The 144179-nt window shown below is 38.7% G+C and overlaps 2 protein-coding genes and 1 pseudogene across 2 annotated transcripts in view; 1 reads left to right on the forward strand and 2 right to left on the reverse strand.

The window, feature by feature from the left end:
- Positions 1–27505: 27505 nt before the first annotated feature.
- On the forward strand, positions 27506–86959 carry KDM3A (lysine demethylase 3A). The gene is made up of 26 exons (XM_012472919.2): positions 27506–27595; positions 28173–28388; positions 35784–35939; positions 37157–37267; positions 41368–41470; positions 42714–42838; positions 43078–43150; positions 43250–43338; positions 50308–50471; positions 52622–53133; positions 59190–59394; positions 66402–66616; positions 69485–69637; positions 69777–69872; positions 70200–70327; positions 71747–71942; positions 74222–74394; positions 74754–74990; positions 76254–76425; positions 77183–77270; positions 77967–78097; positions 81494–81613; positions 81696–81835; positions 85119–85295; positions 85378–85512; positions 86271–86959. The coding sequence occupies exons 2-26, from the start codon at positions 28203–28205 to the stop codon at positions 86349–86351; spliced, it is 3966 nt and encodes a 1321-aa protein (XP_012328342.1). The 5' UTR covers positions 27506–27595; positions 28173–28202; the 3' UTR covers positions 86352–86959.
- A 4872-nt stretch (positions 86960–91831) lies between these two features.
- CHMP3 (charged multivesicular body protein 3) overlaps positions 91832–144179 on the reverse strand; it is a 60477-nt gene continuing 8129 nt past the window's right edge. Inside the window, exons 2-6 of the mRNA XM_012472917.3 lie at positions 136911–136971; positions 128361–128540; positions 105523–105644; positions 102726–102840; positions 91832–100817 (exon numbers count right to left, since the gene is read on the reverse strand). Of these exons, the coding sequence (XP_012328340.1) occupies positions 100675–100817; positions 102726–102840; positions 105523–105644; positions 128361–128540; positions 136911–136971 (621 nt within the window). The 3' untranslated portion in view covers positions 91832–100674. The remainder of the gene's footprint in view (positions 100818–102725; positions 102841–105522; positions 105645–128360; positions 128541–136910; positions 136972–144179) is intronic.
- Positions 110284–110382, reverse strand: LOC135275655 (U6 spliceosomal RNA; annotated as a pseudogene).

Here is a 144179-nt window from a genome sequence, read left to right on the forward strand (position 1 = left end):
ATGAAAAGATTAGAAAGATAAAATTAGAAAATAGAACAACTTGAAAGGTGAATAAATAATATAATAAAATTAAAAATAATTCAAAGCAACATAAGTCGGAATAAAAAACATAGTAAGACAACACAAAGATTCAAAGGCAAAAATACTTCAGATTAAATAAGGTACAAAATACACATGAAAAATAGTTAAGGGTGAGGGTTTAAGAAGGAATTAAGGGTTGAAGCAGACACGATAGGGGAACTGAAAGGAGGTCCTGGATGGGGCAGAGAAAGGGAGCCGGACCCCAGCCCCCAACCCCCAGTGGCTCCTCCAGGAAAGGAACCACACTTCAATAATAAGCAGCTGGCAGCCCAAATCTGTCAAAGCAACAGGGCCTGCCGGGAGGCCCCTCACCCCTCGAATGTGCCCAGCCGCAGCTGCAGCAGTCAATAATCTCTATGGATGACGGGCACCTTTTCACTCTAAGAGTCACTAACAGTACAGGACCTGTAAAAGCATGCACTAGCTTGAAGACACACTAATTTCTCCTTCGTAGCTTCATGCTCTTAGATAAGTTTTCTAACTTCTCAAAGCCTCGTTTCTCATCAGAAAAACAGGAATAATTAAACCTATCTTATAAGGCTATTTTGAAGACTTCACAAGATAAAGCTTACAAATTATGCTACAAACCATGAACGAATGACAGCCTTTATTATTTATATTATTAACTTGCTAGAAGAAAAAAAGTTCTTTTTTATTACAGTTATACAGAAAAAAAGACAAAATGTTTTTAAGGCGTTAAGATTTTCTTGAGGGAGAACCGGAAAAGTTTCAACTGGGCCATCTTCTTTTTTGTTTGTTTTTGTTTGTTTGTTTGTTTGTTTTTTGCTTAAAACAACACAGATTTATTATTTTACAGTTCTGGAGCTCAGAAGTTTTAAAATCAAGGTGTCAGCAGAGCTGTGTTCCAGCTGCAGACTTGAGGGGCGAATCTGTTTCCTTGGTCTCTTCCAGCTTTATTCGTTGTCTCTTACAGTTCATTCCACCTGCATTCCTTGATTTGTGACCTCTTGCCCCCATCTTTAAAGTCAGCAGCATCTTCAACCCTCCCCCTCCCTTTCTCTCTCTTCCCTCACTCCCATTTCCATTATCACATCTCCTTCTGAATCTCTTTCTGAATCTGAAAACAGACTTTTGCAATTATATCAGGCCCATTTGGATAATCTTCCCATTTCAAAATCCTTAACTTATTCACATCTGCCAAGTCCCTTTGCATGTAAGGCAACAAATTCACAGGTTCCAAGGATTAGGATATAGACATCTTTAGGGTATCATTATTCTGTCTACCACATCCCTTGAAAGGATTAGCCTAGTATCCAGCAAAAAGAGCATAGGTTTTAGCCCTGACTCTTAGTAGTGGCAAATTATTCAGATCTGCCTCTGAAGACCATGTAGACATTAGACCTCTGCAGTTAAGATTATTGCCCCAGACCCTTGATCTTTATGCAAAAGGGGCCCAGCACTGAGTCTAGTGGCAAACAGACTCTTTCTCCAAAAGTGCCAGGGGGAGGAGGACTCCTGTGGTTTGTGGTGAAAGCCAAGGGGACAACCTACCCTAGACATGTTACCATCCCAGCTCAATAGGAAGTCACAAGGAACAAGAAGGAAAACTGGTCAGAAGGAGAAAGAGAACTCAACCAGCTTTCCACACTTTCTGAGCTCCACTTGAATAGACTCTGTGTGCATGTGTATGTATGGTGAAATTCACATAACATAAAAGTCACCATCTCAATTACAGGTCAGTGCTGTTAGTACATTCACAATGCTGTGCAACTATCACCACACTCTAGTTCCAGAACATTTTCACCACAATTTCCCATAAAATCCCTGTACCCACTAAGCTGTCACTCTCCATTCCCCACTCCTTCCAACCCCTAGCAACCATTAATCTTCCTTCTGTCTCTTTGGAATGTCATATTCTAAATATGTCATATAAATGGAATCACATAACATGTGTCTTTGTATCTGATTTCTTTCACTTAGCATAATATTTTCAAGGTCCGTCCATGTAGTAGCATTCATCAGTATTTTATTACTTCTTATGGTCTAAGGATATTCCATTGTATGGATATAGTGAATTTTGTTTATCCATTTATTAGTTGATAAACATTTGGGTTGTTTCCACCTTTTGGCTATTGTGAATAGTGCTGCTTATAAACATTTGTGTATAATTTTTCATTTGATTACTGGTTTTCATTTCTTTTGAGAATATAACTAGAAGTAGAATTGCTGGGCCATATGGTAAGCCTATGTTTAATAGGCCATTTTTTAAAAATACTACATAAATAAAACAATTTTTAAAAACCATTATCATATTCTATTAGTAAGAAAGAGCTCTCAAGCCATCATGAGAAAAGGAAAAGAAAGAGAAAAACAAAACATGCATTAGGATACAGATTCCGTTGCTGTAAAAGAAACCAAAGTAACAGTGGCCTAGACAAAATAAGAGTTTATCTTTTAATTAGGCAACAGTCATGAGGTGAGGGCTACCTCCTTCTGTCTTCAACATGCAGCTCCCAAAATGGCTCCTCCAGTCTCTACCACACCTAGGGTGACAAACCCATCAGTTTACCAGAGACTTTACCAGTTTTCTCACAGAAAGTCCTGCATCAGGAACCCGTATAAACTGAGACACTCCAGCTTATATCACTCCCGCTAACAGGAGAGGGAGAAGAGAAAGTGAAGTAAATGTCGTATCTTCCCTTTAAAGTGAAGACCTAGAGGTATATTTATTGTTTCTGTTCTTACCTCATTAGTCAACAGTCCCATGAGCACATCTATTTATAAGGAAGGCTTAGAAATGTAATCTGGAGCTGGACAACTATGGGCCCAGCTAAAAACGGAGGATTCATGACTAAAGAAGGAGGAGCATAGCTAGGCAGAGAAAACTAGCTGTCTCTGCCAACACACATGATAAAGAAAGGTACCAGGACATGATGCAAGTAGGGAGAGGTATGCAAGGAAAAAATGCAGTATGTCACATGTGGTATGTCATTACTTGGCTTATAAGTTTGGTTGCTAAGTGGTTATTTCTTCTTTGGATACTTATGATTCACCAATTGGTAGTAGTGCCATATTAAACAGGTGTCCCTTCCTTCCTCCTTCCTCTCTTCCTCCCTTCCTCCCTTGCTTCCTTCCTTTTTCTTTCAGTCTTCCTTTTTAATAAGGAACATGACTTTATCAGTCAGGATCCTGGCAGTAGTAGCATGGGTAAGAGAGATAACTGAGGAGAGTGGAATGAAGACATTATATACAGGGGAAGGGAAACCACAGGGATGGTGCAATACTCCAGGGCTAGCAACCAGGTAGAACCAATACCATCCCTGTCTGAAAGGAGCCTGGAAGTAGCAGCTGTGACTGTCTAGAGGGCCACCCAAAAGGTGCTGTGGCCTCCACTAGAGGAATAAAGTTAACCCAAGGGCCAGCAGGGAAAGAAAGAGCCTGGGGAATAAACACTCACCTCTCTCTCCTGCCTTCCAATCTCCTGTCCAACAGGAGGATCAACCTCTTGGGGCACAGAGAAAGGAGAAGGGCCAATCTGGAGTGGCAGGTACAAAACAGTCAGCAAATCAACTTTTCATTAAAAGAGTCTGACTATACAGTTGATAAGTATGACTTAAATGAATTAATAAACATTACATAGTTAACTTACCTTTTAAATTTGCCTTAGTATTGTTGATTACAGCTTCATTGAATCCAGGCCGGGAGCGGGGGCTCATGCCTGTAATCCCAGCATTTTGGGAGGCCAAGGTGAGAGTTCGAGACCAGCCTGACCAACATGGTGAAACCCTATCTCTTCTAAAAATACCACCACCACCACCAAATTAGCCAGGCATGGTGCTGTATGCCTGTAATCCTAGGTATTTGGGAGCCTGAGGTGGAAGGATTGCTTGACCCCCAGCGGCAGAGGTTGCAGTGAGCTGAGATCTCACCACTGCACACTCCAGCCTGGGCAACAGAACAAGACTCCATCTCAAAAAATAAATAAATAAATAAAAAATAAAAACAAAAATACTTCATTGAATCCTAGTCTTATGTAGATTTGCAATTCCCACTGGAACTCACCTTGAATCTGATTTTGAAGCCTGATCTAGCCTGATCTCCTGTTTAGCCACCAGAGTCATTTTGTAGGTTTCTGTATCTGTTTTCAGTAGGGTATTTTACCATATTATGAAACGTCTTTTGTTTATCCCTGCAATTATCCCTTTGACGTAGCTTATTTGCTAGAAACGCACTCCCCCTTCTAATAAAAACAAATACACAAAACAAAACAAGCCATCTTTTTGAGCATGCATTTATCTGGGGCTTCCAGCGAGATGTTTTTAATAGGTTCCATGCTACCAGTAGGTTATTAATCTTAAAAATTCTACCTTTCATTATAAAGAAGGCATATAAATCAGTAAAACCAGTGCTAACTCCCTAGTAATCAATGGACAAAGGATGTAAATACATTTTTTTAAAGGGTAAGAAATATTCAGTTTTACTTGTAATCTACGAAAATCAGTTTTAAAACCAACCAGGTACAATTTTGTTTGCTAGAAAATTCAAGGAGAATAAAAGGATTTAGTATTTCAACATACCATGCAGCAGACAAGAGCTGAAAACACATGCTTGTTGAAGGTTGTACTAAGAGGATACAGAACTTGGATAAATTATTTTCGTAGTGAGTAAAAGGTACCATAATTGGCACCATCAAGCTCAAATACCCATGGAAATAGACTGTGGTGAGCCACAGAAGTAAGCACAGCCACTTTGGGAATGTCCCATGAAGAGCATCTGTGAGTAAGACCACTGTGTGAAAATAGGGGGATGTGTTGGCACGGGCTGCATCCTGACTCTCCTATTTTTCACACCTCACATCCAATGCATTGGCAAACCCTTTAAAATGCATCTATAATCTGACTGCCTCTCACCACCTCTAGTGCTACCAATATCTTCCACCTCCTGACTGAACCCCCAACTTCTACTCTCGTCCCAAAGAGGATTCTTCTCAAACACAACAGATCATTATCTGAAAACCTTCCAGTGGCTTCCCATTTTGCTGAAACTAGAAACTAGAGGGCTTGCAGTGTCTGTAAGGACCGACACTGGCTTTCTGTGTCCCGTTGACCTCATTCCCCTTCATTCACCCTCCTGTAGTCACTCTGGTCTCCATGGGGCATGCCAGGCACACTCCTGCCTTAGAGCACAGGCTGGCCTCACTGTCAGGAATGCTCTTTCCACAGTTACCCACGTGGCTTGTTCTCTCACATCCTCAGGTCTCTGCCGAGAGGTCACGTTCTCACTTAGGGGCCTGTTCTTAGCTTTATTTTCCTTCATAGTACTTTTTATCTTCTGACAGTCTGTGCAATAGACTACTTTACTTTTTGCCATCTCCCGACTATCATGTAAGTTCCAGGAGGGCAAGAATTTTTTCTGTTTTATTAATTATGGCCTAGAAACAAGGCCAATCACATAGTAGGTGTTCAGTAAGTCTATTTCTATTTCACTGCTATATCTGAGAAATAAAAAATTAAGCTTTAAGTATCTTTGCACTGGACTTGCATCTGAACTAAAACAGCTTTCTTACCAGTCTCCTATCTCATAGTGTCACCATCTACCCCACAGCTCAAGACAGAAAGCTGGGAATCATCCTGGATTCCTCCTATACTTTCAGCCCCTCTCTAAGCATCACCAAGCCCTGATGATTGTTCTTCATTGTTTTCCAGTCCCTTCTATGTCCTTCCACCCCACTGCCACTAGTCTGAATTAAGCCACTATCATCTCCCCTCTAGAGTAAGAAAAGTCTCCCAACTCATCTCCCTGCTTCTCTTACCTTTTCCAATTTATAATTCATTATGTACTTAATCAAAGGGATATTTCAGAGTGCAGATCTGCACAGATGTTTAAACACCCTCAGTGGATGCCCTTTACCTTAAGCATACGGTTCAGATTCCTTAATATGGCTTAAAAAACCCTTTCCATCTGGGCACCATGTAACTCTTTAGCCTCTTTTCTGTAGGCCTACGTGCTCTTCCCATCGTATGAAATGCTCTCTCCATCTCCTCTTTGCCTGGTTTACAGATTTGGTGTCACTTCTTCCAGAAGTCTGGAGCTTTGACAGAACCTTTTACTTCCCCATCATAGCATCGACCACTCACTCAGTCAACTACTCCCATACCCCGCCTCACTTACTTACCCTACTCTGAGTCCTGCAAAAATGATAATGAAGGCTTGGTGCTCAGTCCAGTCTCAGGGAGTAAGAGAAGGCATTGGAGCTATGTCTCAAAGGTAAGCAGGAATTAGGCTTTGGAGAAGGGACGGGCATTCTGGGTTCTCAGTATAGCATGAAAAAAACCATGAAATCAAGAAACAGCAGCATAGGGGTGGGGAAATATAGCTATGTTCACATTAATCAAGGTTAATATGAGCAGAGGAGGAGCAAGTGGGGGGAGGCACAGAGGAACTCAAAAGCCATGTCGAGGGTCTTTGGATTGCTCTTTCCAGCCACTGAAGGGTTTTTGCTATGGTCAGATTGCACTTCAAGAAGACCATTCTGGTAGTTTTGAGGATGACACATAGCAGGTCAGGGGAGCAGTGAGGGGATTCCAGTTCCCTGGAGCCACATTATGCATGGTGACTAAGTCCTTGAATCTTCCTTATCATTGATTCTAACAGCCAAGACAAGCTTTCAGGTTCAATAATTAAGCCAATAATATGCTGAAGTTTTTATGGAAGTGAGAAAATAGTCATGATAATTTTTCTGTTGGAGAAATATTTAAGGTAATCTCTGAAATATTCATTTTTCATGATACTTCTCCTATTTTCCAAGGTTAGGTTTTCTACAGCTCTTGTTAAACCAGGAGCTGGAAGGATGAAACTTAAAGAATGGATAAAATCAGTTTTAATTTATTGTGGCTTTGTGATAAGAAGTGAGAGGAATGCCTTTCTGACTTTAGGCAAATAAGATAGAGTTCAAAAAAACTCTAGACCAAAAGAATCTATCAGACTTAAAAAAAATAATTGATGGTTTTCACCATCAACTTTCTTAACACCATCTCACTTTTCTTAACCCCTTGATCTCACCAGTTCAACTGTGAGTTCCTGGATAGTTTAAGAGTTATGACTCTGTACCTTATATACATGTTTCATATTTCACAAAGTGAATCATCTCTTTCTTGATATATTCAAATGATTTTTCTTATTCTTAAAAGAAACATGCTGTGATACTTGGCTATTTTTAAATCAATTTTATGAATACTGTGTGGAATATGTAGGCAAAATATGCATAACTAAACAACCTTTTTTCTTTCATCAAAAATATTTCCATATCTGCCTGTCTATCTAATGTATGTTATTTTATCTAACCCTATGTGGTAGATGTGAGTGGAATAATTTTATCTGTGAGAAAATCAAGCCCAAATCAAATTAGATAATGCATCCAATCATCCAGTAAGTGACAAAGCTAGGGCACAAATCAGGGCTTGTGAGTCAAGCCTTGTTCTTTCCATTGTGCATTTGCCTCTCCTTGTGTCTATTATTCTACTAGTGCAATTAAGAGTCTACAGCAACACCATGAATAGCACCAAAAGAAAGACCCCCTCACCCCCAGGAAAGATTTTAGAGGCTAAAAAGACTCTGTGGTAGATGAACCTAATGGCAAAAGTAGAGATCTAACAGGGCAGGACTCAGAAGCACAGCTGATTGTGGGTATATTGAGATACAGATAAGAAAGCTTTGTAGAGTCTTTGAAACACCTCTCAGATCCTACTATTACAGCCTTCACATAAAGCAGAGCAATTATGTTGGATTTATGTTTATTTCACAGGTCATCATCATTTTATTGCCTGTTTTACTCTTATTTTAGCTCTGTAAGCCTTTAGATACTTGATTAGAAGACAGCAGTATTAAAAATAAAATGAGTTATTTTAAAATTCCTTTTAATTTTCTTTTAGTAGTTTTATGGTATTATTTTTTCTAGTTTAAATCTCTAACCTTCTGGTATAAGGTGTGAGGTAGGGATTCAACTTAATCTGTTTTCAGATGACTACTCAGTTTGTGCTGTGGAAATGTTTGTCCTATTTGTAGCCACCCAGTGTCATTTGAATCTTATTTCTATACTTGGGGATGCTCTCAAATCATATTCTGCCTCATCAAAGTAAGGCAGATCCAAAGTCAATTCCCCAGCTTCTCTTGTTGCTCTGAAGAAGTTGCATAACCTAGGTTTTATCAACTAGATATGCATTCATGAGATCTTGATTTGGGAAAGAACATCATAAGAAGGCAGGTACTACCAAATGTAGTTCCTGAAGACAGTGATGAAGCACAGCAGAAAAAATATGGAGAAGTCAGCAACAGCAACAGCACAACCGTGGTGTGAAGTATGGTGCCAGTACAAGAATGGCACAGTCATTCCTTTGAATAGTTGGACAGGCTAATTCAGTTTCCAAATGTTTCACCTCAAAGCCTAACTCTCTGGCCCATCTGGGAAATTTGTAATCTATTAATAATGTTTAATATACTTCTTTTCTGTTAAAACTGTCTCAGATTTTATCCAATAATTGCAAATTAGGACCTATTAATATATGTACTGACACCATTTATTGAATAATTTATCTTTTTCTCCACTGAGATAAATTGCACTTTTGGTGGACTTCTATCAGTTCCTGATATGGCTTCTGGAAAAATAGTATCAGGAACCAGATTTACCTTACTGTTTGAAACAACAAACAAACAAACAAAAAACTAGACAAAATACATGAAACAATGGGTTTCAGACATGACATCAAGTGGTGAGGACAGTGATCACTAAGAAGGTGAAGCAAATAAAGTAAACCCTATGATTGTCCCAGCTTAGTTTCTTTTTCTTTTCTTCCTCACTTCCTCAGATCTTCAATACCATCATGGGGCAACTTACTTTCTTGAGAAAGTTTTCAGGCCACAGTGCAGGATGCAGGAACTCAGGCAAGACCTGGAAGTCTCAATTGAATACAGTTGGGAGACTGGGAAGTCTAAGGCACCTAGAGTTCCCACACACAGTGGCATAGGGGAAGGGGTTGCACAAAGAGAAAGTTCTAGATTCTGTAAAAGATTCACCTTGTCATCAGCTAAATACTGATCAGAGTATGCAAGTAAACTACTCAAAGCTAGAGAATTAACTGTCTCAATGGAATGTGGTCACCAGAGTCACAGAAGGTTAGGAAGGGTCCATGGTTATACCAGGCAGAGTGAAAAACATCATAATTCAGGGGGCATTAGGTAGAGTCCTCTGAAGGTAAAAGCAAGCCCTAGACTAATTGCCTCAAAAGCATGGTAAAGTTAGCCCTATTGTAAAAGCTGCTTGTTTCAGTTAGCAAAGTTCAAAAGAAAGCCTCAAAAGGATAAAACTGTTTTTAAGTAGCTTAGCTGCATCTCATAACAAAGCTCAGTAGTATTTGAAGGAATACAAGAATACACAGCACTCAGCAGAGTGAAATTCACAATATCTGGCATTTGATAAAAAATTATGAGACATACTATGCATAAAATGTGGAGAAAAAAATCAGTCAATTGAAACAGACCCAGAAATGTTATAGAGGATAGAATTAGTAGACAGGGTATAAAAACAATTATTATAAATGTATCTCATATGATCAAGAAGATAGAGGAAAGCATGAGCATGTGAAGGCGAGACAAGAAATATGACCCAAACTGTACTTCTAGAGATAGCAAAAACCAATGTCTGTAATGAAAAATACCAAGGATGGGATTAGCAGCAGATTAGACATTACAGAAGAAAAAAATTAGGAAACTTGAAGGCAGAGCAACAAAAAATAATCCAAAATAAAACAAACAGGTTAAAAGGCTGAAAAACAATTTAACAGAACATCAAAGAGTTGTGAGACAACTTCAGTAGTCTAATTTACATGCAATAAGAGTATCAAAAGGAGACAAGAGAGAGGAGAAAACAAAAAATATTAAAGACTCCAAAATTTTCAAATCATTTGAAAATATAATCCTCAGATCCAAGAGGATCAGTAATTTTAAGCATAAAAGCATGAATAAAACTATAGGCATATCATAAGCAAATTGCCTAAACTCACCAGCACACATACACTACAAGAAATATTAAAGGAAGTCCTTACAGGCAGAAAGAAAAGGATACCAGGAGGAAATCTGGATCTACACAAAATGAAAAAATCATATGATAACTACATGGATAAATATATAAGACTTTTTCTTATTACCTTATTCTCTCTAATAGATAATTGACTTTAAACAAAAATAATAAAAATGTATTTTGGAGTTTATGACATATGTGAAAGTAAAAATGCAAAATAAATGTATCATAAAGGACTGAAAATGGCAGAGTAGCGAAGTTCAAAACTGTGTCTGTCTTTTTTTTTTTTTGAGATGGAATCTCGCTCTATTACCCAGGCTGGACTGCAGTGGCGTGATCTCGGTTCACCACAACCTCTGCCTCCCGGGTTCCAGCAATTCTCCTGCCTCAGTCTCCTGAGTAGCTAGGATCACTGGCATGCACCACCACACTCAGCTAATTTTTGTATTTTTAGTACAGACAGTGTTTTACCATGTTAGCCAGGATGGTCTCAATCTCTTGACCTCACGATCTGCCTGCTTTGGCCTTCCAAAGTGTTGGGATTACAGGCATGAGCCACCACGCCCGGCCAAAAACTGTATCTGTTTTCTAAAGCAATGTTTAAGTTAGCAAGAGCTGTCATAATCAACTTTTACAGAAATCTGGAACATAATAAAAAACTTACAACACCCAGAAGATGCTAAATGAAGAAAGAAGCAGCCACATTTTAGTAAGGGAGCATGGTAGCATTTTAACTTACTCACCTACAAAATCCACTTTCTAGATCAGCAGCAGCAGTGACTAAACAAGTCTTAATACATTTTAAAAGATTGAAATTATACAAGGTATCTTTTTGACCACAGGTGAATTAAACTAGAAATCATTAACAGAAAGAAAACTAGAAAATTCACAAAGTATAAATTAAACAACAGAGTCTTAACCAATGAGTCAAAGATGAATCACAAGGGAAGTTAGAATGTATCTTGAGACAAAGGAAAATAAAAACACAACGTACCAAAACTTATGAGATCCAGCAAATACAGTGCTCAGAGAGAAATTCATACCTGAAACATGATATTAAAAAAGAAGAAAGATCTTAAATCAATAATTCAACTGTACACCTTAAGAAACTAGGAAAAGGAGAACAAACTAAGTCCAAAGCTAGGAGAATGAAGGAAGTAATGAAAATTGAAAATAAATGCAACAGAGATTAGAAAAACAATAGAATTAATGACCCCCAAATTTGATTCTTTGAATATCGACAAAATTGAGAAATATTTAGCTAGACCGATCAAGAAAAAAAGAGAGAAGGCTCAAATTACTAAAATTGGAAATGAAAGTGGAGATATTACTATGAACCTTATAAAAATAAAAAGATTGTAAGAGAATACTACGAACACTTGTATACCAACAAATTAGATAACATAGATGAAATGGAAAAATTCCTAAAAACATACAAACCACTAAAACTTACAAAGAAGAACTAGCACATCTGAACAGATCTATAATGAGTAAAGAGACTGTAATCTCTTAATCAGTAATTAAAAACCACCCAGCAAAGAAAACTGCAAGACTAGATGGCATTAATGATGAATTCTACCTGGTTCCTTTAAGCATATTGTCTTGCTTTGTCCCATTTTTTCTTTTCATTTATTTGTGCCCTGTCCTTGAATGACAAGCATTTAAAATTATTTTCTACGATGTGTACGTATATGCCCAGGTTTTTCTCTAGTTATGCTCTGCTCATCTGCTAAGTCTGCCTGGTACATTTGCTGATCTCATAGATAGGCTGGTATTTCTTGCCCCTCTTAGCCATGCCTGGTCATCTTCAATATGCCGAAATGAATCCTGGACAACACAGACAGAGAAAAAGGCAAGGAATCAGGTAATCTAAGGACTATGCAAAGAAGGAAGTTGCTTCAGAATATACAAGGTTAGAGGAATTGAGAAGGAATATGTAAGCAATAGATTTAAACTTCCCAAGGTCAGCACAATATTTATTGAGCAACAACAGTGTGCTAGTAACTATAGATTCAAATAAAAATAAGACAGGATAGAACAGCCAAAGCAGAATCTTAGAATGAGAAGGCGGGCAAGCCCATTTCAGATGCAAGGAATACAAAAATATTAGGGTAAAGTTTGAGTCAAAGGCAAATTCATCAGAGATCATGTTCATCTGAGGGCTAAGAGTTTCAAATAGTGGATCAGAGTCAGCCCAGTTGTTATCAGAGGAGTAATAAAAGTTAACAAGAGACTGCTGCCTCTACTCTGGATGTAGAAAACTTCAAGATAATGTTGTTCTAACTGTAATGATGAGAATGAGTTAAGAATGTACAGAAGCATAGCTATTTTAAGCCCCTTAGAGAGTTTGCAAAGAAACCTAATGAATGAAAATTCAAGAAGTGACAAGCCCTCCTAGTAGAGAAGGGACCCATGGTAAAGCAGCAACTTCAGCAAAAGAAAATATTCATAGATGTAGGCAATAATAAAGCAGCTGAGGCTAGATGCAGTGCTCATGCCTGTAATCCCAGCACATTGGGAGGCTGAGGTGGGAGGATTGCTTGAGCCCAGGAGTTTGAAAATAGCTTAGGCAACATAGTAAGACCTCATTTCTATTAATAATAATCATAATAATAATTAATTTAAAAAGAAAAAACAGCTGAATTTTTAATGCAATTGTAATGATGGGATGTGGGACAGTTTTGAATTCCTGGATGGAGAAGACATAGGGGAGTCTGAACCAAACTGCCAAGTCTTTTCCATAGGGCTTTACACTGAATGCTCACAAAACAGGATAGGATAGAAGACCTGAGAGACAGATGTGCTGCACCTGTAGAAGTCTGAGGATGAAGCAAGAGAATGAAGGAGCAATCTGGGCTTTACACTGAATATGAGGGAGCAATTGCCTACCAGTGAGGAAGAGACAGGTAAGCTGAGAGACAACCTTCCTGAATCAGGCAGCAGCCATCTATGGCTTGGGGGAGCTCATCAAGATCCACTCAGGAGCAGTCACATGGAACCTGCTGACATTTGTGCACACATCAAAAGAAGGAAAACAAATCCTCCAGGAACTCAGACTCTAAGCCCTGCTTAAAAAAAAAAGTCTTGACATTAGAGGCCAGGACTAAGGTGAGGCAGATAAAGCAGATAAGGCACTTGCCTTGCATACAAAAAGGGAAGGCCAAAACACTCAATTGATTATCATAATAAATGATCTTTTAATGCAATATTTTAAAAATTCAGTTTGTGCAAAGAGTCCATGATGAGCAGAATATGAAAATTTTAAAAAGGCCTGAAGTGGTGGCTCACACCTATAATGCCAGCACTCAATGCAGGAGGATTGCTTGAGCCCAGGAGTTTGAGACCATCCTGGGGATCCTAGGAAGACCCTGTCGCTACAAAAAATAAAAAATAAAAATGAAAATAATTTTTTAATTAAAAAAATTTAAATAAAGACAGAAATGGTCTTACTGATTTTTCCTTCTGCTTCAGGATTCAATATTTCTTGGCATAGCCTTTACTGATCCTGTCTCTTTTTGCACCTCAGCAAATGTCTCACTTGCCTCATTTTAGTCCTGGCCTTGACTTGCTCTCAAATAATTAAAAGTATGTAACAAACTGAGTCTAATTAACAAACACAAAGCCCAGTCTCATTCAATTTCAGACTAGATTGTCCAACCCCCCACATTAACAGTATGAGAGAAAAAGAGATACACCTTTTCTGAACGTATTATTTACCCCAAGCTCTTCTGTTATTTGACACAAAGTATAAGCCAGTAAACTTAAGATAGGTCCAATCCCTAAGCATCTGAGAACAGCAAGATGCTGTCAGACTCCAGAATCCTGATCAATAAAGTCATCAAGATGGCTGACTAGAGGTGCCCAACACTCACTTCCTCTACAAAGTACCAAAACAACAAATAGCTTCACTTTGAGTAGAGTGCCTAAGAGAGGACACTGGAGTTCAGGAAGGAAGAGACAACAACCCTTTGAAGCACAAAAAGTCAAGATGGCAGCATAAAGAGGGAAGTGCAACACCCAGCCAGGATTGGCTCAAAAGAAACAGGGACTCCCTACTGTAGGAAAAAAGTAAGCAGGAAATCCCCATTACCAACAGTCCTAGCCACAGGAGAACCCCACAATCCTCATGGACCTTGAGTACAGTATCAAGAGCTTCCTGGAGTCTACATGGCAGCAATATTCCAGAAAAGGAACTCATGCTAGGAAATATCCACTCCCTGAGACCAGAGTCACTAAGGCACAGTGCCATTTTGAGAACACAGCCACTGCTAGAGTACATCCTGCTTTGGGCCCCAATAGCCACTGCATCTTCACATTTTTGGAGACTCAATATCATCCCATAATGTCCACACAAAAGACTGCAATGCCACTACTCCAGCTAGAGCCAGCATTACAGCCATGACACTGGCACAATTCAAGCCCATGTAGCACCATATACCCCAAGGAACAGGCAGTCCAGCACAGCAGGGAGGCAGCTCTGAAGACTAAGGGAGCTAATGTGTGTGTTTCCCAGGGCCTGAGAACCTCCTGCCTGGCGCCTGCCACACACTGTCAGCAACTCCACCCCCTTGACCAGTGGAGCTGCTGAGCATGCACCCCAGGCAATGGAAGCTAGCTTATCTAGTACCCACCACTGCCAGCAACTCTGCCCCCTTGACTGGTGGAGGTGCCATATGCAGAGCTCACCTCAGGGAGTGGGGACCAAGGACCAGCTGATTTGACACCCACCACCACTGGTGCCGCTGCTCCTCCAAATGGCAGAGCCACCATACCTGGCATGGGACACTCTTCCACTCCCAGGGCTTGAGAACTGGCTGACCTGGCAATTCCTGCCCCCAGAAAAGCCACACCACTGCCTCCACAAATACTCACAGTCTAGGCAACTTATGCACATTCAAATACCACTGATGTTAATTACAGCCAAATAAGTCATATGGAGACAAAATTACTGTGCCCAGGCAGAAACAAAGCCAAAGCACCCTATCCAACTGACAGTATAGAACACACAGGAAAAAAAAAAAAAACAAAAAAAAAACCTTCCCTACAAATGCTACTCCATAAAATACGGAGAGGTAACTGTTCTACCAGATATGCAGATATAAATACAGAGACATAAGAAACACAAAAAAGCAAGGAAACATAATATCTCCAAAGGAGCACAATAATTCTCCAGTAATAGACCCCCCAAAAAGGAAATCTATGAAATGCCAGAAAAGGAATTCAGAATAATAACCTTAAGGAAACTCAGCAAGACACAAGATAATACAGATAGGCAACTCAATAGAATCAGAAAAACTATTCAGGACCTGAATGACAAATTCAACAAGAGATACGTTTCATAAAAAATAACCAGACACAAATCTTGGATGTAAAGAATTCACTGATTGGAATTAAAAACACCAAAAAACAAATGAGAGATTCAACAATAGATTGGATCAAGCAGAAGAAAGAATTTCTGACTCAAAGACAGAGTCAGAAATATCCCCATCAGACTAAAAATAATAATAATATTTTAAAAAGACTAAAAAAAGCATACAGGACTTATGGGACACCAACAAGTGAACACATTTTAACATTTTGGGAGTTTCAGAAGGAGAAGAGATGGGGAAAGACATAAAAAACATATTTAATGAAATAATAAATGAAAACTTTCCAAGTCTTAAGAGCAACATAGATATTCAGATTCATGAAGCTCAGAGGTCCCCAATAGATTCAACACAAAAGGTTCTCTTGAGGAACATTATAGTCAAACTGTCAAGAGATAATTGAAGACAAAGAGATAATTCTACAAACAGCAGGGGAAAAGTATCAAGTCACATGTACAAGAATCCCTATTAGATTAACAGCAGATTTCTCTACAACTTTATAGACCAAGAAAGAACGGGAAGATACATTGAATACTCTGGGAGAAAACCCAAACTCATAGCAAAGAATACTATATCCAGAGCAAACATCCTTCAGAAATGAAGGAAGAATAAAGTCTCTCCTAGACAAGCAAAATCTGAAGGAATTCATCACCACTAAACTGGCCTTACAAGAAATGCTTATGAGAGCCCTACATCTTGAAGTGAAAAGACGATAATTACCATCATAACACGTGAAAGTATAAAATTCAGTGGTAGAGCAGATGCACAAATGAGAAAGAGACTCAAACCTTATCCCTACAGAAAACCACCAAATGGTGAAGATAAACAATAAAAGAGGACAAAAAACAAAAACAAAATATATATAAAACAACCAAAAAACAATTAACCAAATAAAAGGAGTCAGTCCTTACCTATCAATAATAACTTTGAATGTAAATAGATTAAATATTCCAATTAAAAAATATAGATTGGCTGAGGGAATTTTAAAAAGGCCTAACTATTGTATAACATATGCAGCCTTCAAGAAATACACTTCACCTATAAAGACACATACAGACTAACAGAAAAGTATGAAAAAAGGATATTACACACAAATGTAAACCAAAAAGAAGCAGGAATAGCTACGCGTATATAAGATAAAATAGACTTTAAGTCAAAAACTAAAAGAATACAAAGAAGGCCATTCTATAATGATAAAAGGACTAATTCAAAAAGAAGATATAACAATTGTAAATATATATATATGCCCCAAACACTGGGGCTTACAGTTATATAAAGCAAATATTATTACATATAAAGGGAGAGATAGACTCCAATACGATAATAGTTGAAGGCTTTAGTATCCCAATCTCAGCATTGGACAGATCATCTACACAGAAAATCCACAAAGAAACATTAAATTTAAACAGCACTATAGGGCCAGGCATGGTGGCTTACACCTGTAATCCCAGCATTTTGGGAGATTGAGGTGGGCAGATCTCTTGAGCTCAGGAGTTTGAGACCAGCCTGGGAAACATGATGAAACCCCATTTCTACAAAAAATACAAAAATTAGCTGGGTATGGTGGCATGTACCTGAAGTCCCAGGCACTTGGGGGGCTGAGGCAGGAGGATCATTTGAGTCCAGGAGATTGAGGCTGCAGTGAGTCATGATTGCGCTACTGCACTCCAAGCTGGGCAACAGAGCAAGACTCTGTTTCAAAAATAAATAAATAAATCAACTGCACAGTAGACCAAATGGGGCTTAAGAGAGATTTACAGAACATTGCATTCAACAGATAAAGAATGCACATTCTTCTCATCACCTATGGAACATTCTTCAGGATAGACTGGATGTCAGGCCATGAAACAAGTCAACCAATATTTAAAAGTTAAAATTATATCGAGTATTTTTTTTCTGACCACAATAGAATAAAACTAGAAATCAACAACATGAGGAACTTTTAGAACTGTACAAATGCATGGAAATTTAACAACATGCTCTTAAACAACCAATGAATCAATGAAGACATTGAGAAGTAAATTTTAAAATTTCTTGAAACAAATGAAAATGAAAATATAACATATCAAAACATATGGGATACAACAATAACAGTACTAAGAGGGAATTTATAGCAACAAATACTTATATCAAAAAAGTAGAAAGGTTTCAAATAAACAATCTAATGAAGGACCCCAAGAAACTAGAAAATCAAGAACCAAACCCAAAGTTACAGAAGAAAGAAATCATAAAGACCAGAGTAGAAATAAATGAAATAGAGACTAAAGCAAAACTAGAAAGGGTCAACAAAATGAAAAGTTTGTTTTTTGGAAAGATAAAATTAACAAATCATTAGCTAGACTAAGAAAAAGAAGACTCAGAATAAATAAAACCAGAAGTAAAAAAGGAACATTACAACTGATGCCAGATGTATATAAAGGATTATTAGAGACTATTATGAACAACTATATGCCAACGAATTGGAAAATAAAAAGAAAATGGATAAATTCCTGAACATATACAACTTACCACAAGTGAACCAAGAAGAAATAGAAAACCAGCACGGATGAATAATGAATAATGAGACTAAATCAATAATAAAAAGGCTCTCAACAAAGAAAATCCCAGGACCGGATGGCTTCACTGCTGAATTGTATAAAATATTTAAAGAAAAATTAATACCGATTCTTCTCAAACTATTCCAAAAAATTGAAGAGAAGGAAATTCTTGCTAACTCATTTTACAACACCATCACTACCCTGATACCAAGACCAGCAAGAATACAACAAGAACAAAAGAAAACTGCAGGCTAATATCTGTGATGAATACATAGATGTAAACCTCCTTAACAGAATACTGGCAAACCAAATCCAATAGCACCTCCAAGATCAAGTAAGAGATTTATCCTAGTGATGCAAGGAAGGCTCAGCATATGCACATAAATAAATATGATACACCACATTAACAGAATGAAAAAAACACGTATGATCATCTCAATAGACACAGAAAAAGTATTTGATAAAATTCAACATCTCTCCGTGATGAAAACTCTAAAAAACTTAGGTATGGAGGGAACATACCTCAAAAGAATAAAGGCTACATATAACAAACCCACAGCCTGCATCATACTGAATGAGGAAAAGTTGAACGTTTTTTCTCTAAGAACTAGAACATGACAAACATTCCCGCTTGCACTACTTGTATTCAATATAGTACGGGAAGCTGTAGACCAGGCCAGTGGAATTATGCAAGAGAAAAAAAGGGCATTCAAACTAGAAAGGGGAAGTCAAATCGTCCTGTGTGCAGATGACATGATCTATATGTAAAAAAACTCAAGACTCCACCAAAAAATTCTTAGAACTGATAAATTAAGTAAAGTTGGAGGATGTAAAATCAGCCTACAAAAATCCAAAATGAATGTGAGGTTGGGCGCAGTGGCTAACACCTGTAATCCCAACACTTTGGGAGGCCAAGGTGGGAGGGTTGCTTGAGGCCAAGAGTTTGAGACCAGCCTGGGCAACACAGCAAGATACAGTCTCTAAAACAAACAAACAAACAAACAAACAAACAAACACCAAATGAAGGTGAAATGAAAACTTATTGAATAGATGAAAGCTGAAATAATTTATCTCCAGCAGGTCTGAACTTCAAGATATACTAAAAGAAGTTCATTAGTATAAAATAAGTGCTTGGCTTCACCTGAAAACTGCAAAAATTAATGGTTTAGATTTATGTATAATAAACTTATTTAAGCTTTTTCCCTAAGAAGAAAAATTAAGACAACTTATTTGAAAACAAAGATGAAGTCTCATCTTCCAATTGACTTTCTCATTAATTTCTTCCAAATTAAGGCTTTAAAGTGGTGACTGACTTTTTTTTCATAATGAACCCTTTCACAACATTGTATAGCCTGTGGTAAGTATGAAGGGAAAGGAAGACATATTTAAGAGCTTTACTATCAGTATAACTTTTTCTGGTTGAATTGTGTTCTTTTCTTGTCTGTTAAGTTAAAATACAAACCAACATTGATATTCACTTTCCAGTATGTTAAAATGTAATGTAATTGTGTTATGTCTTGTGTATATACCTCAAAGTCAAATCAATGGCTTTCAAGTATGTTCTAAAACAACATAGACAACACAAAAATTAATAATATTCTTAGTTATAAACATAGATGTTTTGCCATTGCTGCTAAATGCCATTTTGTACTTCTTTCCTTATGCTCTCTGTATTGTATTAAACAACCCCCAGTGCTGTTGAACTGCTCTTATTTTTTTAAAAAAAGAAAAAATCTTGACATTGCATCCATTTTTTGGTTAATCAAATCATATACATGGAAACATGTAATGTAAATGAGTTGAATATACATAAAATTTGTGACAGTATTACCAATGGGCAGAAATTTATGGTAAGCAAATATTTTATTATTCCCTTTATTTGTCCTTACTGATATCTAACTTACTGAAAAAGATATAAATCTATTTATTAAGGCCGATTAGGCTGAAGGGAAATTATATCAGATGGAAGTCTGGTTTTGCAAGAAGGGTTGCAGAAACAGTAAAGATGTTGGAAAATATAAAGGGCAGAAAAGGAAAACAAATGAAACACTAAGATAGTGTATTTAAACCCAAACAAATTTATAGTATCCAAAAACCGAAAACAGTTCAGGTATCCATCAACAAAGCATGGACATACCAGCAGGGCACTGTGGCTCACACCTGTAATTTCAGCACTTTGGGAGGCTGAGGCAGGTGGATCACCTGAGGTTAGGAGTTCAAGACCAGCCTTACCAACATGGTGAAACCCCGTCTCTACTAAAAACTACAAAAATTAGCCGGGCACGGTGGCACACCCCTGTAGTCCCAGCCACCTGGGAAGCCGAGGGAGGAGAATTGGTTGAACTGCGGAGGTGGAGATTGCAGTGAGCTGAGTTCACATCACTGTACTTTAGCCTGGGCAACAGAGCAAGACTCTGTCTCAAAACAAAACAAAAAATCAAAGCATGTACATACAAACTGTGGCATATTCAGACGTCGGGGTACTACCCAACAATAAAAAGGAACAAACTTCCTATAGATGTGATTACCTGGATGAATCTCAAAAACGTGTTGAGTAAAGGAAGCTAGACACAAAAGAGTATATATTGTATTACTTGTTTAAATTAAACCACAGGCAAAGCTAATTTATGATGACAGAAACTGGAACAACAGTTGCTCTTGGAAGGAGTATTGACTTAAAAAAAAACATGAGGGCCGGGCGCGGTGGCTCACGCCTGTAATCCCAGCACTTTGGGAGGCTGAGGCGGGTGGATCACGAGGTCAAGAGATCGAGACCATCCTGGTCAACATGGTGAAACTCCGTCTCTACTAAAAAAAAAAAAAAATACGAAAAATTAGCTGGGCATGGTGGCGCATGCCTGTAATCCCAGCTACTCAGGAGGCTGAGGCAGGAAAATTGCCTGAACCCAGGAGGCGGAGGTTGCGGTGAGCCGAGATCGCGCCATTGCACTCCAGCCTGGATAACAAGAGTGAAACTCCATCTCAAAAAAAAAAAAAACAACAAAACAAAACATGAAATATTTAGGGATCATGGACATGTTCTGTATCAGACTTTGGCAAATCTTTTCTATGAGGAGCAAAAGTATTAATATTTTTGTTTTTCAGGGCCACACAGGCTCTGTTAAAACTACTTAAGTTTACCACTGTAGCGTGAAATCAGCCACAAATAAAACATAAACAAATGGGTATGGCTATGTTCTATTAAAATATTATTTATAGCTGAGTGCAGTGGCTCATCCCTGTAATCCTAGCACTTTGGGAGGCCAAGGTGGGTGGATCACTTGAGCTCAGGATTTGAGGCCAGCCTGGACAACATGGTGAGACCTCATCTCTATTAAAAAAAAAATTAATAAAATAAAAATTAAAACAATATTCTTTGTAGACAGAAAGAATTTAATAATAATATAATAATTTGTGTAGACACAAATTATTTCCACCACCCCTAAATATTCCCTCATATAATTTGTGTAGACACAAATACCTGCAGGGCACTGTGTAGACACAAATTATGTAACATTTGAATTTAATATAATTTTAATGGGTCACAAAACATTATTGTTCTTGCTTCCCCTTCATATATTAAAAAATGTAAAAACTGCTCTTCAAAGGCTGTAGAAAATTAGGCAGTGAAACAGTTTTGGCTTGTGGCTGTAGTTTGCTGATCCCTGTTCTATATCTTGATGGGGTATAGGTTATTTGGATATATGCAAGTCATAAGCTGATAAAAATCTTCACTTAAGATCTGTGTATTTCTCTGGATATAAATTATTCCTCAACAGAAAAAGTCTTTAAAAATACCCAGAGACGGCCAGGCACGGTGGCTCACGCCTGTAATCCCAGCACTTTGGGAGGCTGAGGTGGGCGGATCACGAGGTCAAGAGATCAAGACCATCCTGGCCAACATGGTGAAACCTCATCTCTATAAAAAAATACAAAAATTACCTGGGCATGGTGGCACGCACCTGTAGTCCCAGCTACTGGGGAGGCTGAGGCAGAATTGCTTGAACCCAGGAGGTGGAGGTTGCAGTGAGCCGAGATCGTGCCACTGCACTCCAGCCTGGTGCCTGGTGCCTGAGCAAGACTGTCTCAAGAAAAAAACAAACAAACAAACAAAAAAAACCCAGAGGCAAGGAGCTTAGCGCTGACACTCTGGGATGACTTTATTGTCACCAGTGCTTTGCATTAACAGAAATAGCCTAAAAGACATTTAGATTTTCACATTAAACACAAGTTATTCTTGTGCTATTTAAGGGAAGTAGATTTAGGCAAAAATATTGTGCTCTAACTGTTTTGAAATTGAGAAATCAAGGTCAAGCATATTCCAAATTTTCTGTTGCCAACTTTCTTAAAGGCATCTGGAAACTTCTGATATCCTCTAGAGCAAGGCTTAACACAGTATGTGTCAGGCTTTGACTGGAATGTATATCCTGGAGCTTGGATAATTTTTACTAATCAGTGGAAGTGATTTCTGACAATACCTACAGGCTAAAGTATATTTGTTGGCAGTTTCAATATCCTGCTGCTCAGTCCTCCATCTGTCTTCACCTCAGTGTATCCTTTGACCTTACTGCATGGTCTTCCAAGTTTGAAGTTCTTTTTGGCTTGTTTCCAGAATGCACCTCTTGCCTGGTTCGCCTCCTACTTCTAAGAGAGTTCTTGGTCTTTTCAATGCTCATTGCTGGTCCCTGCATGAATGCCCTACCTCACCCTCCTTGGGCTTTGACATCCATGTCAGACCACTCTCCTACATAGACACTCTCTTTCCCCTCCTCAGGCTCTGTAACTCATGCCAGGCCTTCTTCTCATGTAAACAGTCTCTTCACTTTGTTTGGGCTCCAACATACCACACTAGGCTGCCCCCATTCACGGATGTCCTCCTCACCGCACTTGGACTCTAGATACATGAGGCTGGGTTAACCTTTTGCGTGTCCACCCTTCTCACCTACTTGGGCTCCGATTTCCCATGCCAGGCTATTACTCCTTACTCTTTAGAGCTCTAACATCCCATGGCAGACAGCCTCTCGTTATTAATACCTATCTTTTTCTGCCTCTCGTAATGGCCTCAAGACTGAAATGTTCAGAAAGAGGAAAGGAAAGAGAAAAAAGAAGTAGAGGGGAGGGAATTTTAAAATATTTTAGTGGATTTAAAATTATTTAGCATTCCCTGGAACTTATTTTTGTGAATGCTGGTGTAGTAATCTTTGTTATATATAACTTATATACATTTTTTTTTTGAGACAGGGTCTTGCTTTGTCATCCAGGCTGGAGTGCAGTGGTGTGATCTTGGCTCACGGCAACCTCTGCCTCCTGGGTTTAAGGTTCAAGTGATTCTCCTAGCACAGCCTCCTGAGTAGCTGGGATTATGGGTGTGCACCAGTACACCTAGCTAATTTTTGTACTTTTAATAGAGATGGAGTCTCACCATGTTGGCCAGGCTGGTCTCAAACTCCTGACCAGAAGTTATCTGCCACCTCAGCCTCCCAAAGTGCTAGGATTACTGCTGAGTCACTGCACCTGGTTTATATATACATTTTTAATGGATAATCAATAGACCTCAAAGCATGTATTGAATAGTTTATTCTTTACACACACTAGAAATACTATGTCAATCATAAACTAGTTTTTAATTTTTAATATATATTGGGTCTGTTTCTGTGTTCTCTTAATTACTCATATATTTATGTCTTCATGTTTTTTTCTTTGTTCATGGTTTCATTAGAGGAGAAATGACATATTTATCAGCTCATATAAGGAGATAGAATTTTTCATCTTCTTTATATATGTCAGTAAAGTCTAATTTTCTTCATATATGTTGTATTCATTTCATGTGTTTATTTTTAGATATTCTGTGTTTTATTATCATTAATGGTTTCTTTTTTTCTGATGTATGTTCTAATTGATGCTTGCTAAGGAATAGGAATTCTTTTTATTTTCATTTGTTCATCTTTTATTGCATTATCTTTTTGACTCTTGTTTTAATTCTAATAATTTGTCACTAATGTTTTTGAGTTATCTAATTTTGTGGGCTTTTTGTTCCATTCCAGTGTTTATATTGTATTATTTTTCTTGTCTTATTACATCAGCAATTAACCTCTATTGTAACTTGAATAGCAGTGACAGCACTGGGCATTCTTATCTTGCTCCTGACTTTCATGAGAATCTTTTTAAAATTTTACAATTAGTAAATTGTAAAGTATATTTCTGGTAGATATTCTTTACAAAGCTATAAAACTTTTCGTCTATTTTTAGTTTGCTAAGAGTTTTTTTTATAATGAATGAAAATGAAGTATATAAGATTTTTGGTGTATCTATTAAGATAATCATATGTGTTTTCTCCTTTAATCTGTTAATGTAGTAGATTCCACTGAGATTTACAAAATAAATTTTAAAAGTAATATAGGGACATATTTGCCTTACAAAATGAGAAGATTACAGGGAGTGGGGAGATTGGGGAGACGTTGGTCAAAGGACACAAAATTTCAGTTAGACAGCAGGAGTAAGTTCAAAAGATCTATTGTACATCACGGTGACTATAGTTAATGATAATATATTGTATGTTTGAAAATTGCTAAGAGTGGACCTTAAGTGTTCTCACCACACCAAAAAAAAGATAAGTATGTGAGGTAATGCATATGTAAAATAATTTGATTTAGCCATTCTACAATGTATACCTATACCAAAACATCAGATTGTACACTATAAACATATACAATTTTATCTGTCAATTAAAAATAAGGTGAAAAAATACAAATACAAAAAATGTGTATTTATAAATAAAAAATGAGAATTACAAATAATGTGCATTGTCTTTAACTAATATCCATAATTCTAGTGTGCACTCCCAATACCAGTAACCATTACTGTTTTAACCATATTTAATAGAACATATGTGTTGTTGTTTTTGTATGCATATTTTGACATAGTACCAAAGGCAAATTTCTTTTTCACTCAAAATGTATTTTGGTAACTTATTTTTATTAGAACATCTTGCTACTTTTACTCCTTTACAAATCCTCTACATCTTCCCAATATATAATTACATTCCATTTATTATTAATAATTCAATTTATTCCTTCTTCAACTGAAGTAGACTTAGATTATTTGTAGATGTCTTCTTATTCATATGTGTGTGGGTGTTTTTCTGTGGTACATAACTTATATTCCTCGGTTTTTAGAAACTTTAAAAATATTTTTTAAAAATTCTGAGTGGTATTGAATGTAAGTGTGCACTTATAACATTCTTAGTTTTCTATGTAATTTAAAAATACTCTTAAGATCATGAGTGTTAAATGTGACTGCATGCTCTGTTTAGCCTTGACTAAGGTGAATATATGAGTTTTCTCTTTTAACCTGCTGCAGTGAATTCTAGTTTTCTAATCTTGAAGTATCTTTATATTCATATCATCCTAATTAATCATAGTATTCACTTACAAAATATGCTGCTGGATTTAATTTGCTGGTATTTTATAAAAGAATTTCCCATCTATGTTCATAAGTATAATTGAACCATAGTTTTCCTTTCTCATACTGTCCTGATTCAGAATTTGTAAAACGTTTTACAACTTTTATAAAATGTATTGGATATCTTTCCATCTTTTCTAAACTCTGAAATAATGAATTCAATATAGAAACTATATGTTCCTTGAGAATTTGTCCTTTACTAGTTGTTTTTCAAATTCATATTTAATTACATAATCTAAGTCCTCCATATCCTCCCTTATATTTTAAAGTTAAGGTGCATACTTCTGAGATAGATATTTATATCTTCTACTCTGATCACAAATTGTCAAATTTGTAAAATTTCTCATTGTTCACAGTGTTATCTTAGGATAGGCCATGTTTTTAGATTCATAATAGTTCAGGAGACCGTACTGTCTTCATGGACTTTATCCTTTAATATAAAATCCTTTCTTTTTTGATACTTTTAATTATATTAATATTGCTATATTGCTTTCCTTTGGCTACCATTTGATTAAATCTTTTAGCCCAATATTTTCAAGCTTCCTGTGTTGTAAGAGTTTGCTTATGGTCAATTTATAGCTAGATTTTCCTTTTAATTCCAACTGTCTTTTTAAACTTGTGAGTGAAATTAACCCATTTATATTTATTGTAAATACTGATGTTTGGACTCACTTCTCATATTAAAAACATTTTTATCATATGTTCTAGTTTCTTTTGCTTATCTTGTTCCCATTTCTGCCTTCTATTCAGCTGGATAGGTTTTCATTTTTTTATTTACCAGCCCCCTTCCTTTAAATGGTCTGCAGATTATAAATCCAATTTAATTCTTCTATTATTAACTTTAAAAACAGAAAGCCACATACTCAGAATATGTATATTGAAAATCAACATCCAGTTAATTTGCATCTACAATCCCTTATATGTTTCCAAACATTCTCTGATCATCAGCTTTCACACTTGCAAAATGGGAGGCATGAGTTCTTTACTCGTTATCTTAAGGATTAAATGTGATGTAATGTCAAACACCAGCCTTTCTGAACACATGTCTTCAATTTCTTCTTTCCATTTCTTTTTCATTCAATCAAAATACTTCAGGTCCAGAGCACACAATCACCTAACTCCTTTGTCCTTCAAAGTCACCTTCTGTTTCATCTTTTACATCATTCATTATGGCCTTCACCTACTTTCAATTTCCTTGTAAGCCTCAGAATACCTTCTCATTTTTTTTTTTACAGAAAAAAAAAATCCCACTGTAGATTGTACATAAAGGTCTCTTTTGCTCCAGATTTAATTAACGTCATTATTCAGTGACTCCATGCCTTTCTTCATTTATCCTTCAAAATGGCGGCCTTTAGAAGTTCCATGATCAGCACCACGTGCGCCTGCGCCTCCCGCGGCCATTTCGCCCAGCAGTCCAAGCTCGGCGAGGCGCCTGCGCACGATCCTCCAGAGCACTGTCGCTCCTCCCTCTAGCTGAGTACGCCTGAAACCGCACGTTCTCTTCCCTTCCCTCCCCCGCTGACTCTGCACCGCCCTCACCCTTTCCTGTGAGATTCTTCCGCCAAGTGGAAGGCTCATCTTCGGTCGACAGCCTACGCATTTGAAGAGCAGTTCAATAGGCACTTACAGCTCAGGGTGTCTCCATTCAGTCTTATCTGTGCGCCACGGCAATTTTCCTTCGGGCACCAAAGTTGATAACCAATTTCGCGGGACTTTTTTTTTTTGCATACTGTGAGGCAACGAATGGAAAGAATGGGCCTATGGCGGAGGGATCTCTCGCTTATTCTCTGTGTACTTTAACCTAATGGGGGTCGCCCGGGAGTCGGAAGGGGGAGGGGAAAGGGATGAGGCAGCCAAGGAATTGTTTTTTTCTTTGGCCCCGCCCCCGCCATGCTGACCAATGGTGATAGTCTGTTTTCCCCGGAGCCTCGCCCAGCTCCTGTGTCTCAGCCAATGAGCGGTGGAAGCGGTTCTGAGGGGGCGGGTCCGGGAGGCTGTGCGTGTCTTGTGAGAGCTCTTGAACGAAGTCAGTGCTGGAGTCGGCTGGGCGGCTGGAAACGGCGGCGGCTGGAAACGGCGGCTGCTGCCGGTGACTCAGGGAGGCGGGAGGCGGGGTAAGAGCGCCGCGGCCTCGGCTGCGGGGACAGGGGGAAGAAAGGTGAAGGCACTGAGAGCGCGGCCCTGCCGCGGGTTGGCAGCGGCGCAGGCCCGCGGGACAGGCGCCTGGAGTCGGGGGCCAGAGAGCTGGGCGCCGGGGCGGGGCAGCGGGGCAAGTGCGGAATCGCAGGCTCGCCCACCCCCCCTCGCGGGGCCGCCCGAGGCGGGGACCCGGCTGCCCGGGACCGGCCTTCTGCACCGGGGGCCTTTTCTTTTTGGGGATGAGGGTTGAACACTTTGAAATCCGCTCGAGCCGCAGATAATTCTTCCTTCAGTCCCTCTGCGTTTGCGTTTGAGGTGTTGGAAAAGCGAAACTTGGGAGAGCAAGGGTCACGCGGCTCTGGGCCCCGGGTGTGCGGCGGGGGAGGGCGCCAGGGGGCGGGAGGGCGCCGGAGAGGGGCTCGGTGCGGGTCCGCCCGGGGCTGGCCGCGTCCTCGCGCGGATTCCGCGCCCTCCGCCCGCCCTACCCGCCGTCTCCGCCCGGCCCCCTCCCACCGGCCGCCCCCGTCGCATTTTGTTTTTGTGTTTTTGCAGGGAGGAGCCCTTCCTGCAAGCGTGGAAACCATGGTGCTCACGCTCGGAGAAAGTTGGCCGGTATTGGTGGGGAAGCGATTTCTCAGTCTGTCCGCAGCCGACGGCAGCGACGGCGGCCACGACAGCTGGGACGTGGAGCGCGTCGCTGAGTGGCCCTGGCTCTCCGGGACCATTCGCGCTGTCTCCCACACCGACGTTACTAAGAAGGATCTGAAGGTACAGCCGGCTCCGGGCCTCAGCCGCGGGACGTTTCATAGTTACCTTGGTAACGCGACCATCGGCCCCCTCCCTCCGTTTTCTGAAAACGGAGACCAGAAAGTTGGCATCTGATCTGAAGGTGCAGGAAGCTACACCTTGAAAGTCTTTGGAATGGTTGCGTAGAGCCGGGGTGTGTTTGGCCCACAGCTCTTGACTGCCTGGCTTTAATAATGGGCTTAGGGTTGTTCAGACACGCTTCATTAATGCCGGTGCTGTGTCCCACTAGGACTGTCTGATCTTTTCTCCAAAGGAGGAGGGGTATTTCTGTTAGCGTTAGGTTGGACCTGTAGGTGACGTTTGGAGTCATTAAGAATTGAGGGTTAGTGCTTGGAAGTGCTTTCAGATAGTTTTGTTTGTTTGCTCCTCTTATTCACTCAACTTTTACAAAAAACTTTGACTTGTTAAAAATGAAGTTAGTGTAGAGGGAGGAGCTTAAGTTCTGTTTGGCGTATTAGGGTGGGTATTTGTCCGTATATGGTGGGTCAGGGCAGGAATGGGTTCCTGGTTTTCTGTGATGAGCTTGTCGGTGGGTGTGAGATATGACCATATATGGAGGAATGGGGTGGAGCAGTCCCATATATGGGATATTGGAGGACTGACTTAGAAATACTACACTTGGACGCTTTGGAGGAGGCAGAGAATTGGGAACAAGTACCGCCAGTGATTTTTTTTTTTTTTTTAAAATCATAGTGACACTCAGAACCTTTTTCTGTTAGATCTTTTCATAGACAGATGAATTCTGATTGTGCTCCCTAATAGAAGTATTGGTGTGAAAGGATTGTCTGGGAACAACCAGTGAGGAAGCCATGGTACCAACAAAGACTCCTTTGTGCAAAAATAACTGAAGAAAGGTTCCTAACAAAGACTCCAAAGTAGTGATAACTTGAAGGAAGCTTGTCAGAACAGAAGATATTTCCACCCTGCGCAATGGATGTGTTTCAGTATCTTCACTTGGCCATCATCTTTGCTCTCTCATAAACTATGGTCAAATAAAGGAAGCAAGTTTTAGCATTGGCAGTTGATATGTTGATTTCTAAAACACTGTTCATTTGAACACTTTCAGGGTGACAGTGCATGCCCAAACCGGTATTTATCTGCAGAGTTGTGGGGAAACGGTATGGTGTTATGTCTTTTTTAATGCTTCAATGTTGTGCTTTGTCTCATGTTGAAAAGGAGGAGTGACAAAAGAGCATTTAACTCTGTGCCAAGCACTTCACAACCATGATCTCGTTTAATCCTTATAGGAGTTCTTGGGGGCAGGTACTAATATTGCCCCCGTTTTATGGATGAAACTACTGTGCCTGAGGGACCTTAAGCATCTTGCCAAGGACACATACCTAGGAATTGACATAGCCTGATAGCCTGTATTTTGTTTAACCCAGGAAGTTTCACTCCAGAAGCTGCCCTCTTAACCATCCAGCCAGTAATCAAGAGCTGTGCCACAACAGAGCTCCTGTCATATGCTGTGAGGTTTGGTTTTTTTCCCCTCCATTCCACTCATTCTCCTGCCAAATCAGGTTGTGATATTTATAGAGAGAATATATTGTGGTACAAGAATGGCCAACCCTTTTGCTTGGGGCTTATAACCTTTCTGCATAAGATAGGCTTTGTCTGCTAGATTTCAGTCATGCTTGTTGTGGTTTATTTCACCTGCCAAGTAAAATTTTCTCTAGTGCATTTGTTTTTATGTTATTTGAATGGAAACAAGATCTTATTTAAACTTTCCAGTCTTTAGTTCTTTGGCAGATGTTGAGAGACTAGGCGTTCCCTGCCCTTCTCTGGCAGTGACTGAGAACCTGTTAGGTTAGGCAAGCAATCTAGGAGGAACTTTACATGTATATATTTTTTAAGTCTTCTCCCTCCACCCCCATCCTTTGAGGAGGTGGTGATATCTTCATTTTCAGAATAAGGAAATAGATTTAGGAAAAGGAATCTTGTCCAGATTTGCATAATTAGCTACTAAGGGAGGCTGGGAATCCAGATTTGGCTGTGTGTCTTCTCCACTGCACTTTGGTGCCTAACCTGGAGACAACTGGGAATTCATGTCAAGAAAATTTTGGCTAGGTTGGATTTTTGCCCTACTTGTAGACATCACAACTCAACCCTCATGTAAGATGCCAGTCTACTCTCTCTTTTCTAGTCATGATTTATCACTACATTCCTTAGTTGAGTAGGAGATGTTAAGTTTGGGGGCCACGTTGCATTTAACAAAAAATAGGATTTTTTTTACCTTGTTTTTAGAGATGGGGGGAATCTCGTTGCCTAGGCTGGTCTGGAACACCTGGCTCAAAATACCGAAACCAATTTGTGCTTGGTGAGATGCAGGCAGGAGCCAAGTAACTAAGACCATGCTTACACCTGGGTTTAGGGGCATTAAGTTTTTGAGGGGGTGGGGCAAGGGACTGAGATGAATAAGAATAAATAACATTCAAGTAGTATGTAACCATTCTTCTAGTTTTAGTGCAAATACAAGTCTGTCTAGACTGGCTTGCTTAGTTAAGGATGATAATAATGAGGCCAAGGCTTGTTAACTTTGTGTCGCCTAGAGAGACTTTGTAACAAAATCACTTACTTAGATGACAAAAAAGATACTATGTCTAGTAGTTGGTTACAGAAAAGTTAAGGTGAAGACATAAACATAGTAGATAACAATGATTAAATGGTTGCATCAGGATTCAGCAAAGAAAAAAAATCATTAAATGGTTATTATGTGGCAATTACTTCATTTAATCCTCATAATGGTAAACTACATTTTTAGTGTCAAAAACTGAGGCTCAAAGAAGTTAAATAACTTGTCCAAGTTTGTCTCCAGACTTTAAACACTAGGCTTTGATATTCAGGTAGAGCAAGGTTAGAGCATTTTATTTTGCTAGCCTGTATATCCGTAGCACCTAGAACACTGCTTGGCATGTAGTGTATGCTCAAATATTTGAGTGAACAAGTGAAGAGATCATAAAATTGTTACCTCTTCTATGGAGAAACAGTATAGAAAGAATCTACTGATGAGGCAGTGGCATTCTCTTCATCTGGAATAACAACAGATCTTAATTAGATGTGGCTATAAAGACAGCTTTAATCTTATTTTTATTCTACTTGAGTATGAAATGAGTTGCTCTTTCTACTTGAGTATGAAATGAGTTGCTTCCTAGCGGATTTTTTTCCCATAATTATACATGCTGGGAATGCCCTGCTTCCTTAACTTGTCCTTCTCTTCCTTGAAGCCTACCTTTTCCTTGAGTCTAATGTGACTTCTTAGTCCTTAGGGGTGTCCTTAGCAGGTAAGTAGCTCTTGCCATCTATGTACCATTTCCTGCTATTGTCAGCAATTGTGTGCCTTGACCAATGCCCAGCCTTTCATTTTTGCACACTGTTGGATCTTCAGTGTTAGTGGATTCTGCTGCCAGTCAAGCCATATAAAATGAAAAACTAGCACAGTATAAAAATTGTTTACTCCTTTTAATTGAATGCCAGATCTTGGGATTTTAGACAAACATTTCAGCATAAGAAGATATAAATGGAAGCATAAGGAATTAATTTTTTTGTGGAGTAGTGAATTAAGTGGTATTCTGCATGGTAGTGTGGGGCATAGAATAGACAGCTAATTAAAAATTTCTTGACCAGGAACCATGTCATTCTGTGCTCCTACTTTTAAACTTGGAAACATTTTCCATGGTCTTTCTGATGGTCATTATAATCATATACTCAGGTGAGGTGAGAGTATGGTAAGAGTGGGAGATTTTGATACTAGTTTATTGAATATAATATTAATTCATATAAAGAGATTTACTGTTGGGGAAACATGAACTTGAAAAATCTGAAATATCCAGCATTTGGTCAAGGTATGTCATAGGCTAATAAGGTACACATTTGCAAAAGAGGCTATCAAAAGAAGAGTTACCAAAATTATAGGTAGTGAATCATAATTGACTCTTTGGCCTCTGAAGTCACACAGCCTAAGTAATGTCTCATTGTGGGCCAAAGGAACATGAGTGAAATAACACAATTTGGAATAGAAACTAGTTATATCTGTCAGCTTGCATAAGCTTGCTCAAGTCACTTTAGTTCTTACTGAATTTAAATGTCTTTTTAAGCCAGGCACAGTGGCTCACGCCTATAATCCCAGAACTTTGGTAGGCTGAGATGGGTGGATCACCTGGTCAGGAGGTCAGGAGTTGAAGACTACCCTGGCCAACATGGTGAAACCCAGTCTCTACTTAAAATACAAAAATTAGCCAGCTGTGGTGGTGCACACCTGTAATCCCAGCTAGTTGGGAAGCTGAGACACGAGAATCACCTGCATCCGGGAGGCAGAGGATACAGTAAGTTGAGATTGCCCACTGCCTTCCAACTTGGTCAACAGAGTGAGACTGTCTCAAAAAATAAAATAGATGTCTTTTTATAGAAATGTCTGCAGAAGAGGCTTTTTTGGGGGATGTCCTTAAACGTAAAACCTCAGACTGCAGGGCACAAATGAAAGATGCTTTGTTTTTTCTGGAAGTGGGGTCATGCTCTGTCACCCACGCTGAAGTGTAGTGATGCAATCATAGCTCACTGCAGCCTCAACTTCCTGGGCTCAAGCAATCCTCCCACCTCAGCCTCCCGAGTATCTAGGACCACAGGTGTGCACCACCACTCCTGGTTAATTTTTGTAGTTTTTGTAGAGACAAGGTTTCCCCACGTTGCCTTGGCTGGTTTCAGACTCCTGGATTCAAGTGATCCTTCTGCCTTGGCCTCCTAAAGTGCTAGGATTACAGGTGTGAGTCATGGTGTCTGACTGACATAAGGTTTTGATAGGAAATTTTTGAAGAATATTGAAGAAAGCTTACAACTTGTTGGTTTTATTATGTATTTTTTGAAGTCATCTTATTCCAAACCAAAGATAATGTGAATTTTTGACTAACACAGCCTAATATTTGAAAGTCATAAGCTTAAATTGTTTTTAAGGAGCTAAACCTTTTTTTTTTTCAAATCACTCAAAAATTGGGATGTGAATAGGGACCCTGTCTGACTTTTGGTTTAGGGTTATCTTAAGCTTTAGATAATGATCTAGTAAGAACTGTGATGTTGCTTAAGTTTTGGGAAACTATTTAAAATCTTAATCCTGGACTTTTTTTTTTTTTAGCTGAATAGATATTAGATAATGATGTTGAAGACCCTCTTTCCCTTACTCCTAAAGTAATAAGTGATACCTTGAGAAAGTTAAGATTTGAATTACCATGGAGGTTTTAAAAGTATCTAGTTGTCTTGCTGGACACTTTACATACACTGTCTTTTAAAATATGCCTAATGATGCAATGAGAGATAGTTGTTACTTTTTTCATTTTGAAAAACATTGAGAGAACTTAGATTTCAGTGTAGGTTCTTAACTTGGGGTGCAGGTTAGTTGGTTTCCTTTGTAATCATATTTTATTTTATATATGTAAAATCATTCTAAGAGATTCAGTGTAGCTGGAATTCAAACCAAAATCTCTCTGAATCTGGGTCTAGAATTTGTGTGTGCTTATTCCTCTTATACCACATTGCTGATAGATGAGAAAACTGTCTCTACCCACCTTTCTGAAAGATCATTTAGTTCATTACAGTGATAGAATACATATAACCAGGGAGAAACATATGGGCCTTGCCGCATGAGTGTTCACATATTTGCATTCATTCTGATTTGGAAAGTATTCAGTAATAACTGCAAAGTTAAAACCTGTAATACCAAGAAGATATGTTGTTTCCTAGGCAAAGTTACCTGGGAAGTTAGGGATGCATGTTTTGTTGGCTGAGAAGCGTAGGGTAGATCTTTGATTTCATTGATTTTGAAGAACTATCCTGTAGACTGGAGAAGGTTTGGGATTGGGGCTAATGTGGGAATTCAGTGCCTTCTAAGCAGATGAGAGAAATAAGATAGGAACCCAATTCAGAGGGAAATTTATTAATTAATCTGTTCTAACAAGTATTTGAGTGCCGATTAGATTTCATATACATATACAGTGGTAAGCAAAAGCAGAGACAGACTTTGACCTATTAGACTTTGTCAATCAGCTAACCACAAATAAATAATACAAAGTGTGGGTAAGTGCTAAGACAGAAAAGTACAAAACTTTGAGTTCAATTAGTAAAGGGACCTCTCTTGGGAGAGAAAGGCACTTTGGTAAGGGAAGAGTTGTTTGAGGAAAGGATTTACAAATTGTGTTTTGACAGATGAATGGAAGTTAACTAGTTAATACACTGAAGGTTGAAAAGGGATATATGAGTGATGTCTGTAAAATTATGAACAGATTTGATAGAGGATAGATGTATTAACTAATTCCTGGAAACCAAAATGAGAGACCTGTTTAGTAAGAGGAGGAATTTTAAATCAAACAAAAATAGTTATTTTTACCCTGATTGTTGAGGGACTATTGAAATTGGTAGAATATAAAAAGCATTAAAGAGGACCTAGAATAAGTTAAGGGGTAGCATATTTATAATGGGTTAAGGAAGCTAGAGTGTTTCTGTGCTTTTGTATGACTTTGGCATTTATGGTTTTATAAACAGTTCCTACTCATAGATCACTCCCAGAAGCCCACTTTTATACTGATTTTTTAAAATGTCTTGAAATATTTATACAGGTTGTAAGAACTGTAGCCTTAGGGTTCAAAGTGTTATGCAGGTCAGAAGCAGAAAACATTATTACTTGGAAAACAGTATTTCATGGTAGTTTAACTTTCATGTGAGAAGCTAGAACTAGTTCTGAAAAACTCTGTGGTCATTATATTTATTAGTCACTCATTTCTGTGTGATCAAATGAGTAGTTTTAGACTCCAAATTCTGTGGTAAATTTCTTAGCTTATTCAACTGAAAAGGATATTGAAGATACACTATATATTAGGCTTTGTGCTGAATTCTACTCATTCCAGAGGAATTCAAAAGCAGGTGGTGGATTGTGGTGATGAGGAGTCATCTTAAATCCACTTATATTGTCAACATAGAATTACAGTGTAATTCTATTAAGTTCATCTTTTGAGTTTCAAATTTTTGTCTTCCAATTCCAAAAGTTCACATGTCTAATTTATATATGTAAACACCTGCTAAGTAGAGGTTCATTGGTTTCCGGGCTTCCCAGGGGGTTACTTTAGGGACAGAGACTGGCCCAAAAAGCCCTTGACCTCTGTATCCTGAAGTGAGTTGGGAGCCAAAGCTTGGTTCATGTATGATTATTTTATTGTGGGCTGTGAAGAGAAGTGAGGGAGCTGGGAGGGGGAAAGCACATCCAGATAAATGATTCAAGTAGAATAATGAAGGTATTGTTCAACTGGGGCATTTGTGATGCTTATTTTTTGTAAATTGAATCTGTTTCCCCCCTCCCTAATTTTGTCTGTTTAGGTGTGTGTGGAATTTGATGGAGAATCTTGGAGGAAAAGAAGATGGATAGAAGTCTATAGCCTTCTAAGGAGAGCGTTTTTAGTAGAGCATAACTTGATTTTAGCGGAACGAAAGTCACCTGAAATTTCTGAACGAATTGTACAGTGGCCTGCAATAGTGAGTAAAACTTGGGCTTATTGAACTCCTGAGAAGAGGGCACTTTATCCATTGTGGGTAAAAGAAGGAAAATATAAATGTAATGCCAGAAAGTCAGAAAAAGCTCCCAGGATCTCCTGTCAGCCCTTTTAGGAACTCTGCAGCTCTGGGTGAGTCCCTTGACTTTGTTGGATCTCACGTTCACATGACAAATGGGGATGGAGGTAGTAGTGGGAATGTCTAAGTCAGAAGGCAGAAACCAGCAGTCATATGCAAACATACAGATCTGTTTGGTTTGGCCCTCACAGTAATTTCAGAAAATTTGAATTAATTGCCTACTTTAAAAAATGTGGAGAATGCATCTAAAAATCTAGATTTCCACTGTCTCTTAAAAAATCTATAAGTTATTGGCAACACTGAAGCCTTATGACAGTTTCTTATGGCAGCAATAACCCGGAGCCAAATAGTAGCTGTTGCCTTGCTCCCTGTAGGATTTCCAGTCTTAATCTTTTGATCTTTAAGTTTCCCTCTGGCTTATTAAATTTTTTGTCTTCAAAGATGCTATAAGTCATTATATGATTGTGCTTTATCCACATTGTAAAGTGTGGTGCAATCGAAGAGAAGAGTGAGCACTGTCTGGAGAGGATACTTTAGGCTTTATAGGACTTGAGCTGTTGCTTCAAGGAGGAAAGGTCAGATCTGGATGGTTTGGAAAGGCTGGAAGAATGGTTGAAGGCTGATAAGATTGTGAAGGGCCCTGCATATGGTGTCAGCAAAGTTAAGATTTTACCCAGAAGTGAAAAGAGGGCTGTGAAGATTCTTGAGAGATGTAGGGTTGTGGTTAAAGTTTTATTTTGCTCTTTGTATTTTTTTCACCAGTTATTAATAACTGGTTAAAAACACGGGCCTGTTTGCCCAGAAAAGTATGCATACAAATATTTTTTACATAAATTTTTGGGAAATCATGAATCTCTGGATCCAGTCCTATATGTTAATGACTCCCAAACTGGAGTCATTAATATATCTGGGTTAAATTATTGGGTTTGAATAAAAATTGTATGCTCTGTAGCTACATAATTGTTATGAGATAACTTGCAGTAAATAAAAAAATTTATTGACTTTGTCACTTGCTGTGTGTATGGAAAATTGCCAGTTCCTATTTTAAGAAAATTATGCTGACAGCAGTTACAATGCTAAAGTGCTAAACTTTATGATGCTAAAGTTTTCTTTTGTTTTAGATGTACAAACCTCTGTTGGACAAAGCTGGTTTGGGATCCATAACTTCTATTCGATTTCTGGGAGATCAACAAAGAGCATTTCTTTCTAAAGACCTTTTGAAGCCTATACAGGTAAAACATAGAAACTGTAGTAAACCATAGAAACAGAAATACGAAGTCCTTTAACATGAGAAATAAAATACAGTTGAATCTTGAAAAGTGTGGGTATTAAGGATGCTGACCCCTTGCACAGTAAAACATCTACATATAACTTTGATTCCCTCCGAAGTTTACTAATAACTTACTGTTGACCAGAAGCCTTCTTGATAAACTGTTGGTTAACATATATTTTATATATGTATTACGTATTGTATTCCTACAGTAAAATAAGCTAGATAAAAGAAAATGTTATTAAAATCATAAGCAGCATACATTTACTATTCATTAAGTGGAAATAGATCATTATAAAGGTTTTTATCCTTGTCTTCATGTTGAGTAGGCTGTCAGTCTTGCTATCTCAGGGGTGGCAGAAGTGGAAGAAAAATCTGTCTTTTTCATCAATATAGTGGCCAACTGTATTGATGTTGATTGCTCTAATTTGAATACCTAACAGAAGGTGGCAGGGGTGGCAGAAGTGGAAGAAAATCTGTGTTTTTTCATCAGTACAGTGGCCAGCTGTATTGATGTTTATTGCTCTATTTTAAATACCTAACAGAAAAGAACCTGTCCCATCAGCAGTTAGGTGTTACACATCATTCCTCAATGTTAGCTTTTGGATTAGTGCTGTCCATTTATGGTTGAAAGGACAAGGGTACTATAGTTGATGGTGTTTGTGTGTGGAAACACTTAGGTGATATGAAAATAATATTTAAAACTAGACTTATTTATATACATATATGTGCATGCATACATGTACACTCATGCATACATATATATAAGCAGTCTTCATTATTTGTAGATTTTATGTTTGTGAATTTACCTACTGGCTAAAATATGTTTGTAATCCCAAATTAATACTTGTGGTGGTTCATGGTCATTCACCAGTATGTGCAGAGCTGCAAACAATTTGAGTTGCGTGATGCAGGTTCCCAGCTCCCAGCTAAGGTCAAATAAGGTGATGTTCTGCATTGTTTCACTTATGCTGTATAACAGGTGTGCTTTTTGCCATCTATTTAATGCTGCATTTTTGTAGTTTTTGGTTTTTTTTGGTGAGTTCACTGTTTAAAATGGCCCCCCAAAACAGTGCTGAAGTGCTATGATGTGTCGTAAGAACAAACAAAATACATGTATTAGATAAGATTCGTTCATCTGTGAGTTATAGTGCTTTTGGCTGTGAATTCAAGGTTAGTGCATAAGCAGTATATGTTAAATAAGATGTCTTTCAACAGAAACACATAAAACAAGATTGTGTGTCAATTGCTTGATGAAAATGTGACCAGAGGCTTGAAGGAACCTACGCCTGTTTTCCCCTAGGAGCAATGGTTCAGTTTTTTGCAAGCTGCAAAAAACATTTTATTAACAGACACTGCAAATGATGAGAATAGATTGTGCCATGTGCATGTGTGCGTGCACACACACACAAACTCTTTGTAAAACTTCCACCTTTTTCCACATTTAGGCTCCTGGGTCTTGCCCATGTGATTATTTGTTATGAAAATATTGGAAGAGGAAGAGCACACAGATTAATTTACCTCCACAGATCACCACCCTCAGAATAATGTTTATATTATAGTATTCATCTTTTAGATAACATTCATAAAGCTTAATAATCTTATTTACCCCCTTCTGTTTTGCGACTTCATACCTGACTTGTTTCTTTGGTGTATAGAACTATAAAACCTATTTACTAAAAACAGTTTGGGGTCTGTTGTTACTGGGTTGCCGAACCTACATTGGGAAGCCCAAAGCACTGGCCTTCCCTCTACTTGAGTCTCATCCATACTTCCATCATCTGGAAAGTGAGTGAAAACAGGGTTCATAATCTGAACCTTATTTTATAATGTTTAAGTAAATGGAACAGAGGAACATGCTTTCACTTAGTTAATTTCAGACACAGGTTACCTTCATATGTTAAGTACCCATCTTGATATTTTTCTTGCCTTGAAAGGAAGATGACTTGCTTGCAGAAATCAAGTAACATACAGGGAGATTGTGGATATTTTGCTTTACTGAGCGATAAAAGGAATTTTTTTCTTAGTTTTGTTTACTGAGATGTTTGCATCTTTCCTGTATTTAACCTTTTCAGTTAAGGTAGAACTCTAGTTTTGTTTCTTGGGATTGAAAAAGAAACATCTAAATTATTAAGTTTATATTTGTTCTTAGGGAGCGGTGCTGTGAGCCATCAGTGTGAGTGTTGTTATTAATACAATATGAATATGTAATTAACTGGGAGAACTATAATTGGTGATGTTGACTTTTACAGATGATGACTGTTCAAAGTTTAGTACTTCAGAGAATCATCTCATATATATGGGTGATCACATCAGGCTGTACAAAATTCCACATTGTGGGATGTGATTACCCCAGTAAGATACTTGCTTTAAACGCACAGAGCACCTGAAAATCATTTGGCATATGCAAAAGTTGGGACTGAAACTTAGGGTCTGTCTTTAGATTGAATTTCACTCAGTTATCTGTGGGTGAGAAAAAGATAAGGTATCTGGACAACTATCTCACACTTCTGTTGAGCCCTAGAACTCTTCTGGGCAGCCTAATATTTTTCTACTTTATTGAAGCCCTTTGCGGCTCTCTCCATTAATATGTACATGTTCATCTTGTAGTAGAAATTGTAGAATACAATTAAATTTTTTGAAATTGCATAAGCAATGCATGCATGAGAGAAAAACAAAAACTAACCCATTCTGGTAATTAATGTTGATCTCTCCTGGAGACTCTAGGTTTGTCTAATGTTACTTGGCGAAAGAAATACATTTTTCCAGCACAGCTTCTCTCCCTAACAGACTAGTTATCTTTCCCAGTGGGGGAAAAATGGATGAACCATTCTTGGTCACTGTCATTTCAACAGTGGCAGAAAAGCATAAAGGCCTAATATTGGAAGGGCTTCTGTGTTTAGCACTTTTTTCTTTGCCCTGCTAGAATTTGGTTTGGCAGGTTATTCCTATTGACAGTTTCTGTATTACATTTATCATAACTGGGTGTGCACACAAAGCCAGGAGACTGTGGAGTAGTGCCAAGAATGGAGCTGCTGCCAAGAATTGAATATTTCAGAACTGGCTTACTCTGAAGCCTTAGGCTATTCATTCAGATTTTCTGTTTGTCCCCCAACCTCTCTTTTTGTAAAAAAGAGTGTATTTGTAATGCGAGTCAGGTTAAATGAATCTGTGTGAAGTGAGTTATTTGTTAAAAATAGCAGTTTATCATCAGAAAGGGAGCCAAAGCTTGGTCAGCTTTAATGGGCCTTAGAAAGTACGGTTTTGGCCTAGGTAACCAGGCTGAGTTCTGGTTCAAGATTTTCCCTAAAATTGCCATCCTGGGTGCATGCATGCTCATCCCCAGAGTGGCCACTGGGCACAGCCACGGGTTCACTAATGCGAACATGGAAAAAAAGGGCTGCCCATTATCAGTGGAGTTTGATGGAAAGAGATAATGTGTACCTCTGGAGTTAATCTTTACGTTGTGTCAGAAAGTTTGGAGAACATTGATTAAGGAAACATTTTTCTGATTGATGAATAAAGTAACTCTCAGTTACGGTCATCTGCCCCTGCTAGGAGATTACACAGTGTATTATATAGCACATGCACTTTGTTATATAAAAGAAAGACAAACAAACAGTAATTGCAGTGAATTGACCACACAAATCTGTCTCTTGTGTGTCTTATCTGTGTTTTTTGCCCCTTGGATTTAGATCTGTGATTTCCCCATCCCCAATATTTAGGATATAGAGTGGTTTTTGCTTGGACTGACCAGCTGTTTGCTTGCTTATTTTCCCATAGCCAAAGTTAGTCATATTTGAAATTATGCTTTGAGCCACTCTTAATACTTCTCATGCTTCTAGCTTGGGGTGCCTTTACTTAAGTCTGCCTTATAGCTGTGATCATTTGATGGTTTAGGACATTTTGAGCCATTTGGAATTGGAATGGTTTGGGCTATCACGTGGTTTGTTAACACTGCTTTAACCCATCTGATTAACCAGTTGAAATAGCCCATTGGAATTTAAATAACTCTTCTTATTAACTGTTACTCTTAATATGTAATGATCTTTCACTTTTCAGGATGTAAACAATCTTCGACTTTCTCTTACGGATAATCAGATTGTCAGTAAAGAATTTCAAGCTTTGATTGTAAAGCATTTAGATGAAAGCCATCTTTTAAAAGGTATGTGCATTACCTAGTGGTGATAGTTCATGAGTTGACCAGTAATTAGCTTGTGAGAAGCCAGGGTTTAGCCTCTCATTCATTTGCTGATTGAAATTTCTTTTTTTCTTTTTCTTTCTTTTTTTGAGTCAGAGTCTTGCTCCCAGGCTGGAGTGCAGTGGCACTGTCTTGGCTTACTGCAACCCCTGCCTTCCACGTAGCTAGGACTACAGGTGTGCACCACCATACCCGGCTTAGTTTTGTATTTATAGTAGAGACGAGGTTTCACCATTTCACCGCGTTGGTCAGGCTGGTCTCAAACTCCTGGCCTTAAGTGATCTGCCTGCCAAATGTGAGCCATCATGCCCAGCCATTTCTTACTTTTTTTTCTAAAATAAAATTTTAAGAATATTAAAATTTAAAATTAATAAAATGTGTTTGATGCTAAAATCTCTGAACTTTGGAAAGTTCATGGATTAAAGGAAACTAAAAGTAAAGTTGGGCCAGGCACAGTTGCTCAAGCCTGTAATCCCGGCAATTTGGGAGGTCCAAGGTGGGAGGATTGCTTGAACCTAGGATAGGAGTTCAAGACCAGCCTGGGCAACACAGGGAGACATCAATCTCTACAAAACATTTTTAAAAAATTAGCCCGGTGTGGTGGCACATACCTGTAATCCCAGCTGCTCAGGAGGCTGAGGCAGGAGGATCACTTGAGCCCAGGAGGTCAAGGCTGCAGTGAGCCCTGATTATCCTGCTACACCCTAGCCTGGGTGACAGAGCAAGACACTATATAAAAACAAAAACAAAACAGTGAAGTGGGTATTTTTAAAGGTCAGCTATATTTTGATGTGGAATTTGATATATTTGGAATATCAGCCTTATAAAATTGTTAAGGCGTTAATTCGATATGCCTTACCTTCCCATTTATGTTACTGAGTTTCTACAATCATACTTTTTTTTTCTGTGTTTTTAAAATTATCAGACATAGCATTTCTGTGGGGGTTCCTGAATTTGATTCCTCTAAAACCACACAGGACAGTGAGTGAGGTTTTGATGAATTGTCTAGTACTACTTTGGTCTGATCCAAAATAAAAAGTTTAAATTTTCTCCCAGCTTTTCTGAAATGTCAGTCATCTTATGTTTATAGTGATTCTTTTAATGTTTACTTTTGCACTTTTTTAAAAAAAGACTTAGGAAAAGATTGTCCTGGATGATGATGCTATTGGGAGATAATGCAAATTGCTCTAAGAATTTTTTTTTTTAGGTGACAAAAACTTAGTTGGTTCAGAAGTAAAAATTTATAGCTTGGACCCGTCTACTCAGTGGTTTTCAGCAACTGTTGTAAATGGAAACCCAGCATCAAAAACTCTTCAAGTCAACTGTGAGGAGGTAAAGACAATGATAACTCCTTGTAAGATAACTCAACAGAGCATGATGACTATACAAAGCATTTATGATTTTTTAGGCATGAAATATCTTTATTATTTTATAGGGTAGAAATAATTACAATTGTTTTAAGAAGAAATTATTCATAAGAAACTCCTATTGTTATGTTAATGAGACAGATTTTTCAATATATTCTTGAGCATTTTTTATTTTCCAGTATCTTTGTTTTATTTATTTTTAAGATTCCAGCACTGAAAATTGTTGATCCATCACTGATTCATGTTGAAGTTGTACACGATAACCTTGTGACATGTGGTAAGATACGTTATTTATTAAAATCTTTTTTCTTCTACTTCCGCCTTCCCACAATAAGAGAGACAGGTGAGCCAACTTACCTATTTTTAAATATTTTAGGTAATTCTGCAAGAATTGGAGCTGTAAAACGCAAGTCTTCTGAGAGTAGTGGAACCCTGGTTTCCAAACAAGCAAAATCTTGCTCTGAGGTAACCTTCATTCATCTTTGTCACTTGTATAAAGCTTTCCTTAACTCTAACATTGCATGGCTAGTTTTTTTAAAATTATTATTTATTTAATTATTTATATTTTTTAAGAGAGAGACTCCAGGCTGGAGTGCAGTGGTGCAATCAGAGCTTACTGTAGCCTTTAACTCCTGCCTCCACAGTAGCTGGGACTCCAGGCATGTGCCATGCATGACACCTGGCTAATTTTTGTGGTTTTTTTTAGAGACAGAGTCTTGCTATGTTGACCAGACTGGTCTTAAATTCCTGGGCTCAAGCGATCCTCTCACCTCAGCTTCCTAAAGTGCTGAGATTACAGTCGTGAGTGAGCTACTGCCTCCGGCTGCATGGCCAATTTTTTAGTGTTATATAGCTGTCTGCTCTTTGCTAGTTCCAGATCTTGGCCATAATTCCTACACCGAAGCAGATGGAGATAATATAAGTTTATAGTTTACTATTTTATGTTAAAAAGTTTCATTTTTTGGTATTTGCTGGAGATTCTCAATAGATTTCACAATTACGCCATGTGGAAGTGTTCTTAAAGGTCAATTGAGTTGTGCATGTCAATGCCTGGCACGAAAAGAGGGAAGGAGCCTTAGCATTCTGAGTAGATTGGGTATTGAAATAGGACCCTCACCTTCTCAATAATAAGAAATTTTGATTGGGTAAGCAAGTATCCTAGTATTTCAAGGGAAGTGATTGGTTTGCCATTACTAATTTCTGTCCAGAAAAGTAGAGGCTTTTATGAATACTACTGTGGGTTCAAGTACCAGATTTAATTCTTTTCTGAAATAGTTACCATTTGGACCAAGACTATTTCTCTTTTAGGTGAGTTAAATCATTAGGATCTGTTACAGTACAAATAACTTTTTCGCACCTTAGGAATCCGAATGCACTTGTCACGTGGATAGTTTCCTGTGTTATAATTATCAAAAACACTTTTATGGTGCTCCGCCCCAGGCTGGAGTTCAAAATTTAAATACTGACCAAACTAATGTTAAGATTGTTGCCAGCATTTGAAAGAGAACCTTGAGGTCTCGGGGAGCAAGGCCAGGAAAAATGGCATGGGGAGTGGGCCAGGGTCAATGAATAAATCTAGGTTTCTTGATTAAGAGCAGACTGGACTACAGCATCAACTAGAACCAAAGCTAGCACTGTGCACACAAACACTTGAGTCTGTGTAGCTAGGATGGTTAATTGGCTTTTTTGAATCTTTTGCCTGTGTATAGGCAACAGGAACTTTGATAACCAAAAGCTTTGTAAACCAAAGTGTCTGAAGCCTCTGTCTTCTTTTGAATGGTAAATAGGCTTTGTCCTCTTGAGTGGAGGCTCAGGTTGTTTATGAAAGAATGAAGAGGTAATTATGGAAATCAGTCTTACTGCCTTTCATTTTTGCCTTAAAGTTTACAAGGTGATTTAAAGTACATCCATTCAAGAAACCACAATTACCGTATTAAGTACTCACTGTGTGGTGGATACTTGGTCCTGGAGCTTGAAAAGTATCTGGAGTTCCTGTCTCAGAGTCCACAGGACAGTGAGGAGGACAGACTTCCAAAGGGCTCCCACAGGTGCTGGGGAAATGCTCTGGGCAGGAGCTCTGCAGGTGCCTCGAGAAGCAGCTTGGGCAGAACCTCTCAGATAGGGAGGATGTGTCTTCTTTGCTGAAGGGCAAATGTTTCACTGTGGTTGGAGCACAGGAGGCATGGAGAAAGAGAAGCAGGGTCAGAGATAGGAAGTTTGGGTTTTATGCTGCAGATGAAGAGGGAATGTCTGGGGTGTTCAGGGGTTTTCAGTTCAGGGATTGATTGAGGTTTGTAGATGATGGATGAGGGAAGGAGATGAGAATAGAAAAAGTGCACTGATTAGGTTAGTTGTATTGCCCATCATAAACAGAGGTGAGGTGAGGAAATAGCTGAGGGGATGGAGAGCTATTTAGGAGACAGCATTCATTGGATTTGGTGAAAGACTAGGTGTTAGGACTGAGAAAGCAAAGAAATGTATAGCTAATGAAGTAGGTAGAACAAATGAAATGTCTACCTCATAGAACATGACAGTTCTAGCTTAGGTGGCTCAAGTGACATGGTCACTCAAATATTTATGATACTGTATAGTCTCTCAGTATAGAAAGGGGCTGAGCTAGTGAGGAATAGCGGTCTCTAGTCTAGAAGGGAATGGATAGTAAGCCTCTGGGTAAGTAATGTGGCCAGGACTACACACAGGATGTCAAGCTCAGAGATGATATTGTCAAATAATCCATAGTATTAGAAAGCTGAGAGATAAACAGGATAGAGTAATAATTTCTTTATGTCAGATTTTAACATTAGAGAAATTGTTGGCAATCTAGAGTTAGAAGTAGTAAATAGCAGTTCAGAGGAGTTGGTTGGGTGTTGCCTGTCATGGGGAATGTGTCAGTATAAACAGGAGTATGATGAAAAGGAGAGCTGAGCTACGAGATGTGCTGAGGAAGAGGGGTCGGGAATAGGAATGGTGTATCCTGTTGGATAGTGGAGGGATCAGTCTGGGGTGCAAGCATAACTGAGGTCAGTGGGAACCTCCTGTTGGGGAAGGTGCCAGTTCTTCAGAGTGTCGAGTGTGTCAGTGATGAGAAAGGTGATTGAACAAGTAAATTTGTAACCTTCAAGGAGGTACTTGTAAAATGTGGGCGTATAGACATATGTGATCCTGTCTCCTTGACCCAAATTCTTACAGGGCAGGGAACATTATATTTTAATCTTTCTCAACATGTTGCTCATACTATGTGTGCTATTGAGCTGAATGTTGGGCACATTAGAAGCTATTAAAAAAATAAGCCTGCCCTGTAGCCTGGAGGTAAGTTTCTTACCTTCTGCATCTAAAATGAGAAACTAAGTTGAGTGTTTTAAAAATGTATGTTGCACCTCTTAAGCTCGATGCTAGTTGTGTCATTCTAAAGGAAGTTGAAGGTGGTAGATTTTTACCTAGGTTTTAGAAGTTTTTGAAAATATTTTTTTGATTACAAAGCTCATCTCATTTTAAAATTTTTGGTTAACCTAGAAAATTATAGTAAAGAATCATCACTTATAATCATACTTCTCAGAGACTCTCTGTTTACATTTTGGAATACGTTCCTCCTATCTCTTTTTTCCCCCTGTATATATCACGGAGGCCTGGGTTTTTTTTTTCGTTAGTTTTTTAAAACTAAAAACCTTACTCTTGTAGCCTCCTCGATTCCCTTATAGTGTATTATAATTATTATTCCATATTGGCAAATACTTTCATTCTGAATGATTCTTCTAATCAGACAAGTTTTGGAAACACTGGCCTGGCCTAGATTTTAAGAGGGTTGGGGAGATAAAGGGAGCAGTGGGGAAAGAAAGTTTTTGAAATGTATAAGTGAAAGGTGAGTAAAGTAACACACTCAGCACGATTCTCACTGTGTTTTCACATCCCAGATGCATTGGACTGGCACTTTTAGGGTGGTCTTTGGAAGACAGGCATTTTGGATTAGGTAGGCAAGACTCTTGACTGCTTTGATGAATACTTTTGGTTAAGATAAACCTGTTTGCCAGTGATAGCTGGCTCCTTGAAGGTCTTCTCTGCCTAGCAGACTATTCCTCAGAGTTACGACGTTGCCTGGTTAATTGGGAAAGAGTCTGCTGAGGAGTGTGAGCCAGCACTGTCCTTTTTAGAATACTATCATACACTCAATTATATTATCTCCATCTGCTGGCAGGGGGAACTATTGCCATGACTGGTATAGAAGACCTTCAGGGAAAACTCTTCAGGTAAGAAGAAACTTTGACCCTTTGTTGAGTCAGAGACCAGGGCAGAGGTGCACTCATGAACATGGGTTTGGGAATTGGAGTCCTGTTCCTGTTGAGCTAAACCTTAGGAAAGTTGTAGCGGGAAATACTTCAGTTTCTTAAAGGAAAAGCATGCTAAGTTATGCTACTTCACAGGGTGACAGGACTGAGAAAATTTTTACAGTGTTTTTCTGCTTTAAGACAGCTCATCTCTAAAATTGATTTTAGTGCCAGGCACTATGGTAAAGCACAACCCTATAAAGTATGCTTCATAGAAAGACAGTGCTAGGAAGTGTTAGAGACTGAATTTCAAACCAAAGTCTAACACCAGAATGTAGTACTCTTAATCACTGTGCTGTTGCTACTGCTCTCCAAACCTTTTCCTTCGTGTGGTGAATCACCCTTGTAAAAATAGCAGATTTCTTCTTTCTTTCCTCCTTTCCTCCTTCCTTCTGCTCCTCCATCCCTCCTTCCAACAAATATTTATTGCATATTTAGCGTATGCTAAACTGATCTACAGTGGTGATCATCACTTCCTATCACTTGAGGTAACTCATAAGAGTTATTGATTTATAGCTAATGTTATTTGCTGACAGCATTCACTCATTCATATGTTCATTCCACCAGTCTTATTTATTGAGCATCCACTGTATGTTTGGTTTTATGAGGTATAACAGAGTGGGCACAAGAGCAGGGCCTCTGCTCATAAAGAGTATGTGTCCCATTGTGAGGAGACTGAAAATAAATAAGTGAAAGGTACTTTCATAGTGTGATAAGTGCTATAAAAGGTGTACACAGGAATATGATAAAGAGTAAGGGACAGCTTTTGGGATGCTACTTTAGAAAAGAGTAATCAAATTCTGAGAGGGAGACATTTTAACAGACTCGAGGGTGAAGAAATAGAACCAACCAGCCACTGAAAATGATGTAGCGAGAGAGATAACAAGTACAAGGCCCAGGCAAGAAAGGGCTCAGAACACTAGGAGATGAGAATGGAAGCCAGTGTAGTTGGAGTACTGTGAGCAAGGGGAGCAATGAAAGAGATGGGGGGAGGAGGGGCAGAAGTGGATAGGAGACTGGACCACATGGGATTCCTGTAGGCAGGCAGTGGACTGCTTGATCTTATTTGGTTTATGTTTTATAGAGATTGTTCTGTGGTAGAAGAGATTTTGGGTAGGATGCAGATGATCCAACAAGAATGGAAGGAAGGTTGGTTAGGAGATGTGTAGCTTAGGGAAAAGATGGTAGTGGTGGCATGGAAAGAAATGGGTAGATTCAACACATACTTTGCAAATAGAGTCAAGATTTATTGGTTTATTGATTACATATGGGAAATTAGATGGTTTTTTTTTTTTACTTAAGCAGCTTAATAAATCTTATATAGAGTAAAAATTTATACTTAGGTTTATCATCCAAATTTCTTAAGTGTGTTGCTTTTGGGAGAGTAACTTAAGGAAAGGTATTAGTGCATCAACTCTAAACACAGTCAAAATAAGGGAGGTGATCAATGCGAGGAAACATAATTGGTAAAATTGAGCCTTGAATATGCATTTCGAAATGATTTGGCAATTAAACTTTGGGAGACTAACCTCAGATTAACTTTAGGAATAAACTAATTTCCTCATTTAAAGGTTTAGGAAACTCAGAAAACACCCAAAACCAAACATAACACCTTCTGGAGAACATTAAGATAATATTTTACCAAAATTGAGTTGACTGAAATAGTATAATATATGATCAGATAATTTAGTGCCTAAAAATAGTTGAAACTATGCCAAAACTTTGCTAGTGATTAAATTCTTATTTTTCAGATATTTCTGTTTAGCATATGCTAGGCAGTCTTTTCAAGGCTGTCAGAGTAAATGTCTGAGAAAAAGATTCATGAGTAGAGATACATATAAATATATTCAAAATTGTGAGGTTTTAAAAACCTGCTGGCTAGGCACAGTGGCTCATGCCTGTAATCCAAGCACTTTGGGAGACCAAGACAGGTAGATACTTGAGGCCAGGAGTTGGAGAGAAGCCTGCCTAACATAGCAAAATCCTATCCCTACTAAAAATACAAAAAATTCGCCGAGCATGGTGGCGCATGCCTGTAATCCCAGCTACTCCGGAGGCTAAGGCATGAGAATTGCTAGAACCCAGGAGGCAGAGGTTGCAGTGAACCAAGATGATGCCACTGCACTATTAGCCTGGGTGACAGAGTGAGACTCTGTCTCAAAAACAAAAAACAAAACAACAAAAAAACTATTAATGGAAGTTGTACATTAAACTTCGGAAGTTAATAACTAGAGGATGAAACTTTGTAGATTCTTCAAGTTTAGATTTGGTGGTAAGGCAGGAGATTATTGAGAAAAGTATATGACTTAAAATTTTAAGCACATGTGAGAAACCTGGTGAAATGGGTCAATTGGTTTCACCTGTTTCAGCCATAGACTAGTTGTCTTGAGTTTATCTCTTCTTTCTTTTTTCATGGTGGGAGGTTTATTTTTGTGAATGGTATAAACTGTTAAGAAGTGGATTCAATACTTAATTATTGTAAAGATAAAATTACCTGAAAAGGGAATGGGGACAGGTTTCCCAATTTTGACCACAGGCCTGTTATAAGTTGATATTTTTTGCAGCTTGAGATGACTTTTGTGACTTGATGAGCCACATAAGAGTAAGAACTGTGTCCTCAACCTTTATTGCATTGCAAAAGCTTATCTTGGTACCCAGTAGGCATCACTGCCTTCAAGAGTCCTATGTGGTCTGGTCTTCTGCCAAACTATGCAGTAAGTGGGTGGTGGGCACTCAAGTCATGCCAAAGTGAATGCATGTGAAGCTGCCACCATTTAAAACTGTTAATTAAAAGTTCACCTCTGCATTGCGTTTATTAAAGTAATTGCCACCTGACTGTTTTCCTGGCACAATGATTCAGAGGTCTGAAAAAGATAAGCTTGTGATCCTTCATAGGAAGACTTAAGTTTTGTGAAAAGCTGGAGTGATTTATTTACAGCCTTAAAGTCCTTCATTTTGTACTTAATCACTTGTTTTACTTTCCTGTTTCTTTTTATTTGGCTGTGGTACTGTGCTTGTTTAGTATCAAGCAAATGATCTTAAATTTGATAGCATTTCATTATTTCCTAACTATTAACTTCCTTTTAATATCTGTTGGTTTAATATCTTCTAGGCCTCTCCCAGTATGTGTACTGTACAGTCTGTACCTACAACAGTTTTTAAGGAGATACTGCTTGGCTGTACTGCAGCAACTCCCCCTAGTAAGGACCCAAGACAGCAAAGTACTCCCCAGGCTGCCAACTCTCCACCTAACCTTGGAGCAAAAATTCCTCAAGGGTGAGTAGTGATTTGTTAAAGATGTTTAATTATAATAATAAACTATTTCAGTAATGGCTCATTGTTTTTATCTCTGGTTGTCCAGGGAGGTTTTTCAGTAGAGTTTCTGAAAGAAAAGATGGATAGATGCTTTTGGAGGTGAAAAGTGTAGAAGGTACGCAGAGCAATATGGAAAATGGTATAGAAGTGAAAGGGGGCATGAGAAAAGAGACTATCTTGATGTAGTGAGAAGGATCAATTGAAATATTACAGACATTTATAGAACAGGTGTCTTCTTTCAAAGAAAAGGGAATAGATTGGTTGTACATGGAAGACTGAGGTCAGTGGGAATGTGAAGAAGCAGTGAGGCATGGTTACAGTGAGAGATTCTTCTCAGCCTCGACATGAGTTGACCCAAGTATAGTTGAGAAATGTGGCAGTAGAGAGGATTCTAAGAATAATAGAAATGAGAAAGCAATAGCTGTAGGTGGTACTGTTACTAACTTATAGAGGAAGAAAATGAGTAAGAAATGTAAAGTTTAACCAGAAATTTAAAGTAGGTACAAGGTTGACAGAACAAGTAATTTTCAGAGAAAGATCTCTTTTGGGAAGTGATAGTGGCCTGTGTAGGCAGGCATTTGATACAGACCTAAGATACAGGTCAGAGAGACTATGGTATAGAAAAGTAGATTTAGAAGACTGCTGCAGAAAGGTAGAAGAGTGGTTGATCACACTGGTTCACTGGGAAAAAATAGGCAGCCTGGGATAGAACTTCGAGGATGGCCATGTGGCAAACAGGAGGAGGAGCAGTCTTCAAAATAGAAAGGGAGGGAACATTAGGAAGTTCAGTGATATCCAAGGAAAGATTTTTCATATGAGTCTTTAAGTGAAAAATTCTTCTCCAGGATGAAATTCTTTGTTAGAGGCAGGAACAAAAAAGTATAATAGGAAAAAAGGACTTTGTATTTTTTGGAGAAAGAACTGTAAGATGAATTTCCAAGAAACAAAAGTTCTTCAAGGCTATTCCCATTAAGATATACAGGGAAAATACCAAATCATTCTGTAAATAACCGAGTAATCAGTCAGCTATTCTATTTGCTATGTGTTCTGATCACTGAACAAACAAGAATGAAATTATTCCCTGTTATGGCTGCTTACATGTTCATAGCAGAAAAGGGTTTTGTGCTGCTGCCAGTTTTTTGTTTTTGTTTTTTGAGGTTTTTTTCTTAGGATCTTGCTCTGTTCCTAGGCTGGAGTGCATTTGCAGTGGTACAGTCAAAGCTTACTGGAGCCTTGAACTCCTGGGCTCAAGTGATCCTCTTGCCTCAGCCTCCCAAGTAGTTGGGACTACAGGCATGCACCACCACACCAGGCTAATTTTTAATTTTTTTGTAGAGATGGGGGTCTTGCTATTTTTCCCAGTCTGATCTTGAACTCCTGGCCTCAAGCAGTCCTCTCATCTTGCCCTCCCAGAATCCTGGGATTATAGGCATGAGCCATTGGACCTGGCCCATTGTTAGTTTTTAATTATATTTTGTGTGAGTATCTTTGAAGGGATTTCTAACATTTCTAATATACATACATATTTTCGAATTTTAATCTTAACACATTGACTCTTACTAGAGATTCAATTTCTGACTCTTGGCAAGTAGCAAGAATCTTAGTTTTGTCTTTGAAATTCAAACATAATCTTCATTTTAGAAGAAAGAGTTAGCAGAGGTTTCTCTGAAATTTACAAAAAAAAAAAAAAAAGAAGAAGAAGAAAGAAGCTTTCAGAATTGCCTCTAAATTTGACTTTTAGTTTTGACACTTATAAACCACAGAGCTGCTTACCTGCTGAGTATATTCTTTGGTTTCATACGATATTTTGTTTTGAGGGAAAGCTAAAGTTCATTGTCTGTGAGAAGTACAACTAACTTAAGATTTACAAGAACATGCAGACAGAATTTAGAGTTTTATTTTTCTGAGTGTTTATGATATTTTTGCAGAACCACTGACTGATGACTTTTAACTCCAGCTCACAGAAACCTATCCTAAATTCTGTAACATATAAGAAATTTTCCTTTTTCTTTCATACTGGTTACCCTAGGGAACCAAATAGTTTGTTTTGGGAAGATAATCGAGAGATAGAAAGAGGCCTGGATGCTAGCTTTCTATATCATCTTTTTCAGATGTCATAAGCAGAGTTTACCAGAGGAAATTTCTTCCTGTCCAAATACAAAGTCTGAAGTTCTGAGAACAAAACCAGATGTCTGCAAAGCAGGGTTGTTCTCAAAGTCTTCTCAGATTGGAACTGGAGACTTGAAAATTCTGAGTGAGCCAAAAGGTAGCTGTACCCAGCCTAAAACAAACACTGATCAGGAAAACAGATTGGAATCTGTTCCACAACCATTGACTGGCTTTCCTAAGGAATGCTTACCTACAAAGACTTCTTCTAAGGCAGAATTGGAAATAGCCAATACTCCTGAACTGCAGAAGCACCTAGAACATGCACCTTCCACATCGGATGTTTCAAATACACCGGAAGTGAAAGCAGATGTCAATAGTGATAGCCCTAATAATTGTTCAGGAAAAAAGGTAGAACCTTCAGCTGTAGCTTGCCGATCACAGAATTTAAAGGAATCTTCAGTAAAAGTAGATAATGAAAGCTGTTGTACAAGAAGTGACAATAAAATCCAGAATGGTGAGTGTTTCTAAATATCTTTATTGGTAGAAGGTAAGAAATGGTGTATGTATATATATACGCACATATCTGTTTCTTGTCCTATGAGAAACTATGTGAAAATGACTTTGTAGAAACAGTTTATACAATCAGAAAAGTTTAAAGAAGACGATATAATTCCCAAATCTCAGAAATGATTACTGTTAACATTTTGTACCTGGTTTCATATATATAGAAATACAGATAAACTATATTACACAAATGGGTTCATGCCAACAGCTTTACCCTGGGAATTAGAGTAGGTGTCTATTAGTATTTTATTTTATTTTATTTTATTTTTATTTTTTTGAAGAAAAAGGAAGAGAGAAAGAAAAAAAAAAAGAATGAAGAAGAGGAAGAAAAGGAAGAGAAAGAGGGAGAGAGAGAATGGGAGTATTGCTTTATTGCCCAGGCTAGAATGCAGTCTAAAAATGGGAATTGAAAACCTCTTTTATGCCAATAATTGTGCTTAACAATGGAGACAGGAAGGAATAAGGGAAGAAAATAACAAACAAGCAGCCAACCAATATTTCATTTAAACCTATGAAATGCTATACAATTATTGAGGAGTGATTTGCTTCCAATTATGTAGTCACTTTTGGAATAGGTGTGGTATGGTACTGGTAAGAATGTGTGTTTTGTGTATTTGAAGTGGAAAGTTCTATAAATGTTTTAAGTTTACTTGTTCCAGGTCTGAGTTCAAGTCCTGGATGTCCTTGTTAATTTTCTATCTCGTTGATCTGTCTAATATTGACATTGTGATGTTACAGTCTCCCACTATTATTGTGTGGGAAGCTAAGTCTCTTTATAAGTCATTAAGAACTTGTCTTATGTATCTGGGTGCTCCTGTATTGGGTGCATGTATATTTAGGATTGTTAGCTCTTCTTGTTGCATTGATCCTTTTACCATTATGTAATGTCCTTCTTTGCCTCTTTTGATCTTTGTTGCTTTAAAGTCTATTTTATCAGAGATGAGAATTGCAACTCCTGCTTTTTATTTATTTATTTATTTTTGCTCTCTGTTTGGTTGGTAAATCTACCTCTGTCACTTTGTTTTGAGTCTTTGTGTGTCGTTGCATGTGAGATGGGTCTGGATACAGCATACTGATGGGTTTTGGCTTTTTATCCAGTTAATAATATATATGAGTTTAATACTGCCATTTGATGCTAGCTGGCTGTTTTGCCCATTAGTTGATGTAAGCTCTTTATTATGTTAATGCTGTTTACTTTTTGATATATTTTTGGAATATTTTTGGAAAGGCTGATACTGGTTGTTCCTATATATGTGTAGTGCTTCTTTCAGAAGCTCTTGTAAAGCAGGTCTGGTGATGGTGAAATCTCTAAGTACTTGCTTGTTCGCAAAAGATTTTATTTTTCCTTCGCTTGTGAAGCTTAGTTTGGCTGGATATGAAATTCTGGGTTGAAAGTTCTTTTCTTTAAGGATGTTGAATATTGGCCCCCACTCTTTTCTGGCTTGTAAGGTTTCTGCTGAGAGATCTGCTGTAAGTCTGATAGGTTTCCCTTTGTGGGTAACCTGACCTTTCTCTCTGGCTGCTCTTAGTATTTTCTCCTTCATTTCAGCCCTAATGAATCTGATGATTATGTGCCTTGGGGTTGGTCTTCTTGAAGAATATCTTTGTGGTGTTTTCTGTATTATCTGGAGTTGAATATTATCCTGCCTTGCTAGGTTGGGAAAGTTTTCCTGAATGATATCCTGAAGAGTATTTTCCAACTTGGATTCGTTCTCTTCGTCACATTCAGGTACACCTATCAAACGTAGATTAGGTCTTTTCACATAGTCCCATATTTCTTGGAGACTTTGCTCATTCCTTTTTATCCTTTTTTCTCTAATCTTGACTTCTTGTTTTATTTCATTCAGTTGGTCTTCGATCTCTGATATCCTTTCTTCTGCTTGATCAATTCGACTGTTAAAACTTGTGCTTACTTCGTGAAGTTCTCGTGTTGTTTTTCAGCTCCATTAATTCACTTATATTTCTCTCTAAATTGTCTATTCTCGTTAGGATTTCGCCAAATCTTTTTCAAAGTTCTTAGTTTCTTTGCATTGGGTTAGAACAAGTTCTTTTAATTCACCGAAGTTTCTTATCATCCACCTTCTGAAGCCTACTTCTGTTAATGGAACGCACTCGTTCTCCATCAGGCCTTGTTCCGTTGCTGATGAGGAACTGTGATTCCCCTGTAGAGGGAGAGGCATTCTGATTTTGGGTATTCTCAGCCTTTTTACACTGGTTTCTTCCCATCATTGAAAATTTATCCACCTGTTGTCTTTGTGATTACTGACTTTCAAATTAGGTCTCTGAGTGGACATCCAACTTGTTGATTCCCAGCGCCGAAATCTGAGCAATCCACTGTGCCGGCCCAAACAGAGGTGTTAAGATTGATGGTGCTTTTCTGCCCGGGAATCTCTGGTCTAGTTCCCTTCTTGCCAAACAACATCAGCCAAAAGGGGACCCAGTCCTGCTCACTCTGCACCAAGAACTGCCACGCTGAGACGCCGGCAAAACCGCTGCACCGGCCACAAGAGTCGCACTGGCGACCTGTGGGGCTCCTCCGCTGGGAATCTCCTGGTCTGTGAGCAACAAAAATTCGTCTGAAAGTGTGGCGTCCTCTCGTTCTCTGCACTTTCACTGAGAGCTACAATCCCGAGCTGCTAGTGCTCAGCCATCTTGGATCTCTCTCTATTAGTATTTTAAAGCAAGGATTCCGTTACATGCATTTACCATATAATTTAACTGGTTCCTATTAGGTGGGTAATTAGGTGGTTCCCAATTTTTAGGTTAAGAAAATTTTGAAACAAAATCTAAAGCAATCTGGTGATTATTTCAGCTTGTCACTGATCTTTCTGTGACGTCCCAATTGGAGTGGAAGAGGTGACCTCTGTCAGATCTATGACAGGTAGTTCAGATTTGAAATTTTAGAAAAGATGCAGAATCATATCATTTCTGGAAAAGGGACTTGGATAAAAGATGTTAAGGATAGGACTGAAACACCAGGAAGAGTCTCTTTGCTTAGGGGGAGGTCCAACTGCACCCACAATTTAAAACTGAATTACTCTTTTTATAGGGAAAATGGTACATTGTACTTGATGCCACTTACATGAAGTTTGAGGATGCATTGTAATGGCGGTAGTTATCAGAAGCTCTGTTACTAGAATTAGAAGAACAAAATGGTTTCAGCATGTCATTAAGTTTAGTGCTATTAGAATTTAAAGATGCCTTTTGATCATTGTTAGCTATGTGGGAAATTGGTATGGATTCTGTTAATGTTTTAGGTTTGGCATAGTGGCTAACTACTGTAATCCCCATGCTTTGGGAGGCCGCTGTGAAAGGATTGCTTCAGACCAGAAGTTTGAGACCAGCCTGGGTAGCATAGTGAGACCCGATCTCCACAAAAATTTTTTTAGAAAATCAGCCAGGTGTGGTGGTACACACCTGTATTCCTAGCTACTAGGGAAGCTGAGGCAGGAGGGTTGCTTGAGCACAAGAGTTGGAGGCTGCAGTAAGTTATGATTGTACCACTGTACTCCAGCCTGGGCAACAGAGCGAGACCTTGTCTCAAAAAACAAAACCAACCTATTTATTTGGATCAGTAAAAATGAATATATCTACACTACCTTTTTAACTTCAGGCCTCTTTGAAATTCAAGAGCAAGATGGCTGGATTTGACTTTCGAATCTTTTTAGTATAGCATTGGAAGAATAGAAAGAACTTTCTTTGCCTAGCGATACTTCTAACCTAGCTTCTTCATTGAGGTTTAAGTTAATATAGCTGTTAATTTGCATAAAACTAATTGCATAAGATTATCCGCTTCTCAGAAATTATGTAACTCTCAAGAGAAAGTACATATTCATAACCATATCCTTGTTCTATTTCTTTATTCTTTTTGAATCATCAGCTCTCACACTCAGCTAGATTTTGAAGCAATTATTTTAATATTATGTGAAGAAACAGTAAAGATTCTAGTGCAGTAAGCAGATGATAGATACACAAGTGAGTTATGGAATCCAGCTTTATCTCATTTAATGTATTATGCAGCTTTCCCCCATCTAATGAATTTTAAAAACCTACTTACGTTCTGGACTAGCTTATCCTGCTATCTACTGTGACTTTTGGTTGAGGCATGAGAGTGCGATCAGAAGCCTACTAGGACTTCTGAGCTGTGTCTACTAACTAGAACTGCATGTTGATATAGAAGGCTTGGAGAACTTTTTTGCTCCTTTGTTCCACTTTCAGTCTAGAAAACAAAAGCAAAATGGAGTCTAACAGCTGCCTTTTTTTTTTTTTTCCTGTTCGGATAGATTTGTGGCTTCTCAGAAGTGGGATTGCATTTTTCTCTTGACTTGGCTCTGAATTCAGAGAATCACTGATGTTAGTACCTGTTGCTGTCCTCAGCAAAGAGTTAGATTTAGACAGTTCAACTTTCTTATTTCTAGATATTTTCTTTTTTTTTTTTTTTTGAGACAAAGTATCGCTCTTGTTGCCCAGGCTGGAGTGCAATGGCGCAATCTCCACTCATCGTAATCTCTGCCTCCCCGGTTCAAGTGATTCTCCTGCCTCAGCATCTCGAGTAGCTAGGATTACAGGCATGCGCCACCACACCCGGCTAATTTTGTATTTTTAGTGGAGATGGGGTTTCTCCGTTTTGGTCAGGCTGGTCTGGAACTCCTGACCTCAGGTGATCTGCTCGCCTTGGCCTCCCAAAGTGCTGGGATTACAGGTGTGAGTCACTGCCCACACTGATATTTTCTCTTCTGAGCCTGGATAGAACAGATAAGATAACCTTCTTGCCTGTAATCTGTAGAAGCCTTGCCCAACTCAAAGGATGATGTCATTCAATATCTGAGTAATTAAAATTCAGTCCTTAAACTACTGATCTCTTTATGTTCTCTTCTTTCTTATTTTGTCTTCTCTTTCACTAAAACTGAATAAGAGTGTTTAAGGGATCAAGGACTGACAGCATCATGTAGCAATTTACATTGTGCTCTAGTCCTGCTTTAAAAGAGAGGTAAGATTAGATCACCTCTGAGGTAATTATTGAAGATGTTTATTTATTTAATAAAACCTTCTTTCATTTGGGATCTTTGGTTTTCTCCAAGACTGACCTCTCCCACCTGTCTCTCAACTAGTTCCCCAGAAGCTGTTTGTTTTTGACTTTTGTTTGTTTGCCTAAAAACCTACTTCCCTCTTCTCCTTTTCCCTCGACCCTAAGAAAAGTTCTTTTCTATTTCTATGAAATATTCCTTAAGGCTCTTAACAAGTGGATTCCTTTCTTTATTTGCTCTGACACAGTGATTGCTCTTTCTCGTTATATCTCTACTTTTTCTTTAGAAATCATGTTAACATTTCAAGTTCTCCTGCCCATTACAAGTTAAAACATAAAATCTGCATTTACTTAGAATTATACTCCTGTCTTTAGCTGGTGCTCTTAATCCTGAGTGGACCCCATATGTGAAAGAAATGGAAGACATGTCAAGAATCACGTGACAGGCATTTAGAAGACAGTTTACTTCATAGATCCAGGGGCTGTGTAGGAAAACAATTTGTTTATTGTTATTTTTGTAATGGTTACCTTTTGCATTGTACTTTTAAAAACACACCTTAAATCAATCTTTTTTGAATTTGGAAAGTGACAGAACAGACGTCCACTAAGGCCTCTGCAGAGGTGAACCTCAAGAGAGTTTAAATTAAATATCTGATTTGAAAACATCCTAAAATATTTGTCTTATATAGGGTTGTGAATAGAAGTATACATTAACTTTGAATTGTGTCTGGCTGTTTAATTTGGGGTTTTATGTTGCCAAATGGATTCAACAAATGAGAATTGTTTTATAAAGAGAGTAAAACTCATCATTCTGATGGTTGTCTTCTCTTGATGCATTTTTAGAAATTACAGTTGAACCAGGAATGGAGAAGGGGAGTTCTTTTTATGGGAATATTGGCTTTTTGAATAGAATTCAGTCACATATGAATGTGATGTTCAAAAATTTGATGTTCTGTCTCCTTAATCTTTTATTTTCCTAGCCTCATCCAGGAAGTCGGTTTTGACAGACCCAGCTAAACTCAAAAAGCTGCAGCAGAGTGGCGAGGCCTTTGTACAAGATGATTCTTGTGTTAACATTGTGGCACAGCTGCCTAAGTGCCGAGAGTGTCGCTTGGACAGTCTCCGCAAGGATAAGGAGCAACAGAAGGACTCACCTGTGTTTTGCCGCTTCTTTCACTTCAGGAGGTGAGGCATTTTGAGAAAAGTTCACATAATCTGGGCGTACTTTTTATGCTAGATGATCTAGCATACTTTTGTTACTCTTCTGTCAACAGTAAATCTAGAACTAAAAAGGTGGTAGATGTTACATTTATAATCTCTAGGTTGGAGAATCTAGTGTTTTTTTTTTTTTTTTTGCTGAGCAAAGTGCTGACTCATTTATTATTTATTAATTGCCATTAAGAATCATCACTGTTAGAACTTCAATTAGAAACAATAAATAGCATCAGGCAGAAGATTCCTTAATAACTAAACTCAGAATTTCCAGTATCATGGAGCATGCTATATAAAAATTGTCAAACACTTAGTGGCTTAAAACAATACAGAATTGTTTTCCCACAGCTTCTGTGGGTCAGGAGACTGGGCATGGTTTAGCTAGATTCTCTGCTTCAGGGTCACTCTAGGCTGTCATCAGAGTGTAAACAGCTTCCCTTCTCATCTGGGGGCTCGAGTGAAGAAGAAGCTTCTTTCAGGTTCATTCATTTTAGCGGCAAAATTTATTTCCTTACAGCTGTAGGACTTGAGCTTCAATATTTGCTGTTGGTTGGAAGCAATTCTCAGCTCCAAGAGGCTGTCCACCATCTAATTTTCTTCATAGGTAGTTACACAGTGGCAGCTGGATTCTTCAAAAACAGCTGGAGAGTGAGATCTAGTTAGTTAGCTAGCAAGACGGAGTCCTGTATAATATAACATAATTATGGGAATGACATCTCAACACCTCTGTTATAGTCTACCAGTTAGAAATAAGTCAGGGGTCTCACCCACACTCAAGGGGCAGCCATTACACAAAGACATGAACTCCAAGAGATGAGGATGATGATGGCCATCTTAGACTTAGTCCTCTTCCACATTCTACAATATTTTCTTAACATGGACATTAGAAATTGCTATTTATTTGATCTCCATTTTTCTTAGACAAGAGAAACGCTTTTCCAAAAAGAAAACTAACTTGAGTGGAAGCTCGAGCTACGTATTATAAATTTAATTTTAACCAACAGCTTAGTTTCCCAGGGAATTTTTATCTATCTGCCTACCTACCTACCTACCTATCAGTCATTTTTTTTTTTCTATATGTAATCTCATACTTATTCTTTGAGAATGATTTCAAATCTTCTACTAGGCCATAGTGAAATTTCATAAAAATTTTCTTAACTATCCTTGTTTATAGGAATCTTTATTTCCTCTTAAAGTCAGATATATGTGGCTTTGAGCTCTAACTCTTAGCACTTACTGTATTTTATCACCTAGAGCAGCTTTTTTAACCTCTCATAATTTCAGCTTCCTTGTTGGTAAAGTGAGAATAGCACTGTTTGCTCGGCCTGCTTCTTGATAAATTTAAATGTAATTTTACAGAAAAATAGCCTGGCCCACAGAGCATCCTACTCAAATGCTATTTTCTTTTTTTTGTGTGTGTATATATATTTTATTGCACTTTAGGTTCTGGGGTACATGTGCAGAACATGCAGGATTGTTGCATAGGTACCTACATGGCAATGTGGTTTGCTGCCTCCATCCCCCCGTCACGTATATCTGGCATTTCTTCCCATGTTATCCCTCCCCAACCTCCCTACCCGCCACTGTCCCTCCCCTATTCACCCCCAACAGACCTCAATGTGTGATGCGTCCCTCCCTGTGTCCATGTGTTCTCATTGTTCAACACCTGCCGATGAGTGAGAACCTGTGGTGTTTGATTTTCTGTTCTTGTGTCAGTTTGCTGAGAATGATGATTTCCAGATTCATCCATGTCCCTACAAAGGACGTGAACTTAGCGTTTTTTATGGCTGCATAGTATTTCATGGTGTATATGTGCCACGTTTTCCTGTGCAGTCTATCATCAATGGGCATTTGGGTTGGTTCCAGGTCTTTGCTATTGTAAACAGTGCCTCAGTGAACATACATGTGCATGTGTCTTTATAATAGAATGATTTTTAATCTTTTGGATATATACCCAGTAATGGGATTGCTGGGTCAAATGGAATTTCTGTTTCTAGGTCCTTGAGGAATCGCCACACTGTCTTCCACAATGGTTGAACTAATTTACACTCCCACCAACAGTGTAAAAGTGTTCCTATTTCTCCACATCCTCTCCAGCATCTGTTGTCTCCAGATTTTTAATGATCGCCATTCTAACTAGTGTGAGATGGTATCTCAATGTGGTTTTGATTTGTATTTCTCTATTGACCAGTGATGATGAGCATTTTTTCATATGTTTGTTGGCCTCATATATGTCTTCTTTTGAAAAGTGTCTGTTCATATCCTTTGCCCACTTTTGAATGGGTTTTTCTGGGCCCCTGTTTCAGTCCCCTTTTTTTCAGTTGAATGAGTGACTGTCTCCCAGGCATTCCAGGCACCAGTTAAATGGCTGCCCAGATTTGTGTGTTTTTGTGCAGAGACCCGCTGTGCCAGCTGAAACAGCCATACTGGAAACTCTTGGCACTTTTCAGCCTGGGAATCTCCTGGTCTGTGGGCAGTAATAACTCGTTTGGAAATGTGGTGATCACTCACCCTCTGCGTTGCTCTCACTGGGAACTGTACTCCAGAACTGTTCCTATTCAGCCATCTTGGATCTGCCGAGACTCTAGATCTTATTGCATGTTACTTTTCATTCTTGTTTTTGATTTTCTTTAAAGAAGCTTAAACACACAAACTTTTATTTCTAAAAGTAATAGTCATGATAGAAAAATGTTGAAGGTTCTGGAAAACCACTACAAAGAACTACTGCTAACTTTTCAGTGCATTGTATAATCATAAAATGTATTCGGGCATACCTAGTTGTATTACGTATACTATTTTGAATCTTGCTTTCCTATTACATAGTAGGAACCTCTTGATCATAACCTTTTCCTTAAAATACTTTTGAATTTCTGTGTAAGAGCACATTATAGTAATGTTTAATAATTTATTTCACCAATCCCCCTGTTGGCATTAAGATTAGTTTGTATTTTTTGTTACTAGAAATAATGCAGAAATGATCTTCTTGTCCATGTCCCTCATTATTTGCTGTGGGGGGATTACTAAAAGTGGCATTTCTGGGTCAGAAGGTGTATGTGTTTTAAGGCTTTGATATACATGTTCTGCCTAGTTATCCTCCAGGAAGGTTGCACCTGTGTCCTTGCCCACTGCAGGGTTTGAGCATGCTCCCATGGTCTCTGTACCTTTGCCAGCAGGGAGAGGCATATCTTTTTAAAAAAATCGTTTCCAATTTTATAGGCAAAATTTTCACATTTATATATATAAATCATTTCTTTAAATTATTTTCTTTTAAAAATCATTTTCTTTAAATTCTTCTATCCTGAGTGAAGAAGAAAGCAGCCCTATCTTCTTTTTTGTTCATACAGAAATGAACAGTGTTGGTGTAGGTGAACTTTAGATATAATTCACTTTCTCAGAAATCTAGGTACTTTCAGGATGGACTAACTCTAATCATAAACAGAAGGGTTGATTTGAATTTCTTTCTATTCTCCTCCTCCCCTTTCATTTTATCTTAAGTTAAAAGATCGCTGATGAGCTGAATTAAATGCTCAGGGTATTTAGATCATTATATCTGTGCTTGTAACTTTCAGATTCAGGCTTATTTAATGAAGTAGAGTTTTTTAAGTACTAGTTTGCCCCATTCATCCCTTTGTAAATTGCAAAAGCATGTCATAAAGTGTGTTGGTAGCATATAGAGCTGTAAAACTGTTAATGTATGTTAACATATGCATGTATTAATATATTCTGAATAACGCCTGACCCAGAATAAGCTCTCAGTAAAGGTTAACTGTATTTCATTTCCTCTCGAGAATTTTCTTCTTAAGCAGGTAAGTGCATTACAATGTGTATTCATTTGTATGTGTATGTATTTTGAAGAAACCATGAAATGGTTGTGCTTTGTACACGTCTTTGTGTTCCTGTTATGTACTTGATTTCATGTCATTATGGCTCCTCTGCTGTGAAAAGTATAACTAGATTGGATGAGAGATTGGTTTAAGTTGCAAAGGCATTTTAGGGAAGGGATACTTTTTTTCTTTCTTCTTTGTAATATGATTAGAGCTTTTTTTTTTTTTTAAACCCACTATATTTTTGTAACAGTCTAGAAGTCATTGACTTTATGACTTAGCTGTTTTTTCATTTTTTACTTCTTTAAAGGGGAAAGTACCCTTGCTTAATGTTGCATAGTAGAAGCCAGTCTAGTAGAAACTAGAACAAACTCCTCTCTTGGTAAAAGAATATCATAAATTAACTTTTTTTCCTGATGTTTAGAATGAAGATTGAGGCTGCCATTAGCCTCCTCATCAAGTTTGTACCTCATTAAACTCATCTGCAAATAAAATAGGAATGGGGTAGGGTCTCACTGGTAAGGCTTAGTTGCCATTACTTCCCCACTTTGAAATGCTTTCAAATTTATTTTTTAGTGTTATGACTATCTCTAATTTGGACTATCAATAATGTTACGACTATTTCTAATTTGGAGTCAGTTAAAAACTTGCATCTCTCATTTGGACTGCTTGAAATAATTTTCATATGTTAGGTAACAGTATCTTGTCCTTCCAGTTTTATTCTACACTCTTTTGGACAAATGGTTTTTCTAAAACCCAACTTTGTGTGTGTCTCACATGATGATTTTGATGGTTGCCCAGTAGCTAGCAAAGTCACGGTCCCCAGTAAAATTCTGAAGGCAATTGACCCCAACTTCTGCAATTGACCCCAACTTCAGCAATTGACCCCAACTTCTGCAACTTCTACTTGATTCTTACCTATTTGAATAAACCCTTTAGTCTAATTAGTCTATCGTCACCCCATTCACCTCTAGTTTTCTTGCTTTTATTTGAAATACTATCTCTTGGACATACCTAACCTTTTCTTGCCAAAGCTCAATTACTGTCTTTACTGTGAAGACCTCTACATACTGGCCCACAAAACTCATAGTCAGCACTTCCTCCTCTGCTCTTATAAGAGTTAATGACTGTTATGATATTGGTTACAGGCTATTTCATTGTATTTCATGTCTATTTCTTATGTCTCCTCCTAGAAATATTCTATGTATGTATGTATGTTTGGACACAGAATCTTGCTCTACTGCCCAGGCTGGAGTGCATTGGCATGATCATAGTTCACTGTAACCTCAAACTTCTGGGCTTAAGCGATCCTCCCATTTCAGCTTCCCAGGTAGCTAGGACTATAGGCTTGTGCCACCATGCCTGGCTAATTAAAAAAATTTTTTTTGTAGAGACAGGGTCTTGCTGTGTTCTCTGGGCTAGTCTCAAACTCCTGGCTTGGATCTGTCTCAGCCTCCCAAAGTGCTGAGATTACAGTTGTGAGCTGTTGTGCCTGGTCAAAATACTATATTTTTGGCTAGGCATGGTGGCCCATGTTTATAATCCCAGCATTTCAGGAGACCAAGGTGGGAGGATCGCTTGAGCCCAGGAGTTTGAGACCAGTCTGGGCAACATGCAAAACCCTGTCTCTACAAAAAATAGAAAAAAAGAATTAGCTGGGCGTGATGGCATTATGCCTGCTTTCTCAGCCACTTGGGAGGCTAAGGTGGGAGGATTACTGAAGCCTGTGAGGTGGGGGTTGCAGTGAGCCATAATTGTACCACTGCACTCTAGCCTGGGCATTGATTGGAGTGAGAGCCTGTCTCAAAAAAAAAAAAAAAAGAAAGAAAAAATTTTTTAAAAATGTGTTTAAAAAATTTAAAATTAATACATAGCTTGTGAAAAAAAAAACATTCAAGTGTTAGAGAATATTGAAGGCAAATAAGGAACAAATGATCAGCCCTTCATTCTACTTCTTAGGTTCTGAGGCCCATTTTAATGCTTCCCTTTTTCCAGGAGCTTGGATAGTAATGAGCAGCTGGAATTCATATAGGCACCAGGTACCTAACAGACCAGTGTGGTCATTGCTTCAATGACTGTCTACCCTTCTTTTGTTGAGCTTTTTTCTTGAAGCAGTAGTTGTATTTAAATCTGATCAGGTTATTTATTACCTTCTGTTTGTTAATGACTTACTTTGGTAGTAACTTGTGATTTTCCTTGCTCTTAAGTCTTAAGTCCAGCAGGCCGAACAACTATCCCTGGAGGGTATGATTATATCGGTTTGAGTGCAAAATACACCTCTCTCGCCCTCTCCTCCCTCCTTTTTCCCCTCTCTAACTTGTCGTTTGGGGGAAAAGTGTTTTTAATCTTCCTGCTGACATTGCCAAATAATCATTGGCTGTGATTAGCCATGGAGATTACAGAAAACTAGAAAAGACTTTCTTGATTTAAATAGTAATTACAGGCCTGGTGCGGTGGCTCACGCCTGTAATCCCAGCACTTTGGGAGGCCAAGGCAGGTGGATCACGAGGTCAAGAGATCGAGACCATCCGGGTCAACATGGTGAAACCCCGTCTCTACTAAAAATACAAAAAATTAGCTGGGCATGGTGGCGCGTGCCTGTAATCCCAGCTACTCAGGAGGCTGAGGCAGGAGAATTGCCTGAACCCAGGAGGTGGAGGTTGCGGTGAGCCGAGATCACGCCATTGCACTCCAGCCTGGGTAACAAGAGCGAAACTCCGTCTCAAAAAAAAAAATTATAAAATAAAAAAAAAAATAAATAAATAGTAATTACAAGTTGTGGATGGGCATGGTTGCTCACTCCTCTAATCCCAGCACTTTGGGAGGCCCAAGGCAGGTGTTATCACCTGAGGTCAGGAGTTTGAGACCAGCCTGGACAACGTGGCAAAACCCCATCTCTACTAAAAGTACAAAAATTAGCTGGGTATGGTAGCAGGCACTTGTAATCCCAGCCACTGGGGAGGCTGAGGCAGGGACAATTGCTTGAACCTGGGAAGGGGAGGTTGCAGTGAGCAAAGATAGCGCCACTACACTCCAGCTTGGGTGACAGAGCAAGACTCTGTCTCAAAAAAAAAAAAAAAGAAAATAATTACAAGTTGTAAATCAGTTTTTTGTGTGTATATACATTATATCTTTTTTTCCCTCTGCTTTCCCTAGGTTACAATTCAACAAACACGGTGTGCTGCGAGTAGAAGGCTTCTTAACACCAAACAAGTATGATAGTGAAGCAATTGGCTTATGGTTACCTTTAACCAAAAACGTTGTGGGGATTGATTTGGACACAGCAAAGTACATCTTGGCCAACATTGGAGACCACTTCTGTCAAATGGTGATTTCTGAAAAGGAAGCTATGTCAACTATTGAGCCACACAGTAAGAGCATCTCTTAGGGGGTAGGATTTTTGAGCCCAACTTAATTTTTGTTGCTAAGTGGCACCAAGTCCTAATTGCTTGGGTTTTATTTTCACTCAGAAGTTTAGATAACTTTGGTATAATGAGGTTGCATTTTTCCTTTTGTAACAGGTTTCATCAGAGTTGGCCATCTATGTTTGGGGTTTATTTTGGGCCAATTACCAAAGGAGTGGAACTCCTTTTTTGTTAGGAAAGGTGAAGGTGAAGTGATGGTGGAATTTTTACAGCCTCATCAGCAATGCAGGTGCACTAAAAGATGAGGTCTCAGATTGGTTTATTTTAAAACAAAGGTTCTTAATCATGAATACATTGCAAGGAAAATAAGAATGGGAAGGCTGACTCCTAGACCTACTGAGTTAGAGTCTGCAGGGCTGGGTCCCAGAGATAAGAATGAGAACAGGTTCAGATGGAAGTGACTGTTAGAGTCAAGGTCTGAAGGGAATACGTAGAGGTTCTAGATGGGCACGTGCCTGTGTCCTCTGCTCTTTGGGAGCATTCTCACACTGATCTGGCAGCCCAGTAAGCCACAGGGATCAGGGTAGGTGGCACAGAGCCAGACCTCGTTCATGACGTCTCAAGCTAGGATGTCTGGAGGACAGTACCACCTCTTCCTGTCCATGTGCCTCTGTGGAAATGAGTCTTCCAGGCAAAAGCACCATGGGGCATCTGCCTTGTAAGCCTCATATTTTCTTCCATCATTTTATCTTTCCCAACGGTTGAAAGTTAAAAGTGAAGCCTTTCCATTCCTCTGGTGTATCTCTTTTTAGACTTTGCTTAACCAAATGTTTGAATACAAGCATCCATGCCAGTCTTAAGAATTTTGATTTATTACCGGCAACTGACTGAAGCTAGCTTCAGCACAAAAATAACTTATTGAACAGATGTGGATACTGTCTCAGAGTCCAAGGAAAAGGACTAGGGCATTCCCAGCTGCAAGAATACAGACTGCCTGGGAGAAAGGGAATTGTGAGCGCCTGGGATAACCAGAGTCATTCTTCAGAATTACTTCATTCTGTTGAGGCAGTGGAGACTCTTAAGTCAAGAATCTTATTACATTTTTTCCCTCTGTAATCTGTTTAAGACAAGCAATATTAGTTTCCACTTTCAGTAGAGATACAAAGTTTCTTTATTAAATATATTTAAGTAAAAGTAGTAGATTTAAAGAAAAATTCCTAAGTAACTGGTCTGGTAGTGGTACATACATGACTGCAATGTGGAAACCCTTTTTTGGAATGTATTAGTAGCTTTGCTCCTGAATCAGCAGAGCGGTTGTAAGCAAGTGGTGGTTTTTTCTTTGATAAAGGTGAGTCATCTAAAAAAATGTGTGAATGTGTTTTTTTCATATAGAAAAAGGTAAAGACAATGATCTTTTAGAGCATAATTAAGAAACTCGCCTTCTTGAAGATTTAAATGTTATTAACCTTTCCTCCTTGCTTTTTTGATTATCCTGTTGCTTGCTCTTTTCTCTGTGACAAGCTGGTGAGATTGGAGAGAGAAACTCACTGTGAGTGATACTGAGATAATGCCACTGTACCCAGAAGAGTTTACCTCTGATCCTGAGATTAGGGAGCAAATCTCAACTATTACTACTTTTATTCTGTCTTTTCAGTGACATATAATTATTAAATGGGTGGCTAAGAGAGTTAAGAGTACTTTCTGATAAAACAGTCTAATCCAAGTGTCCAAGGTGAAGTTCATAAAATCTCATTTGTAAGATGCCTAAAGCTCTATGTATTGTGCCCTGGGCTATTACATTATAATGAAATGGCAGAAGTCCATTCAGCAGTTGGATTGATTTTGAATAAACTAAAGCTTGGTCATTTGGGTTGTGTTCAGTCTGAAGAAGGAATGAGTTAACCCCAAACTGGATTAGGAAAAAGATATTCTCCATAGAACAGGAATGCAGCAGCACTGATCCAGTGTTGTTCAGGAGAGAGACACAGACTGACTGCCAAGAGTCTTCTAGTCAGGGGACCTTGGGCTTTTCTGTGACCACAAAAATGCTCATACTTCTGAAAGCTTTCTGATACCTGGTTTGGTTCCCTGATTTGGCACTCCTCCATCTGGGAGAAGGGTCCAATGACCTGTCCAGTTTTGGAAGGCCTATGCCTCCAGTTACTAGGTCTTGGCCACTGGAACAGAAAATGCTGCTTGTGGAGTCTTGGGTCCTGCCTTAAGCTGCTGGATGTTTGGTCAGTGTGTCACTTCTGGGTGCCTGCATCATTCCTGGCACTGGCTAAATTGAGTTTTTGACTGACTGGTGAAGGAACTGACCTTGGACCATTGTGCCTGCACTAAGTTAATGTGCACCTGTCTCCAGGCCCCCTGAGCAACTTGGAGTTTTTAATGGGCAGTCGGATGTTGGGTATCTGAATAACCTGATGCTCTATGCAGATTATTGGGTTTGTGGATCTGAGTAAATTTTTTTTTTCCATTGGAGAAGGCCTGGCATGTACTGCCTTAAATTCTGAAAGGGACTCATGACTCAGAGGTTAAGAACCACTGTTGTGTGATGCCTGTGTCTGAGCTCCAACTTGTGTAACTGTTGCTGTACAGTCTGAATAGGGATTCTGCTTGGAGCTCAGTCTCCTAGAGGGAGGTGAGATATACAGTAAGAAGAGGCATGAAACTGAAGTACAAAGTCAAGTTACTAGGAGTGCTGAGGGGATCCAGGAGTGCTTCATGGGGGAGGCAGCATTTGCAATGAAGGCTGAACAAAGTTAATCTGAAGTCTAGTCACAGGGAGGAATGACAACCACCCCTACCTTTCATGTTTGATTTCAGAAGCTCTCTCCTTCCAAAGACTAAGTGATTTACTGGTTTTTGCAGGACAGGTTGCTTGGAAGCGAGCTGTCAAAGGTGTTCGAGAAATGTGTGATGTGTGCGACACCACCATCTTCAACCTGCACTGGGTATGTCCTCGGTGTGGGTTTGGAGTATGTGTGGATTGCTACCGGATGAAGAGAAAGAATTGCCAACAGGGTGAGAAACGATCTGATTCTCTTCTAGCCCCTTTACACAGTTAAATCAAGTTTTTTGTTGATTGGTGGTTGGTGGGTTTCTTGAAGCATATGGAGCCAGAGTCTATAAAGAATAGTTACTACAAATCAGTTGTTTGCAGGTGCTGCTTACAAGACTTTCTCTTGGCTAAAATGTGTGAAGAGTCAGATACATGAACCAGAGAACTTAATGCCTACGCAGATCATTCCTGGAAAAGGTATTTCATGTGCTGCAATGATTTTCTTTCCCCTTGTCTTGGTTAACTCATAGGGGCTAGTAGTACTTTATACTCACTACGTTTATTTTAGTGTATATTAAATAACTCCAGAAGTGTATTAACTCCCCCAACACTTTTTGATTAAAGTTTTGTGGAATAGTTTTGTAGAAGAAAAGAAAATGCATTTTGGGAAAGGCCTCTGGAGCAGGATGAAAGGAGGGAGTGGGAAACGTAATCATGTGGGGAATGCCAGCTGCTTCTCTGTAATGTTGAGGTTGAAAGTACCTAATACCCTTGTTCAGATGTTTGTCTCTGCCCTTTCTTTAGCCCTCTATGATGTTGGAGACATTGTTCATTCTGTAAGAGCGAAATGGGGAATAAAGGCAAACTGTCCTTGTTCAAACAGGCAATTCAAACTCTTTTCAAAGCCAGCCTCAAAGGAAGACCTAAAACAGGTATTTGCTGCTTATGCTAAATTCACCGTCCCTTGGAACTGTCATTTGTCTGTAAAGGAACCTGAGGATAGCTATCAGTGGAGAGAGAGAGAGAGAAAGAGAGACAGAGAGAGAATTCATACAGTTCATGTATGAATTGTACATACAGTTCAGTGACCCATTCTGACTTTTCACATTACTTTTGTGGACTTTTCTGTGGCCTCTTTTAGTAGGTTTTACATTTTTGTTTCTTGAAAAAGTAAAAAGTTCTAATGTAGTCTACCTATTAAGTAGCTGTCTAATTTGCAAAAGGTTTTTTAAGAAAAAATTATGTATTTTGCAGAATTAAAATTATTCAGATAAGCTTCAACATTTCTAAAATTACTAAATATATTTTGCTTATATTTATGAAGAGCTGAAGGAAATAATGACCAAATGAACCGTTTAGTTGCCTGTCACTCGATGTAAAAAGTGTTCATTTTCTCAGTCCTCATATGTTTCTCCTTGATGGGATCCCTCTCCTCCCCATCATCACATGTACCCCTTGCTGTCCCCCTTCTCCCCCTTGTTCCAGTAATCAGTATGCCGCATTGTGTTTAATAATCAGAACCTGACATTTCTGTAAAGCTGTGGTGTCATAGGCATGATGGGAGGGCAGAAGACTTGTAATCTGTGGAGTCAGAACTGAATTTGAATTCTTTTCCACCACTTGCTAGTTGTGTTACTTTGGTTGACATGAGCTGATTTATATGTGTGTCAGCTTCCTCATCAGTAATGCAGAAATAATAAGCAATATTGATGATTAGGTGTCACAGAATTACATCACATGTAAAGAGAGGGCCTGAACCACAACAGGAGTTTGAATATTCTTTTTCCTCCTTATGTGTGTATAAACTCGCTCTTGCCAGTTTTTAAAATCATTTTCTTCTACAACAGTCATCTTAGATTTAATTTATGAGTTCTTTTAAGAGCTCATCACATTTTTAAAGCTAACTCAAAATAGCATTTCGCTGCATCCCATTTCCTTCTGAAATCTCAGCTTTACCTTTCCTGCCTGCTTCATTTATTCATTTTCAACCATGTTTTCTGTGCTTATCCTGGATCCTGGGATGAGTTCCTAGGAGAGACAGGCACAGACTGGTCATTTTAAACCAGCAAGGTCCATCCAGTAATAGGGATATGTACCAGCAGGGGCTGGATGGTAGAAGAGTGCAGAGGGAAATACCTGCTGTGTTTAAGTTGCTAACGTATCTCTCACCTTGTAGTTATTTTCTACTAATGCAAGATTACTGCAGCTGTGGGGATACCCAGTGCTAGCTATTAGGTGGTTTTGTTCTGGATGTTTATCTTATTTGTTGCTTGGCTATTAGGAGAGAAGGTAAGAAAAGGAAAATGTCATTCTTCAGCTTATGTAAAATCATCCTTTAATGCTTAACACAGACTTCTTTAACTGGAGAAAAACCGACTCTTGGTGCAGTGCTCCAGCAGAATCCCTCAGTGTTGGAATCAGCAGCTGTGGGTGGGGAAGCAGCCTCCAAGCCAGCCAGCAGCATGAAGCCTGCCTGTCCAGCCAGCACATCTCCTCTAACCTGGCTGGCAGACCTAACCAGTGGGAATGTCAACAAGGAGAACAAGGGTGAGTGTTTCCTGCTTTCCTGTTTGTTCCTGAGTATTTTAGTCCATTCATGGAGGGACTTGGCAACCTCAGTTGCTGGGAAAACAGTGGTTAGAAGTCATGTAGAATGGAAAGTGCTTCTCTGGAGTCATCCTGGAACCTGCCACAAATGAAAGTGTTTTTGAAATGCAGCACCAAAGAGAACTTTTGCTGCTGCGATAGAACACTAGCTAAGGTTGAAAGTGTGTTTGGCAGGAATGGAGTGGGGCTGAGACTTGCTTAATAAGTGATTTTTCACCTTTCTAGCCTTGCCCTATATATAAATTGGAATGTGCTGGTTTTAGTTTTATTTTTGTCATTTGTGCTGTCACCTCGGGATGCTTGATGATAAATATGAAGAGTGTGGGCTTTGGACTGAGTCGTAGAGTTCCATTAAAATTTAGCGACTTCTACCTTCTGGCTGTGTTACAGAGGAGAAGAATTGCAGGCCACTCCTTTTTTTTTTTTGCGACAGAGTCTTGCTCTGTCGCCAGGTGCCAGGCTGGAGTGCAGTGGCACAATCTCAGCTCACTGCAACCTCCGCCTCCCAGGTTCAAGCAATTCTCCTGCCTCAGCCTCCTGAGAGCTGGGACTACAGGTGCACGCCACCACGCCCAGTTGATTTTTGTATTTTTTTTTTTAATAGAGACGGAGTTTCAACATGATGTAGGCCATTTCTTTCATGCAAAGATCCGGAACAAAATTTTAATGAATCAAATTTGACACTAAATGAAGGAATATTTGAATGTTAGACTACACCTGAATTTCTGGAAAAACTTTCATATTGCTTTAAAAATGTGATAAGGAGCTCTTAAAAGAATGCATAAATTAAGTCTAAGATGACTGTTACAGAAAAGTTATTTGAAAAGCTGGCAAGAGCACAGCTGGTGAGTTATATGTACCTTGCAAAGAGGAAAAAGAATATTCAAACTCCTGTGTGGTCCAGGCCCTCTCTTTACATGTGATGTAATTCTGTGATACCCAATCATCTGTATTACTGATGAAGAAGCTGAAGCACATATAAATCAACTCATTTGAGCCAAAGTGAGATAATTAGCAAGTGGCAGAAAAATAATTCAAAATTTTCAAGGTTTTTCCAGAAATGAAAATGTAGTCTGACATTCAGAAATATAGGAGAATCATGGGACAAGATGCAGAAAAGCATTAAATAAAATTTAGTACCTATTTATTATTTACAAAAAACTTCTCAAATTAAGAACATTCTTAACAGTTAAAAAATGGACTGGAGACATCATAATCATTAATTTTCTTAAAAAAATTTGAGTTTTTGGCCGGGCGCGGTGGCTCACGCCTGTAATCCCAGCACTTTGGGAGGCCAAGGCAGGTGGATCACGAGGTCAAGAGATCGAGACCATCCTGGTCAACATGGTGAAACCCCGTCTCTACTAAAAATACAAAAAATTAGCTGGGCATGGTGGCGCGTGCCTGTAATCCCAGCTACTCGGGAGGCTGAGGCAGGAGAATTGCCTGAACCCAGGAGGCGGAGGTTGCGGTGAGCCGCGATCGTGCCATTGCACTCCAGCCTGGGTAACAAGAGCGAAACTCCATCTCAAAAAAAAAAAAAAAAAAAATTTGAGTTTTTTAGAGATGGACTCTTGTTCTGTCCACCCAGCCTGAAGTGCAGTGGCACGATCTTGGCTCACTGCAATGCCACCTCCCAGGTTCAAGCAGTTCTCCTGCCTCAGCTTCCCGAGTAGCTGGGATTACAGGCACCACCACCACGCCCAACTAATTTTTGTATTTTTAGTAGAGATGAGATTTCGCCATGTTGGCCAAGCTGGTCTTTGAGGGTTTTTTTTTCTTTTTCTTTTCTTTCTTTTTTTTAACAGTTTCTCTCTATGTTTAAGAACAACATATCTGTTACCAGTCTTTATTAAGCATTGTACTGAAAGTCTTGGTCAGTGCATTGAGGCCAAAGGAAAAAAAAAATGTGTAAAGAGAATGCTGCCGATTATTTGTAGACAGTACATGCAAAAAATGGAAAAGAATCTACATTTACTAAACTTATTTGTCAGGATTGCTAGATAACAAGGTCAATTTATGAAAATCCATTGTACTAGATAGTTACTATTTTTAACATCAACGAGTCTTGTCTAAGTAAGTAATATTAATACTTATCCCCTAAAGTATTTTTCCATTTCAGTAAATGGAAAGCAAGTTCTAAAGTATTTCTGTTAATAGAATACTAATAAGGGATTTGCCTTTCAAAAATGTCTTTTCATCTGGATGTTTTATTTTAGAAAAACAACCAACTATGCCAGTTTTAAAGAATGAAATCAAATGTCTTCCACCCCTCCCGCCTTTAAGCAAATCCAGCACAGTCCTCCATACCTTTAACAGCACAATTTTGACACCTGTAAGCAACAACAGTTCTGGTTTCCTCCGAAATCTCTTGAATTCTTCTACAGGAAGGGTATGTGCTTCTTTGTTGGTACTCTATGTTGTAAAGTTGAATAGAGACAGAACAGGAAGAGGCTAGAGAAGTCAGAACTGAAAGAAAGGAGACTGAATCACATACTTACCTTTGTAGGCTCCAAAGGCTGAGTCATTGGAGGAGGGGTTTCATGGGACTGTATTTCTGAGCTGGGCCACTTTCTCCTGTTACCTCACTTCTATGAGTTGTCAAGTGGGGACAGGGGACATGCCTTTTCGCCTGGGGGTCCTGGCTTGGCCTCTTCTGGATATGTAGTATATACTCATCATTATGGGAATGGGGTTTCTCGATGGTAAGGGAATGACATGTTTAAGACTTTTGTTCTTTCTCCAATTCAGACAGAAAATGGACTGAAGAATACACCAAAAATCCTTGATGACATCTTTGCCTCTTTGGTGCAAAATAAGACTTCCTCTGATTTATCTAAGAGGCCTCAAGGACTAACGATCAAGCCCAGCATTCTGGGCTTTGACACTCCTCACTATTGGCTTTGTGATAATCGCTTGCTGTGTTTGCAGGACCCCAACAATAAGAGCAACTGGAATGTGTTTAGGGAGTGCTGGAAACAAGGGCAGGTAATGTAGGCCTCCCTTCTTCCGGCCCTATTCAAGACCCCCTTCTCGGTTCCTTTGGCAGACTTCTGACAACCCCACCTCACCCTTTTCCCCATCTTTTACCTCCTGTTTTATTCTTTATTGTTTAGGGTAAATATAATCAGGTCAGGGTGTGGCCGTGGGTCTTACTTTTTAAAGCAGATGGTCCTAAGCTGACATTTCCAGTCAGGTTTTTGTTGCTTTCTCTCAGTCCCCATTGGGTTTTTGATGAGGGCATCCAGGCTTGGTGATTCCTATGGTAAACCTCAGCAGAGGAAGTGAGAGTGTGACTACAGGCTGATGGGATTTGGGAGATTAGACAAAACGTGGTACAAAATCATGCACCCCTACTACCTGAATGAAAACTCTGTGCTGAAGGCAGTTGTAGGTGGGCCAGGGCATGTGGTGTCATAAAGTCCCCAGGTGCCTGCCCTAAAGGGTACCGTGGTTGGATCTTAAGTGCTGGTTAATATCTTTAAGGAGAATTTCTAGGCCTGCTTCTGTGCTTTTTTGTTTTGGTTCTCTTTTCGGGATCTTTGGCTTCTGTCTTCGGCCAAATGGGGTCTTTGCTAAAGGAACACTCTGCTCTTGGACAAGAATTTGGGAGAATTGCCAAACAGAAAGATGTGAGTGTTTAACCAAAAATAAATTTTCAAAAATGTTTTTCTTCATCCAGTGTACTAATAGGATTTGCTCATTTAATCATATATAGACAAGAAACAAAATGATGGGCTGAATACAGTCTGTCAGCAGGCTTTATTGCTTGTTGCCAGTGTTTTAAAGTTAGACTATTTCACATGAAGGTCAGAACTTCTAGGTAGTCTTAGATAGCCAAAAGGTTTGGCATCCTCCCATAGCCAGTATTCCTGCTTGACAATAACAGGCTCGAGTACAGTGGGGTCACCCTGTTTCACTGGTGACTGGTGCCACTGGACACTCCTTCCAGCCCTTGTCTTCTTTACAGTCCATCTTGCTGTGAGTAATGAGATCTGACTAGGAAAGGTGATGCCTTTCTCCTAGATGCTTACTCATATAGTTTGAGAGCAAGGGTTGTGTAGCAGATGAATGGTGAAGGTTGGAGGTGATTTGGGAGCTCTGAGAACTAAGCCTAAACTGTCACTTCACCATCTGAGATGGAGCAGTAGCTCCCTGGAAACACACCAGCAGCAGTGTGAAGAGGGACTGCCTTCGGGAGTGGGAACAGCTGCCAGAGTTCAAACTAAAGTCTTCCTTTTTTTCATTTAGCCAGTGATGGTGTCTGGAGTGCATCATAAATTGAACTCTGAACTTTGGAAACCTGAATCCTTTAGGAAAGAGTTTGGTGAGCAGGAAGTAGACCTAGTTAATTGTAGGACCAATGAAATCATCACAGGAGCCACAGTAGGAGACTTCTGGGATGGATTTGAAGACGTTCCAAGTACGTATGAAAGATCTTTTTAAGGGGGTTGAGGATGTGAAAGGAGGGGACACCGGAATGGCAGGAGTCTGAGACTCAACCGAAGCATTTTCCAGGATTTTGCAGTTTGAAATTAACATCTGTCTTCTCTTCCCCTTCCTTGTTACAGTGTTTATGCTTTTGAATGCTGAGGCATTATTACCTGTTCTGTTAGTCTTTGCTTTTCCTGGACAGAACATCCAGATAGGCTCAGTCTCTCTCTGAACAGAATAAGTAATTTCTGTTCCATGCTGGCCTCAGAAATACCTGTGACCTTTGATTGTTGAGATGCATTGCTTTGGTTAGTTGGGATGCTGCTCACTTCTTCCAAAACACTGTAGAGGAGCAGCAGATTGGATTGATGACAGCTGTCACAACAGCACCTACATGCAGTGGGCAAAAGGGAGTGGCTGAATCTCCAAGAGTGAGTAGCAGTTTAAAAAGCTTCTAGGAAAGACAAGGCCCTGACACAAATCCATTAGTTGGTGATTTTTATTTTGGTGCACCTTGCTGCCTCCTGGGTACAAATGGATTTCTTTACACAGTAGAAATAAAATTGGTAGGAGGGGAAAATCAAGGAAAAATAATATTTGCATACTAAATATGTCAGGTTATGAAAATTTTGCAGAGATATATTTTGTTTATATTGTTGAGGCATAAAATGCTAATTTGTCATTTATTTTGGTCTGTTTCTGAGTTATAAATAGTAACAATTCATTTATTCTGGTTTACCTTTCAGATCGTTTGAAAAATGAAAAAGAACCAATGGTGTTGAAACTTAAGGACTGGCCACCGGGAGAAGATTTTAGAGATATGATGCCTTCCAGGTATGATAATGAAGGTGGGGAGAGATGATTCTGTTCTTGACTTGGTAGGATAAATTATTTTTTGAGGTAGTGAGAAATAGTTTTCAAGGAAATAACAAAAGTTCTGTAGTTATACTGCTGCTCATTTTTCATTTCTAGTTTGTAGTCGTTGGAGGCAGGTTTATTTTTAAATGAGACGAAAAAGTGATTGGCTTTTAGGCTTGGCTGACTAATGGAACACCACACATTTTCCATGGTAGCCTCTGCTAGAGAAGAGGCTCACATATTCTTACAAGGCTGATTTGGAAGCAGTTGTGGGAGCTGTTGTGTCAGGGTCAGGACAATATGGTTACAGCACTGAGTCAGACAAGAAGACACCTAATGGGTAGATCTATTTTCCTGACTGAGCTTGAAACCTCCAAAAGGGTGTCACAATGATATATGCCTAAGTGTAACTTTTTATCTGGAATTTATTGCTGAGATCTTTTGTCTGAACTATTCCAGCAGATTTGGACACATTTGTATGTTGTAAGAGAGAAAGAAGACATCTTTGTATATAACTACTGTAATTCTAATCTTAAATATTTGATGGCTTTCTCAATCTATGTGATCACAGATGTGTTTGTTCCTTTTGGTGTAGAAGGAACAAAACAAGTTACACAATAATGAATTAGAAAAGCAATCTTATTTTGCAAATTCCTGGTTCTATTTTTCTAGGTTTGATGATCTGATGGCCAACATTCCACTGCCCGAGTACACAAGGCGAGATGGCAAACTGAACTTGGCCTCTAGGCTGCCAAACTACTTTGTTCGGCCAGATCTGGGTCCCAAGATGTATAATGCTTATGGTAAGATGGAGATAGCTAACTTTAAAATGGAAATAAAACAACTCAAAATGTTTGAAAAATTGATTTTTGGGGAGGGAGAGGATTATGGAAAACACCCATAATCCTAATACTTAATACAGCCTCAGCCTTCATTTTTACATATTTCCTTTCATTCTCTGGCCACATGTTTTTGTATTTCATTTTCATAGTTGGCAGTTGTAAAGCATATACAATGTTTTATTTTTCTCTTTACTATACGTAATTTTACACTGTAAAATCTTTACATGTTGCTTAATAGTCTTTAGATCACTTTTAATGGCTGCGTGATAGATGAGAGAACGTACTTTCATTAATGATTTCAGTGTTCGGACATTTAGGTCAATCTGCTTGCATTCTAGCCATCTTAACATCGGCTACAATTAAATGCAGTGTTCTATGCTGGTGGGTAGAAGTTAGTTACTTAGGATTCAAAGTACCCTTTGAATTGGAGTTTTATTCTTTGGACATAACTCAGTACTGTCTAACAAAGAGGATTGCCTGGGATAAAGACTGGTTTCGACATTTTCCAGAGCCACCTTTCATCATTGTAACTGTGATCTTGTTCAGTTTTACACATGGCCTTTAATTAGGGCTGGATTCGAGTTGGCCATTTTGAAGAGATTATTTACCAATTCAACAATTCACTGTTGAATGCAGTTCTAGCTGTTTGAGTATTTCAGTGAATTTTCTTTACTCATTTTTACTATTTCGCCTCTACTTGTCCTCTTGGAAATTATATCTTCCTCCCGTAATTACTTCCATGTCATTTTCCATTTCTAGCCTTACAAGGTCTGTTCTCCAAAGACTGTTGGGGAAGGGGAGGGGGAAAAGGGGCAAGGACTCCAGCCCCACAATTCTGTTACGGTTGAGTCAGCCCAGGGAACCATCAGGAGTGTACTTGGGGGCTATTGTGACAGGGGCGTGTTTTTGTTTGCAAGCTCCCAGCAGTCTCCATGCCCAAGATAGTTCTGCCAGGGTAGAGTGGGAAAAGCTGTGTGGGTGAGAAGACCCGGCGGGCACAAGGCCTCTTGCCTGTTCCTCACTTTTCAGGTCTCAGTTGGTGAGCCCTCCATGTGCTGTGGGTCTGCAGTGTGCTCTCTGAAGGTCCTGTCCCTTGAGCCCTTCAGAGACTGATTAAAGCAGCTGCATTGTTGGGATCTTGGACAAACTTACGTATATGAGAGCATTTTTCCAATAAACTGTATAATGTGAAGTTGTGTAGTTTATCCATGCTTTATAGAAATCCTGAAGCTTTAAAGGTGCATATCTGAGAAATTTTCAAAAGAAATTCCTTGCTTGGTTTAACTAGCTTGGCAGCAGGTCTTTTCCCCTAGACACTAATAGATGGCAGTGTTACTCTATAAAAGCTTTTCCTATGACAAAATGGTTCCCATCCAGAAGTAAGCATTCAGGGGATGAAAATAATGAAGATGTGTTCATTTTCAGACACCTATCTTATCATAAACATCATTAAAGAGTGGTTTTTTCAAAGGTTGGGTGATTAAGCTGTGACTCTTCAATCAAAGTGCAAAGGCTCTTTGGAGAGATCATAGAATCCAGCCTCTCTCTAGCTCCTACAACACCCTCCATTTTGCAAATGAGGACCAGGACTTGAGGATAGTAGGACACTGACCTGTTCAGGATCTCTGAGGGGCATTCCAGGGTGGCAGGTCTGAGACTAGTACTTAGCTCTCCTGATTTCTAAGCTAGAGCCCATCTCCCTACCCAGGCCCTACTCTAACTTTCCATCACCCAACAGCCCCTACTAGCTTTTTTTCCCCCTATAAAAGTCCATGGCGTTTTGTTTCAGGATGTTTTGTTGTCAAGGACTCCTTTCCCTTTGACCATTATGTTTTTACAATTTTGGTTTCATCTGAGTTTAGGCTCCCCTGGTTTAGAGTCTGGTTTTATCAGTGACTAGGGTCTGATGGACTTTGGGCCAGTGGCTGGGTAGCAGCTGTTTACTTCCTTGTTTTGCACTGTGGCACTGGCTGGATCAGCAGGCAGCCAGTCCCTGCCGAGGCTTTACCTCCTACTCTCCTTTCCTTTTCTTCCCAGCTCCATCCTCTTCCTATTGCCCTTAGTCTTAACCACCACCTTCGAGTTTGTGTTCATCATTCCCTTATATTTATAATTTTAACATATATATTTGAATTCCTGCACAATATTCTTTCAGTTTTTAACCTACTTTTGAACTTCATAGAAATAGAATCAGATTTTTTATATTCATCCATGCTATCATATAATAATATATCATCCATGTGTTTATTTCATTTTCTATTACATTAATTTCTTTTTTCATATTTTGCTTTTTACTATGGAACTATTTTCCAAACACACTGAAAACTTGAGAGTCGAGTACTGACTCCATATAACTCATCACCCAGTTATGTAACAGCTTCCAACTTTTTGCCATAATTGTTTCTTTGTCTCCTCCCTTTTTTCATAATCCTCTCATCTATCCTTTGATCTCACCCTAATACCAGTGCTTTACCTACTCCTAGGGCTGATATTTCAGCAAGCTGGAAAGAAAGGAAAGTCCAACAGGGCTCTGGGGCCCTGGTCCCAGGTTGGAATGAAGAAGTGTGTCCTCTCATAAGTATAGCTCCTCTAAAACCACAGCCCCAGGCATGCCAGAGATAAAGCCTTTCTCCAAAACAGTACAGGGCCTTTTCAGAGGCTGGTAGGTTAGAAAACAGCCACTGCTTGCTCACTACAAGTGGTGCTTCTCTCTACTGCCCAGCCTAAGAAGCAGAGTCCTTGTATTAGAATGGGCCACCCAAGGTGACTGCAGGGTGAGCTTCTGGGTGACTGCTGAGCAAGGTGAGCCTTCTCCTGTGCTCGAGGAATTAGCCACAGACTGTGAACACTGGAGGGGACCTGTCATTCTGGCTCACTCCTCTCCCCACTTCTTTTACAGTTGAGAGAACCAAGGAATGCATTGGGCAGTGTTCCTTCTTACAGTCATGACAGCCATCTGAGGTTCCAGGTTTATATGTGTGTGGATGGGGGCTTTCCTTTGGACTCCCCGTCTTTAGTGGTCCTTGGACTTTGTCTCTTGCTCCAGAATTCCTAGGCTGTGGCAACAGTCAAAGCCTGAGCTCACTTGATCTAGCAGATGTCCTTTTGGCAAATCCCAGCTTCAGGAGCCTGTTGAATCACATCCATTTCCTGCTGTTTTTGGCTTCTGAGTATTCCTTCTTTTCTTGCTAGTACATTGACTTGTTAAAGAAATTTTTTTTGCAATAATTTCATCCAGAATTTTCAGTTATTCTCAGCAGAAGAGTCACTCAGGGACCTACCATCTCCCAGATAGTGGAAAGACTATGGCAGCCTTTGTTGTCTTCTGTAAACTTTAAGGCACTTTGTTTTTTGCAGGATTAATCACTCCTGAAGATCGGAAATATGGAACAACAAATCTTCACTTAGATGTATCTGATGCAGCTAATGTCATGGTCTATGTGGGAATTCCCAAAGGACAGTGTGAGGAAGAAGAAGGTAGGGTGCTGAGCAGAAAAGGAGGGCTTACTCTCTGAGCCAGGGCCTGTGGTCTGATATTTGCTTTCTCTTCCTGCCCTAGAAGTCCTTAAGACCATCCAAGATGGAGATTCTGATGAACTCACAATAAAGCGCTTTATTGAAGGAAAAGAGAAGCCAGGAGCACTGTGGCACATATATGCTGCAAAGGACACGGAGAAGATAAGGGAATTTCTTAAAAAGGTATGTTTTTTATGGCATGTGTGAACAGAGGCATAGAGAATAGCGATATTATGTTACTACATAGTGAACTGACTGGTTTGGCTAGGGGAATTGCCACAACCTGAAACATTAAATCTGTGCCTATCAGTTTGGATAGGCTGAAGGTGGTTGCTAAGGAACAAGGATTCTAAATGATTAGGGCTACACTTCTAAAAAAAAAAAAAAGAGAGAGAGAGAGAGATCCAAGATGGCTGATCACTAGTAGCTCTGGCACATAGCTCCCAGTGAAAGTGCAGAGAACGAGAGGACGCCACACTTTCAGATGAATATTTGTTGCTCACGGACCAGGAGATTCCCAGTGGAGGAGCCCCATGGGTCGCCAGAGCGACTTGTGGCCGGCGCGGCGGTTTTGCTGGCGCCTTAGAGCAGCAGTTCTAGGTGCAGAGTCTGGAGATTCCCGGGCAGAAAAGCACCATCAATCTTAACACCACTGTTTTGGCCGGCGCAGTGGATTGCTCAGATTTTGGCACTGGCAATCAAAAGTTGGACGTCCGCTCAGAGACCTAGTTAGAAAGTTGGTAATTACAAAGACGACAGAGGGATAAATATATAATGAAGAGAAGAAACCAGCCTAAAAAGGCAGAGAATACTCAAAATCAGAATGCCTCTCCCTCTACAGGGGATCGCAGTTCCTCATCAGTAACAGAACAAGGCTTAATGGAGAACAAGTGTGTTCCAATAACAGAAGCAGGCTTCAAAATGTGGGTGATAAGAAACTTCCGTGAATTAAAAGAACTTGTTCTAACCCAATGCAAAGAAACTAAGAACCTTGAAAAAAGGTTTGATGAAATGCTAACGAGATTGGACAATTTAGAGAGGAATATAAGTGAATTGATGGAGCTGAAAAACACAACATGAGAACTTTGCGAAGTATGCACAAGTTTAAACAGTCGAATTGATCAAGCAGAAGAAAGGATATCAGAAGTCGAGGACCAGCTCAGTGAAATGAAACAAGAAGACAAGATTGGAGAAAAAAGGATAAAAAGGAATGAGCAAAGTCTTCAGGAAATATGGGACTATGTGAAAAGAGCTAATTTACGTTTGATAGGTATACCTGAATGTGACGAAGAGAATGAATCCAAGTTGGAAAATACTCTTCAGGATATCATTCAGGAAAACTTTCCCAACCTAGCAAGGCAGGATAATATTCAACTCCAGGTAATACAGAGAACACCACAAAGATATTCTTCAAGAAGACCAACCCCAAGGCACATAATCGCCAGATTTATTAGGGTTGAAATGAAGGAGAAAATACTAAGGGCAGCCAGAGAGAAAGGTCAGGTTACCCATAAAGGGAAACCTATCAGACTTACAGCAGATCTCTCAGCAGAAACCCTGCAAGCCAGAAAAGAGTGGGGACCAATATTTAACATCCTTAAAGTTCATATCCAGCCAAACTAAGCTTTATGAGCGAAGGAAAAATTAAATCTTTTGCGAACAAACAAGTACTTAGAGACTTCACCACCACCAGACCTGCTTTACAAGAGCTTCTGAAAGAAGCACTATATATATAAAGGAACAACCAATATCAGCCTTTCCAAAAATATATCAAAAAGCAAAGAGTATAACACAATGAAAAATGTACACCAACTAATGGGCAAAACAGCCAGCTAGCATCAAATGGCAGTATTAAACTTATATATATTCTAATTGGATAAAAAGCCAAAACCCATCGGTATGCTGCATCCAGACCCATCTCACATGCAATGATACACAAAGACTCAAAACAGAGAAGGAGGAAGATTTATCGTCCAAACAGAGTAAAAATAAACAAATAAAAAGCAGGAGATGCAATTCTCGCCTCTGATAAAGTAGATTTTAAAGCAACAAAGATCAAAAGAGGCAAAGAAGGACATTACATAATGGTAAAAGGATCAATGTAACAAGAAGAGCTAACGATTCTATAGATCAACCAGACAGAAAATTAACAAGGACATCCAAGACTTGAACTCAGACCCGGAACAAGTAAACTTAATAAACATTTATAGAACTCTCCACTTCAAATACACAAAACATACATTACCACCTCACACCTATTCCAAAAGTGACTACATAATTGGAAGTAAATCACTCCTCAGTAATCGCATAGCATTTCATAGGTTTAAATGAAATATTGGTTGGCTGCTTGTTTGTTATTTTCTTCCCTTATTCCTTCCTGTCTACATCATTAAGTATAATTATTGGTATAAAAGTGGTTTTCAATACCCATTACTAAATTGCATTCTAGCCTGGGCAAGAAAGCAATACTCTCTCTCTTTCTCTTCCTTTTTCTTCCTCTTCTTCATTCTTTTTTTTCTTTCTAAAAAAAAAAAAAAAAAAAAAACCCAGCCTTGTCTTTTATGTCTGTGTTTTTCTCCTTTCAATTTAGTTTATCTGATCATTTCCTAGCATCTGTTTGTTTTTATTACCTTGAGAATGTGAGCACTTCAGAAGTTCATTTATCCTTGCCCCTGAGTGGCCATGTTCTGAGTGTAAGATCCCTATTGGTTTTGTCCATTCTCATGTAGCGAGTGGCCCTACTTGTCATTAGCAAGGGATGCAGGGATTTGGAAGATTTTAGGTTTCCCCCGTAGTTGGCAGGTTGTTCAGCAGGGGCTCTGTGTAGACCCAGGTGTCTCTGGCTGATATTCTTTAATCATTCATAAGTTTTGGATATGAACATTCCTAACCTGTTAGCTGGCCCCAAATAGGTCTTTAACAAGCATTTGTTTGAATCAAGGTGTTTCTGGCTAAGGATCATTTGGCTTTTCCAGAAAACCACTGGTCACCATATTGTTCCTTTGATAGTGTCACTCTGAGTCTCTGCTTTACCAGTTACTGGATCAAGGATAAACAAGTCCGATCTGCAGCTGTCTTTGGGACTGTTTCATAAGTCAGATTGTTAAGTGAAGACAGGTTTCTAGTAACTTTAAAACAAGTTCATTTCTAAGGAGCCTGGGCCTCCTTATGTTTAAAAGTCTAGACTATAAAATATTGTTTAAATACAGTATTTACAAACTTACACAGAGACCGCCAGTGATGGTTTATGGGAACTAGCATCAGAGAAGCTGATTTTTTTGTCATTCTTCTTTTGGTTTCATTCAGCTGAAGTCTTTGAGTACTACTTGTCTTTTTCTGCCAGTGGGGGCACTTACACTGAAGGCCTGACATTTACGAACGGCCAACACTGTTAAGAGGGAAAAAAAATGCCTTATTGGGCCTTAGCATGTTACTCAGTTGTATAATTATTTTGAATGTATTTTAGGTATCAGAAGAGCAAGGTCAAGAAAACCCAGCAGACCACGATCCTATTCATGATCAAAGCTGGTATTTAGACCGATCATTAAGAAAGCGTCTTCATCAAGAATATGGAGTTCAAGGCTGGGCTATTGTACAGTTTCTTGGGGATGTGGTGTTTATCCCGGCAGGAGCTCCACATCAGGCAAGAAATCATTACTTTTTCTTTATTCTTTTTATATTATGAACTTCTTGATTTGTTACTGATATCACTTCGTGTTTTTCAGGTTCATAACTTGTATAGCTGCATCAAAGTGGCTGAAGATTTTGTTTCTCCAGAGCATGTTAAACACTGCTTCTGGCTTACTCAGGAATTCCGATATCTGTCACAGACTCATACTAATCATGAAGATAAATTACAGGTAAAAATAGCACCAGTTCCTAGCATTCTCTGGCTATGGCTTCATGGCCCATTCTTGACTTTATAAAGAGAGTCAGTGAACTTGGCCATATTGTACTTAGCACAGTGAGTTGATGAACTTGTTTTATACCTAGTACTGCTACCTACTTAAGTGAGGGAAGAACAAGAGGAAATCTCACCTTGGTTTGATTTGATACTGTTTAGAATCTGTAAGGGACTGTCCCCACAGAGAAAAAGGCCTTTGTACTGAAAATGAATAGATCTTCTGATTTTGGCCCAGCTGCCAGTCAGGGGTCTTGAACACAGTGCTTGACTTTTCAGTGCTGCAGTGTTCTCATCACCCTTAGGTAGAGCAGAACTGAATCTCTGAGACTAAAAGAGGTCTGAGGGGGTGGTATTTTCAAAAGGATTTCAGTAATGAATCGTGTAACATAATTTCATGTTTGGAAAATTAGGGAAAGATAATAAACCTGTACCTTGGAACTTGCCTCTCCCTGTACTCACTGTGAGGTAGGTCTATGTGGTATCAAAACCTATACAAGGGGAAAAAATGAGCTTGTTAAGTTGTTAGAATCATGGGTTTAAAATGTATATGAAATACTGGTCTGAAGGAGCCCACGGGCTTTTGCAGTGTTAACATTTCATATTGAATTTTAAATTCTAAGAGAAGGTAATAAAATTGGTAGGAGGAAGTTTATTCTTAGTGATAGATTTTAGATTTAAATGTAAAATGCCCATATATTCTCCCATTCTTTTTAGGTGAAGAATGTTATCTACCATGCAGTGAAAGATGCAGTTGCTATGCTGAAAGCCAGCGAATCCAGTTTTGGCAAACCTTAATCTCCCTGCACATTGGAAATGAATTACAGGCAGCTGTTCAAACTCTTCAGGCAGGATTCCTGTGGACTTTGAGATTCATGTTACCTCATCATCTTTTTTAAAATGTACCTGACTTGTGAGGGTACTCTGTCTAATGTATATTTCTAGTGTTTACAGACAGTAAATGTGTATATGTAGTAACTATTTACAGAACATGCATCCTTAAACTGTGACTTCTCACCTAGTACAGAACTTTTACCAGGGTGTAAAAACAAAACCTCATATCAGCTCTGGAACAATACCTGCAGTTATTCCCCATCTATTTGGACAACTTAGTCAAATTGGGTTTATAACTATTAGGAATCACTACACAGTTTATTTGGGTTGTATTTTGTTTTGTGTTTGAGTCCCCTGTCCCTCATCCCTTAGGGTCCAAAAGAGCAATGGAGGAAGTGACAGCTAATGTTGCAGTTCTTATTGTATGGCATAGGACTGGCATTATATAGCAGAAATCAACTACTGTACAATTTCTTGGGGTTAACCATCTTTAGTTAAATGGAATTTTAATTTAAATGAAGCTTTGCTAATTTTAAGTGGTAAGCATTTTGCATTAAAATATTCATATAATACTTTGGCTCAGTTTATTGGCATTATCCTCTCATTGTGATTTCAGCACAACTTTCATCAAATGCAGGTATAAGGAATTGCTCCAAGAACTCTTCTTAAAAGCAAAAAAATTAGATGCTGTAGTGATTAGTGATTTCTTAGTGATTATTACAAAGCTAATATGGAAATTTCTGCTCACTCAGGTGGAAACTGTCACAGTTTTGCAAAGAAGTACCACGAATTAATTAAATTTAGAAACAGGAATTAACCAAGAAACCAAATAGTGCCAGGTTAAATGGTTCTAAAAAGGTAAGTAATGAAACACTTTGTCTTCTGACCCTTCATAATGTAAGTTTATGAAGGAAAATGAAATTATTTTAAGTTTTAGGACAGTACTACCAAAAATAATCATCTCTGTATAGGAATACAGTTCGTGAAGAAGCACCTTTCTATAGCCCACTAATTCTCCTAGGCCACTCTTTCATTTAATTTCTCTTTTTTTTTTTTTTGAGACGGAGTTTCGCTCTCTTTACCCAGGCTGGAGTGCAATGGCACGATCTCGGCTCACCGCAACTTCTGCCTCCTGGGTTCAGGCAATTCTCCTGCCTCAGCCTCCCAAGTAGCTGGGGCTATAAACGTGTGCCACCATGCCCAGCTAATTTTTGTATTTTTAGTTGAGATGGGGTTTCACCATGTTGAGCAGGATGGTTTTGATCCCTTGACCTCATGATCCACCTGCCTCGGCCTCACAGAGTGCTGGGATTACAGGCGTGAGCCACCGCACCCAGCCTCATTTAATTTCTTTAAAAAAAGGAATTAAACATTGAAATCAGGTAGTACATAGACAAGGCCTAGAACCTGAGTTTTAACTTGTGAACTGAGTAGGAGGCCAGAGTATTAAATTTAAGAAGTCATTGCCAGCTCTAATGTTTTCTTGTAGAGGTTTTAAAATTTTAGCTCTTCAATTAGGTCTTTGATCTATTTTGAGTTGACTTTTAAATATGGCGCAAGGTTGTTCATTTTTTTGAACATGGATGTCCAGTTTTCCCAACAACATTTGTCAAACACTCTTCTTTCCCCCATTGTATGGTCTTGGCACTCTAATTAAAAATCAACTGAGCATAGATGGGAAAGCATATTGCTAGGCTTTCATATTCCATTGGTCTGTGTACCTGCCAATACTATACTGTTTTGATTTCTGCAACTTTGTAGTAAGGTTTAAAATCAAGAACTGTGAGTTCTCCAACTTGGGTCTTCTTTTTCATGATTGTTTTAGTCAGGATCACTGGAAATTCCATGTGAATTTTGGGATCTTTTTTTATTTCTGCAAAAACCACCATCTGGGTATTGATAGAGACTGTATTGAACCTGTATGTTGCTTTGGGTAGTGAGTCATCTTAACAGTTGACTTCTTGCATTCCATGAGCCTGGGATGTTGTGTTTCCATTTATTGGTGTCGTCTTCAATTTCTTTCAATAATGTTTTGTAGTTTTCAGTGGTATGAGTTTTGTACCTTCATGGTTAAATTTATTCCTAGGTATTTTATTCTTTTTTTGCTATGATAAATGATTTTTCTTTTTGTATTCATTGCTAGCATTTATAAATGCAACTGATTTTTGGCATTGATTTGTATTTTGCAACTATACATATAAGATCATGCCATTTGTGAACAGGAATAATTTTACCTATTCCTGTATATAATCTGGATACTTTCTTTTTCTTGCCTAATTGCGCTGGCTAGAATTTTCAGTTCCATGTTGAATAAAAGTAGTGAAAGTGGGCATCCTTGTCTTTTAAAATTTTAGCTCTTAAGTTAGGTCTCTGACTTATTTTGAGTTGATTTTTAAATATGGTATAAGGTAAAGGTTCAACTTCATTTTTTTTTTTTAATATCGATATCCGGTTTTCCCAGCAACATTTGTCAGAGTGATTTAGCTGTGTATTTTTCATCTATGGCCTTTATACTGTTAAGGGAAGTTCTCTTCTATTTCTTAAGTTTTTATTGTTTTCTTTAATCCTGAAAGAGTGTTGGATTTTGTCAAATGTTTTTTCCACAATGGTAGAAATCATGTGGTTTTTCTTCTCCTCTTCATTCTATTAATATGGCATATTATATTGAATAATTTTCATGTGTCGAACCACCTGTGTATTACTAGGATAAATCTCACTTGGTTGTAGTATATAGTCCATTTAATAGGCTACTGGATTAGGTTTTCTAGTATTTTGAGGATGTCTGCATCTGTAACCGTAACGGGTTGTTGTAGTATTCTTTGTGGTATCTTTGTCTGACATTGGTATCAGGGTATTGCTGATATATTGAGATACAATTGTTTATAACATTCTCTAAGTTGGTGGCAATTTCTCCTATTTCATATCTTATTTTAGTATCTTCTGCCCTCATCTTCAACCCCCTAAAGTCAGTCTAGCTCTAGGTTTGTTAATTTTGTTGACATTTTCATAGAATTGTCTTATGATTTTGTTGATATTCTGTACTGTTTTTTTTTTTTGTTTCCTATTTCATTTATCTCTGCTCTAAATAAAGATGTCTGTCCTACAGACATCTTTGTATGTCTGTCCTTCTGCTAGCTCTGGGTTTAGTTTACTTCTCTGCTGTGGTCTGAATGTTGTTGACTCTCAAAATTCATATATTGGAATCGATACCCAATGTAATAGTATTAAGAGGTGGAGCCTTTGGGAAATAAGTTATGAGGGTTTCACCTTCACGAGTGGGATTAGGGCCCTTATCAAAGAGGCTCGAGCAGATTCCCCTAACCTTTGAGAAATGTGAAGACACAGCTAGAAGGCACCATCCATGAAGCAGAGAGCAAGCCCTCACCAGACACCAGATCTGCTGCCGCCTTGATCTTGTGCTTTCCAGCCTCTGGAAAACCTCTGGTACTGTGAGCAATAAATTTGGTTTTTTGTAAATTACCCAGTCTAAAGTATATTGTTACAGGAGTCTGAATGGATTATGACAATTACTGATATGAAATCATTTTTCTCTTTTAAAGTAGGTATTTTAGCCATTAATTTCCCTCTGAACATTGTTTTTGCTGCATCACCTATGTTTTGGCATGTTGTTTTCATTTTCATTTGTCTTAGGTATTTTTTAATTTCCCTTGTGATTTCCTTCCTTGACCCTTTCATTAAGATTCTGTAAAGTTCCACATATCTGTGAATTTTTTAGTTTTCCTCTGTTACTGATTTCTAATTTTATTCCATCCTGGTTGGCAAAGATACTTTGTATAATTTCAGTCTTTTTAAATTTCTTGAGACTTGTTTTGTGGCCATATGGTTTATGCTGGAGAATGTCTCATTTGCATTTGAGAACACTGGATATTCTGCTGTTGTTGGGTGGGTCTTTCTGTATGTCTGTTGGGTTTATTTGGTATATAGTGTCATGCAAGTCCTCTGTTTCTTAATTGATGTTGTGGCTGGTTATGTTCATTATTAAAAGAGGGATATTGAAGTCTGCAGCTATTACTGTACAACTATTTCTGTCTTAAATTCTGGCAATTTTTGCTTTGTATCTTTTGGAAGTTCTGTTGTTAGATGCATATATATTTATAATTATTATATCTTAATAGATTGGTCCTTTTATCAACATATAGTATCCTCCTTTGGTGTCTTGAAATCTTAAATTGAAATGTTTTGTCTGATAATTATAAAGATACCCCAGTTTTCTCGTGGTTACCATTTCTATAGGTTGTTTTCCAACCTTTTACTTTTAAACTTTTTTTCTTTGTATCTAAATTGTCAGCATAGAGCTAGATTATGTTTTTTATCCATTCAATGTGCCTTTTAATTGGAGAGTTTAATGCATTTATATTTGGAGTAATTAGTTGACTTCTGCTTTTTAGCTGTTTTCTGTATGTTTTATCTGCTTTTTGTTAAGATCCCACCATTACTGCTTTATTTCATATTTAGTTGAAATTTTATGCTGTATCATTGATTCCCCTTTTCTTCCCTCTTGTATATATTTTTAAGTTATTTTCTTGGTTATTCCCTCAGGAACTATAGTTAACATCTTAAGCTTCACAAACTTTGGGAGTTTTTCTTGTTTTGTTTTTGAGACAGGGCCTCACTGTGTCACCCAGGCTGGAGTGCAGTGGCGCAGTCTTGGCTCACTGCATCTGCCACCTGGGCTCAAGTGATCCCCCTACCTCAGCTTCCTGAGTAGCTGGGACTACAGGCATGCACCACCACGCTTGGCTAATTTTTTAATTCTTTTCTAGAGATGAGGTCTCACTGTTGCCCAGTCTAGTCTCATACTCCTGGGCCCAAGCAGTCCACCCACCTCAGCCTCCCAAAGTGCCAAGATTACAGGTGTGAGCCATTGCACCTGGCTTATAAACTTAATGGTATACAAAAACTCTGCTCCTATACATCTTCATCCTTCCCTGTTTTTATAGTGTTATTGTCACAGATTATATCTCTATACATTGTGCCCATTAACATAGATTTTTATCTATGCATATTTGCCTTAAGGCAAAAAATAGGAAAAAAATGAATTACAAACCAGAAGTATAACTGGCTTTTATATTTATTTGGAATTATCTTTACTGGTGCTCTTAATTATTGCCTTTTTGTATGACTTTCAGTTAATCTAGTGTTGTTTCATTTCAGTCTTAAGGTCTCGCTTTAGCATTTATTGTATGGCAGGTCTGCTAGAAACAAACTTCCTTTGTTTTTGCTTTTCAGGGAATGTCTTGGTTTCTCCTCATTCTTGAAGGATAGTATCCCTGGAATATAATTCTTCATTGACAGCTTCCCCTCGCCAACCTTAAATATGTTATCCTTACTGCCTTCTGGCCCTGACGGATTCTCATAAGAACTTAGATTAGTATTATTGAGTATCCCTTGTACATAATGAGTGAGTCACTTCTCTCTTGTGCTTTAAATTTTTTTTTTTTTTTTTTTTTTTTTAGTTTGACTATCATGTGTCTCATTGTAGATCCCTTCAGGTTTATCCTGTTTGGAATTAATTGAGTTTCTTGGATGTATAGATTCATATCTTTCAGATTTTGGAAGTTTTCAGCCATTACATCTTCAAATCGTCTTTTTGTCTCTTTTCTGATACTGCCATAATGTGTATGTTGGTGAGTTTGAAGGTCTTCCACAAGTCCCTTGGCTTTTCTTCATTCTTTTTCTGTTCCTTAGACTGAATTGATTGACTGACTGATTGATTGATTGATTGATTGATTGAGACAGGGTCTCACTCTACCCATGCTGGAGTGCAGTGGCATGATCACGGCTCACTGCAGCCTCAACCTCCCAGGCTGAAGCAATCCTTCTCTTATTTTAGCCTAAGTTGCTGAGAACTAAGTTGCTGTCTTTTGTAGAGACAGGGTCTTGCCATGTTGCCCAGGCTAGTTTCAAACTTCTGTACTCAAGCAATTCTCCCACCTTGGTTTCCCAAAGTGCTGGGATTACAGCCATGAGTCACCGAGCTCAGCCTCAGACTGAATTTTTTAAAATTGTTCTAGTTTCAAGTTTGCTGATTCCTCCTTGTATCTACTCAAATCTGCTGTTGAACCCCTATAGTATATTTTTAATTTCAGTTAGTATACGTTTGAGCTCCAGAGTCTGTGTGATTTTATTTTATACATTCTGTCTCTGTATTGATATTCTCATTTTGTTCAGTGTTTTCCTGGTTTCCTTTTTAGTTCATTTGTCCATAGTCACTTTTACCTCCCCAGCTTTTCTTCCCAGGTTTTAGGCAGTCCGTTGTATGTTTCAACTATAATCGTTCACCTCAGGTAAAAGGTGTACTTTGTTTCTGATTGCCTTACAGTGTTTTCAAGCAATGGCTGCAGCATTTCTGCCAAGAAGGTTATCAAGGAAACCAGAGATGAGCACCTTGTGTTAGTCTCCCAGACAGGTTTAGGACAGACACATAACTCTAAGGCCTGCTTTTTCTCTCTGTAACCAAGGACTAGGGTCCCACATTGAAAATGTGGGCTGCTGTATTGAAGACCACTGCCATGCTGGGAGGGGTTGGAGAAAGGACAAGTAAAAATGATACAAAGCTTTCTTACCATTTTTAAGTTTCCTTTTTCTTAATTAATTCAGCATTTACTTGGTTGCTTTATGGTAACCTTTGTTTTCCAGAGCTCTGACAAAGTGGGTTCAGGGGTTTTCCTCTTTGGAAGGATAGGTATTTCAAGCTGTCTACTCTGACTGATATTCTATAAAGCTATTTTTGAAACTATGATTATGTACAGGAAAGAACTTCCTTACCCTAAAACAAAGTATTTCCGCACTATGGCTTAGATCTGTATTTCTGCGACTGTTTGTTTAGTGGCTAGGGTATGTTAATTCTGATGTCTCAAAAGAAAACTTAGTCAAATAAATTTGGAAAAAGCATATGAAAGCCTTAGAAAATAGAAAAATTCTAAAGAAAACCTGTTTTATGTTTAATTTAACCAAACATTTCCAAGTTTATTTTACCCTAAGATCCTTTTCTTATTGATACTAAAGATTAGCATTTGAAGAGCACCTGTCACTAGAGTAGGACAAGGAAAATGGTCCCAGTTAATCAAGGCTTTTAAAGCTGTATGATTTGTCAGTTGTGGGGTTGGAGAAAGGCCCAAAGCAGACACAACTAGTACTATTTGGAAACAAATGAGTTAGAACCCCATCTCTCCAAGACAAACACCTGGAAATACATAAAACCAAGGTGCCTAAGGCCATGTGAGCTGTACAACTGCTAAGTGTTCTGGAAGACATCTTTGATAGAAGAGATGGGACAGGGATGGTCAGGTTATCTGGAGTGAACTGCTAGGTTTCCACCTTAAGCTGAGAAGTTATTTATTTTTAAAAAGCTATGTTTCAAAACAAAAATGAGATGGTGGTATGAAATGATAGTTTGAGTGCCCTTGGAAATGAATAAATGGTTTTATTAGGGCACCAGGTAGATCCTATATGTGTTTAGAGTGAGATGAGGGGAGGGGAGAGTGAGAGCTGATGCTGTTATTGCTGGATCCAAGTTGAGTACCTGAAGATAAAGTTTCATTGCAGGTCTGTACAACCATTATTTGCCTTTCACATCATACACCCTCCTAGGACTAAGCGTCTGACTCACTTTGTCATCTCCAGTGTTGTGTATGTTATTCCATTCTCACACTGCTATAAAGAACTACCTGACACTGGATAATTTATGAAGACAGTTCTGCAGGCTGTACAGGAAGCATGGCTTGGAGTCCTCAAGAAACTTACAGTCATGGTGGAAGGGTGAAGGAGAAGCAAGCACCTTCTTCACATGGCAGAGTGGGAGAGAGCAAGCAAAGTGGGGGGAAGTACTACACACTTTTAAACAACCAGATCTCATGAGAACTCACTATCATGAGAACAGCAAGGGGGAAATCTGCCCGCCATGATCCAATCACCTCCCACCAGGCCCCACCTCCAACACTCAGGATCACAGTTCAACATGAGATTTGGGTGGGGACACATAGCCAAACCGTATCATTCCTCCCTGGCCCCTCCCAAATCTCATGTCTTCACATTTCAAAACACAATCACACCTTCCCAACAGCACCCCAAAGTCTTAACTCAAATGTCCAAGACAAAAGTCTCATCTGACTTGAGACAAGCCAAGTCCCTTCCTCCTACAATCCTGTAAAATCAAAAACAAGTTAGTTACTTCCAAGATACAATGGGGATACAGGCATTGGATAAATGCTCCCATTCCAAACTGGAGAAATCAGACAAAACAAAGGGGCCATGGGCCCGATGGAAGTCCAAAACCCAGTAGGCCAATCATTAAATCTCAAACCTCCAAAATGATCTTTGACTCCATGTCTCACATAAAGACCACACTGACACAAGAGATGGGCTCCGAAGGACTTGGGCAGCTCTGCCTTTGTGGCTCTGCTTGGCATAGCCCACACAGCTGCTTCCACAGGGTAGCTTAAGTGCCTGCAGCTTTTACAGGCGCACAGTGCAAGCTGCCAGTGGATCTACAATTCTGGGGTCTGGAGGATGGTGGCTCTCTTCTCGTAGCTCCACTAGGCAGTGCCCAGTGGGGACTCAGTGTGTGGGCCCCAACCCCACATTTCCCCTCCACACTGCCCTAATAGAGATTAGCCATGAGGGCTCTGCCCCTGCAGCAAACTTCTGTCTGGAAATCCAGGCGTTGCCATACATACATCCTCTGAAATCTAGGTGGAGATTCCCAAACCTCAACTCTTGTTTTCTGCACACCCACCTAACACCACATGGAAGCTACCAAGGCTTGGGGCTTGTACTCTCTGAAGCAGCAGCCCAAGCTGTACCTTGGCCCCTTTTAGTCTCAGCTGGACCTGGAGTGGCTGGGATTAAGGGTGCCACGTCCCAAGGCTACACAGAACAGTGGAGCCCTGGGCCTGGCCCACAAAACCAATTCTCCATCCTAGGCTTCCAGACCTGTGATAGGATGAGCTGCTGTGAAGGTCTCTGAAATGCTCTGGAGACATTTTTCCCATTGTCTTGACTATTAACATGAAGTTCTTCTTATGCAAATTTCTGCAGCCTTGAATTCCTCCCCAGAAAATGGGTTTTTTACCACAATGGCTGGGCTGCAAATTCTCCAAACTTATATATTTTAAAATATAAGTTACTTAAGGTCATTTCTTTGCTCATGCAAATGAAAACAGGCTTTTAGAAGCAATCAGGCCACATCTTTAACACTTTGCTGCTTAGAAATTTTTTCTGCCTGATGCCCTAAGTCATCTCTCAAGTTCAAAGTTCCAAACATCTCTAGAGCAGGGGCACAATGCCTCCAGTCTCTTTGCTAAAGCATAGCCAAGAGTGAACTTCACTCGAGTTCTGATTAAGATTCTCATCTCCTATCTGAGACCAACTTAGCCTGGACCTCACTGTCAGTATCACTGTCAGCACTTTGGCACAACCATTCAATAAGTCTCTAGGAAGTTGCAAACTTTCCCTCATCTCCCTGTCTTATTCTGAGCCCTCTAAACTGTTCCAACCTCTGCCCATTACCTAGTTCCAAAGTCGTGTCCACATTTTCAGGTATCGTTATAGCAATGCCCCTTCTCTGGTACCCATTTTCTGTATTAGTCCGTTCTCACACTGCTATAAAAAACTTCCTGAGACTGGGTAATTAATGAAGAAAAGAGGTTTAACTGACTCACAGTTCTGCAGGCTGTACAGGAAGCATGGCTGGGGAGGCCTCAGGAAACTTACAGTCATGGTGGAAGGGCGAAGGAGAAGGAAGCACCTTTTTCACATGGCAGAGTGGGAGACAGCAAGCAAAGGGGGAAGTACTACACACTTTTAAACAACCAGATCTCATGAGAACTCACTATCATGAGAACAGCAAGGGGGAAATCACCCCCATGATCCAGTTACCTCCCACCAGGACCCACCTTCAACACTCAGGATCACAGTTCAACATGAGATTTGGGTGGGGACAAGAGCCAAACCGTATCAGTGCCCAGGAATGTATGAACCATCAGTGCTCTTTTCTTACCTGAGAGCAAGAATGGAAAAAAACATGACCTCTTCAAAGATTAAAGCATTTGTTTAATCATTTTATTTGATCATTTTATTTGAATGTCTGGAAGAACAGTTACCACTATTCTGGCTATCCAGCCGTCCACCCAGATAAAGTTTAATTATCCACATAAAAAATACTCAGGATTATGAGCATCCTGTAATTCCAACATCATCTTGTGAAGAAACTAGCTGGATTAGGGCTATCATAAAACAATAACCTGGGATTGCTGTATGCCAGTTTTTGCCAATTTGACCTGTGGATTCAATGCAATCCCAATAAAAACCCAGCAAGTTACTTTGCGGATCTTGACAAACTGACTCTAAAGCTTACATGGAAAGGCAAAAGACCCAGAATAGCTGACACAATTTTCACAACACTGAAAGAGAAAAAGGTCAGAAGACTGACACTACTCAACTTTAAGATTCACTATAAAGCTACAATAATCAGGGTGGTAATAGTGAAAGGATAGATATAATCACTGAAAACGAATAGGGAGCCCAGAAATAGCCCTACACAAATATAGTCAACACAAGGAAGCAAATGCAATACAATGGAGAAAAGAGTCTTGGCTGGGTGCAGTGGCTCATGCCTGTAATCCCAGCACTTCCAAGGAGGAAGGATCACTTAAGTCCAGGAGTTTGAGACCAGCCTGGGCAATATAGTTGAGTCCTCATCTCTACAAAAACACCTTTAAAAATTAGCTGAACATGGTAGCATGCATGGGGGCGGGGATCACTTGAGCCCAGGGAGCAGAGGTTGCAGTGAGCCAAGATGGCATCACTCCACTCCAGCATGGGTCAACAGAGTGATACCCTCTCAAAGTCTTTTCTTTTCTTTTTTGAGACGGACTTTCGCTCTTGTTGCCCAGGCTGGAGTGCAAATGGCATAATCTCGGCTCACTGCAACCTCCACCTCCCACGTTCAAGCGATTCTCCTGCCTCAGGTTTCCAAGTAGCTGGGATTACAGGCAGGCGCCACCATGCCAGGCTAATTTTGTATTTTTAGTAGAGATGGGGTTTCTCCATGTTGGTCAGGTTGGTCTTGAACTCCCAACCTCAGGTGTTCTACCCACCTCAGCCTCCCAAAGTGTTGGGATTACAGGCGTGAGCCACCACACCCAGCTCTGATAGTTTCTTCAACATCAACAAATGGTGCTGGACAACTGGACAGCCACATGCAAAAAAAAAAAAGAAATCTCAATCTAGACACAGACTTTAAAAGTTAATTTCAATAAAATTAACTCAAAGTAGATCATGGACCTAAATGTAAAATGTAAAACACAAAACTATAACTCCTGGAAGATAACAAGAGAAAATTTAGATGGCTGTGGGTTTGGCGATGATTTTTTAAAATACGACACTAAAGGCACAATCCATGAAAAAATACGGAGAAGCTGGATCTCAATAAAAATAAAAACTTCTGCTCTGTGAAAGTCACTGTCAAGATAATGAGAAGACAGACCACAGACTGGGATAAAATATTTGCAAAAGGCACATCTGATAAAGGACTGTTATCCAAAATAGACAACACTTAAAATTCAATAATCAGAAACACCCAATTAAAAAACAGGCAAAAGGCCTAAACAGACAACTCACCAAGAATCAAGCATATGAAAAGATGTTTAACATGTCATGAGGGGACTGCAAATATCAAACAATCAGGTACCACCACACAACTATTAGAATAGCCAAAACCCAGAATGCTTATACCACCAAATGCTGGTGCGGGCGTGGAGCAACAGGAACTCATTAACTGCTCGTGGGAATGCAAATGGTACAGTCACTGTGACAGTCTCATAAAATGAGACAAACCATATGATCCAGCACTGAAGCTCCTTGGTATTTACTCAAACGAATTAAAAACACGCCCATAGAAAAACCTGCACACAGACGTAGACAACAGCTTTATTCATAATTGCCAAAACTTGGAAGCAACCAAGAAGTCTTTCAAGAGGTGAATGGATAAACTGTTCATCTAGACAATGGAGTATTATTCAATGCTAAAAATAAATGCACTATTAAGCCATGAAATAACATGAAGAAACCTTAATTGCATATTACTAAGTGAAAGAAGCCAATCTGAAAAGGCTACATACTATATGATTCCAATATAACATTCTAGAAAAGGCAAAATTATGGAGACAGTAAAAAGTGGCTGCCAAAGAATGAGATCATGTCCTTTGCAGGAACATGGATGGAGCTGGAGGCCATTATCCTTAACAAACTAACACGGGAACAGGAAACCAAACACTACATGTTCTCACTTACAAGTGGGAGTTAAATGATAACATGGGCACAAAGGAGTAACATACTGGGGCCTACTTGAGGGTAGAGGGTGGGAAAAGGGACAGGAGCAGAAAAATAACTATACCTGGGTCACTAAAAAAATACCTGGGTCACTAAATAATCTGTATAATAAACCCTCTTGTCATGAGTTTACCTGCACATGTACCCCCTGAACCTAAAATAATTGTTAAAAAAAAAAAAGTGGTTGTCAGGGCATTAAGGAAGGAAGGGATGAACAGGTGAGGCACAGACAAGTTTTAGGGCAGTTAAACTATTCTGTATGATGCTATAATTGTGGTTATGATTACACATTTGTCCAAACCCATACAATGTACAACACCAAGAATGAATCCTCATGTAAACTATGGACTTCGGGTGATAATGATGTGTCAATGGAGGTTTATTGATTGTAACAAATGTACCACTCTGGTGTGGGATATTGATAGTGGTGGGAGGCTATGCATATGTGAGGCCAGGGGATATATAAGAAATTTCTACTTTTTGTTCAATTTTGCTGTAAACCTACAATTGATTTAAAAAAATACTTTATTAAAAATTTTTTTTAAACTATACTCTAAAGATGAAATCAAGAGTAATAGGAGGGTCCTCTGGATTCAAGAATGAGTTTTGTTTTTTTTTTGTTTGTTTTTTTTTTTTAGAGAGATAGGATCTTGCTATGTTGCCCAGGCTGGTCTTGAACTCTTGTTCTCCAGCGAGCTTCCTGCCTCAGCCTTGTAAAGTGCTGGGATTATAGGCATGAACCATCGCACCCAGCCAAGATTGCCATTTTGTACAATAAGACTGGAAGGACCCCATTGTTTCAGGATTTTGCTGTAGAATATACAAAAACCAATCTGTGAGACAGTGGCTGTGCTTTTTTCCTGCCTGATTAGTTCAGTGCACAAACAACTTGGACCAGAGGATCTGGGTTTGAATCCCAGCTCTGATAGTTCCCAAACTGAGCTGTTTTCCTTATTTGTAAAGAATGAATGAGATCGCATGTCAAAGAGCTCTGTAAAATCTCACACACATACAAGTGCTACTGCTGAAATGATTTATAGATGTATCTTAAGAATGTCCCAGATGAGTTAAGTATTGGTTATGATGCATGACCACACCTTAGTGTGCTCCTGGTCAGCTCCTGACTTTGAGAAAACACCAATAGGAAGGCCCATGTCCCATGCACAAGACAACCAGCTCAAAGCAGGGACAGGCATTGAGAGGTGAAAGAGACCTAGTCCTACAGCTATCTGATCTAGGTACAACTTGCAATGGGAAGGAAGGGACAGAAGCTCTAAATAGACCCACATACACACCACAGGACATAATACAGCCACCAGCCAACTACACAAGCAGCACAATTCCCAAGCATCCTTTTGGTTAAACAGATAAAAGAATGGCTACCGTACCACGTCTGTGGAAGCTGGGGAGCAACATTCACAGAGCAGAAGTCATTTCTGCTGAGCTTCCAAATCCCATATGCCTGGCTATAGCAACTCTCTTTGCATGCCCAACAAATGAAACAATCTTTTCATTTCAAGGTATTGAGGCAGCCAACACCTTGAAAGTTCACTGCACAGGGCAATCTACAATGGGGCCAAGTGCTAAAGCAAAAATGTATTCAAATTCATTTATATAATGTTTCATAGGCAAAAGTAGAGTCTTCAACATTCAGGCAATCACCTGTATTTTCAGAAGTGCTTTAAGAGAAGATGGATTTCTTTCCCCTTCCCACAATAAGATATTTGTCTATACTCCTAAAAATGATGCATTTATTTACTCAACCTATATAAGAACAATCCCTTTGCGATCCCAAAACCTGGGCAGAGAGTGAAAAGAGACAAACAGAACCTTCTCCAAAATGGTAGTCCTCACAACAGAGGTGTAGTGCAAGAGACACATAAAATGGCAGCTCTTCAGAAGAGTGTGTGCACACCCAGTGGGTAGACAGCCCCTAGCTTCGGAGTGTGGCCAGCCGGGACTGCATGGCCTCCAGGGCTTCTTCCTCCTCCTCATCCTCTGAGGCAGCCATCGCTCCTGAAGGTTCTGGCTCTGGAAGGGCATCAGTCACTTTACTGGGTGCTTTGCCCAAGGCCCCTGAAAAGAAAAAGCAAAGATGAACACCACATTGGCTTAAGGAAGCAGCCCCTCAATCTTCCCTGCCTTTCATTCCTGGACCAATCTGAAAAGATACAAAAATGAGACAGTAAAGCAAGCTGTTTTTGGGGGATTTTGCTCACTCTGGGAAATGTGCAAATAGCTACCTGTAATGATACTAAAGTCAAAATAACTATAAGGATTTTTAAGAATCTTGGTCCTGAAGCTCCTAATCTAAATTCCTAAACACTACTGAAAACTTTAAATCTCCTTTCTAAATAAAACTAAATTGTGTCTAATATATATATGTGTGTGTGTTTTTTATATATATTTTATTTATTTATTTATTTATTTATTTATTTATTTATTTATTTATTTATTTTTTGAGATGGACTTTCACTCTTGTCGCCCAGACTGGAGTGCAATGGCCTGATCTTGGCTCACCGTAACCTCTGCCTCCCAGATTCAAACGATTCTCCTGCCTCAGCCTCCAGAGTAGCTGGGATTACAGGCATGTGCCACCACACCCAGTTAATTTTTTTGGATTTTTAGTATAGGCGGAGTTTCTCCATGTTGGTCAGGCTGGTCTCAAACTCCCAATTTCAAGTGATCCGCCCACCCCAGCCTCCCGAATTGCTAGGATTACAGGCGTGAGACACTACACCTGGCCCACAAAATATTTTCTTGGAGTAACTGTCTTCCTTTCCCCAGCAACTTAAAACCAACAAATGAACAAATAAAAATTAAACTCCACCATTTTTTCTTTATTAAACATAAACCTCAAGAAAATCTAAAAGTAAAAATAAAGCTTAAAAATTCATTAACCATCACTTAGAGATTACTATTTTTGTCATCTCCCTTCCAAACTTCTATAGACACGTTTTTTACACAAATATTTTTACACAAATGTATTTCACTAACAAGGCTTTACTGACATATTGTAAACATCTTTCTATGTTAATAAGTATATTTCTATATCATCTATCACAATATATAGTATTTCATTAAAATAAATATAACACAAATGATTTTATTAGGCATTTAGCTTGTTTTGAACTTTTTATTTTTTTTTTGGAGACAAGATCTCACTCTGTCACCCAGGCTGGACTGCAGTGGTGCGATCATGGCCCACTGCAACCTTGATCTCCTCGGCTCAAGCGATCCTCCCTCCTCAGTCTCCCAAATAGCTGGGACTAAGGTGTGTGCCACCACACCACCTAATTCTTATATTTTTTGTAGAGACAGGGTTTAACCATGTTGCCCAGGCTGGGCTCTTGAGCTCAAGCAATCCACCTGCCTCAGCCTCCCTGGGATTACAGGCATAAGCCACTGTTCCTGGCCTTCAGACTTTTCTTTATTATAAATAATGCTACTAGAGACATTGTTAAGTATTTCAGCACATTCTTAATTATTTCATTAGTTTAAACTCCCAGAAGTCAGTCTGTTAGGTCAAAGACTTTTTTTTAATATATATTTTTTTGAGATGGGGGTCTCGCTATGGTTGCCCAGGCTGGTCTCAAACTCCTGGGCTCTAGTAATCTACCCGCCTTGGCCTCCCAAAGTACTGGGATAACAGGTGAGCCACCGCACCTGGCAAGGTCAAGGGCTTTTGAATGGCTACTGCCGAACTGCTTTCAAGAAAGGCTATACCAATTTAAAATCCCAACAGCAATACATGAGAGCAGTATCTTCCCTTAAAATCACGAAAACTCTAAAAATTTTAATAATTATTTGTGTTTTTTAAAAGATGGCTATAAAATTGGGCTTACTTTTCAAGAAATAAGCTGCATAATCTAAAATGTTAAAAATGTAGAAAGGAGTTAAAAGAAAAAACTACTAGCTAATTTGGTGAATGCAGGAAGAATAACCATAAAAGGAGAGGAGAAAAGATGGATCTCATGGTCATACCTGCTGTAATTTCAAATAGAATTTTGTCAATTTCCATTTCTGCTTCTTCCTCCATTTCTTCCTGATCATCCATGCTTTCAAAAGTATCCTCTAACATCTCCTCTATGATCCCAGCCTAAACACAAAATAAATATGTCACTTCGGTCAACTGTTAAATCTGTTTCCATCAGACACCTTACATATCACCTAGACTGAGCTCCTACGTCCAGTCCATCCTTTCAAGGACTGACACACAAGACAACTGGCCAAAGGAAACACTGGATGTGTCCTCTCTGCAGAAATGCAGAAGCTTCAAAGGGAAAGGCTCTCTAAATTTAACACCCTAGGGTTGGGAAGTGCCACTACTGGCTGTCAGCAGAGCTTCCTAAAGTAACCCAGACTTAATATAATGGCAGGAAACAGCTCGCTGACAGATGACTGTATTTCCAGAGCTGTTTTAGGAAGCATCTGCCCTAACACTGCAAATATAATCCGTGAACACAGGGGTTGGAATATGGTATGAAAAGTGTTTGGAGCCGTAGTAGATGCTGTGACAACAAATGCCAATAGCAGGGCAGAAGCCAAAAAAGGCCTGAAGAGGACTCCGGTTTGTCCAGGTTACATATGCCAGAATAGGGTAATCTGGTAGGTCTGCAAGGATCTATTAACCAAAACCTGATCACCCAGCAGTGGGAGAACTAAGATAGTATTTCTGGACCCAACAAGGTAAAGGCCAGATACTTTTCCAGAAGTCCTGTGCCTGGCAGCCTGCAGAAGCCAGCCAGTCAGGCTCCTTTGTTCTCAAGGCAGCACGGCACCACTGCAGGACACAAGCAAACGGCTTTAACACTGGCCCAAACCAACCTGGCCCTGCAGTCTTTGTGCTCAGCAGTTACTCAACTCCCAGTTAGGGCCCTATTGAATGCTGGCTGTTACTGAAGCAAAGGTCAGAACAGCATCCTCCAAAGTCAACAAAGGGGCTGCTGACATCCCTGGGCAGAACAGGTAGGAAGGGGCTGAGTGGCTGCGGTGGAGGGCATGGGTTCAGGTTTCCACAAAGCTGCTAGAAAAAGAAAATCCTGATTGTCTTGCCACCTGAAAAAATGAAGTCCCTTGCTTTGCACCTTGATGTTCTGGTGATTCAAGGAGCAGAAGGTCATGTGTGGCAGCTCCGGCTGCCTGCCTGTATCTAACTAGCACCCTGTTCTGCCCATCCTCAGATCCATTCTTCCCAACCAAAAAACAAATAAATTCACATTCATCTTCACCCAGGTGGAACCCTAGGGCCTCCCTGAATGGGGTCATCTTAGTACTGGGGGCTACTGTAAAAGAAGTGCAATAAATGCTTGCTAATTGGTTAAAAAGAGTTCACCAGAATCCTAATTGTAATAGCCCTTCACACTCTGGAGATAGAAGTTGTCATTTATTTGTTCATTCAACCAACAACGATTCATCAAAGTCCTGTTCTGTGCCACACAATAAGCCTGGGGATAAACGGAATAACTAAGATTGTGTTCCTGCCCTTGAGGAGCTGGGCCCCTACTGGGGTCTTCATAACCTACTACATGCAAGCCTTCCTCCAAATCTGTATTACTCCCAGTATTCAGAAACCATTATGAAAAAGATTCTAGATTCTTTAAAAAAAAAAAAAAAAAAAGGCTTCCCTCTCAGATCCTGGAGGCTCTGAGTTAAAATGAGCAGGCCTGAAGGCCCTCCAAGAATGATCTTGTTATCCAGTTCTAGGTGAACAGTCATCGCCAACTTGAGGGCAAGACACCTACACACTATTTGTAAAGGACATACCGTCCTGACCCAGTTCCTTCCTTGCTGCTACTGCCCAAGAAGTTCTCATTCAAACCACCTGGAACCTGGGCTTTTTATGTTGCTTTTCTGCCAATTTTCTTTTCCAGCCCCTCTCTCCCATGCCCTAAACCCTGTATATAATTCAAGTTCATAAACGAAATCCCCCGAGAGGAAGGGAGGTGATTTCTATGCACAGCCTCTATACAAGAATTGGAGGTGTATACTCTTTGTTGTTAGCCACAGGTCTGAGGCATGAAACACCATCTGTGCGAGGGACTTCCATCCTCATTTCCCCTGTGACAGCTCACGTGATAAGGTCAGACATCAGTGCCCCAATTCCAGATCTTCATTTACAACCATGGTAATCTTAGGGAAACTACCTGGCGACCCAAAGGCTCAGTTTGTCTGTATAAAAAGAGGACAAAAATCCCTACCTCTCAAGGTAGCTAGGAAAACAGACTAGGATGTAAGACAGCATGTGGCTGCTGGGGCTCAGCAGCAATGCCCTCTTTATCTCTGTCCTTGTCTGAAGGCCACGAGTACAGGTCCTTGCCAGACCCTGATCTTAGGGGTGGCAGGTATTTACACACTTTCTATTTGATTCTGTCTCTCCTTTTTTTAGTTTAAAACAGGGATCAGCAAACTATAGCTGCTGTAGGCCAAATATGGTCTCTGCTTGTTTTTGTAAATAAAGTTTCTTTCCATCTCCTTGCCTATGTTGGACCCTGCAAACTTTATTTCCTTGATCCTAAATGGGTGCTCCTTGGATCCCCCACCTCCTCTAGAGCTCTGGGCAGACTTTTGTTTCTTCTACAGAACACTCTGGCAATCTGACCCAGCCTCCACCATGCTGAGCTCAAATGGTTTCAATCAATGTTAACAGCTACTCCTTAACATTATTTCTGTCCAGCAGGTGTAGTCTGTTCATCCCCACCCACCCTTATCCCTAGCCCCCTGCTACTTGCTTAAAGTGACTCCAGAGTTTGGAAAGGGAAGCAGGCCAGCCCCAGGTCACCTTCATCATTTCTTTGGACAGCTCCCTCATGGTGGCCTGAATTTCTGGAATCTTCACAAGACTTTGCATGGCCTTCATCACTTCTGTGCTCTTCTGCAGGGAACCAGCCACTCGCAAGACCGCTGAAAGAGAATGGATACATAGTCAGGATTGTTCAATAGGATGGAATAAAGAGAGACCTAATTTTTGAGCCATTCCCAATAAATGAGAGCAGCAGCAGATGGACTCCCAAAGTTACTTGTATGCCTTTAAATTAATTATTATTCTAGGTGACCAAGAGACTGACTTTTCTAAATTGTATGCTATCTGGGTTACTACTGATATGAATTCAATGAGCATGCACAGTAAATGACCAATCTGGAGAGTGGCCTAAAGCCACTCTTGACCTTTAGGAAAAAAAGCCAACTCAGAGTAACTATGACACCCAGGAAAATTACAAATGGGAGGAACAACTCCAGACCTTATAAAGGCCACATTAGAAAGAAGGCTTTAGGACCCAAATAGAGCTCCCCATACACCAGCCTTTGGACAGTGTCTGTTCAGTATGGAGCCAGCTTATCACTGGTTCTCAGAAAAATAAGAGAAACGAGGATAGATAACAGTGAATATGTGTATGTGTGTCAGTGTGAGGTGGTTCTTTACTAGAAAAAAATGTTCTGCAGTCTGAGATTGTATGCATACCATAATCTTCTTTATAAGAAATCATGGCAGTATCAAAAGATCATTGCCCCACCCTCAATGTCTTTAACATGTCAAAGAGTTGGCAACCAACCAAACCTGTTTTGGAATTTCATGAGCCTTGAAGCTCTGAAAGATGTCTTATACAAACTGTGGACTTCCTTCCTCCTTCCTCCTGGCTAAGCCAGGAGTCACTACCGTTCACCTCTGGTGGAATCCAGACCCTAGGAAGCTTTCACATCTAAGGGAAAACAAGAGTGACCAGAGAAATGCCTGTCTGACATTTATACCACTGTGATTTTTTTAAAGGAGTAAGGGAGTTTGCTAGTTGCAGAGAACACTTCATTTCTCTTAACACTGAAATTGGAAAGTAAAATATTAATATTAGTAGAATGACAGAGGAAGTGTTAAGAATCTGTGAGGCTGAAATAAGCAATGAATTACATATGCCATTAAAATGATATAAAAAGTTATAGAATGCTAGAAGTTACTATTGATTATATACAGATGGGAAGAAAAGGGTAAAAATAAAGCAAATTCCATCCAGTTTTGTTTATAAAATGAGCCTGTAGTTGTATTATAATTTGCATCCTGATATATCCTTATACATATTTTAAGTTGCATTACTATTTGCATCCTGAGTCTGTAACCCAGAGAGAGTACCTGAACATGGTATGTGTTCAATAAACTTTCTTGAACGGAATTAGTGAAAAGAAGGAAACGGATGGGGGACATGGAAAAACAGTATGACTAGAGAAGTATTTAAACACTGAATCATTTGTATTTTGAAAAAGGTATAAATGTCTGATTATTAGAAGGTACAAGAAAGGAAGAGTCAATGTTGTAGGAAACAGGGGACGCAAAAATAAACAGAAATAAAACTTATTACAAAAACATTCAAGTTGATAACCAATCAAAATGGATTCAGTAAGTGGATTTTTAAAACGCCAGACTAACTGTGTGTTGTACACTTGAAACTCAAGACAAAGGTGATTGCTATGGTTTGAATATGTCCCCTCCAAAATTCAGGCATTGCCACTGTGACAGTATTAAGATAGTATTAAAAGGTGATTAGACCATGAGGTTTCACCCTCATGAATGAATTAGGTACCCCTAGAAAACGGCCTGCAGGAGGCAGTTCATTCCCCCTTGCCCTTCCTCCTGCCATGTGATGACACACCATGCCTATCCTCCTGAGAATGCAGCCCTCATCACACAACCAACCCTACTAGCACCTTGATTTTGAACTTTGGCCCAGACTCCAGAACTGCGTAAAATAAAATTCTACCCTCAATAAATTACTTAGTCTCAGGTATTCTGCTATAGTGGCACAAAACAAACTAAGACAGGTATTTTTAAAAATATATTTCCTATGTTCTAAAAAGGAAAAGGAAAAAAGAAGGTATGGCAGGTAAAAAATATTTCATAATAAAAATAGTCACACCTTCAAAAGAATGAGAAGACAAGCCACAAGCTGCAGGAAAATATTTGCAAAAGACATATCTAATAAAGGACTGCTAACCACAACATACAAAGAACTCTTAAAACTCAATAATGAGAAAATAGCTCAACTTAAAAATAAGCAAAAGACCTGAACAGATAACTCACCAAGATGATATACTAATATAAATGGCAAGTAAGCATACGAAAAGATGTTCAACATCTTAGTCACTAGGGGACTGTAAATTAAAACAACAATGAGATACCACCAAACACCCATTAGAATGGCCCAATCCAGACCACTGACAATACCAAATGCTGGTGAGAATTTACAGCAACAGGAATTCTCATTCATTACTGATGGGAATGCAAAATCATACAGCCACTTTGGTAGACAAAGCCAGACATACACCTACCATATGATCCAGCAAGTGTGCTCCTTGGTATTTATGCAAATGAATTAAAAATGTGTCAACAGAAACACCTGCACACAGATATCTTATAGCAGCTTTATTCATAACTGCCAAAACTTGGAAGAAACCAAGATGTCTTTCAGCAGGTGTATGGATAAACAAACTGGTACATCTAAACAATGGAATATGATTCAATACTAAAAAAAATGAGTTATCAAGCCATGAAAAGACAAGAAAGAAACTTAAATGCCTATTACTAAGTGAAAGAAGCATCTGAAAAGGCTACATATTGTATGATTCCAACCGTATGACATTCCAGAAAAGGCAAAACAATGGAGACAGTAAAAGAAAAAAAGAATCAGTGGTGGCCAGGGGTTAGTAGAGAAAAAAGATGAATAAACAGAGCACAGAGAATTTTTTGAGCAGTGAAACTATTTTGTATGATACTATAATTGTGGATATCATTATAAAGTGTCTAAACCCATAGAAGGTACAATACCAAGAGTGACTCCTAATGTAAACTATGAACTTTAGGTGATGATGGCATGTCAATGGAAGTTTACTGATTCTAACAAATGTATCACTCTGGTGTAGGATGTTGATAGTGATGGAGGCTATAAACGTGTGAGGGCAGGGGTACATGGATCTTCTATACTTTTATTCAATTTTGCTTGAACCTAAAACTGCTCAAAAAATAAGTTTACTAAAAAATAAAAACAACTATACCCTAAAGGTGAAATCAAGAATAACAGAAGGGCCATCTGTATTCAAGATTGTCATTTTGTATGGTGAGACTTGACAGACTCTGCTGCAGCAACACCTGGCTTCAGCCATTCCCTCTAGAATCTATAAAACCAACCTGCCAAAGAGTCGCTGGGCTTTTATCCTGCCTGATGGGTTGAGTGCACATATGACTTGGAGATAATTGGGTTTGAACCCCAGCTCTGCCATTTCCTGACTGTGATCTTCAGCAAGCTGAATTGTCTTCCTTATTTGTGGAGACTGAATGAGATCACATATGTCAAAGAGCTTTGTAAATTCACACACACATACAAATATAAAGTGCTACTGCTGAAGCAATTTATACATGTATTTTAAGAATGTCCCAGATAAGTGAGAACTAGTTAGGATGCATGACCACACCCTGGTGTGTTGCTGTTCAGCTCCTGACTCTGAGAAAGCAGTGATGGGGAAGCCCATGTCCCATGTACAAGATAACCAGCTCGAAGCAGGGACAGGCAATGAGAGGTAAAAAGAGACCTAGTTCCACAACTCTGCTATCATATAAGCCACTGTGCTCAAGTTTTCTATTATTAGCTGCTGAACATATTATTTAGCTAACGCAACAAAAGAAAGCAAAAATATCATGCATTATATTTTATGAAGTATATGTAACATGAATTCTAAAGTGTGAAAAAAACTCTAATCACAGAGTTGCCAGATAGCCTTCTAATGAACTCAGGTACTATTTAAAATACTAAAACTGTCCTCAAATACACTGTACAAACCCATTAAGACCAAAGTCGATTCACACTCAATAGGCATGGGTGGCTTAATCTTAAAATACCACATTAAAAAGCCAAGAACACACATTATATACTAAAATATAAATGGCATCAGGGTAGTGACTGCGTCCCACTGTGTTAACAATATGCTGGATGCACAGATGGCAATCAAAAAATAGATGCTGAATGAATAAATGAATCCATCAATCTATAAACAAAGCATTATTTAATGGTAGAAAGTCCCAGAAAGCATGTGTTAGACTGCAACTGAAATTCCTAACATCTTCAAAAGACCAGAGCATTCAAAGTATCATTATATATTTAAGATGTTAATTAAAATGCAAATTTTATGCTTAAAAATAGTTAAAATGGCAAATTTTGTTATGTATATTTTACCATAATAAAAAACCTCCCCCACATCCCCCTAAAAAGGTTAAAATTCTACAGAAAATATTACTAAGTCAGCATTGTAAAAACTAGTTGACCACACTTAAAACTAGAAACATCAAAGTTACATGGAGAGGAATATGAAATAAACTGAGCAGCATTTCATTGGTCACATCTCTTCTTGTTGAAATGCCATCCCTACCCCAGGTCTGTCTGCAGATCTCCTTGGTTCAGGCTCTCTCCAACTTCAGGGCCTCTCCACGTGGTCCTCCCTCAGTGTGGAGTGCCAGCCTCACTGACAGCTCCATACAGTAGAGGCTTGGTGGACAAATTAAAAAAAAAAAATGGAATACTTCGAAAGTTATCCTTGTGCAGGTCCACATTAATCTTCTCAGTATTGTTCCATTTTTAGTATTATGTGCTGCCCAAGAGAGCACTAGATTTCCTTTTTTTTTTTTTTCTTTGAGACAGAGTCTCGTTCTGTCGCCCAGGCCGGAGTGTAATGGCATGATCTTGGCTCACTGCAACTTCCGCCTCCCAGGTTCTAAGCAATTCTCCTGCCTCAGCCTCCCAAGTATCTGGGATTACAGGCGTGTGCCACCACACCCGGGTAATTCTGTATTTTTAGTAGAGGCAGGGTTTCACCATGTTGGCCAGGCTGGTCTTGAACTCTTGACCTCAGGTGATCCACCCGCCTCAGCCTCTCAAAGTGCTGGGATTATAGGTGTGAGTCACCACATCTGGCCACTAGATTCCTTTTATTTGGAGGATGAATCACTATTTTATTCCCAGTGCCTAGCACTGTGCCTGATACAGCCGACAATCAAATATTTGTTGAAAAAAATCAATAAATGAATTTAACACTGAGATGATTTTATAAAGACTCAAGTGCTCCTACACAGAATGACAGATTTAGTATTGGGTCAGAAGTATGTTTTTTCTCTTCTTTTTTGTATTGATCATAAAAATTCCAGAACATTTCTTTATTTTAAAAAAATGTCATATGGCAAAAAGCGGGGAGAAGGAAATAGAAGCTCATTCTCCCAATCTTTTAAATTATAGACAGAACATCCATATACTGGCGACAAAAACAAAGCAACTGATGTAGGAAAAGAAATTAAAAACCAGAAATAAACATAAAATAATGAAAAGTGTTCACTTTTAAACACTTCATTGAAGAAAATTTTGAAGACACAGAAAAGTAGAGAAGTTTCATTTCACCAAAGAGGAGATACGGGTGGCAAATAAGCCCATGAAAAGATGTTCCTAATCATTAGCCATTAGGGAAATGCAAATCAAAACCACAATCAGCACCATACACCTATCAAAATGCCTAAAACAAAAAATAGTGACAACATCAAATGTTTGAGAAGATGCAGAAAAACAGGATCACTCACACACTGGCTGGTGGGAAATTAAACGTGAACACATTTACAGCAGCTTTATTCATAATAGCTAACAACTGGAAGCAACTGAGAACTCCTACAATGGGTGAATGGTTAAATAAACTGGTATATCCATAGAATGGAATACTACTCAGCAATAAAAGGAACTATGGATACATGTAAAAACCTGGGAAACTAGGTGAAGGATACACAGAATCTCTCTGTATTATTTCTTGCAAATACATGTACTACATATATGTGAGTCTACTATTTTCTAAAAACACAAACCTTAATTAAAAAAAAAAACATATAAAAATAAAGTAACATTAAATCCCCATACCTGATACAAATGAAAAAAGGATATTATACATATAAAAACAATTTCTGCTGTAAATAGGACCATGTTATACATAATATCAACAACTAAAGATGGAAGCAAAGTAAGTAAAAAATTAGTTTCATAATCAGTAGATGTAGAACCCAGTGAAAATATTCTGAAAAGAATCTGGACACCAATAATGAAAGCAACAAAAACAGAGAACTTTCTCTACCTATCACAGGCTCTCATGGAAATTACAGTTAAATTTTTAAAAAATTAGCAAATAAAAATAGGGCCAGTTGTGGTGGCTCACACCTATAATCCCAGCACTTTGGGAGGCCCAGGCAGGTGGATCACTTGAGCACAGGAGACCAAGACCAGCCTGGGCAACATGGTGAAACCCCATCTCTACCAAAACCCCATCTCTAGCTGGGTGAGGTGGCTCGTGCTTGTAGTTCCAGCTATGCCAGGAGGCTGAGGTGGGAGAATCACCTGAGCTGAGGAGATTGAGGCTACAGTGAGCCATGATCACACCACTGCACTCCAGATTGGCCCACAGACCCTATCTCAAAAATAAAAATAAAATGAAGTAAAAATAATCTTAAAAATAGCATCAAAAACATGCAGCTGATTGGCAGTAACAGCCCAGGAGAGCAATATATTGACACACTAGACCAACAGTGTGGTTTTTTAAAGCCAACTTAACCAGCATTTACAAACACAATGAATCAGATTATAAAAAAATATGAAATATTATGACACTTCATAATAATGACATATGAAAGTTCAGAGAAGGGATATTAAAAACATTTGCATCTCAAAAGTAAAAAATCTCTTGAGAGCAAGACACCTCTTCCTTGTAACAAGGTTAAGAAAAAAAAACAGGTAAAAGGTACATCATGATTTCCAATGAAATCTCTAACATATAATAATAATGAACAGAAAGATAAAAATTAAAAGAAAAGGAGACAGTACAAACATTCTATAATATGGTGACCCCAAACCAAAAGGATGTCATAAAAGAACACTGAAACCATGTAAATTTCAGAAACTTTCAAAATGTAAAGTCATGTTTATGACTTACATGCCTCCACTTGAAAAAAATAACTTGAAGCAGTTTATTAAAAAGAAATATAATGCAGGTACAATAAAATAAATAAGTTCAAAAGTGTGAGTTGATTCTGTAAATGTGAGCTGGAGTATCTCAACAACCACACTATTGGCAGTTTGGGCTGGGTAATTCTTTTGTTGGAAGCAGCTGTTTTATGCATTCTAGGGTGTTGGAGCAGCCCCAGTTTCTGCCCACTAGATGCTAGTAGCAGCACCCCTTTTTCTCCTAGTTGTGACAACCAAAAATGGCCCCAAATACTGCCAAATGTCCCCCAAGGGGCAAAAAAGCCCCTTGTTGAGAATCAGTGGCCTAGGCTAATAAAAGCTACTGCAACTGAGATTAAGTTTAGCTGTGAGCATCTCAACAGCTAAAACACAAAAATTAATCATGTTTTGGGTTGTAGGACACTCACTGGTAAAAGCGACACTGTTTCACTGGGAAAGATTTTGTTTCAGGCTAGGTTCTAAGATAAATTTCTTCTATGGCTTTTAATATCAAGGAATATTAAAGTAAGAGTCTTTATTGACTGCACCACTAATTGTATAGAAGTTATCGAAATAATCATGTGGCTGTTTCTTATCCATCATAAAAAAGCAAAAAAATAATATGAAAACAGCTCAGCAAAGGCATTTCTGTAGGAAGTAAGACTGGAGAGGATAGGGAAGCGTTTCTGAGGATCCAGCCTGCTAACGGGGATCGGATTTTAAAATTCTAGAGAAATTACTGCCTCATGTCACTCCCACTTAATGCCAATGATATGGTATTTACAGAGTATAAAATAAACATTCGTATGAATAACGACTAAAATTAAATATAAAACGATCAATTTGTGAGGGTGGTAGATGATTTTCATTCCCTTAAAAATTTTCATTTAATGTTATATTTTGCTTATGCAGGGGAAAATACTTCATTTGAAAAAGACAATCATGCACTGTAGAATTTAAATCTGTAAAAGTTTTGAAGGGGAAAACTTAAAACCCTTGAATAAACACCGTCATGAACAACACATGACACATATTTATTTTAGAAGATAACTTATTCAGCAAGCCTTAAAGAAACTGAATTTTAATCTTGTATATGCTAGATCATAATTTAATATTAAATGCAAAATTTGTTTATTTAAGGGCTCAAATTTGTAGACCTGAGTAATAAACGTGTGTGTTATGTAGAAAATGACACGTTAGACTAACAAAAGCAAACTGCAGGAGAGTTCGCATAGTACTCAAATAGTAGTTACTAGTGGGTAAAGGGGCTGAGGCCAAGACAAACTGGTGAACAATTACTTTTATTTTATATATTTCTGTAGCAATTTTTAAAACAATTAAGTCTATGGTCCATTCTCACACTGCTATAAAGATATACCTGAGACTGAGTCGTTTATAAAGAAAAGAGGTTTAATCAGCTCACAGTTCTGTGGGGTATACAGGCTTCTGCTTCTGGGGAGGCCTCAGGAAACTTACATCATGGTGGAAGGTAAAGGGGAAGCAGGCACATATTCACCTGGCCAGCAGGAGAGAGACAGAGAAATGGGGGAGGTGCTACATTCTTTCAAACAACCAGATCCTGAGAACTCTATCATGAGACAGCACTAGGGGAATGGTGCTAAACCATCAGAAACCACCCCCATGATCCAATCACCTCCCACCAGGACCACCTCCAACACTCAGGAACACAGTTCAACATGACATTTAGGTGGGGACACAGAGCCAAACCATATCTAAGTTAAAAATACTAGAAATTATTTAAAAATGTGTTTTGATTCAACAAATTGGTTTAAATTTCACAAACATTATGTTTGGCCCCAAAGATCCATACCTTGCAAACTCACTTTCAGGTCCTCCAATCAAAGCACAAAACAAAACAAAAAGGACAAAGGTAGCTAGGTGGATGTACTATCCTACTTGGGCCTCCCTTTCATTGCATGGCCTGCCCCTCTAGACACACTGTCGCTGCCGTTTAAGAGCCTGGAGCTCTCATGCATCTCTGCCACCCAGAACCCCACCACAGCTCAGCACTCACACCTGTCCCACTGTTTTAATGGTAAAATAAACATAACATAAAATATATTATTTTAACCCAAAATTATACATAACATTTGTAATTTTTATCCACTTTTAAGTATATAGTTAAGTGATATTAGGTACATTCATTCACAATGTTGTGTAACCATCACCACCATCCATCTCCAGAACTTTTCTCATCTTCCCAAACTGAACCTCTATACCATCACTCAACTCATTCCCCATTTTCCCTTGCCCTTGGCAACTACTACTCTACTTTCTGTTTCTAAATTTGAGGACCCACGGTACATCATATAAGTGGAATCATGTAGTATTCATCCTTTTTGGAGCTGCTGATTTCACTAAGCATAATGCCTTCAAGATTCGTCCATGTTGTTGTAGCATAAGTCAGAATTTCCTCCCTTTTTAAGGCTGAGTAATATTCTATTACACAGATATGTCACATTTGATTTACCCATTCATCTGTCAATGGACACTTGGGTTGTTTCTACCTTTTGGCTACTGTGAATGCTGCTGCTATAAACACTGGTATCCAAATACCTGCCTTCCATTATTTTGGGTATATCCCAAAAGCGGAATTGCTGGAGCATACGGTAATTCTATTTCCTGCCCCACCTTTGAACCTCTCCCTTAACTCTCTCTTCAAATCAAAACACACTTATCATCTGTCTTACACAGCAAGGAGCTGCTGTCAGAAAGCTGTCACCTGGCAGGCACCCAATCATGACAATGTATTAATAGGTGACAAGGATGAACAGATTACCCCTCCCCAGGGGCATCTGCATTTTAATAGGGGAACATCTTAAGGAAAAGGAATTACTTTGTCAAATCTTGGCTTTTCAAAGCAGCAATAGGCTAGGGATGGGATGGAGGCCATAGAAAGACGACAAAGACATCTCAGGAACTTTGGCTACACTTGGTTTTCTCTTTTTCCACTCCCAAAATGTAGCCTTTTCCTTCCTGCCCTGTCCCAACTTCTATACTGGTACCTACTCCTCTGTATTTAATCTCCCAACAAGCAACATTCCAGTATAAACCAGCTCACTAACCCTCTCTAGGAATCCTTCCTGCCAGCAAAAGCTTAGGTGCTGTGGAAGCCAGGTGAACCAAATAGCCACTGATTTCCGGGGGCTAGTCTGGTCGGTCCAAGTGGAGACTCCTCTCTTAGGCCTGTTTCTCTCCCTGTGTTTCCAGTGTCTGTTAATGGCCCTGCAGTCTCTTTCCAGGCTCAAGGGCTCAGAGCAACCTTCACTAAGACCCATTTATTCTGCATCTTTTCTTGTTAGTGTCTTCTCTTCTACTCCATTCTCACTAGACTAACCTATTCCATTCCCCCATTCCACCCCATATTACCTCTCAGGTCCCACTACCCCCAATTTACTGCACTGTCCCTCCCTGCACCTCTGCTCCGTACTTACAATGTGCTAAAGCTTTCAAATGTCTACAAAATAATTTAAATTCATCAGCCTGATTCTCAGAACTCTAACTCCGACTTACCTTTCCATCCTTACCTCCCACTGCTCCCCTTCATGCATTCCTGTCAAACTGTTGCCTGAACAAAGCCTGAAATATTTCAGCTTTGCCTTTGCACAACTAATCCCTCTATACTCAGATGCTGCCCTGATTCTCCCCAAAATACTTTTCCTCTTAACTCCCACTGCACTTAATCTGCATCGCTACAGCACTTCTTACTTTGAACTTGTCTTTGAGAACCCTTGCTCTCCTAATAGCTGTAAAAATTGTCATCTTCACCTCCTTGCTCATCCTCTCCAGCCATCCCTCCCACTTGCTCAGCACCCCAACCTCCCAGACTTTCCTTCTATGTCAAGAATGCACAGTTCCTTTTGGCCCCAGGCCCTTCTTCACACACACTAGCCAGGGAAGTTGAACACTGTTCCCCACGCCCCCACAAACTTAATAGCTCATCTTTCTTCAGGTTTCATCAGTGCCTGAAAGGAGCCATCCCTGATTCTACATTTATCTTTAACAAACTCCAAGTGCACATCACAGTTTGTAATTATAAATATCCATTTGATTATTAAATTTATTATTTTTAATTTTTATTACATTTCTTCAATTATTTACAATTCACCCCATACCTAGAGGGCAATGTCTGTGCCTGTAATGTTCATAATTTTAACCCCAGTGCCCAGCAGTATGCCTAGCACAGAATAAGGGCTAAAAGAGATATTTATTAAATGAATTAACATTTTGTTTTTTTTGTAGCTCAGTCTATCTGCCTGAAAAGACTAGGAAGGGCAGGTACTCAGAAAGCCTATACTTAAATCTAGCTTCCCTTACCCTCCTCCCTTCCACTCTCTCCTCTGCCTCCCTCCCTCCCACCTCTTTCTTTAAAAAGAGAAGTGGGACAGGAAAGAAAAGGATGATTGGGAGAAGAAGTTCTGAGAAACAGTACATGAAACACAAGAAAATTTCCAAAAGACAGTGATCTTTAACAAAAGACAATACTGCACCAACTAGGAAGAACAGAGTAATTTTTTAAAAATAAGAAACAGAATTCTTTCTTGAAAATTAAAGATAGCCAAAATAAAGAATTCATGACAAAAAATGGAAAATAAAGTTGAGGAAATTTTGCAGAAAGTAGATTACACAGATAAAATTGATCATGATAATGATGATAATATTTAGAACCTACATACACAGCAATTACTATTCCAGGCAATGAAATGAGCCTCACAATCTGCCTATGAAGAAGGTACTATTATTATCCTCAAAAGGGAACATGGGAAAGATAAGAAAATTAAAGGACCAGTCTGAGAAATCCAGTATCTGACTGTTGGCTTTCAGAAAGGAACAGAAAATGCAGTGCAAAGGCAACGTATATGCACATATCCAAGCACTGTATGATACAAGTCCCCAGCACAGAAAGGATACATCAAGGAATAGAAGGATATAACACTCATCTTTCAGAAATCCCTATGGAAATATTTACAGATGAAATCACAGTTGCTTGTCCATATCTGTGGGTTCAGTGTTTATAAATGCAACCAACCAAAGACAACAAAATATTCTATATCAAAAATATTCAACAATGAAAATGAAACACTGTGTCTGTACCAAACACGTATAAGCTTTTTATCATTCCCTAAACAATATAGTATATTATTTACATAGCATTTGCATTGTATCAGGTATTATATAATTACTCTAGAGATTACTTAAAGTAGTATAGGGGGATATGCATAGGTTACATGCAACTATTACCTCATTTTATATAAGGGACCTGAGTGTCCACAAATTTTGGTATCAGTGGGGATCCTGGAACCAATCCCCTGTGGACGTCAAGGGTTAAATGTACGTGGATTCCCCGGGGAAAATAAAGGGATTAGGTTGGATGAAGATAAATAAAGTAAAATCAGCCAAGAGTTGATAATTGTTTAAGCTGGGTGACAGGTACATAGAGATTCATTTGGATATTCACTCTGCTTTTGCATATGCTTAAATTTTCCAAAATAAGAAGTTAAAGAGAAAACAATACAGGATGATTCAAACAATCCAACTTCTCTCCTCAGAAGTAAATCTGTAAATAGCTTACTGTATATCTTTTCAGACCTCTGTTTATCTATCCATTTATCATTTATTTATACACCTACACAAACATATCCTCTATTTACTTATTTATAGAGTGGTATCATGCTATATATACTGTTCTGCAATTTGCTTTCTTATTTAATGTGCATCATTAACATCTTTCTACAGCTGAGTACTATGCTGAAACCTGAATATATCATAACTTACGGATTCAATCTGAAAAAAAACAAAATGTTAACAGTTCTTCTGCTACCAATAACTTTTTGTTGTTGGCTTTAATTATCTGTATTTTACTAATTGGGTAAAAATGCCCAATGCCTATAATTGTACAATTATAAAAGTATTTCAAAAACAAAATTAAATATTAAAAAAACTTCAAAATCAATAAAATTCACATTAACAACAAAAATTTCATGTAATACTTTACTGAACTAAAACACCACTTATAATGTGGGTTATGCTACAGGTAAAATACTTGAGAACCATGCATATATATACTGTTCTCCTCCATCTGGTGACTCCTTTCCCACTTTTCTCCATTAAGACTACTGAGGTTGCAGTGAGCCAAGATGGCACCACTGCACTCCAGCCTAGGTGACAGTGCAAGGCCCTGTCTCAAAAAAAAAAAAGACTGCTTAAAATTCTTGCGTCAGATGGGATTCCCTCAGCAAGGCTGTTTACGCAGTAAGTTGGGTTTTGCTCTTTTCACACTGGATTACCACAATGAAATTTGACACCAAACCTCATAAACAAAAATGCAAATGGGGAGTTGAAGTCTCATGAAATTCATCAATTATAATGTAACCCAGAGTATACATATGTTTAATTTTTTAATGATGCCAAAAACTTTAAATAAAAAAATAATTCTCATAGTAGAAAGATTGGGAGAAAGTGGTGGAGAAAGGAAAATAAAGATTTTTTTTTTTGGTAGGTATATGGATTTTGAGACACCCCTTAAGACATCTGAGTAGAGATGTCAATTATGCACTTAGAGATAAACACAGCCCTGAAGATAAAAAATTAAAAATCAATGGCATTTAAAGGCATGGGGTTAGATGAGATCAACTAGTGGGAGTGAAGATGGAAAAGAGCAGAGGATCTAGAATAGAGCCCTCGAGTACCTTAACATTCAGAGGCCAAAGAGCAGACACTTTACTTTTCAATTCCGGTAAAGCCACAGTATATATATATATATATGAAACAAACAACATAACATATTGATAGGTATATATTTAAACAATAGGCTCTTATGTGCAGTGCATTGGGGAGCTTTTGTTATGTACACTGCTGAAAAGTGTATGATAAAAGAGTTTCTTCCATGCAGACTAATGATTCCTTACTATGACCATAACTGAAAGAAAAGAGGATGCTCTAGAGATAACTATTAACACAAGATAACATTTCTCAAAAATAAAAAAAAGTCTGACAATACCAAGGGTTGGTGAAAACATATGGAAAAATGAACTCATCCACTGCTGCTGGAAACATATAAAGCCTCTTTGGAGAGCAATTTTGTAGTTCTAGCAAAATTTAAACTGAGCTATTTACCTAGCAATTCTACTTGTGAGTATACAATTGTCCTAAACCTTTACACATAGCAAAAACTGACAACAACCTTAATATCCATCAAAAGGGAAACAGAAAAATAAAATGTGATACATCAACGTAATTCTATCCAGTAGTTCAAATCAATGGACTAGTGCATGCTTTCCTTCTCACTATATATATAGATAGATAATTTTGTTGTTGTTGTTTTGTTTTATAGAGACAGGGTTTCCTTATGTTTCCCAGGCTGGTTCTGAACTCCTGGCTCAAGTGATCCTCCTGCCATGGCCTCCCAAAGGGCTGGCATTACAGGTGTGAGCCACTGCATCCTGCCTATATTTATCATTATGAACCTATTTCAAAAACAATGATAAATGGAGAAAAAAGACAGAATGGTATCTATAGTATGGTACCATTTATACAAATTTTAAGATTCATGATAGTGGTTTTCTCTGGAGAGCTTGGGAGAGAAGAGAATGAAATTGGGAAGGGGTATTACAGGAGCTTCAACTTTTGTTATAATGCTTTATTTCTTTAATAACATAGAAGCAGGCAAATACAATAAAATGTTAAATTTTATTAGTTCTGGGCCAGGTGTGGTGGCCTATAATCCCAGCACTTTGGAAGGCTGAGGCGGGTGGATCGCTTGAGCTCAGGAGTTCCAGAACAGCCTGGGCAACACAGCGAAACACCATCGCTATCAAAAAAATAAAAATAAAAGATAAATTGTATTAACTTCTGGATGATAGGTACATAAGCATTTATTATACTATCCTCTGCTTTTATCCTCACAATTGGGAAAAAGAGGCTGTCCACATGATGCTCTATTCATAGAACAAAAAAGCCAAAATAAGCAATAAGCAAAGAGTGAAACATTTTTAAATAAGCTTATTGTGGTCAACTGAACATGCATCTTTTGAGCATGTTGTAGGAAAAATAAGAGAATAAATCTGAAACGTTCAAGCTGGCTATAAAGACAAGAGTACTTGAGCTTTCAACATAACATTAAACTATTTCTTCATGGCATTGATACTCAGTTTGATCAAAAGGCATATCTAGGTGATATATCCAGTATTTTAAGAGTCTAAACTCATAACTTTAGGGCTGAAATAACATGGTTTTTAAAAGTAGGGAGGTCCCAAGATGGCTGAATAAGAGGCAGATCTGGAAGGCAGCTCCCAGCGAGACAGACACAGAAGTCAAGTAGTCTCCACAATTCCAAACGAGCTACCAGGTTCATTTTGTGGGTCTGGTTGGACAGTGGGTATATACCAAATAGGGCAAGTTGAGGCAAGGTGGGGCATAGCCCCACCCAGGTGGTGCCTGTGACTGACCAGAGGACCAGGGGATCTCCCCTTCTGGGACTTCGGTTGGGACACAGCGCTCCACCCAAGCCCTCCACCCAAGCCCTCTACAACCCACAGAACAGGAAATCTTCTCTGGGCTGAAAAGCCTCAGCAAGCTGCCTGAACAGGGCAGAACAGCAACTTTGGCCAGAGCCAGGGCTGTCAGCATAGATCTAGGTGGAAGCACTGGCTGACGCTGAGAAAGCCAAAAAGCTGTTGGGACCGAGCTACCTGCTCCCCAGAAAGAAGAGGAACTGAACTGAACGCAGGGAAACAGGCCATACGGTAGGACGGGTCTCCCCCCATAAAGCCTAGCAGGCTAAAAAACTCTCACTTCAGAGTTTTGCATCCAGAACATCAGTTAGAGAGTGACCAGGAACGAACAAGCTCGGCGGGGAAGGGCAGCCGCCATTGTAGAAGCTGGCCTAATTTTCCTGAGCAAATATAAGATGCAGGAAAAATATGCAGCAGCTCCACTGAATCCGTGGCATCCAGCAGCACCTCTGCAGGCAGACAAAGGAAAGGCTGCCTCCCCAAGCAGCTACCTGAGATCAAACCTATATACATTCAACAAGATGGGAAGAAACCAGTGCAAGAGGGATGAAAACATCAAAAACCAGAACACCTCTCCCCCACCATGAGATCACAACTCCTCACCAGCAAGGGAATAAAGCAGGATGGAGAACGAATTTGATGAACTGACAGAAGCAGGCTTCAGAAGCTGGGTAGTAACAAACTTCTCTGAGTGAAAGGAACATGTTCTAACCCAATACAAAGAAACTAAAAACCTTGAAAAAAGGTTAGATGAAATGCTAACTAGAATAACCGGCTTAGAGAAGAACAAAAATGACTTGATGGAGCTGAAAAACACAGCACAAGAATTTCATGAAGCATACACAAGTTTCAATAGCCAAATAGATCAAGAAGAAAGGATATCAGAGATTGAAGATCAACTCAATAAAATAAAGCAAGAAGGCAAGCAAAGAGAAAAAAGAGTGAAAAGAAATGAAGAAAGCCTCCAAGAAATATGGGATTATGTGAAAAGGCCTAATCTACACTTGATCGGTGTTACCGGAAGAAGATGGGGAGAATGAATCCAAGCTGGAAAACACTCTTCGGGATATTATCCAGGAGAACTTCCCCAGCCTAGCAAGGCAGGCCAACATTCAAATACAGGAAATACAGAGAACACCACATACTCCTCTAGAAGAGCAACCCCAAGGCACATAATTGTCAGATTCACCAGGGTTGAAATGAAGGAAAAAACGCTAAGGGCAGCCAGAGAGAGAGGTTGGGTCTCCCACAAAGGGAAGCCCATCAGACTCACAGTGGATCTCTCGGCAGAAAACCTACAAGCCAGAAGAGAGTGGGGGCCAATATTCAACATTCTTAAAGAAAAGAACTTTCAACCTAGAATTTCATATCCAGCCAAACTAAGCTTCATAAGTGAAGGAGAAATAAAATCCTTTATGGACAAGCAATTGCTGAGAGATTTCGTCAATACCAGAACTGCCCTACAAGAACTCCTGAAGGAAGTACTAAACACAGAAAGGAAAAACCAGTTCCAGCCACTGCAAAAAAGAACCAAATGGTAAAGACCAATGACTCAATGAAGAAATCACGCCAACCAAAGGGCAAAACAACCAACCAGTAACAAAATGGCAGGATCTAATTCACACATAACAATATTAACATTAAATGTAAACGGACTAAATGCCCCAATCAAAAGATACAGACTGGCAAATTGGATAAAAAGCCAAGAACCATCAGTGTGCTGTATTCAGGAGACCCATCTCACCTGCAAAGACACACACAGACTAAAAGGGATGGAAGAAGATTTACCAAGCAAATGGAGAGCAAAAAAAAAGCAGGAGGGGCAATCCTAGTCTCTGATAAAATGGACTTTAAATCAAAAACAATCAACAGAGACAAAGAAGGGCATTACATAAAGGTAAAAGGATCAATACAACAAGAAGAGCTAACTATTCTAAATATATATGCACCCAATACAGGAGCACCCAGATACATACAGCAAGTCCTTAACAACCTACAAAGAGATTTACACTCATACACAATAATAGTGGGAGATTTTAACACTCCACTGTCAATATTAGACAGATCAATGAGACAGAAAAACAGGGAAATCCAAGACTTGAACGCAGATCTGGACCAAGCGAACTTAATAAGACATTTACAGAACTCTCAACTCCAAATCCACAGAATATACATTCTTCTCAGCACTGTATCACACTTACTCTAAAATTGACCACATAATTGGAAGTAAATCACTCCTCAGCAAATGCAAAAGACATAAAAAACAGTCTCTCAGACCACAGTGCAATCAAATTAGAACTTGGGATTAAGAAACTCACTCAAAACCACACAACTTCATGGAAACTGAACAACTGGCTCCTGAATGTCGACTGAATAAACAGTGAAATGAAGGCAGAAATAAATATGTTCTTCAAAACCAATGAGAACAAAAACACAACGTACCAGAATCTCTGGGACACATTTAAAGCAGTGTCTAGAGGGAAATTCATAGCAATAAATGCCCACATGAGGAGCAAGGAAAGATCTAAAATTGACACCCTATCATGAAAATGGAAAGAGTTAGAGGAGCAAGATCAAAGAACTTCAAAAGCTAGCAGAAGACAAGAAATAACTAAGATCAGAGCAGAACTGAAGGAGATAGAGACACAGAAAAAAAAATCGACAAATCCAGGAGCTGCTTCTTTGAAAAGATCAACAAAATAGACCGCTAGCCAGACTAATAAAGAAAAGAGAGAAGAATCAAATAGATGCAATAAAAAACAATAAAGGGGACATCACCACTGATTCCACAAAAATACAAACTACCATCAGAGATTACTACAAACAACTCTATGCACACAAACCAGTAAATCTGGAAGAAATGGACAAATTCCTGGACACTTGCACTCTCCCAAGACTAAACCAGGAAGAAGTTGAAACCCTGAATAGACCAATAACAAGTGCTGAAGTCGAGGTAGCAATTAATAGCCTACCAATCAAAAAAAGTCCAGGTCCAGACGGGTTTACAGATGAATTCTACCAGATGTACAAAGAGCTGGTACCATACCTTCTGAAAGTATTCCAAACAATACAAAAAGAGGGAATCCTCCCCAACTCATTTTATGAGACCAGTATCATCCTGATACCAAAACCCGTCAGAGATTCAACTAAAAGAAAACTTCAGGCCAGTTAGATGCAAAAATCTTCAATAAAATACTGGCAAACTGAATGCAACAGCAAATCAAAAAGTTTATCCATCATGATCAAGTAGGCTTCACCCCAGGGATGCAAGGCTGGTTCAACATACATAAGTCTACTATCGTAATCCATTACATAAACAGAACCAAAGACAAAAACCACATGATTATCTCAATAGATGCAGAGAAGGCCTTCAACAAAATTCAACAGCCCTTTATGCTAAAAACTCTCAATAAACTAGGTATCGACGGAACATATCACAAAATAATAAAAGCTATTTACGACAAACCCACAGCCAATATCATACTGAATGGGCAAAAACTGGAAGCATTCCCTTCGAAACCTGGCACAAGACAAGGATGCCCTCTCTCACCACTCCTATTCAATATAGTATTAGAAGTTCTAGCCAGAGCAATCAGGTAAGAAAAAGAAATAAATGGTATTCAATTAGGAAAGGAGGAAGTCAAATTGTCTCCATTTGCAGATGACATGATTGTATACTTGGAAGACCCCATCGTCTCATCGCAAAATCTCCTTAAACTGATAAGCAACTTCAGCGAAGTCTCAGGATACAAAGTCAATGTGCAGAAATTACAAGCATTCCTATACACCAATAACAGACTAACAGAGAGCCAAATCAAAAGTGAGCTCCCATTCACAATTGCTACAAAGAGGATAAAACATCTAGGAATACAACTAACAAAGGATGTAAAGGGCAAACCACTGCTCAAGGAAATAAGAGAGGACACAAACAGATGGAAAAACATTCCATGCTCATGGTTGGGAAGAATCAATATTGTGAAAATGCCCATACTGTCCAAAGTAATTTACAGATTCAATGCTATTCCCATCAAGCTGCCAATGACCTTCTTCACAGAACTTGAAAAAACCACTTCAAACTTCATATGGAACCAAAAGAGAGCCTGCATAGCCAAAACAATCCTAAGCAAAAAGAACAAAGTTGGAGGCATCACGCTGCCTGACTTCAAACTATACTACAAGGCCACAGTAATCAAAACAGCATGGTACTGGTACCCAAACAGAGACATAGACCAATGGAACAGAACAGAGGCCTAAGAAGCAACACCACACATCTACAATCACCTGATCTTTGATAAACCTGACAAAAACAATCAATGGGGAAAGGATTCCCTGTTCAATAAATGGTACTGGGAAAACTGGCTAGTCATGTGCAAAAAGCAGAAACTGGACCCCTTTCTGACACCCTACACTAAACTTAACTCCAGATGGATTAAAGATCTAAACATAAGACCTAACACCATAAAAACCCTAGAAGTAAACCTAGGCAAAACCATTCAGGACATAGGCATAGGCAAGGACTTCATGGCTAAAACACCAAAAGCAATGGCAACAAAAGCCAAAATAGATAAACGGGATCTAATTAAACTCTAGAGCTTCTGTACAGCAAAAGAAACAATCACTAGAGCAAACCAGCAACCAACAGGATGGGAAAAAATTTTTGCAATCTACCCATCTGACAAAGGGCTAATATCCAGAATCTACAAAGAACTTAAACAGATTTACAAGAAAAAAACAAATAAACCCATTCAAAAGTGGGCAAAGGACATGAATAGACACTTTTCAAAAGAAGACATATATGAGGCCAACAAACATATGAAAAAATGCTCATCATCACTGGTCGTTAAAGAAATGCAAATCAAAACCACATTGAGATACCATCTCACGTTAGTTAGAATGGTGATCATCAAACAATCTGGAGACAACAGATGCTGGAGAGGATGTGTAGAAACAGGAACACTTTTACACTGTGGGTGGGACTGTAAATTAGTTCAACCATTGTGGAAGACAGTGTGGCGATTCCTCAAGGACCTAGAAATAGAAATTCCATTTGACCCAGCAATCCCATTACTGGGTATATATCCAAAGGATTATAAATCATTCTGCCATAAGGACACATGCACACGAATGTTCATTGCAGCACAGTTTACAATAGCAAAGACTTGGAACCAACCCAAATGTCCATCAATGACAGACTGGATAATGTGGCACATATACACCAAGGAATACTATGCAGCTATAAAATTCAGTAAGTTCGTGTCTTTCATAGGGACATGGATGAATCTGGAAACCATCATTCTCAACAAACAGACACAAGAACAGAAAACCAAACACCAAATGTTCTCACTCATAGGCGGATGTTGAACATGAGAATACGTGGACACAGGGAGGGGAGCATCACATACTGCGGTCAGCTTGGGAGGTTAGGGGAGGGACAGCGGGAAGTGGGGAGGGTGGGGAAGGATAACGTGGGCAGAAATACCAGATATAAGAGATGGGGGGATGAAGGTGGTAAACCACCTTGCCATGTATGTACCTATGCAACAATCCTGCATGATCTGCACATGTACCCCAGAACCTAAAGTACAATTAAAAAAAAAAGTAAGTAACTCTTACTAAAATAAAAAAAAAAAAAGTAAAGATAGGCTGGGAGTGGTGGCTCATGCCTGTAATCCCAGTACTTTGCAGTGCTGAGGCAGGTGGATCACCTGAGGTCAGGAGTTCGAGACCAGCCTGGGCAACATGGCAAAACCCCATCTCTACTAAAAATACAAAAATTAGCTGGGCGTACTGGTGGGTGCCTGTAATCCCAGAACAAGACTCCATCTCAAAAAATAAAAAATAAAAATAAATAAAAGTAAAGTGAGGATAATCTTGATAGTTTTTTTTAAAGAAGATGTGGTACATTTTGTCATTATTTTTACTCTTTCCCAGTCCATGATTATTCTCTTCAGTCTTTGGATAAAGAAATAACGATAGCTTCATGGTTAGGCATATTTTAAAGCCACATTCGAATGTTAAAATTAAATGTGAAGAAAATACTCAGAGCCAAATACAACCAAATAATGCATTAGAAACTCATTTGGCACCATCCTATAAATTAAAACACTTCTTCTAACTTCTTTTGAGTGTGATCAATGAAGTATCTGACAGAGAGTTGAAAATATTCTTTAGTGAAAAATGTATCCATTATTTCTTTTTTACAGACACAGTCTTGCTACATATATATCATCCAGGCTCAAGGGCAGTGGTTATTCACAGGTGTAATCATAGCTCACTGTGGCCTCACACCCCTGGGCTCAAGCACTTAATTCTCCTTGCTCAGCCTCCTGAGCAGCTGGGACTACAACTGCATCCTACCATGGCTGGCTCTCCATAATTTCTGAGTCTGTATTCAATCTAAATATCTGACAGTCACATGCTGCCATTACTAAAGAACTGTAATTCTGAGTTAGGACTTCCTAATTTAAGAAAAGAAACCAACTAGATGAACGACCACAAATAGTACTGTACTGGACACTGAAAGGAAATTCTTATTTGAAATATTATGATAATTATTATTTTAAATATTATGAGTTCCTAAAAGTCATCTAAAATGGACAGTTCCCACGTACGCTGAATACCCATCATGTGGTCTGCAGATTCCTAAGACGTGAGGAAGCAATACGTAGACAGAGATGAAGCAGAAAAGGAGGTAAGCCAAAGCCCAACATTCTGTTTTAACATTTTGCCTGGGGTTGCTCTGGGCCTAAGACAAAGGGAGGCAACTCTTTTCTTCGTCCTCCCTCCAAACATCTAGGCTGGCCTCTTAATCCTACAACTCAATTCTCAGGTTACTTGGTAATATTGTTCAACATATTCTAACTTGTAAACAAAGCAGATTTATATGTAGATTTCATTATTATTTTAAAAATACTGGCAAAAGAAAACAACCAATAATATTATATTTTGCATTTGTACAACACTCAACACTAAGAAAATACAAAGACTAAAAACCAAAGTTGAGTTTTTCCTATTCAAGGAACCCGTGTTGGTAATAACAGCATCGGCATTACAAGATGACTGTAAGGTAAGCGCAGTCTTACCGAGCTGGTTCTTCATCCCCATGAGCACCGAGTTCATGTGTGCTTTGGATGCATACAGCTTGCTCACGGCCTTCCTTGACCTGATCATCTCCTTGGCCAGAACTACACAGACATCCTTCTGGCCCTTCTTGGCTGCATCTTTCACAGATCGTTTCACTTTTTCTTCTTCTCTTTGGATATCTAATTTTAGAACAGAACACCAAAAATCAAGGGTAAGTCAGGTTTACTGGCACTCAAATACATTCTTATTGTGATCTAAATGTGTCTATTAAATAGAAAAACATACAGAAGGACATAAATGAAATCAAAATAATGTAGTGAATATTAATCATTTCCAGAAACATCATCAAAGTAGTTTAAAAGAAAAGTGCGATCCTATTACACTTGACAGAATTTCAAAACACTGTTTTCAAGCTCATTCTATCATTTGTTGGTACCGGCCCTAAGAACTGAAAAAAAAAAAATTACTGTAAATGCATTCCAAAGCTTGCTCCAATAATCAACAAGTAGTATTCCCACAATTATAAGAGTACAGTTTCTACACAGTCACTAACCATTTCTAAAAACCTGCAACTTAAGGAAAGCCTAAACATATTAGAAGTCTCACACCAGCATCAGCCACAGGTATGCTTTATGATCAGTAGTGTTTTCTCCAATTTTTAAAACTGTGGTAAAATATTTAAAATATACCATCTTAACCATTTTTAAGTGTACAATCCTGGAATAAAGTACATTCACATTGTTGTGCAACCATCAGTCCCATCCAGAACTCTTTATAATTTTTTTTGAGACAGAGTTTCACTCTTATTGCCCATGCTGGAGTGCAAAATGCTAGAGTGCCCATGCTCACTGCAACCTCTGCCTCCCGTGTTTCAAGCAATTCTCCTGCCTCAGCCTCCCAAGTAGCTGGGATTACAGGCACGCGCCACCATGCCTGGCTAATTTTTGTATTTTTATCAGAGACGGGTTTCACCGTGTTGGCCAGGCTGGTCTCGAACTCCTGACCTCAGGTGATCCACCTGCCTTGGCCTCCCAAAGTGCTGGGACTACAGGCGTGAGCTACTGCGCCTGGCCCAGACCTCTTTTCATCTTTCCCTAAACTAAAATTCTGCACCCACTAAACAGCAACTCTCCATTTCCCCTTTCCCCTAACTCCTGGCATCCACTATTCTATTTTCTGTCTTTATGAATTTGACTACCCTTGGTACTTCCTTTAAGTGGAATCATATAATATTTTTCTTTTCCTGACTGGCTTATTTCACTAAGCATAGTATTCTCAAGGTTCATCCATTTGTAGCATACATCAGAACTTTCTTTTTAAGGCTCAATAATATTCCATTGTATGTGTATATGACATTTTACTTAACCAATCATCTATCACTGGACACTTGACTTACTTCGAATTTTTAGCTATTGTGAAAAAGATGGATGTACAAATATGTCTTCTAGACCCTGCTTTCTTTTGTGTATATGCCTAAAAGTAGAACTGTTAGGTTATATGGTAATTTTATTTTTAATTTTTTGAGGAGCAGCTGTACTGTTTTTCATAGTGACCACATCATTTTACATTCTCACCAACAGTATACAAAGGTTCCAATTTCGCCATATAATCACCCAACACTTGTTATTTTCTGGGGGTTTTGTTGTTGTTTTGATAGTAGTCATCCTAATGGGTATGAGGTGGTTTTGATTTCCATTTCCCCAATGATTAGTTATGTTGAGTATCTTTTCATGTGCTTACTGACAATTTGTACAGCTTATTTGGAGAAATTCCAAAAGTCTATTCAAGTCCTTTGTCCATTTTTGAGTCAAGTTGTTTTGTTGTTGTTGCATTTTAGGTGTTCTGTATGTATTCTCAATAACAATCTCTTGTCAGATAAATGATTTGCAAATGCTTTCTCCTGTTCTATGAGTTGCCTTTTTCCTCTGCTGGTAACATCTTTTTATGTTGTTAATGTACAATTTTTCTTTTTCTTTTTTTGTAGAGATTGGGTTTTACCACGTTGCCCAGGCTGGTCTCAAACTCCTGGGCTCTACCCATCACAGCCTCCCAAAGTGCTGGGATTACAGGAGTGAACCTCTGTGCCCTGCCCGGTAATCTTTTTAAGATCCACAAAAGTTTTTGATTTTCATGAAATCCAGTTTGTCTACTTTTTTTTATTTTTTGGAGATGGGATCTATGTTCCTCAGGGTGTAGTGCAGTGGCTATTCACAAGCATGATTATAACACATTACAGCCTCAAACTCCTGACCTCAAGAGCCTCAGCCTCCCGAGTAGCTGGGACTACAGGCACACATCACCATGCTCAGCAGTTTGTTCTTTCTGTTGTAAAGTTTTGTCCTATGTTTTTTTCTAAGTGTTTTATAGTTTTAGCTCTTACATTAGGTCTTTGATCCATTTTGGGTTAATTTTTGTGTACATTGTTAGGCAAAGGTCCCACTGAATTCTTTTGCATATGAATATCCAGTTTTCCCAGCACCATTTGTTGAAGACTGTCCTTTCCGCCACTGAATGGTCTTGCCACCCTTGTCAAAAATCAGTTGACAACAGACACATAGTTTTTCTGAACTCCTAGTTATATTCCATTGGTTTATACGTCTGTCTTTACGTCAGTACTATACTGATGTTATCTCTGTAGCTTTGTAGCAAGTTTTGAAACTAGGGAGTGTGTTGTCAAACTTCATTTCTTTTTTTCAAGACTATTTTGATTATGTAGGGTCTCTTAAGATTCTATTAAGAATTTTAGAAGAGATATCGCTATTTCTATAAAAAATGTCATTGGGATTTTGATAAGGATTGCACTGAATGTATAAGATTGCTTTGAGTAGTACTGACATCTTAATAATATTGAATCTCCCAATCCATGAAAATGAGATGTCTTCCCATTTATTTGTCTAATTTCTTTCACCAATCTTGCATCATTTTCATTATACAAGTCTTTTGCCTCTTTGGTTAAATAAATTCCTAAGTATTTGGTTATTTTTGATGCTATTGAAAATTAGTTTTCCTAATTTCCTTTTCAGACTGTCCATTGTTAATATAGAGAAATACAAGTGATTTTTTTGGTGCTGATTTTGTATCTTGCTACTTTACAGAATTTATTAGTTCTAATGGGTGTTTTTTGAAAAATTTTTAGGGTTTTATACATATAATATCAGCTGCAAACAGATATTTTTACTTCTTCCTTTCCAACTTAGATACTTTCAACTATTTTTTTCTTGTCCCATTCCTCTGGCTAGAAGTTCAGTACTATGTTAAAAACAAGTGGCAAAAGTGGGCCTCCTCGCCTTGTTCCTGATCTTAGAGGGAAAGCTTTTAAATGCAAGTTTCTTTTCCCCTTCATTCTGTTAATATGAGTTATTACACTGATCAAATTTTATATGTTGAATCATTCTTGCATTCCAGGATAAATCCCACTTGGTCATGATGTATACTCCTTTTAATGTGTTGCTGGATTTGGTTGGCTAGTATTCTGTTGAAGATTTTTACACCAATGTTCATAAGAGATACTGGTCTATAGCTTTCTCACAGCATCTTTGTCTGATATTATTATCAGGACAACACTGGCATCATAGAATGAATTAGGAAATGTTTTCTTCTCTTCAATTTCTTGAGATTTGAGAAGGACTGGTGTTAGTTCTTTTTAACTGTTTGGTAGAATTCACCAGTGAAGTCATCAGGCCCACAGCTTTTCATTGTCAGGATATTTTTGATTACTGATTCAATCTCCCTACTAGGTATAAGTCTATTCACGTTTTCTATTTCTTCATGTTTCAATCTTGGTAAGTTTTATGTTTCTAGTAATTTGTCCATCACATCTAGGTTACCCAATTTATTAACATACAATCGTGCATGGTATTCTTATAATCTTTATTTCTGTGGAATCAGTAGTAATGTCCCCACTTTCAACTCTGATTTCTGTACTTTCACCCTTCTATTCTTCCTTAGTCAATTTAGTTAAGGTGTGTCAATTTTGTTGTCTTTTTCAAGAACCAACTTTTGATTTTGTTAATTCTCTCTATTCTTTTTCTGTTCTGTTTGTCTCTGCTTTAATCTTTATTATTTTCTTCACTCTGCTAGCGTTGGGTTGAGTTTGTTCTTGTTCTGACAGCGTTTCACTCCCATCACCCAGGCTGGAGTGGAATGTTGGTCACCATCACAACTCATTGTAACTTCTGCCTCCAGGTTCAAGTGATGTTCCCACCACAGCCTCCCAAGTAGCTGAGACTATGCACAGACCACAGCACCTAATTTTTGTATTTTTGATAGAGACAGGGTTTCGCTATGTTGCCCAGGCTGGTCTCAAACTCCTGGGCTCAAGCAATCTGCCCGCCTTGGCCTCCCAAAGTGTTGGGATTACAGGTGTGAGCCACTGCACCTGGTCTTCACTCTTAATGTAAGCATTTACAGCTATTAATTTTCCTATGAGCATTGCTTTTGCTGCACCTTCTAACTTTTGGTACGTTGTGACTTGGTTTTTACTTGTCTATAAGTATTTTCTAATTTCCCTGTGATTTCTTTTTTTCACCCGTTGGTTAAGAATGTGTTGGTTAATTTTCATACATTTGTGAATTTTTCAGTATTCTGTTACTGATTTCTAATTTCATCCCGTTGTGGTCAGAGAAGATACCACATATATCTTCTGAATTTGACTGAGATCTGATTTGTAGTCTAACATATGGTCTATCCTAAGGAATGTTTCATGTGTATGTGAGAAGAATGTGTATTTTGTATTCTGTATACATCTTTATATCTAATTGGTTTATTTCATTCTCTTTTTTTTTGAGATGGAGTCTCGCTTTGTCTCCCAGGCTGGAGTGCAATAGCACAATCTTGGGTTACTGCAACCTCTGTCTTTCAGGTTCAAGCGATTCTCCTACCTCAGCCTCCTGAATAGCTGGGATTACAGGCACACACCATGACACCCAGCTGATTTTTGTTTTTTCAGTAGAGATGAGGTTTTGTCAGGTTGACCAGGCTGGTCTTGAACTCCTGACTTCAGGTAATCCACCCACCTCGGCTTCCCAAAGTGCTAGGATTACAGGTGTGAGCCACCACACTCTGCCTTCATTCTTCAAGTCCCCTGTTTTCCTACCTAATTCCTATCTAGTTTTTATACCCACTGTTGACAGTGGGGTATTAAAGTTTCTATCTATTATGGAAGAACCATTTCTCTCTTCAAATCTGCCCACTTTTGCTGCATATGTTTTGACAGTCTGTTGTTCTATACATAAATATGTACACCTGTATTATCTTCTTGCTGTATTTAATCTTTTAATAATATATAATATCCTTCTTTGTCTCATATAATCTTTTTTGAGTTAAAGTCTATTTTACTTGATAATAACATAGCTGTCCCTGCTGTCTTTTATTTACTATGTCCATAAAGTATCTTTTTCCATCCTTTTGCTTTCAACCTATTTGTGTTTTTGGATCTAAAATCTTACTCTTGTAGACAGCATATGTTTTTAAATCTAAGGTTATGTTTTTAAAAATCCATTCTGCCAATGTCTGTTATTTGATTAGAGACTTTAATCCATTTACATTCAAAGTAATTACTGTGTGCTGGACACAGTGGCTCATGCCTGTAATCCTAGCACTTTGGGAGGCCAAGGTGGGAGGACTGCTTGAGTCCAGGAGTTCCAGACTAGCCTAGGCAACATGGTGAAACCCTGTTTCCACAAAAAATACAAAAATTAGCTGGTCCCAGCTACTTCGGAAGCTGAGATGGGAGGATTGCAAGAGCCCAGGAGGTCAAGGCTGCTGTGAGCCACTGTACTCCAGCCTTGATGAGAGAGCAAGACCCTGTTTCAAGGAAAAAAAAAAAAAAAAGAAGAAGAAATTACTGATAAGGACAAATTTTCTTCTGCCAATTTGTCATTTATTTTCTATATGTCACAGCTATTTTGTCCCTTATTTCCTGTACCGTTTTCTTGTGTGTTTACTTCATTTTTTTTGTAATGAAATGTTTTAATTCCCTTCTCATTTCCTTTTGTATATATTATATAGCCATTTTCTTCGTGGATACCATGGGGATTATGCTTGACATCCTAAACTTGTAATACTCTAATGTGAATTTGAATGAGCTTCTTTTTTTTTTTTTTTTGAGTCTCACTTTATCACCCAGGCTGGAGTGCAGTAGCATCATGATCTCAGCTCATTGCAACCTCCCCATCCCAGGTTCTTTCTACAACTTCTTTTAACATATCTTGTATTGGCAATAAATTCTTTCTGGCTTTTGTTTGAAAATATCTTTATTTCACCTTAACCTATAAATGTTACTTTCATTGGACTTAAGTCTAAGATAACATGGGGTTGTTTTGTGGGTTTTTTTTCACTATATGAAAGATATTCTAGTTTGCACTGTTTCTGATAAGAATTTTAAAATCATTCTTATCACTGTTTCTTAGACCTAAATTTGTCTTTTTTGGGGGTTGTTTTATCGTTTTGGTTTTCAGTAATTTGATTATGCTATGCCTTTGTATGGTTTTATTCTATTTGGAGATGAGTTCCTCGGATCTGCAGGCTTAACAGTTTTCATCATGTTTGGAAAACATTCACCTACTTTCATATGATCCCTTCCTGACCTCTCTCCTCCTGAGACTCAAATTACACACATTAGATCACTTGACATTGTCCCACAGGTCACAGAAGCTGTGTGCTGTTTTTTCCTTTTTTCTCTCTGTACTACAGTTTGGATAATTTGTATTATAGGTTGAATATCCCTTATCCAAAATGCTTCAGACCAAATGTCTTTCAGACTTTAGATTTTGGAATATTTGCATCATACCAGTTGTGTATCCCTAATCAGAAAATCCGAAATCCAAAATCTGAAATATTTGGGGTGCTGACAAGACACTCAATGGAAATGCTCACTGGAACATTTGGGATTTTGTATATCTTCAATTTCACTGATCTTATTTTCTGTAATGTCTAATCTGCTATTAAATCCATTCAGTGAAGTTTTCATTTAATTTCACTTCATTTCAAATCTTTCATCTCTAGAAATTTCATTTTGTTCTCTTCTGTATTTTGTATTTATCTCCTCATTATGTTCATGTTATCCTTTAACCTCAACATATTTAAAATAGCTGTTTAAAAATCCTTGACTGCTAATTTGATCACCTGGGGTTTTTTTTGGTGGGGGGGGGGTTAGGGTTTTTTTTTAAATCTATTTATAATACCTGGCTTTTCTTCTGATTTGGGGTACACAAATTTTTTCCTGATTCTTCACAATAATATTTCATTAGATGCTGGCCACTGTGGATGTTTCATTGTTGGGTGTCTGAATTTTATAGTCTTCCCTTAAAGAGCATTAATCTTTACTTTGGCAAGCAGTCAAATTACCTGCAAATCAGCCTTCATGTCTTTTAAGTCTTGTTGGTTGGTTGGTTGGTATGGGCTTGTGGTAACCTTTTTTCTAGGACTACTTGATCCTTATTATTAAGGTGTGACTATTCTGAGATCTCTCTGAACATCCCAAAGGTCCAACAAAGTCTCTTTTCTATGTCTGAACAGAACTCAACCACTTCTGAATCCTTTATTACCTCTAGGAATTATCTAGCTTGCAGCTTCCTAATAGTTGTTCTGTTCCTACTAATTGTTCTTTGCCCAGTCTCTTGAAATTTCACTCTAAGCATGCACAGCTTAGTATTCAGCCAAGGACTCCAATGGATCCTATGGAGGCATTTGAAGTTCTTTCTCTGAGTATTTTCCTTCTCTCTGATACTCTGCTCCACCAATTCCAGCCACTTCAGCCTCCCTCAATGCTTATCTCTATTCTCAACCCAGTGAAACCACTATGCTCTGCTTGGAACCTCCTTCCATGGGTTATAATCCAGCAAGCATCTCCAGGCAGAACAACAGGATCATATTAAGGCTCTGCCTTTGTTTCTCATCTCTCAGTGATCACAATCCTGTACTGCCAGTTGTCTAATGTCTGAAAATAGCTGTTTCACAGATTTTGTCCAGTTTTTTTCTCTCTTGCTTTGTCCAAACTTTTATTTATGATGAGAATCCAAGTAGAAAAGCAATTACTCCTTCATGGCTGAGAGTGGAATTTCCCTCTCCAATTCTTTTTAAAGAAAGTGATACTGGGATTCCTTTATGGTATTAATTCTTCTCCAATCATGAAAGTGTTAAAAAGTTTTAAACATTACCATCCCTTTGCAAATCACCTTAAATGGTACTCAAAAAAAAACTTTATAAACCTACTGTGCTCAATTTACAGTCATGCTAAAACAAAGAGAGCAGTGACAATAGAATTGTATTCCTTACTTATGTACAATTTATGTAATTTGAATTCCATCAAAGACATTTCTTTATAAGTAGCAAGAGGTTTCTTTTGCTCTTCTAAAATATAAAGCTTCTTCTAACTCATTATCTTTCTTTAAACTGATTACAGAATTAAAAAGCAAAATAAGTCAGCTATAAATAACTGATATTGGAATAAACTATGTCTTACAATATATAAATGCAGTTTATTTTTATGAAATGAAGCAAAATATACCAAGAGAGTGAAAAATAGAAGACATAAAATGATAACTTACCCCTTATTTGCCTGTCAACAACTCTCATTTCCTTTCTTATCTTCAATGACCATTCATTGACCTGGGAAAATTTTTTAAAAAGGAATGAGAAGAAAAGCCGAAACTCCTAAGCCGGTCAATTTAAGAATTTTGGATTAACTCTACATTTATTCCAGAACAAAATTTAAAAAAAAAAAAAAAAAATGCTGGGCCCGATGGCTTACACTTATAATCCCAAGACGCTGGGAGGCAAGGCGGGCATATGAGGAGGTCAGGAGTTCAAGACCAGGCTGGCCAACATAGTGAAACCCTTCTCTACTAAAAAGATACAAAAAAATTAGCCGGGTGTGGTGGTGGGCGCCTGTAATCCCAGCTACTCAGGAGGCTGAGGCAGGAGAATCATTTGAACCTGAGAGGCAGAGGTTGCAGTGAGCCAAGACCATGCCATTGCACTCCAGCCTGGTCGACAGAGCAAGACTCCATCTCAAAAAAAATGTCATTTTCAAAGACAGAGCTTTAGGGTCAAATTTTACTTTTTTTTCTATTTCACCTCTTTTTATTCACAGTGCACAGAAGTTCCAAGTTATTCAAAGATTCATAGCTAAAAGCAGGCTGTAAGCAGCACTTTACACAAAACCTCAGAAAGAGTATGGTACTAAGTACACAAAGATTTAAAGACGTCCAAGTACACAGACAGCTAAGAGCATCAGAAAATTTTCATCTCTCACAGGTAATCATTTCAAAAACTACTCTGTCTGTGTCATGAGAACTCATCTTTCCCTTTTTCCCTTTAACATTAATGCTTTTCCATTTTACAAAAGAAAAACATTCCCCTAACCTATGTCTATTACCGTGATATAGTTCCCTGACAGGCAAAAATTTCTGAAGCACTGAACATAGGGTGGACTGGAAATGCTAGTGGAGGTGCTGAGAAAGTAGTAAATTACTCTAATGATTACCAAGTTGTTATGCAAGTGAACTGCTTTCCAGTTCTTCACATTTCAAAAACACTGACTAAAAACCTGAGTTGTGAGTCGATTAATCATTAAGGCAATTTTATGCTAAATTGCTATAAGCTTTTTAGTATATGACTCAGAAGTTCAAAAAACTGAGTGACACTGCCATAACTAAACTCTTTCCATTACCATTTTATTACATAATGAGGTTTCTCAGCATTTGAGTCTAATAAATCATAAAATAGGAAAAGAATTTATGCTAAACCCTTGTACCATTCATTCATGTAGCAGTCATCCATGGAAAAATAGACTAAATGACATTTCTAAAAGTCCATACCATTAGAAGATGTATTTCCAATAAGTTTCATTTTTAATGTTTAATATTGAACAAAATCTATAAAATATTATGCAATAACAGTAATTGTAATAATTTGTGAAAATTGTCAGAATCAAAATGAAATCACTAGTATATTAAAAAAATCTGACATATAGAGCTGGGAAACTAAGAAAAGAGGGTTTCACACTTGTTTACCTAAACAAAAACTATCACAAGACTCTGCAAAAACCACAGCCTTGCTTGCTCAAAGTCACTGCAATTACACAAAAAATACTTCCGCAAGGACATCTGCCCAGCAACTGCCTGTCCAACCTTAGACTGGCATCACTCTTGTTATTGATCTCTGTAGCCAACGATAATCATTTCAAAACAATTACACTACCTCCTTTTCCCTTTAAAAACCTTGGTCTTCCTTCACCTACTTGAATATACATATAGTTTACCATGGCAAGCACATTCCCACTGAAATGCTGTTACCAAATAACATCATTTTCTTCCAGGGAACCTCTCTCTGCTTGTTATTTAGGTTGACCAACACCGCTCAGAAGAAATACTTAAGGACTTAAAACTGTACGGTCATACAAGTTTTAAAAATTTAATCCGGTTCATGTACATTTTTGGAAGTGAAATTTATATAATTAACCATTTTAAAGTATACAATTCACTGGCATTTAGTGCACTTACAACATCATACAACCACCACCTCCCTATACCCTTTAAATAATCTCTTCCTATCTCCCCTCCACAGTTCCCTGGCAACCACTAATTTACTTTCTGTCTCGACGGGATTGCTTATTCTGATTACGAAAGGAGTCACACAATGGGTGATCTTAGTTTCTGGTTTGTTTAACATGTTTTCAAGGTGCATCCATGTTGCAGCATGTATCAGTATTTCAGTCCTTTTTATGGCTATTATTCCTTTATATGTGTATAACACAACTTATTTATCCATTCAACTTTTAATGGATGTCTGGGTTGTTTACATCTTTTGGCTACCATTTCTACTACATCTCACCAATACTTGTTATTTTCTAATTATTTTTATGATAGCTGTCTGCTGAGTGTGAAGTGGTAGCTCACTGTTTTAATTTACATTTTCTTAATGCCCAGTGAAGCTGGATATCTTTTTTTTTTTTTTTTTTGAGATGGTGTTTCGCTTCTTGTCACCCAGGCTGGAGTAGTGGCACGATCTTCCACCTCCCAGGTTCAAGTGATTCTCCTGCCTCAGCCTCCCAAGTAGCTGGGTACAGGTGCTCACCACCACGCCCAGCTAATTTTTGTATTTTTAGTAGAGATGGGGTTTCACCATGTTGGCCAGCCTGGTCTCAAACTCCTGACCTCAGGTGATCCACCTGCCTCAGTCTCCCAAAGTGCTGGGATTAAGGGCATGAGCCACTGCACTTGGCCAAAGTTGGACATCTTATCATGTGCTTGTTGGCCATTTGTATATCTCCTCTGGAGAACTGTTTATTCATATCTTCTGTCCATTTTTTAATTGAGTTGTCAGTTTGTTGGGTTGTATGAGTTCTTTATATATTCTGATAGTAGTAGACTCTTCATAGATACATGATTTGCAAATATTTTCTCCCATTCAAGAAAGTCTTCTTTCTTGATAATGTCCTTTGAAACACAAAAGTTTTTAATTTTGAAAAAGTCCAGTTTATCTAAACAACGTGTTTTCTGAACTTGTTCTTAAAGTCTTAGCTTAAATGTTACTTCAGGGAGATTCCCTGACTCACAGAATAGGTTCAACCCATGAGCAGTACAACTGCACAGAATCCTATACCCCCACCTCTTCTAAATAGCTCATTATACTTATGATTACTTAGAAGTACAGAATATAAGCTCCAGAAGGTCAAAGACCTTCTCTTGTTCACCAAGCCCTTGCATAATGCCTGGCACAAATCAGATGCTCAATAAATATCTGTTGGATTTAATTGCATGGAATATGAGATGTGAAGGGACAAAAAAAATTAGCCATAAATAACGCTTATATAACAATCTTCAGAAACTTTCTATGTATGTTTTTAGATGTCAAAAAGTTTCATAAAATCTGTCAAAAAGAGAAATTCCTTTTAAACTTATAAAATCAAAAGGGACTTTGCCAAAAAGAAAAACTGACCTAAAAAAAATCTGAAGAACCAAAAGTATTCAGTCATGTCTCAGACCAGTGCTTCTCAACCTTAACTACACAAAAGTCAACTGGGAAACTTTAATAATACTATAACTGGGTCGGGGTAGAGCCCAAATGACAGGTAGCATTTAAAATCTCTCCAGGTGACTGTAATGTTCTATCAGGATTAAGAAATACAGTCTAAGGCAAAGAGCTCAAGAAAATGTATCTTCTCATAACTGTAAAGACTACTATGATAAACAAAAGGAAATTTAAAACAGATGCAAAGAAAATTTGACATTTATTTAGTAAATTTGACATTATTTACTACTGAATAAGATTTCAGTAGTAAATGAAAGGCCCTTATAATTGATAGGTAAAACAGAACATAAGGAGAACAGAATAAAAAATCACTTAGTAAATTAGACAATATATTTGAAAACCACAAGGAACCTATAGAGTTTCGCACTACCAAATTATTATCTTTTATTCAAATTCATTCATAGAGAGTCTGTATACCAAACTAGGCAAAGGAAACTAAAATCATTAAGAGGGTATTTTCCACAAATAATGCTGAGAGACAGCTTAAGACAAACAGAAAACAAAATGATTGAATTCCTGTTCCATACTTCACTGAAATTCATTCTAGGTAGACTGAAGGCATATGGAATGCAAAACTGTGGTGCTTTAAGAAGACAGTATAGGAGAATATACTTACGATTTCAGGTTAGAGAAGTTCTTAAACAAGACACAAAAGCAATAACCACTAAAAGAAAAAGGCTTGATATCTTTATCTATATTGAAATTAAGAATTTTTATTCATCATGACTCCATTAAGAAAGTAAAATGTAACATATTGGGAGTTAATATTTGTAACCATATAAATGGTAAGTAAAAGGCATTTACTATTTTTTTTTTAAGAATGGAATTCTGAACATTGTACAGTCAGCCCTCTGTATCCATGAGTTCTCCATCTGTGGGTTCAACCAACTACAACTCAAAAATATTAAAAAAATAAATAGTTGGCTGCGTGTGTACGGAACATGTAGGCTTTTCCCATTATCATTCCCTAAACAATAGAGTATAACAACTATTTGCATAGCATTTACACTGTATTAGGTATTATAAGTAATTTAGAAATTAAAGTACACAGGAAGATGTACATAGGTTATATGCAAATATTACCCTTTTCTTTTTAAATCAAGGACTTGAGCATCCATGGATTTTGGTATGGGTGGGGGGACCCTGGAACCAATCCTCCTCAGATACTGAGAAATATCTACATACGAAAGTCTGCAGGATAATTTAAGTTTCTGAATGATATTATCTTCTTCCAAAGAGGACTTACATTTGCTTCTGGCAAACATAGAGCTTAAGTGTCCTGGCAGTTGGTTCTTAACAATTCTTAATTAATCCTATTGGGGATAGAGATTATTTGAAACTGGTCTTCAGTCTTTGTGAAAGCCAGTCATTTCCAGCTCACTATTATTGCTACGGTGTACTCTTTCAGAGTCCCAATCAAAAGCCCTGAATATTTGCTTATGAACTCCAATTTTTTTTTTTTTTTTTTTGACAAAGTCTCTCTCTGTCGCCCAGGCTGGAGCACAGTGGCACAATCTCGGCTTACCACAACTTCCACCTCCCAGGTTCAAGCAATTCTCCTGCCTCAGCCTCCTGAGTAGCTGGGACATAGATGACCGCCACCACGGCCAGCTAGTAGGGATGGGTTTCACCATGTTGGCCAAGCTGGTCTCAAACTCCTGACCTCAGGTGATTCACCTGCCTCAGCCTTCCAAAGTGCTGTGATTATAGGCATGAGCCACCATACCCGGCCATGAACTCCAATTTTTATACTCCCCAACCACAGGGTCTGTCAAAAGCTCTACTCAAATTCTATTTGTCAGTCACTGCATTCGGAATTAGAGGATCTTTTTAGGGGGAAGGTGGTCCCAAATGATTTGGGATAATGTAGCTGAGCTTCCCGCTTCTCTGAGATCTTGATTTTGCAATTTCTCACTGCCCTGGTAGTTTTCAGTGATTTCAAATAGTTTACACTTTTTGTTAGCTCTTCTAGTTATTTTTGACAAAGGGTTGGTTCAAAGCACTTAGTCTATAAACACTTTTACGATTTTTTAAAGAACATGTTTCCTAGTTCCATTCCATAAAAAGGCTTAGAAGTAGGGACACTCAAGAAGTAAGAAGCATTATGCGCACTCAAATTTTGGTTTCTAAATAGCATTCCCGCTAAAAGAAACTACTGCATCTGGGAGAAATGGCCGATTTCAGGTCTCAGGTTAGGAATACACAAATCATACCACGATATATTCTAGAAAACAAGGAAGTATTCAAAGATTAGTAAAGGCATGCTAAAAGCAGATAGTAACTGGCTTGAAATTGCTCCCACTGACCAAATGTATAAGTTTTTCAGTATCAAACAGAATAATGGTTAGGACTATAACACAATAAATATATTAAAATCCCTAAATCCAAAACTGTGCTTTTGAGAGGCACGGGTGGAGAGAGAATGCATTTGACACCACTGGATATTATTATATCAATTCTTTATTCTAAATATTAGTGATTAAATAAAAAGCATTAAGCACTTATCCTGCATTTTCAATAGAAACTATATGTCAAGGTAACCAAATAGCCCCAGCTAACAAGGGACAGACCTATCTTTATAGAAGACTGTCAGCTAAAAATGAAAAATCAGAGAATTAGAAAAATCACCACTCTAAAAACCCTCACAGAATAGTTGATTCAAGAAAGGGATACCAAAAAAAAAGGGGGGGAAACCTATAAATGCTAAAGTGTCTAAGTGAAGGGTGAATGAAGAATTTGACATTCACATGGTGCTTAAGTATCACCCCTCAGGTTAGTTACTAAGAAAAAAAAAAGAAAACTATAACATCAAGATCTGGTCTGTCACTACCTCAACCAGGTGGCAAAAGTTATTAGCATCATTAATTACGAGACAGCCAAACATTACATGCCTCCTGATGTGATACACTATGAAGTACACAGATTACCTGTGAGGCATTCTTGCTAAAATCGTTTAACCTAGATCTTACCAAGTTTAGATCCAAATTCTGTTTCATAGAAAATGCAGGGGGTAGAGAAAAAAGCTAACCACAAAAGGAAGGCGATCATGTCCTTTGCAGGGACATGGAAGGAGTTAGAAGCTGTTATCCTCGGCAAACTAATGTAGGATCAGAAAACCAAACACCGCGTGTTCTCGCTTATAAGTGGTTGCTGAATGATGAGAACCCATGGGCACATGGTGGGGCAAAAACACACACTGGGGCCTGTGGGGCGGGTTGGGGGGATGGTGGAGCAGGGAGAGCATCAGGAAGAACAGCTAATGGATGCTGGGCTGAATACCTAGGTGATGGGATCATCTGTGCAGCAAACCAACCATGGCACACGTTTACCTATGTAACAAACCTGCACATGTACCTCTGAACTTAAAAGTTAGAAAACAAACAAACAAAAAAAACCACAAGACACAGACAAATCTAGAACAAGGCACATTCTACAAACCAAATTGCCTACTTTACAAACTAGTCTTAATTCTTACAGTGCTAAAAGTAAAAGACAGGGGATTTTTAAATAAAATCAAGTAACAACCAAACACAAAGCACAGTCCCTCACTGAATCCTAAATTTTAAAAAGTTATAATAGACATACTGGGAACACTTGGGAAAATGTAAATATGGACTAGATTTTCAATGATATTGAGGTATTTTTTTTCATATAGAATTCCCATATATCCTAGAGATGGAATATGAAATGTTGCAAAATATGTTATATTACAATCTACTTCAAAATGACTCAGCTGAAAAATATGTATCAAATAATAGCAAGGTGCTATCAACATTTAACAT

The sequence above is a fragment of the Aotus nancymaae genome, unplaced genomic scaffold (assembly GCF_030222135.1).
Source record: "Aotus nancymaae isolate 86718 unplaced genomic scaffold, 86718_ANA_hifiasm-v0.15.2.pri h1tg000017l, whole genome shotgun sequence".
Classification (NCBI taxonomy): domain Eukaryota; kingdom Metazoa; phylum Chordata; class Mammalia; order Primates; family Aotidae; genus Aotus; species Aotus nancymaae.

Excerpts from the sequence above, each read along its gene's own strand:
- KDM3A (XM_012472919.2), top strand. The coding sequence starts at position 28,203 with ATGGTGCTCACGCTCGGAGAAAGTTGGCCGGTATTGGTGGGGAAGCGA. Across the intron at positions 76,426-77,182 it reads TGGATTTGAAGACGTTCCAA|ATCGTTTGAAAAATGAAAAA; the intron begins GTACGTATGAAA and ends TTTACCTTTCAG. Across the intron at positions 78,098-81,493 it reads CAAGATGTATAATGCTTATG|GATTAATCACTCCTGAAGAT; the intron begins GTAAGATGGAGA and ends TGTTTTTTGCAG.